Genomic DNA, 117,015 nt, shown 5'->3' on the forward strand with positions numbered 1-117,015 from the left:
TCCCTGCATTATTAGTGATAAATTTAACAAAGTGGGACTGCCACAAACTTTTATCATCTCCCAATTTCTATTTTGAAAGATTTTTAAGACCTGCATTATCCATGAGCTGGTGATCAGATTAATTATTCACAGATTTATGGTGACTTAGGGCAACTCCAGCAGCAGCGTTTTGCAAGGGATAGCATATCAGTCGTACAAACCCACATGTTCATGGTGTAAATTGATGCTGGTCCAGATGGTTTCACAGGACTCCCTTAGCTCAGTGGGCAGCACATATGTCTTGCACTCAGGACTCAGGTCTAGTCCTGGGTATCTCCAGGCAGGGCCAGCAAAGACTCCTCTCTGAAACTCTGGAGAGCTGCTACTGTAGACAGTTATGAGCTAGAACAGGCATCCCCAACCTGCGGCCCTTCAGAGGTATTGGCCTACAACTCCCATGATCCCTAGCTAACAGGACCAGTGGTCAGGGATGATGGGAATTGTAGTCCAAAACATCTGGAGGGCTGAAGGTTAGGGATGCCTGAGCTAGATGGACCAAATGGTTTGTCTCTGCATAATGCAGTTTCCTATGTTATAACATGTAATATTGTCAGGGGTTCGGGAGCAGAGGCACAGGGGAGAGAGGAGGCGGAGAGCGAAGGGGAACAATCCGAGGGCAGCGTAGGAGAATATGACAGTGGGCCGAGAGATTCCATGAGCTTCTCCAGCGATTCGGAAGATTCCCAGAAGGGGGCACCGATGGCCAGGGCAAGGGGGGTCCCGGGAAGGACGCACCAGAAGCAAGGGGCCAGCGGCGACTCCCAAAGCAGACCAGCTTCCCCACCAGAGCGTAGCGGGGGGGGCGGAAGAGTCCCACGTGTCAGGGCTGGCTTCCCCTCCAGTGGGGAGAGAAGATGAGTCAGGGCTGACCACGCCCCTATCGCTGAGTGAGGGAACGGGGGGGGGGGAGTCAGACCCAGCTAGCCCCCCCGAAGGGGGAAGCAGTGACAGGAGCAGTGTAACGGTCAGGAGGAAGGTTGCCGGCTGGGCGCGCGCGCCAAGTTCAAATGTACAGGCGCGCGGGACAGCAGGGAGCTCGGATTGGGAGCCAGGTCCTAAAGCACGCCGGAAGCAGGGGGAAGAATCCGGGGAATCAGCATCAGAAGAGTCCAGAAAGGGCGACACCCCAGCGGGCAGAAGGACCCAGAGGAGAAAGGAGCAAAGGAGGAGGTGGAGCAAGGCTAGGGTCTTGAACTGGTGTCGAGGGGGAGGAGATTCAGATGGAGCTTCAGCGGTCTAGGGTTGGGACGTAGAGCTGCACGCCGCGGCTTTGAAATGGAAAGTGAACCTTAATAAAGACTTTTGTATATAGCAAGAACTGGCGTTGGTCCTTTGTGAGCTGGGACCTTGGGCAGCTCTGACAAATATGAATGAGGAAGTCCCTGTTGTGAATCTTGTCTTTGCTATGAAATCACTTCTTAGATAATCCCTAGCTTTCTGCCTCAGCCCTATTAAGGGGACAGCACACACCTTCCTTTTTAGGTTTTTTTAAAAATGAGATTACTAATGTAACTCTTGGTTGGACACTGTTCTCGAAGCTACAAACATGAGTCTGACCAAACTGCGGGAGGCAGTGGAAGACAGGAGTGCCTGGCGTGCTCTGGTCCAGGGGGTCACGAAGAGTCAGACACGACTAACGACTAAACAACAACAAAATGTAACTCTACCATATAATAGGATATTATTATGAGCACAGACAGGACAGAAATTGTTATCTGGTTGACCGATCTGAGAACAGGACGCAAGAGTAGATGAGCCTTTGGTCTGAGCCAGCAGGGCTCTGTTGGCCTAGATTCAGCTAACTCAATGTGCTACCAGAAGCCAGCACAAGGGCTCCTGAGAGTGCAAGAGGGCTTCTCCACCTTCTCTGCCTCCCCCACCTCGCCCAAATCCATTCTGGAAGGTCAGGAAAAGCTCGAGAACAATTGGGGAGGGGGGAAAGAGTGTGGGGGTTGTCCCATGTGGCAAGCAGAATTGCTTGTGCTGACAGCATGATCAGAAGAGTGGCATTGAAGTCTTCCCTATGTTCTTGTATCATATTAAAAAAAGGGGATAGGAAGTTTAAATTACCCAATGAAATATCTTTGTCTTCCATAATTTCTATGCTACTGCCATTGGTGCCAACCTGGAAGCACCGGAGACACTAAGCAATTCCCCATTCTCATTTGTATATGAAGGATAACAGGAGAAGGAGCTCACACACTGAAGACCATCAGCTTCATACATAAGAATAATCTTTAAAATTTATTTGACTAATTGTGTTACATTCAAGATCTGATGTGTTTCTTCTAGACAAAGAGTTGGCATAAATACAAACAAGCCTTTGTGCCTTCCCTAAACAAGAGATAAAGTACTAGAGACAGAGGAACATAGCTTCACATCTTTGTATTTACAGTCTGCCTTTACAACTTAGTGGTAGGAATATTTACAGAAAATACAATAAGAACAAAAAGATCATGTCTTGGCAACATACAGAACTTTATACACAATTGTACATGATTAAGCACATGGTATCTAGCCATCTCCTTCCAAGTACTCCTGCAAAAACCCAGTTGTCTTTCAAAGATGCACTCTATCAATTGTGTAACTATCACCATGTTATACTTCTGTTCACTATTCATGTTGAATTATAGTTCTATAATCCACCTGGGCTAAATATTATGAACACTGCATGACAATTGTATACTTCCCTCCTGGGAAGCGGCTACAGATAATGGGCAGTCCAATCCTCAAGGCACTCCTAACAGCTTATGACCCACTGAAGAAAATAGGGCTGGTACTGAGGACCAGAAGCAAGCTGCGTTTTCTATAGCTGCTTTACAGCTGCTCTCCATACAAAATAGCTACTCTTTCAGACATGATTCCACTCAGCTCCCTCCCCATTTGATTTTTTCTTTACATTTAAAATATATTTGAAGGACCAGCTTAAAGGTGCTTTATATTTCTTAAATGGAAACTCTATCAAAAAGGTACTAAAACTGACATTTTTGATTTGAAATTGTTGTGAAGATGACTAACTTCCAAGTGTATGGTGCTTTATTAAGAGGACTTGAGTACAACCCTTGTATGTGTTTATGTGGTAAATACTGCAGCCCTAATATTTTATCTCTTCAAGAGACCAGAGTGAAAACAAATAATACATGGTAGTTAAGATACCCAAAGGAAACAGTAATAGGAAACAAGCAACTTAAATGTTAAGAACCAAGCCTGGTCTACAAACTTCGATTCTTTTGATTATCCTGTGCAATGGTATCCAAAACAAAAGTTGGAAATTTAAATGTTATATTGAGTTTTACAAGCCTGATGCCTCAACCTGACCTAAAAAGAACCAATTTTTCAAAGGCAGTCATGTTTAGAGAGCTCTAGACAGAACATTGTATTGCAGTTAATTGGTCAGTCAATAGTTCTGCACAGGGGACAGGAAGCTATCAGTGCACTTGGAAGCCTTCTCATTTACACACATACAAAAACAGACAACCAGCATCTGTACCAAAGGACCACATCACACACATTTGGGAGAACACAGCGAAAGTGAGCCCTTATACATTTCCATTAATTGCTCAGTGCTGTTTGGAGAAATCACTGCTGTTATTTCCCTCCATAGTATTTTTATTAACAGAATCAAAAGAATTCCTGCATGCAGATTTAGGCCACAACTTCCAAGTCCACTTGTGTGCTGTTAAGTACACAATGGAAGAAAAAGTAAGTATAACACAAATGTGGATTCAGGGCAGCACGTCTGCTCCACAGCAGGGTTTTTTAAAAAATAAAATAAAATACAGGCTAAGTTAAGGCTGCATCAAGCAAATTATAAAGTTTGGAGAAGTAAATTCCTGGGGGCAAGAATACACTGGCTTAATAGAAATGAATTCCTGGGGAGGGGGGACCTTTACAAGCATACGGCCCTTATTTTCACAGCAGAGTTTAACAAACTGAAATTTCCTTTACTAAACAGAAGGTTTTTGAACATGAGAGGCTGTAATTAAAAGCAAATTATTTAAACTCTTGAACACCAAACTGGGCCATGCCTCTAACCCAGTTCAAAAGCTGTTGTAGATTTAATACATTTCTGTCCTGTCTGTGTAACTCAAAAGGATGGTTTTGGCAGGTCATTAGTTAAAACAAACTAATGGCTTCACCCAAAGTACATACATGGTTCAAACCATTGATTTTTATATGCAGTTGCCCAACTGCTCAACCTTTTATTGCACGGCTCTTGTGGTACGCATGCATTGGTTGTGCCATTAATCCATGGACTAAATGTGACAGGTCATCATCTAGATCAGAACAGTATCTAAGAGGGTTCAATTAAGTTTAGTGTTCGTGCACTAGGTTAATACTGGCAAATGTTCAGTACTAAGTAACTGCTATGCAAGTATCAGAACAACCTGCATCCCCACTAGCAGTGCTATTTGCTGTTCCAATCTGTGCATCAATGAAGCAGGACAGCTAAACATGCCAGACTTTGAGAGTGATTTTATGATGCGCCCTTATTTTTCATATGTGGACCTACACCACAAGCTGACAAGACGCTAGCATGCTAATTCAAAGTAAGCAGCAGGCTCCATTGTTTAATCTTCCCTAAGAAACCAGGAAGCTCTTTAGGGTTTTTAAATGACCACCCTGGCAGCTTTTATGAACAAAAAGTACACCTCTCAGAGGAGTGCTGTGTAATAAAATATTTTTGCTATAACCGTTATGAAGCAAGTACTGCCTCAAAGATTAGCTTTAACACACATAGCCTCACTGGAAATCCATCAAAAGCAACCAAGTTTCTTTTTGCTAAGCCCTTCGCCAATTGCTCCAGACCTTGCCACTCTGCTTTCTTTGTCATAATTCAACTACATCAAAAGATATAGGGGAATACTGCTGCTGTAGGCCAGTTTCAAAAGAGCTTTTCTTCAGGATCTCAAAGAGTCAAAATATAACTTACTTTTGCACGTTCTATTAATGGACAGTTTGCTTCCTTCCCTGAAGTATCAGATTGCATAGCAACATTGAGAAAGGTAAAGGTTTTAACAAAACGAAAGCTTTCATGTCTATGTTTCTTATGGCCAACACATCAGTTAAAAGTTTTCAAAGTTCCATGCTATGCATACTGGGAACACTGGGTATTTAAAAAAATAAATAAATAGACAAGTGGAAGTCAACTGTTTTTCAAAGGACATTCCAATGTTGTATTTAAAAGGAAAAGGGCACAGAAACTGAACAGACCATATTAATTTTAGACATTGAAAAGGCCCACCAACTTGTGTTTCACTAACACTGGGAGAGTAGTTCACTTGCTTCAGAAGACTACTGGCCATGTGTTCCATAAGCAAAAAATGAACAAATTAAAGCAAAACAAAAATTGTATTGTCAATTGTAAGCCACTTGCATTATTATTATTATTATATATGCTTCTGAAGAATCAAGAGTTAATTTTGCTCTAGAATTTCTCAGCCTTGTTTCAGTACTAGGTTAAGACTTGTAAGGATATTATACTGGCTCCCCAATGATGAATCTTAAATACTAAGGGGCTGCTATGAAGTGAATCATCTTGATCTTGGGAGTGTTTGCTTCTAAATAGGTATTCTTCACATTTTATCCTTGAACACGTTCCAGCAACTTCCTGCAATTAGGCAATATTAAAGCAAAGTGTGCTAATCTGCATGTATTCTATTATGGCTGATGGTAAAAAAAGAGAAGAGAACCATTAAAAAACCTCAAACGTAAACTGTGTTGGGAACTTAGGAACTTAATTCTTGCTTGCTTAAATATCATACTATATGCCTACTATGAATCAAATATATTCAAATCAATAGGACTTGTTTCCAAATAAATGTGGACTAGGTTTGTATCTCTTATTTCTGAAAATGCAATTTGACTTTTTAATAGCTATCAAGAAAGTTCTTGCACAAAGCATTATTTTCTGGATTCCCTTTTGGAAAACATGGCCTCCATTTATAAAATGTGCAGGTAGATTTTTAAAAGGTTTTATCAGCTTCCAAAAAGGTTTTATTAAGAAAATGATACCCTGTCTTGCATCCAAGTGTCAAGCACAAGAAAACCAAGTGATCTAATAATTTATTCTTTAAATCTGGACAGGGTAGCTATTTCTTTCCTCTCCAGTAACATCCAGTAATACAACACACATTAACCAATGAAGTGGAGGGACACCAGGGAAATTTGAAGCTGCTTGACTTTGTATTACTAGATGTTAAGGGTGGGGACAACATTCCCGGTTCTTTTTGGCAGAAGCCATGCATGTAATATATGGTTCCAGACTGATATCAGTGCAAAGCAAGGATGAAACCATTTAATTTCAAACACTTGTAACAATTCTGAAGGGCACATAGTTATCAGATAATTTCTAGTACACTTTTTAATGACCTTAACTTGCATGGGTCTTCACTTCCAATGATATTGGACAGCTATGGTGTGCCAGGGTTTGAATAATTCCTTTTTTAAAAAAGAAACCCACCTCTTTCAGTAAAATGAATGAACGAACTGTGGGACATGAAAAGAAGCATCTATCCCTTTCTGTAAAGAACATTTGCAATTCAGAAATCAGATTTCACAATAGGGTGGTTGTAACTAGTTCTTACATGCAGAGATGGACATACATTCTGATTGCACCTTTTCCAGGACAAGGATTTCACTTCTTTCTATAAGGGTGGACTGGTCAGATGAGAAATCACATTTTTAGCATTCATAAGATACAGGTGAAATTATGTACTGGTCATAAATACAATCGGGATGAACCACTATACAGGCTTTTCTTTGTCTCAAAGCTGACTTAAATGGACCATCCTTAGCTCAAAGAACCAATCTTCTTTGCTTCCCCATCCCTCACCAATACCCCAGAGCTTTTATCCTGGACTGGCCAGCAGTAGGTAGAGGGTGCTTGCAACCTACAAAGTTAAAGAAACTTTGAGCAACGGACCCATGGGTACATGCATCTTGGATCTAGAGGAGGAGAGTCAGAAATGGAGCCTCTGAGTGGAGCTAAAAATAAATAAATAGGCCTGCTTGCAGGTGGGAAAGCAAACCAAACAAGATATAGCACAATAATTTATTGCAATTTCATGGTCTCTGTCTGGAAAAAAAAATGCACCTGAACCCAACCTGCTATGAAGCCAAGTACCAAACTTCAGGTGCTAGTTCTTTACGTTCAGAATCTGGCATTTTAGGTCAACATAAAAAGCTATGAGAAGTGCAGTTAACCCCCCTCTCTCTACTACACATCCAGTACATATTACTAAATAGTGACTGATGGTGAAAGTTTGTCCCTCTGCAGCAGCTGATGGAGTGAAGCTGGTTTTCAGGGAAAGTGCCTATATTGTGTCCTCATTTCTTCCTTGCAGCAGAAGCAGAAGTCATGCTCAGGTTGTGGTTTCTTTATACAGGACTTGCAAGGTGGGGAAGGGTCCCCCCCCCCATTACCGTAGACACCAAGCTCTGATCTAATTGTTCAGGGAGGATATTGGTCTAAGGATTGCAGTTTTTGAGCCCAGCCTCCTGGAAAAGAGAGGTATAAAACTCTGGCTCCAGCTGTTTGTTCCTGTATTTATTGACAATGTCAGCTATTTTCTGTTTTCGACGGACATGTGGAGGATTGTACGAGTCACTTTCCAGCCGTTTTCTTCGACAAATATTTATTACTGTCTGTCTCACTAAGAAGCCTTAAATGGAAAAAAGAACATGTTAATGTCACTTACTTCTTCCCCCAGGAAAGTTATTTTTAGGACTTTCTGAGGCTAAAAGGAAAAAGTGTTCTCTGCATCCTCAAGTCAGCGACACTTGTGAGGTTGGGAATCTTCTCATACTTGTCAACTTTACTTAGGAATAAATCTGGACAAAGAGACTGTCTTGAAACGTAAGTGCTACTCTGCCTTAGTATGAAAAGGCTAGTTCCCTGCCTTCTTGGGAAAGCACCTTACCCAACAAGATCAAAGATGGTATATGAACACAGTATCTGAATATTTGTCATTCATTCAGCCACCCACAAACTGATGCCTTTCGACATGGCTATGGTTGCTGAGAATCCCAGCCAAGCACTCCAGGTTATCTCCTTCATTGGAAAAGGAGAAATGGGGACATTTTTCTTTCCAGGCAGAACGATTTGCAACATCAGAAATAGTCTGGCAATGTGGCAAGGGATAGCATTATTAAATTGCACTCATAGCCCCAAAGAGAAGAGTTACGTTAATCATCCAATGTTTTTTATCATTATTCCTCCCTTACTCCAAGGGGAGCTCTGTTTCGTTTTTGGTTTTTTTAAATGTATTTTTATTGAAGATTTTCTTGATTTACAAAAGTATGTGTAATGTCTCTCTCTCTCATATTTTTACCATGTAACATTTTTACAAATCAGTTTCATTTGTTGAGACATTAGGAAGAAAAGGAGGAAAGAGGTGTGGGGGGAAGAAGGGGGGTTGGGATTGGATGGCGATGTTTCTATTTTACTTAATATGTGTAGGGTTTTGTGTCAGCGTTGCTTAATCATCCAATGTTAATTAAAAGCACCTACCTAATGCTCTCCTGCTTACTATCATTCCATCCACCAGTGGGATGACCATGTTGAATTTCCCAGTAGCTCCTTGCACTTTAACCCTGAATAATCCAGTATTTAGGGGGTGGATGAAAATCACTGGAACCTCTTTTTCAGGAGTGGCAGACCTTAAACACATAAACGTTACCAATGTAAGCAAACATTTCAAAATGGAAACAGCTGGGACAGCCAACATATTTTCATAATTAAATACAAACTTGAAAAATACACAAAAGTGTAGAAATTGGGTACACCTTGAATGTTACTTGAAGGAACAAAATCTGGGCAATGCCATAAAAATATTGCGTGATAGGAGGAATATAAGGCATCAGATTGACAGTTTTCTGGGCCCAAAATACGTGTTTGAAAGAAGGGGAAGGACCATGTAACCACACCCTTTGGACTCATGAATTTCTGCAACATTTCTCAAGTGCCAACACAGCTTTCTAAGGGCTGCTGGGACTAAAATCCATGAACACTCAACATGCAGCTTGCATGTGAGCAGAGTACTTCCAAGAGTGAAAGAAATAGCAGGAAGCAATGCATTAACCTGAATTAACTTCTATGCAAATGGCAGAGGTGGAAATGCGGATAAATTCAGGCCATACCTCAATGAAGTGCTGCTGTTTGTTGTAGTTTCTACTCCAGTGCTGGTCTCTGAAACCAAGTCAGAGAGAGGGAAGTTCTCTGCAAGATAAACATATTCACGATAGATTAAATATTCCCTTTTCATGTTGTAAGAGATAGTACAAAATGAGAAACCAAATCATGTTAAGTGCCTGGTATTTAAAAATATGTAACTAGAATTGGTTTGAAGGACCATCGTGCCCTGAGCAGAGTGGAGAAAGGAGGAGCTTGAGGAATTGTCACCATCCAGCTGCCACAGCAGCCCAGCCCTCCTCCAAATGCCACCATGGGGATTGCTGCAGAACCAGTTTGCCCCCGAGAGGAGCAAGAAGATGCAGCACCAGCTTCTTCTAAATAAACAAGTTGGGGTTTTTTCCCAGTTTATATTTTTAAAACCAATGCTTCTTGCAATAATCTTAAGTAAAACATTTTCTATACTACCCACAAATGGCTGAAACAAGCAAATTAATAAAACAAGAACTGGACATGGGGGCCTGGGTTATGAAGATGGTTTGCTTAGAAACTGACAAGGGCTGTTTTAAACCACAATCTGTGGCTGGCACAGAATGCTGAGCTCGGGTTACCAAGTGTAAACACTAGTGGAGCCCTTCCCCCAGCCAGAAGGCGAAGAAGGGAAGGGGGAGAGTAGAAACCTAAGGCTTTTATGTCAGCTCCCGCCTGCTCATGCAAACTCCATAATAAAAGCCTAAGATTCACCCACCTATATCATCATAACGTTCAACCCAGACCACATACACCTTGGTTTCAGGTCCCATTGGTGGAACAGCCCGACCATGCGGTAACCTCTTGCATCTGGAAGTTGGACTGAGCTGTTGAAAATACAAAAGAAAAAAGAAGACAGTCACCAAATAATCAAAGCTACAGGTGTGCAATTCAGACTGTCTTTTTCAAAAGTTTCGGGAAAAATAATTATAATGCATACAACCTATTGTGAACACTTTATTAAAAAGACAATAAATATTGTACTGTTGTCAGGCTGAGGCCTAAACATCTCCAATGATTTTAGATTCCTTTTGATTTGTTTCTGATGCACCATGGCAATGGAGGCACTTGCTGGGGAAAATTTCCTCAGGTACAAAATACTGTACTTTAAGCGTCTGATAACTGTGATTGTCCTAAAAAAAAGAACCCAACACAACCCAAGGGGAAGACAGGACCTTAATTACTATAAAATGGGAAGCTCGCTCCTACTAAATTATTCTATTTCTGAATTAACATTTTTTTTTTGCAAGTATTATTTAGTGTATCATGAAACAGTTCATATTATTTAATACAGGAAGACGCTATTTGACTTTAAGACTATCACTTGCATATCAAGTACACTTCATTGGTCAATGTTGCATAAACTTGCCCTCTGCGAAGAACTGAGATTGTCTGTATGATTGGGGAAGAGCTCAAGTGTCAGTGCAGGCTGCTTTAGTATTCCAGGCAGAAGATCCATATTGGAGTCACTTTCCTGGTCTGAAGCATTGCTTTCCAAGGAATCAGCTGAAAGCCAAAAGGGAGAAGTTAGGCACAAAGACATGAGTGGCAATTACACTTCAGATGTAACAAATACACAGGGTGAAGAGAGGAAAGCAAACACTCATTGCGCCAGGAGAACTCCTTGGTGCAGCATTGGATACAACTCTAGAATTTTCAAGGCACACCCATTTCTTTTGCAAATATTTGATACACTTGTGACACAACTGAGGAAATCTCTTTGGAATTAGCTACGGAATCAACAGATACACACAGAGAACACTTACTTAAGGACTCCACAGGTGAGGGAACCACAAAAGCTATTTCTGTAAGAGCATCTGCATAATATAGTGCTTTCTTTTGCCCATTGAAGATACTTGCCCCAATGTCTTCTGAAGGAATTATTTCATCTGAGAACACAGCAAATAAAAGATGGGGTTAAAGGGGAGGACTTCCAGTCTCGTTATGCACTTCATCATCCCCCCCCCCCAATTTTACAACTTATTCTACTTTCTAGGACACCCACCCCAAACCTTTCATGAATCTGTTCCACAGATGAATATGGAGAGATCCTTGCAGGCACTTCTCTGCATACCACTTGCTGCTGCACCAGAATATCTGGGGATAGTAATCTCAGCAGTGATGTAAGAAAAGCAGTATAAGAACAGCTCTCTGGCCACCCCTTCTAAAACTATGCATAAGGAAGCATCCTAAGGACAAAGGGGCAGTGCTAAACCTCCTTCTTCCCAAATCACAATGGGATGATAGCAGTGAATATGCAGTCACCCCCTCTCCAAATCCAATGCAGATCTGCAGTGGTCTTCTGGAGGAGCATGCAATCTACCAGGTCTTGTGGTAGAGGGGGAAGAAGGCACCTTCTGCCTTTATCCCTCTCTAGAACACTAAGGTGACCCAAAGTATTAAAGCAGACAGAAACCTCCACAAACACCTCTCACCTTGCTCAGATCCCTCCTCATCACAGAAACTGTTAATGGACCAGCTAGTTGAGACATGCCCCGTCCATCCAGGGTGTTTCCCTACATCAACTGACCAGCCAAGGGAGAGCAAGAACTCTAGGAAGTGTGGCTGGACATTTCTGGAAGACTCTACATTCTTCAAAATCTGGAAGAAAATAGGCCAGCAGTGCAGTTAAGAAGGCTATATATGCACATTTTAAAGGTGTTTAGAAGTGCTGGCCTGAAGTATCAAGCCATCTAGTTAGCAGAGTAAACAACACTGGAGCAGATGTTAACTGGTAATCTACCCCAGGGCAGTATGTATTCCACAATTCTAGAACTCCCATTGTCCCTGACCAATGGTGATGGGAATGTAGTCCAAGACATCTCGAAGGTACCAGGTTGGGGAAAGCTTGGACTAGGCAATGCAAAGAAACTGCATATGCACCGTGTGCCATCACAGCATCGTGCTACCCAGTTCTAAGGGGTTTTAGCGATGATACACGTCCAGTGATGTGAAAGACACACTCTTCTACTCCTCTAGTTCAAGAGAATATTTATTTATGTTTTGAATACACTTTTTGATAGAGTTTAAATTAGAAGCATGCCACTTACTTCTTGGCTTGTTTTCTGACCTGCCTTCATATAGAAAATGAAAACTGTATCAAAAGGACGACATGGTAGTAAATCCAGGTAGCCAATGTCATCAAAAAACCCGGGTATAGTAGAATCAAGTGCAATCAGGTGAGGAGGTAGTCTGCTGTTAGCAGGTTCCTAACCAAACAAAAAGCAACGTAGATTTTATACCTCTACATAATCACCTTTTGTGGTTACCTATAAATTGTTACCAGTCACTTAAATTTGTTAATATGCAATCAGCTTGCTAAAGAAGATCCAAGAGGAAGAGCCCACATTAGTAGTCTCGTATACATGTCTTTGTCTATCGCTTCACAGCTCACCCAAACCTCCCCTCCCCTCCAACCCCCTTTTAAAGGAGGATGGGAAGGAAGTTCAGAGAATGGTTTGCCAAATTGCTCTCTGAAGCGCATCCCGCCCTCTTCAAACAAGTAATTTAGATAAATATTCAGGAGTAGCTGTGCTAAGTCTGTTGCAAGAAAAAGAAAACCTTACAAAGAGTCTTGTGGCACCTTGAAGACCAACAAATTTATAATATTCAGGATGCCACAAACATCTTTGTTATTTGTACCCAAATTTGTTCTGCTTTCCTGCACAGCTCTGTCTAATGTAGGCTATAAGCGGTTGGACCCAATATTAAACAGTAATAGTCTCTAATAATGGCAGCATTTGAAGCAATTAAGGGAAGCCTCCAGTCACCTTCAGTGCTTCTAGTGACAGAAATCCAAAGTGAGAGAGGAAAAGGCGTGCTGTTTGGAACTCCTGTGCAGGAGGCGGCGGCTTACACTCTGTGACTGGGTCAGGGAAATTCTTCTTTCTCCAGTCTTCCTCCATCTGCTGATCTATAGACTTCTCATAAAGAACTTGCTGATCCATACCGTTTCTCAGCTTCTCATGCCGCTCCTCCAGCTGAAACATATATTTAACACCCTCATTTTAGACATCAGAAATTGCTGAGCGCAGTAGCAGCCTATGACAAATGGCGGTACCTGTTTGCCAAGCCAAACAGCACTGACAATGAGTGCCTGAAAAAGCTGCTGTAATTTCCCCCCAGCTTTCTAATAAAATTGTGACCGCTGATGTTCTTCAGCTGCTGGGTTAAGAGAGATGGATACACCTGCTGTTCAGCACGTGTACTGTGACACTCCTAAATCAGTGCCCGATTTCAAAGAACAGCTGCAAGAAGTGTTAACAGAAGCAACAAGATGACTTTTCACCTTCACAGGGATAAGAACAATAGGACATTTTAGCTCACTTTGGCAGCAGCTTCCTGAAAAGCATCTGCTCCAGAAATGCTTTACTTGGGTTTATAAGATGAACAGGCAGGGAGCATTTTGATGTATGGGGCTATGGAAATGCACACTTTGTGTCAGGCTCCCACCCTTTTGGCCAGTAACACCAACGTTGAGTACAGGTAAAGCAGTAAAAGTTGCTGAGAAGAAACACATTCTACTTGAGAGGTAATGACTAACACGTTTTGTGGAGCGAAACACACAGGGGGTAAGAAATCAAAATACTTCAAGTCTCTTACTTCCTCTGTAACTATTTCATGCAAGTCTGGAATGCTCAGGTCTGCTTTCACGAAAGGAATCTTGTCCACTTCCTCAGGAAATGGCCGGTGTTTCACGCTGTATTTGAGTCCAACATCATTCTTAGGTGCAGGACGAGGCTCTGGGACAAACATCTGTTCAAGAAACAGAACAATGTCATAATTTTCTTATTGTGTCAAATATTGGATGATATTTCTGAAGCAATGGTTTATTGCTGAAACAGGTGTCAAGAGTTTTGGAGAAGGGGCAGGGGTGGTGGTTAGACTGAGCTGTACTTTTAGGTTATAACTAAAGCAACACTTATAGTAGCTTCCAGAATGGCTTCTTCCATACCAAAATTAGAGATCCTGAGCTGACTTTGGTAGTCTCTGCCTGGACCTTAACTAAGAATGTGCCCCAAATCTGAATACAAAATTCAAAGCAGAAAAATATGGAAAGCTACAGATGTAGAAAGAATACTGCTTTTACCATCTTTTTAGGAAACAAGAGTATGTATTAACATGTCACACCCATGTCTGAAAATATTTACACACTAAATGCCAATAAAGAATATTATTTTGCGCAGCCTGATATATTTTTGGCACACAGAGCTCCCAATTAAGCAACGCAAGTTACAAAAATGAAACCCCACTGCATGGTTCCAGCTGCAGCTAGGCATGCAAAGGGTAGATTTCTACCATTAGATATGATGAATCTATGTTTGAATTAAATGGGACATTCAACACACAGCATGTGCATACTGTACATGCATATACATGCATCCATGTGTACCCATCTCTGATCATTTGACTGAATAATATTGTAGTCTTCTAGAAGGCACCTCAGAGGTGTGAAAAGTGACAGGGTGGAAAAGCTAGTAACTCATCAAGGATATTACAGTGGTACCTCGGGTTAAGTACTTAATTCGTTCCGGAGGTCAGTTCTTAACTTGAAACTGTTCTTAACCTGAAGCACCACTTTAATTAATGGGGCCTCCTGCTGCCGCTGCGCCGCTGAAGCACAATTTCTGTTCTCATCCTGAAGCAAAGTTCTTAACCTGAAGCACTATTTCTGGGTTAGTGGAGTCTGTAACCTTAAGTGTATGTAACCTGAAGAGTATGTAACCTGAGGTACCACTGTATAGTGTTACTACTTTTTCTCTGGATATATCTCACAGCAGTTTGGAGGCAACATTATGCATAGTTTTCACTATGGGCTTTGATAAAGACCTTTTGATTTGCCTTGGCTCCTCTAGGCAAGAGGCAGAGTTGTTGGGCCCAGGCGTGTCTTCCAGACATCCCACGGATCAAAATTGTGACTGAAGGGAAAAAGTCATCTGAAGAAGGAAACACACACACATGAAAAAGTATCCCAATATAACAGAAGTGAGAAATTAAACATGAAACTGTGCATATGTGTAAGCAAGCAAAGAAAAACGGTCAGCCCTACTACCTGCGGATATGCAAGCTGAACAAACAAATCTGTAAGCAGCAGAATAATCCTGCCCTCTGTGGGTAGAAATGTGCTGTTGCTGGTGAGAAGAATTGGAAGGCTCTTTCGCCACCAGTTTGGAACTGAAAACACCATGGGAAGTTTCTCTTAGTTGAAAGAAAGGATGGAGGGGTTGAGATTAAGCTGGCCAATAATGCGGTCAATAAAAATGACCTGATACAGTAAAAACTGCATTGAGCATCTCAGGTGCTCAAAGCCAAGATACAAGAGCATGACAGTTGACCTTAGTCCACTTTCCCTCAATTGCAGCGCCCACCCATCTGCATCATGGGGTTAAGAGCACTGATGTGTCTAATGGGATTGTTGAAAAGATTACCTAGATAATGTCCTGGCTCGCACATCATGCTAAACCAAACAATAGCTTCGTGTGAATGCTGGCTCTCAAAGAGAAGATTGTGACCACTTTGCTCCTTCCTGCTTGGTTCTGCCGCTGTGCTGCCATTGTTTGGCTTAGTGCAATGTGTGAGCCAGGCCACTGTATGCAAAGTGCTTTCGATGCCCCAAAAGTATTACAAATAGCCCACCTCCTGGTGCAAGGATGGTCAAAGAGTATTATTATTTGAAAATAAAAACCCGAGTTAGCAAAACATGGAAAATTCAGACTCTACTGCATAATTTATTCAAATTGCACAACAAACTGAGACAGAATATTCAAAGGGGGCTTGGCTTGACGGAGTTTTTCCAGTGTTTGCTGTGATCATCATTTAGATTGTCTCAGTAGCACACCGACTGTATGAATCTAGACTTTAGTTACAATGGAAATAAGTGTGAATATGTAACACTGGAACAAGCTTTCCAGAGAGGGCTGTTTTATTCTGCCAGATTAGTTTTCAGGTGGCAAGGTAAATCTGTTCTATTCCAGAGGTGGGTTAAACTGATTAATTTGTGCTGTCTAATAGCTTTCGCAGCAGGTTATTGAATTTCAAGTGTTTTGTTGGTTATTCGTTCTGTGCTGACTACTACTGATTAGTCTGTTGCAGTTTTATTTATGATATGTTTCTGGCTTTCAGAAAGTCAAAGCATAAATATTTTAAATAAAAAGGCAACTATAGATTCAGGTATTGATCGGCCGAGCTCCATACCAGAGACTTCACTACATGCAGAAATCTATCCAGGGAGGATTTTAAGAAAAGAGGGCTTTTTGGGGTGTGTGGGGAGGATAACATTATATAGTATTATGAAAGTGAGACACTGAAAATGGAGAAATATCTGGAGAAAACGGAAGGCTGGATTTTGCATAGTTATAAAAAATATTATTGTATATCCAGTGATTATGTGAACATTCCTGTTGTCTAAATTTTTACTGTGCCAGAGTTTCCGAATACTTTGCATAATACTCCACAATGTTCTGTAGAGCAGGACACCAGTGTAATGAAACAGGTAGACACTTGATAACACGGCATACAAATTTTTACCATCACCCTACTGTCAGCTGAGACTCACTTTGCTCATTCCCTAGAGGCTGCTCCAACATTGCAAGGATGACGCTGTTGTCCAAGACGAAGTAGCGGAAGCTGAATTTGTTTATGGAAGGAAGACGGGAGCATTTAATTAATGTGATTTCATTCACCAAGCTGCAAGGTGAGGCAGGGCCACTGGGTGAAGGAAATGCTCCAAGTATTTGCATGATGCTGTAAACCAAAGAAAACGGCTCAGTCAGAATATGTATCACATAAAAATACACTCACACATTGCTATGACATCTCGTCAGATACACTGATGGTGTAATGTTAGCTAGAACTACAAACAGACAAGTGAGATTCAAAAGAAGATTGCAGAAACAGATAAAATCCTGCTCATCTGCAAAGAAAACAACATTTAACACACAGAGAACGTAAACACATTTTCTACTCCTAGAACCTATATAAATGAAAACCACTTTTCCGAAAGATCATTTCCTAATACTCCTGACTCTCACTTCTAAATTAAGCAATTTCCTACCACCAGCCGACTGAACTATTTTCCATACCATGTGAGAGTGGCTTCAGCTGCATCCTTCACCCTCATGGAAGCAGGATTGGGCTCCTTATCTCCTTTGTTCTTGAATTCTTGTTCACTGTTCCTGGACTTACTTCCTGAGATGCCCAGTTCCACAATCTCCAATACTTCTTTTAAACAGTCCTGGGGAAAGAGAAAAGCCATAATGTTCAGCTGTCTGGCAAATTCACTGTACTTATGAGGACTAAAATCTCTGGAAGAACTTTACACTGCTTTCATGTATTCTTAATTTAGTGTTCTTCTATGACATCTGGAAGGCACCATGTTGTCTACCCCTGATCTACAAGATGCTATCCAACACTCGCTTATAGGAATGCAGCCCTTGTGTTGTTAAAGGATTTCACTCGTGGTTCCTGGACTTTGTAAGCTGGTCCGCGCCCCTTCTTTGACACATCCTGGTAGGTGAATTTGGGGAAGAGAGTGATGGAACAGAAAGTCTGTGGAGTGTTGCCTCAAACTCCAAGAGGGAGAGGGCAGAGGCAGAGATCAGAGTGATCAGAGTGCACCAGAAGTGTCAAACAGAGAACTTGTGCTCACAATTTTTTTTTGCAGGGGGTGTATTGCTTTGCTTATTAGGTCATGTATTTTGTGTTTTTATACTGTAAACCACCCTATGGTCCTCTGATGGAGGGCAGCATATAAGTTTAAAAAAGAAAATTAGACCCTCTAGGCCTCCCAATTTGGCACCCTATCACACTACTGTTCTGCTAACAAAAGAGTGCCTACTGCATTATGCCACAGTAGCAGCCACTGACAAGTACGATAGCTGGATTTGGGGGTATACAAATGCTTACGTCTGTGGCTTCTAGAATATAGCATGGTATGTGTGTGTGTGTGTGTGTGTGTGTGTGAGAGAGAGAGAGAGAGAGAGAGAGAGAGAGACTGACTTTTTGGTGATCTGTTAACTCTAATAAATATTTAAGAACAGATAGCTTGACAGACCCACAGGAACCATTTCTATGCCCACCTTCCCCCGCAACTTTACTGTCTAATTAAGGTAGATGAGCTGCTGTCAAAATTGATATTTTACAAGTGAACAGTTATGGGGAAAACGGGGTTGGGTGGCGAAATCTGATCCTCCAGCCCACTTGAGTTTTACACTTCTGTTATACAGCCTCTAGTCTGGTACTAGAAACAAAACACGGGGACACATTATTATACCCAGTGAAAGGAGGAGCGGCTGTTCTGGACTTTTTTTTAACGTTTAGAGAAAAATAATGTGGTTTGCACATTAATAGATAGATAAACAGTGCGATTTCACTTGCCTTTTCATCAAGCATGTCTGGATGTTCCGTGAGCCAGACACACAGACACTGAAATGCTGCTACGATCATGGAGTGCAGATCTCTGGAGTGGAGAGGAGCTGGACGACTGCACTGGTACACAATGTAACAGCACACAGAGCTAATTGCTCTCTTCCTGTCAGAAGAATCAACACCAACCTTCACCTGAAGCAAGCAGCAAAGGCAGATGTTCAGCTGGAAACCTCTCAAATTAGGCTTGCAGTTGATAACAACAAAACTAAGAAACAATGTAAATCAATACCCTCTGAAGCCGTAAAAGCACAACCGAAAAGCTTAAATGATGATATAGAAAGAAGAGACACATAGGAGTGCTGGAATTTGGTGCCTTTCTAGCTAGCTGGATTGAAAAAACCCTGCTGTCTTTTAGCCATTTATTTTATTTCAGTAAACATACTCTTCACCTTGAATTATTTATCCAGGGCAATTTCTTTTCCAAGAGGAAAAACGAAAATCACACACTGTGTGGGAGGAGTTGGCTCCTCAGCGCAGAACAAATTATTTTTGCCAGCTCTGCCAGATGTTCTTTTCACTAAAGAGGTGGCAAAACTCTCTACAATTATCATCAGGTAAGAACTTGTGGCTGGGAGAGACAGAAAACCTGAGCCCAAATCCCATAGCCCAACAGACTGCCTGATGCTCACCTTTGCCAAACCAGAAAGAAGCTCTAGTGCAGCTAATGAGATGCTCATTTCCTGGCGCCACTGTGCATTGAGTCTTTGTGTTACCAGATGAATGCTGCGAATCAGGAGTCCAGCAGCTGTATCTGTATGAAGAGCTAGGATATAAACCCCAATACCACACACCACAGGGAGGGAAAACAACTAAGCATTAGTAACAGTCAGCAAAGCAGTCCATCGGGCCGAAGCTCAAGCAGCCACAGTACACACAGAAAACACATCCATTTGGGAAGCAAAACATTCAAAATCCACACAGATTAAGTAACTTCTTTAGACTATGAATGTTAACTAAAGAAGCTATTTACTGATTTAGGTAAGTGGGTTTTGTTTGGTTTTGAGAAATTAATAAAGAAATTTTTGGGAACACACAGGCTGATGTCTCCAAAACATCTCCAAAACATTGTTTTTCCTATGTTAATCCAGCAGGTTTTGCCAGCTGCAGATGCACTTTAAGGCCGCTGCTATTTGGTAAGAGAGACACTTAAACATGTCAGAGTGAACTTCATACTTGAAAACAAAGTATCTGATGCTGTAAAATACTGCTGGGAAATGTCACTTTATAAATGTTGATAAATCAGATCTCTTGTGGAAACCAATTTGTTACAGTTTTAAACAGCATTTCATTGCGGCCAGAAAATTTGTTACATGAAAATTTAGAAAGGGAAATTCATTATCTTTATCTTTGTCCATTCAGTATGTGGTGCTACAGCTTGTGAATTCTGCCCTCAGGATAGAACAATAAAATTCTAGACAACTGATCTTTCTAAACTGCATAGTTAGAATTAAGTGTTTCAAAAAATTTATTGGAAGGATAAGCTTAGGCTCAAAAATAAAAAATAGGATCACAATGGAACTGAATTCCAAAATGAATGTTGTTGTTGTTTGGTTGTATTAATTGATCTGAAGAGAAAAGGGGCTATACAAATAATATTCATTAACTATATATCCACAGAACTGGTTCTGATGCAAAGCCAAGCAATTCTGAGAGAGGGATCTCTACAGCAGAAATGAGTGAGCTTTATCCTGTCTATCTGCTCCAAATCGGTTCTCTGGAATGGCTTTACTAAGCCCTGCCCTCCTCAACGGATAAATTATGGGCAAGGAAAGGACAAGGAAAGAACCCTGCTGTTTCTCTACTCTGAAGTTTCCCTTGCCTAAAGCTTCACTGCTTTTTAAAAACACTGTTGGGATTCATTTCCATTTAACATGTCGTTAGCTTGTGATGTGAAAATCATGTATTATTTGATTCTCCCCCCTCCTTTTCCCTACTGCATTATGCATTATATATTTTCCTTTGCTGTGAGTCGCTTGGAGACCTTTGGGTGAAAAACCACATAGTAGTAGTAGTAGTAGTAGTAGTAGCAGTAACAACAACAACAATTTAGCTGAATGTCCAAAACTGGGTCAATTGATCATGACTGTCTCCATATTTCTAAGCCAAATAATTAGTTTCAAGCAGCCTGTATGGGTTTTAATTAATGGACTGGCGATGTCACTTCATTAAAGCATCTGGTTCAAAATCAAGCTGGGTTCAAAAACAGCTTACATGTTGCATTGCTTCAACAAAGGCACAATGTGGGAAACTCTGAAGAGTCTACCTGGACCTTCAACTGCCTGTGTTTCAATAACCTACCTGGTACTTTATCTGGGTGTTAAGTTTTCTGCCTGTTAAGGACAGGCAGTGGCATGAGTGAGCCATTTAAATATTTAAGTAGCTGAGGCAGGTTGCTGCTCTTAAGAAAGGTGGTATCCCTAAGGTGAGGTTTCTGCCAAGTAAAAACGGTGAGGAATCTTCCGTGTAGAGGAAGGAGAACTGCCTGTTTGCCAATTTCCTCCCTTTAAACTTTGAATGTAGGCTCCTATTGTGTTTTCTGGGAAGTTGATTGTCTGAGGTCTCCTGCCTTCACCCACCTAGGTTGCTTCAAACCCTCACTTGACTGAGCTCTTTGGTTTATCAAATTCAGACATGTATAAATCCAGACAGCTGGGTAGTCACTATGAACCCCAGGCACATATATGACAAACCATAAAACAGCAGCATCTCACAGCAAACTGGGTTAAATATGTGAAACAGAAGCATTTCTTGTCAAAACAGACATTTCAGGTTAAACTCAACTGCTGAAGAAAGGCGTATAAAACTGCTGCAGATGAAACAAATACTGTATTGCTCTCCCACTTTCTGTAGAAAATTTTTAATTTTTAATTGCAGGACACTGCTTTTTAACACATTTGTAGCAGGCACAAAACTGGAGCGCTAGAACATGGCATACAACAATTAGCCGACACTCCGTAATCAGCCCTCGATAGAAGGAAACATAAAAAGTGCATGAAACTGAAGCAACAATGAAGAACTGGGACACCACATGATATATTCAGTTTTATCTTCCCTGAAGTTGCAATGGGGTCAGAGTGCTCCGACACAGGAGCAGCTGAGCAGAAGAGGTCACAGATAATGGCACCATCTCAGAGAAACCAAACTACATCCTGTGTTATCAGGCAGTATCTTGAAGGCTTTTAGTCTAATGAGAAAGCAGTGGTGGCAGTCCCTGGGATTGAGGTGAAGGAACAGAAAAGCTGCAGCAAGGGAACTGGTGGGTTGACTAAATAAAGAGTTGGAAAGCTCCCAGCACGCCCACTGCTACCCATAATCCTTCCTCACTAACCCATAATAACAATTTTGCTAGTTCATAATAAAGCATCTATTACACTCTTTCCCTTGCTTTTTATATTATTAAGGACTACAAGCTGTCTACATTATTTCAAATGGAAATCTCCTTAGCATTAAAAAAAAATCATTTTAAAAATGGGAACTGCATACCAGGGCATGAATGCAAATGTTTAAGAAGTTCAATTCCTTACCATAATCCCTTAACAGAGCCTGCGCTGGTCTCTCACTGTCAGGAGTAGTGGGCTCTGTGCTTCCTCCACTTGCCGTGCTAATGCCGCTGTTAGTGCGACTGTGGCTCTTCAAGACAGTATTCTCGCCGCCATTCTGTCAAGTTAGAAAACATGCTGTTGAAGGGCTGAAGATTACCCTTCCACAACTGAGTCAGGCCTCCTTTGTGCTCTGGCTATGTGATAACCTGATGTAACCCAACAAGGAATCTGGCACCCTTTTCCAAAACAATGAAAACCCATCTTACCGTCTCCATCTGGCAGCCGATGGCTTCTAGGAGTGCAGAATCTTGCACGATGTTCAGCATTGCACCTGTAGAGTTAAAATGATAGAATTTTATATTTAAAGTATGTACAATTTTTTTAAAAAACACCCCTTATACCAATATATCCAAGGGCAATGATATATGTGTGAACACTCTGCTTTGAATTTTGTGAGAATTACCTCAAATTTTGGTAAAATTCTGTTTCATCTTGCAAACTGGTATTTTTTAGTAGTACTGGCCAGATGGACACCCACCTCATCTTTTTGTGAAGATCCATCAAGTAACAACCATCCCCACCCTGCAACAGGAGGGCTATCCTCCCTATTTTTGGAAACAGTAAATAACAACTTGGAAAGAAATTTCAAAGTTTGACGAATCCCACTCCAAGGAGAAGCTCAGTGGAAATCTGCTAGGAAAATAGAAAGTCTCAGGTCCCCCACCTTCAAATTATATTTTGCTGTTTCTAAGCTACTACTGTTTCACATTTTATCATCTTAGCATTTTTGTAAGTGAGTTAAAAATAATATAGGTATACCTAATACTTGGGATTGTATGCAAAGCAGTAGTAAGTCACGGTCCATCAGCGGAAGGATTTCTCCATGGGTAGTGGAACCCCCCACCCCACCCCAAACCTTAGCTAAAACTGTTCTACAGTTTCCCGCAATCCTACAGGCTGCAGGCAAGAGAGGAAGGGGGAAGGTCCCATTGCACAAGTGGAAATCCATCCGCTAACAGGATGCATTAACTGGATACTGATCTAGGATAGCTAACAATCATGATCCAAATTTTATGTCATAATACAAGTCTAAGGGTAGAATAAAATGTAGCACTAAGGAGATCGTCTCATCGGTTCCAGTCCCAACTTCCTAGAATGGATTTGGGAGAGGCATGGGAGAGGGAGGGCTGCAGGCAAGGAGAGGAGGAGACCCTGTGCTGGCTTCCACTTATGGAACCAAGTAGTTGAATCTGGCCCTAAACAAACTTGCTTTCAACTAAATTTCTATAAAACTTCCTTTCCACTTACTTAAATTCCACCTTAGCTGATGAAGAGACACTTTTGGATGAAATCCAGTGTTAGAATAAACCCGCTGAGTATGACTTATTGCAGTCATCACCCCTTCAATTCCTCTGAGGTCTCACTACCTTTAAAGATGAAGGCCAGAGTGTTCTGCAAAAACTCCACTAAAATTCTTATTCAGATTGCATTAAAAATAAGTCACTGCAGTGAAAGCCCAGAGGGAATGTTCAGAAAAGATCAGACATTTATGTGCTACTACAAATTTAGAGCATAAGGAAAGAAAAAAAAAATCTAATGATACAAAGGGGTCCTAAAACAGAAATGTTGCAGAATGGGATGCACCAGTTTAGTATTCCGGTCATCCACCCATGCCCTCTAAGATACTCCATTCCACCCCCACATTTTACTTCTGCTTGCTCTGAGCATGTTCAGTCTTCATTGGGCTGTTTTGGAGTTCCTCCTTTGTGGTTTTTTTAGGGGTGAACAGCTCTGAAATAAGCCTGTTGATACCTCCCTTTTGTGTATGGATGGTGCCTTCCTGCCTATATAAGGATGGCACCTGGAGAATGCAAATTATAATGCAAGTTGCAAACCTATCTACTGTATATACTTTGAATTTAACCCAGTGATATAATTTATATGAACATTATAAGCCAAAAGCAAAAGGCAGCTTTGAAGATTTTCCCAGAAATACAGAACTAGATAAAACAAAAGAGACAGAGAATGGCATACATTAACACAGGAACGTAATCAACGAGAGCTAAAACTGTAGAGAGTTCTCAGAAAAATATGGTGTTCAGTTTTAAAGGCAAAACAGGCGTGGCTCTTAAAACAAGACTGAACTAGAATGCTACCGGTTCTAGAACTTGTCCCCAGCCACCATACCAATATCATACCATAAGCCAAATTATTCCTTCAGCTCAGTAATATGATGTTTGCAAAGCCATTGTCCAAAAGTGCCGAGAGTTCTGCCACCCCCCTGCAAAACATGCAATATCTTTTACACACGTCTTTGATTGTTTCTTCTTTTTCACATAGCAATGATCCTTACAATGACAGGAGTCATTGCTAAAATACTTGCTAAATTATTGTAGGGCTAGAACATTTACATGAAGAGCACCCCCTTGGAGGTTAAGGGCAAAATCCTTGAATATTCTTCTGATCCCAGGAATAACACGATCCAGAAGAGCCAATCGTGTAGCACTGTTTGGTACCAACTCCAATACTTGTGGCACTCTCTTGGTCTGGATTATTCTCAGGGAGTGAAGCCACATCGAGGCCATTCCCCACTCTGCTTCCTGGACATTTGTTACTGTATCTGCCTCTTAATCAGTTCCATGGCTTGCCCCACTATGATGCATTCTGCTGTTTCCTTCAACCATGGAAGCTTTGGTTGGCTGTGGTTTTTCTCTCTGCGCTCGTAAATTCTGCCTCCTGCCACTGGAATGTGACACCACTCAGGTAAGGCTACTGTAAACTATAAACTACCAAGGGCATGCACATTTTCAAATGCACATCCCACAGATCAAGTAGAAATACCAACCTAGTATCATCTGGGTGTTGTTGGGATCAGTTTCTGTCTGCAGTGCTCCTATTAGTATATTCACAAGCCTCAGTTTCAAGGAAAGGAAAGTTACTGGTTTATCATAGGACGAGCTCTCATCGTTGCTGAATTTTCCTTCCAGAACAACCTGAAAAATAATAAATTGTTTTTATAATCTGTAGTCATATGCATGAATTAGCACTAGCAGTACTACCATGTATTCTTAGTGACCTTTTACAAAGTTCACAAATCTACTTTAGTCCCATCTAATTTTTCTAATATATGCCCCACCCAAAAAAGAAAGTGAAAAACTTGACACAGGAAGAATGCTAAACGGAGCCCTTAAACAGACTGCAAAATTGGACTTGATTCAACTCTAGCAAAATGAAACCAGCAGATCAATGAAGTATAACACAATTTTCTCACTCAACAAACCTGATTTATGCCCAACAAACATAGATTTTAGCCTGAGTCCTATTGTAGTGTCACTGCCAGTCATATCTGCTCTCTACTAGAAATGACTGTAACAGTGTAATATACACTTTTTCGAATCCTGAAATGTTCCTTTGTAAGCATATGTTCACTGCTGCAAGAACTCTTATGTTAAGACCACAAATAATTACCCATTCTGTGAATTTCTTTCTTTTTTTCCCTATACAACAGCAGTGAAGTTTTTAAAAATCAACATCATTGCAGAAGTAATTCATCCTAACTGTTGATTTGAAAGTACAATCATACATTAAGCCCAAGTTAAATCTTTATAAATTGTCACTGAAAAACTAATTCATTACCTCTGATTTTATGGTTCCAAAATGATGGGGAAGTGGCAACAAGGAGAGTAAGATATTGATAGAGGCTCTTCTTAATTCTGTAGGATTCACATATGTTTTAAATTTTGAGAGTTCCCTGAAATTAAAAAACAGTTTTTAAACAAAATCACCACCAACACATTCGATTTCAAAGCAAAACCCACCCTACTTTAAAGGACAGCAGCTGCTGCGCAAATTTCACCTATGTCATAAACAGTCCGTGTGTGCATCAGGGTTTTCTGATGTCCTGGTAGTGCTGGCTTTGCATAGGAGCCCAGTGTGTTCACTTTATTGTAAGAATTCGTAAGCAGAAAGCAACATAGGGGATTGCAGTACTTATGCCCAAAGCTAAAAAGCAAGATCCCCAACTTGGTATTAAAACAGTTAACATTCCCTCAGAATCTGAATATGTTTCAAGCTTTGCACTGTTACATGGGCAAGATGCATGTGGTCTGTTGAAGCACTTGTATGGCTTAAAGCTAATCTGATTCCCAAGGCTACCTGTCTATTTCTTGAAAATAGGAACGCTCACAGCATGGTCAATGAAGCAGAAAGTGGGAACACATAAAAGCAAACTGGCATTAGATAATTTCTTAAGGCCACATAGACAGGCTGCCTCTCTCACTCTCTCTCACTTATTAAGACAAAACAGAAAAATGAATATATATATATATATATATATATAATTACCTGTCAGGTAATATAGTTTCCATGGCTGAAATAAAGTATGGAACTAAGACATCAATCCCTTTCAGGTCACAGCAGAATAATGCAGGAGAGTTTAGAATAACGCTAGCCAGAACCGGATGGCAAACGGAATCCGCTATCTGCAAACCCTGAATTAAAAGCATGTAAAATCTGGCAGAGAAAGACAGGCTTAATGAGTTGTAAGAAAGAAAACATTTGTAATCCAATGCTATTGGGACTGGGTCAGAAGCACAGAAGCATTTTCAGGTGGATATAACAATATCTGTCACCTTGTCTGTTTAAGCAAAGGCACAGGCTGGATAGCACAATAAATGTCCTTTAGACAATTTGATTACTTATTCTGTACCAAAATGTCATTCAGTTCTCAGGGATATAAAGGGAATCTCTCTAACATTTTGGAGTAGTGTAAATAATCTTCAGACATCGAAGAAATTTCCTTAATTGAAAAGGCCCAAACACTCTGAGCTTTCCTCACAGGGGAGTTGCTCCAGCCCTCTAATCATTTTGGTTGCACCTTTTCCAGTTCTACAATATTCTTTCTGAAACACAGTTACCCAAACATAGTATTCCATGCGATACAGAACGGGGGGAAATACACAATATGATGCCGCAGCATTTTGCTCAAAATTACATGGAAAATAGGAAGAAAGCTCAATATGAAGTTCTATCTTACTACTGTCACCCATAACATAGCTGTACCCAACATTTTAATGTTTCAAATAAAGGATGCATTGCTTGCTTTTAGTTGAACATTCTCTCCAAGTGACATATAAAAAATGAACATGGGCTTCTGTATTTAAATGCATATAAATATAAAGGCAATTATAATGATGAGCTGCATTGTACCCACTCTCTTCCACTGTCCAATACAGCTGTTGAAACATAATGATCAAAGTGTTTCTATTTGCTCCATTTCCCTTATATTAAAAGTTTCCAAGTATACATTCAGCATATTAAAGTTCTACCATAGGTAGAAAAAAAGCGCTTTGTGGGTGAAATACTGTATTTTCATCACCTGGGGGAAAAATGGAACCTGTGAAGTAACCTCTTCTATTCATCCCCTTTGACTAATTATATCTAAATGGCAAGGACAGTAACTTATCCTACAAACATACAATTGGCCAGATTTGTTTTATTTATTCACTCTAAACCGGGGAGACTCATTAATTTCAATGGGTTTCCTACTTAGGATTGATACAACCTCAACATTTGGGCATAAAGGAGCTTTCAAAAGTTGTAGAACCCCTTCTTATCTAACACAGATACTCAGCAGCAGATTCGAGCCCTACTCAGGTGAACTGCTCATGTGTTCAATCCATGAGCAAGGAGGGCCATGCAAACTAGCTCTGCCCACATCATCATACATTCCTGCTAGCCTTGTGCTCTGGTATCTGCAAGTACAATGCAAACTTCTGCAAGGAGAGAGAGCCTTCAGAAAGCACTCTCATCCTGGAGATGTACTTCCTGTATGCATAAATGCCAGGAGCCAAGCTACCTCAAGTGTGTGATGTCAAGGGCGGAGCTAATTGGCAGATGTCATGCGCTGACAGACTGCGGGAACAGTTCCCCTGAACAGGGCTTCTGAGAAGATAATTAAGATTAAATAATTACCGGGATAAGTAGGCTGGTAGTATATCCTCCCCAGTCTTTTTGCTACAAAATATCCTACAAAGTGTTCCACATGCCTCTGCTCTGCCCGATTCATAGTTGTCTGAAAACTCGCCTGCATCAAACATGGGATTGGATGTCATAGCGTCTGCAGACATTTGTGATCCTTTCCGGCGAAACTCCACACTAGCTTGTGTTGCTATAGCTAAAACAAAACGAGAAGCACAGAGTTTCATTATATTTGTCAACATACTCAATAGGCTCATGGGATCTGGGACACAAAGATCAAGTAAAATGTAGTCATCATAAAAGCCACTGGTTCATTGCATTTGAGTTGCTGCCTCTGTTTATAAAGCATTTAGGGATCATTTGACTACTTCGGTAAGAAGTGAGAAATTATATCCCTTTAATCTCCACGCACAAGTGTAATCATCTCTTCCCACAGTATTCTATGCTGCACAATCCATGCTGCCAAGCACAGAAGCCTCGACTCCATTCACATTCCCAGCAACATGCATTAAACAAGGAGGTCCCTCAATAGAGCCCCTAATAATTTTTTCAGGTCTAGGCCACTCATTTTCCTAGCCTGCTCCATAAATTCTTTGCCATTCGAAAAGCTAGTTCTACGCTTTCAATAGCACAAATCGATCTTAATGCCCTAGTGATCTCCCTTCAACTTTTGACACCGTCATGAATCTACTCTAGGTACCATCTGTGCTACAGAAACTAAGACTGCAATTTCGTGAGTTTAAGACATAGGCCAAATTCTAACGAAAACCGTGTCTGGGAAAAGAAAATAATGGGTGGTTGACTTCAGAACTTTCTCCTCTCACGTTGCTTAAAACAAAAACAAAAAAACCCAAAAAGGGACGATCACCAATGAGCAGGGTGTGCTATTCAGGAAGAAGGGTTAGGATCCACAGCCCTACAGAAAATGCCGATGCCCTCCACATTCATATAAAGATGCCCCCTTTTAGTCTACAGATCTTCACGCTCTATCAGAGACTGCCCCATAGCTCTACCACCTTCTGGATTCCTTTTTGTGAGAAGCACAAGGGGTGGTGGTGGAAAGGTGGGACCTCAGAAGCTAAGAGCAAAGATGGAAGCTCCTGCGCATATGTAGAAGCTGTGCCTGAATCTCTTCAATCAATTTATTTTAAAATCCACCCAGAAGCTCTGACTATCTTTTCCTCAACAAAAGTCTAGTTTCATACATTTATAATCCTATATTGTCAGTGATGCCCTATACAAAAAAATTCTCATTGTCAGCCAGATAGGAGGAAGTGGTCAAGAAGAATGTCATTTCTATAGTGGTTTGCCCGATTTCTGAAAGCTGCTTTGAAATTTCTAGAGAATTTTATAATCCAATTATAAAATTGGATCGACATTCACAAGTCTAATTCCACCAATCCTAAAGCAACTAAGTAAGAACAAGCCTACGCTATTAAGGGAACTCCGGGCACAAATCATTTGCAGTCTGATCCTAAGCATGTTTACTCAAAAGGAAGTCTCGCTGAATTCAAATCAGACTTGCTCGCAAGTAAGTGTGCATAGGATTGCAGCCTAAATCAGCTAGTCTTACAAACAGAAGCTCTGCTCATGATTTTGTTGAATGTTACAAATTTTACAGATTGACAATTTAGAAGCATGCCAAGGTCAGATGTACTGTTGTTTTTTTAAAAATTCTTCACTGATTTTTTTAAAATAAAAAATATTTTAGAAAGCTAAGCCCAAATCTTTATGCGTCTTCCCATGAGCCATTTTTGTCCTGAATAAACTATCCAGCAAATTATTATAATTAGGGGGGGAAACTACATGCAAAATGCATACAAATCAAAATACTAGTTCTGTATAAAAATAAGCTTTAAGAAAAGAACACGGTTAGTGCAAAGTCCTTAAATTCATGACATGATCACAGACTAGAGTACAGAAAATGATGGGACTGATTCAGGCAGATTAATTTGCTTTTGCCAACAATCTTCCCCATTTAAAAAGCCACACACAGTTATTTGTCTTTCCCATGTAAAGAGCAAAAGCTACAAGGGATGATGATGATAAAAATTAAAAAAAATGGGATTATGGAAAAAAGAAAAAAATGACTGCAATTAAAGAGAAGCTACTAGTTCCTACTTACAAGATTTATAAGAAAGAAGAATTTGGATAAAAGATGCTGCAAGATAATAGAAATAAAATGGAAACAAATCAAAGGACAGCAGTAGTTATAAAATACTTTAAAGATGGTGAAATTGTAACAACAAGTTAAGCAGCTTTTTAGGTTTTTGAAAAACTGATTCAAAGCTTATGGTCTAGTAGGCTTGTTAAACACACAGGAAATTAGCATTAGGGTCTAAAATTATGATTTCATGCAGAACAATGAACAAAAGTTAGAAAAAATATACTGCTGTAAGGGTTAGGTATCTATATTAATGTACATTCAATATTTGTAGTAGAAATATTGCCCCTTCACAATTCAGGCAGTATTTTGCTTTATTTCATATACCACCAGCTGAAAATCTGCACTAAAAGGAAATCATTGGGGGTGGAGGAGAAAAAAATACAAGCAACCAGCTCACCACTGTCTGATTATCCCACACATTACTTATATGAAATTTCCATACAAGGTGGCCCAACCATTTCCTTTTAGTCAAAAGAAGTACAGGGTAGAATGGAACTCAGGCTTATCCTCACTTTGTGGAAAAGGGAAAGCTAGAAGATTGCAAATAATCTTAGAAACTCGTTGTTTCAGCCTGCTAGTTTCTTAGTATAAAAACAGCCAAGTGCCTTGCTTGGCTTTGTAGATGGCATTGGAAGATTTTTCCCATTGTAGTATCACCAATCACGAAAAGGGATTCATGTGGGAGTGGGGAGGTGCTGAGTTGAATTCAATGTTAGCCCTGTTCAGAAATTAAGAGACATAGCTAATTTAGGTCCATTAATTTCAATGGCTCTACTATGAGTAAAACTTAGCCTGTTACAACCCACTGCTTGTTTTCAATGAATCCCAAATAACTATTTGTACAAAGCAGTTCCCACATGGATGGTAAACCTGTGGCCCTCCAGATATTGTTGGATTCTAACTTCTATCAGCCCCCAGCCAGCCTGTCTATCAGGCAGGGATGATGGGAATTACATTTCAACATCTGGATCACAGCTTCTCTCCTCCAAACCCCACCCCATCCCACCTGGCTTCAAATATTGTGTGAACAGCCATCTAGTTTCTCTGTGTTCTATCAAAGGGTTCCCTGCAACCCTTAAGAATATGAGAATAATTCAGATAGAAAGTGAGGGCTCTTCCTCTGTTTCTTCAAGGGTTCTGCAATCTGTAGCTGCTGTCAACAGGTACCTTCCATATTCTACTGTGGAGGTGTTTTGAATTGCACTTCTACACCTCCTACAGCAAAAGACCAATGCTTCTTTTAAGCAACTGCTTGCTTTGCATTGGCCACAACTGCTTGTCTATTCAGATGCAAGGGTTACAAAAAGACATCAACATCGGGAAATTTTTTTCATCAATGCATGATTCACTTTCTAGTCTACTGCTGAAGGGTCAAATGACAAAGAATCTTTGAAGCAATTAAAATAAAATAAAATAAAATAGTGGCTACACTGAAGGGGGAAAGCTTATTCCAAACAGTATGTGATTATGCAAATGGGTAGACAGGTAACACTGCAAAGTGATGAAACACTCAACTTAAGTTTTCCACTACAATTCTGCAGGGGGGAAAGACACACAACTCTCACTAAATCAAAATATTGGAACAAAGTAATGTTTCAATTATAAAGGGAGATGGCATGGACAAAGTCCAAAAGTGGGTGTGACCAAAGTGTAGGAGTGGCTGTGGACAATTTATTATTATTATTAACAAATTTAAAGTGGTCTTGGGAAGTTCTCCCCCCAAAATTGGCATTACAGAATCACAACAGGGGACCGTGGAATTGGTCTGTTAATATTTTTTTAAAAGCTTTTTTAATGGACAAATTTAGGGGGGCCTTGGCAGGTCACAAGTCTCCCTTTGGGCATCACAGCAGTATATAGGCCTTTGTTGCTTTGTTTTAAATGAAGCCAGAAGTTTGGGAAGCCTCAGAAGGCAGTGGGTGAGCACTCTCATTGTTTTGTTAGTTACAGATCTCATTCTTTCGGACAGGAAAGGGAGGAATGCTGGGTGTGCCCCCCCCCCATGTAAGAGGTGTGCTTCATATACACAATCTAAATTTCTGTGCTTTTCTGATGGCTTTAATAGCAGTTTGGGGTGAGAAGCCAGACTGAAAGAGGTGATTGAAGCCATCTGTTGTCAACGAAATTGTGGCTCCCCTGCAAGGATGAATGAGAGGTGATCCTTGTGCACTTTAAGAGTATATGACCAAGCTGTTAGGTACGATGTGCACACTATAGAAAAAAAAATCATGCACTTTATTTACTAGCACTGCAGTGTACTAACTACTGGAAATGTTCATCATTCTGGTTTATATGTTTTAACTTCCTGGTATCAATTTACTTGCTTTAATGATTTATAATTTATTCTATAATGAATTTAAAATATTATAATATCCATACTATCAAGCTGAATTATTTGGGCTGTCATATATTTTTTTGAAGTGAATTTGCATTTAGAGTATTACTGAATGATGTATTTATTTGGAGGTGTTTTGTTGCCATATTGTGCCCTGGGCACATTTATATGGAAAAGCGGCACACAAATTGAAACCAACAAATAATAAAGCATGGGGTCTACCACTGGACTAGAGCCCCTTATCTAAGAACTAAGGAGATACAGCACTACAAAGTGGAGATAACACACAAGTGAAAATTATGAATCACGGACATGTGCTCCACAATACCCCATGGGCATGTTATATCAATAAATCTAGGACAGAGAAAGATGTGTGGCAATTTATCAAGAGTTCCTTATGCACCACATATTTCTTTGGAGAGTGAAAAACAAGATGGTACTGCTACTGCCTCGACAACATCAAAATAGAACTGTAGTTACTGAAACAGATTTAGATGAAGTAATGAAAAATGGCCAATACATAGAAAAGACAACATGGCTCTCAATACTCTAGTAAACATGCCTCCCTAAAGCCAGATTTCTCAATATAATCTGAGCACTAGGAAAGCAAACTAAAGTGATATTGACTAATGCAATGCTGACATTTGCACTCAATAATTGTTTTATATTTTCATCATAGGATCAAACACTTGCAAAAGTGTTTTGTAACACTTTTAAATATGCCTCAAGACCTCAAAAGAGAGAGAATAATAGATCAACATGTGAAATTTTAGAGATGTCATTTTTCTTTCAACCCAATAGTAGTTCACAGTTGTATATGATTTCTATTAAATCTATATGGTTAAGCGGACAACTCTAGAGGATGTAATATGTGGTTTTGCTTTGATTTCCTAAAGGCAACTGAGCTGCCCTTGTGCAAGCTCTGTGGACTACTGGAATTCATTCTCCACTAAAGCTCCTTGGGTCTACACATGCCATTCACCAGGACAGACATATATTTTCTACACACGTGGGAACAGACAGGCTGTAAGATGTTAATGAAAGTTATGTAAACTAGCTAGACTTGAAACCCCACCTTTACCACTAGTCCTTGCTATTATGAATTGTCTTATTCAGATAGAACATTTCATAGCAGAGCAACAAGGAATTCAACTTTGGCATAATATGATTGTGACGACAAGCCTTTTTGTTTCCTGCAACGAAGCCCAACACAACACATTTGCTGTAATGAACTCATTTATCTCAGTTGGAGATCACCTCTGTCATATGTCTACGGATAGCTCCGAAAACAGAAATTAGGAAAACAATGAGAAAACAAAAAATGAAATTGGTGCAGTAGTTAGGGAGATTTGAAAGCTACAACTTACAGAACCCTTGAAGTTTAAGTATTTGACCAACCACTGGAATGCACATGCTTCACTGTGGGGCCATTTATGAAAACTAAACTAATTATCTCTCAAAAGTAAAGTTAAACAAAGACCAAATAATGCAGGCAGGTCCTGTTATGATGCTTGCCTGCCACCCCTACTAATGAACTGCTTTAAGTGATTCAAAGTATGGGAAGTTGCTCCCAAAATTGTGCTTTTTAATGCTTCCCTCGGCTTTATTATATTCTTCAGGCTAACATGCGGGCAAATCTTAAATTTTGTTTCTGCAGTAACATTTGACCCAATCACAAATTAGCTATTTTAGTTCCTATATTATGTAGAAAAGCAAGAGGTTAACATGATATTGGACATCAGTTAATCATGCTGCTTTGTCAGATTTCTGTTTTGGTTAGCCAGAGGAGTTAATCTTGCAGGTAGGAAGTGCCAGCAAAGGAGGGAGTGTTCAGAATGGAAAGGCAATATTTACCAGTCATACTGCTGTCTCTGTTAATTCCATTATGAAGCTTACAGTGAACAAAGGCTGCATCAAATAGCCACGATCCAAAGAGGTTCAATATACTGTTGACTTTTGGCCTGTGGGGAGCAGGAAGCGGTCGAGGCTCAGAGCTAGTCTGGTTTGGGCTCGATAGTGGAGAAGTGGAAGATGGCTGGTGTTGTACTTTGGAAGCGTGAGCGGTGTTAGCCTATTGGAAGGAGAGATGGGAATAATCCCATTAGAGAATAATTTTTGAAAAGTCATATACTCAGTCATGTCTGACACCACAATCTTCTCTTACATAAACCATATAAAACCATTGCTTTACTAAGCGTAAATACTCACTGTGCTGTTTTTCAGCATTGGCTTATTTACAGTTACAGCTCGATGCCTTCGGTTGTGAGGTGGAGTTGTGTTGACAGCTGTAGTCTGGGGCATGCTCAATCTGTTTACTGGTGTGGGCGGAGCACTATCTGCCCGAGGCCTTGAAATACCTAAAAGAAAAAGGGGAATCTCAGCATTAAGTTCTTTTAAAATCCAACGCACTGGGCATTTAAACAGCAAAGTAGTAACGCACATATATCCATTAATTCCTCCCATACCAGCACCAGTGTTAAAAAAGATCTTGTTTTGAAATTAGTTTTTAGTTAAGATTGAAAAGTGATCGAGGAAAGTATTTAGGTAACTACATACAAGACTGCTGCTTACCTTTCAAAAGGGAGCAACACGCACATTTGCACCTAAGGTGGGAAGAGTAAGAAGACCAACAGGAAGCAAAGAGGAACAAAGGCCGCCCGAAAGCCACTTTCTTTCCAGCCATGTTATTGCCACTGTCAGTTCATTTTGATCTAGCAGAAACAGGCTGCAATTGACTTTTTTTAAAAGGATAAATCTCTTTCCATTAAACTAAGATAGCTAAGGAATATAAGCTTAAGCCAAATGGTGGCTTAGTGCTATCAAGCAAGCACGCAGGTTCCTCGGGAGCAGACTACAACAGATTTGCTCCTCATCTAGTCTTGCTGCAAGTTTGGCTCAGCATGATGTCTAAATCCAGGCTCGCAGCTTATCTCTCCCAGACAAGCCTCCAGCTTGAGTCAGGCATGTTAAGCCAAACCATAGCTTAGTGCTAACAAGCAAACATGTACATTCCTGGAGCTTTGGTCCTGCTGCCACTGTCTTGCTGTGAACTAACACACAGTTTGGCTTAGCAGCTCTGTGTCTAAGCCCTGTTCCTGGTTTGTCTGCCCCTAGTGGAAACCCTGTTTTCAACCTTCTCCAATTGGTGTATCAAATGGCCGATTTCTACTTCTGAAAGATACTACTAACTGCTAGTGCACATTGTTTATAACATTATTGTGTGCTACTCGGTAAAGAAGCGTTTGTGCAACCGCTTGCACAAACAGAAATCACTAGTGAAACAACACAAATGCTAATTTCTTTTGTGCCACCGTTACACTGGATATCACATTTAATCCTTTGGAAAGCAAAATGACAGTAAAAACAATACTTATCTTTGAGAAGCAATTAGTTCAAACAGTTCTTTCACAATAATTAATAGGCAGGCAAATGTTGATCTTATTAATATTTTGGAGGGCCCTCTACACTCGTTTATTGTAAGAAAAGTACGCATACAGGGAATGGTGACACAGATATTTGTAGTAGCAGAGATTAGTATAGAAGGTAAAGCTACTAAAAGGGTCCTGCAGTTTCATCTCTCTCATTTTGGTGAATTCTCATGTATCACAGGCCCACTGCCAACCTGACATTCCCCAAACCTATACTATCCTACACTCCCAGCTAAGTGTAAATAGCATTGCAACATTACATAACAAGGCCTCAATGCTCGCTTGCATCTCCCTCTCAGGCAAATTATCCTCTTTGTTCTGTTTTCAACATTTCAGTATTACTCATGGAGGAGTATAAAGCATCTGCATCAAGGTAAGCGCTATTCATGATGCATGAAGGACTCAGGTTTGTTAAATACCCACAGTTCTATAACATTTTCAAGTCACAAGTGCATGCTATTCATACAACAGTTCTTTACTGACAAGCAGAATATCAGGAAAAAAACAACCTTAAGTAATGGATAATAAGAGGACAGAAGCAATTTACAAGTCTGTGATTGGCAGTACTCTTCCATCTGCCTTGGTATAATGATTAGCACAATTGAAAAGGAACTGTGCTACATTTCATAAACAAAGAAGCAGTATTCTGTTATGAAGAACAATTCATCCAAGAATTCAGACTTTGTTATTAAAAATTTAAAAAAATTAAATGGTCATGTTAATATGAATTATATGGTTTCCTCATAATTAAGAAGAAGCGCTCTCTCTCTCATACTGCAACAGGCTTTAAACAACATTCTTCAAAGTAGAAGGACCAAACTGTTCAGTTTCTGTAAAGAGTCCACCTTCTCCGGCAGCTGGAAGAGGAGGACAGGACAGAGTACAAAGAAAGAGCTGGGAGGGGGGGCTTTTCCTACCTTTGGACCCTCTGGAAAACTCAACAAGGCCTGCTATACCTGGAACTGGGTGTGGAGCATGCAGCGGATGGGACACAGCTGTGGGCATCCTGAGGAAGTTCCATCCACCTTGGGCCTGCCCATAAACAGCAAGTCTAAAATAAGAAACTAGGGCGATGTTCACTGAAGAGTTCCAAGAACTCTTCTCATTGAGAGACTTTTGTGGGTAAGCTGAGAGTTTGTTTGGGCCCTTAGGTGAGAACCTGGAGGCTGAGAGGGAGGGTGTGTTAGTGTTAGGAAGGAAAGGAACATATATATATATATATATATATATATATATATATGTCACTTTATATTAATGTAATGTTTTTATATTTAACTGTGTATTTTTGTAGTATTTTAAGTTGTCAGTCGTTGCTTCAGTTTTTTGTACACCACTTATAGATATATTTTTAATATATTTAGCTGTATAAAAATTAAATAATCAATTCTCCATAATCCAATATCCATCAGCCCAGCTTCAAGACAGAGATCATTTCATCACAGCTGTGTCATAAATCTGCATATAGACAAATCTCAGTAGAAAGGTTGGGTGGTATCCAATGCACACATTCCATTAGCGCAAGGATTTACTCAACAGACTTCCCCTACCCGCTGCCCCCAGGTTGTCTCCAAATCTGCACAAAATGCTTGCATTAACAGAGTGACTTATTTAGCACTACATTGGATTCAACCCCTTAATTGCAAGACCTCACATATTTAATCATGGACAAGGTATTAAAGTTATGTTTTTAAAATAGCACGTCTGCTTGTTACAGTGAGAGAGACTTATACCATATTGCAAGAGATACTAACAATTTGGGTGGTGGTTATTTTTTAAATGACCAACCTACTGTTCATATTTAAAATGTGTAACCCATAATGCTGCAACCAAGCAGATTTTTTGTTGCAAGAGTATCTGTATGCCAACCATTTTTTAAAATAGAACTAGAAACTTTTGAAGCATTGTCTTTAAGAAGAACCACATCAATTTAATAGAAAATTTCTATCATGACAGAATACTGCAGCTTTCCAGGATTTGATGCAAACCCCAACCACTGTTAAAATCATCACCCCTGCCCCAGATTCTTGTCACCCAGGAGAGTCCAACAAGTTTTAATACCATATCTGGGTAATCTTTCACACCCACTGGTTGTAAAGACAGCAACTCCTGGAGAAAAAAGAAATTATATTGCTACTATATTATGTACTGCAATGGAAACATTTCCATAAAGCAGTTTTTCAGGAAAATGAATATTTAGTAAAAGCATTTATGGTTTCACAAGAAGAGGCAGTTTTAATTAACACCAAACACAACGGCTGAGAAACTCCTGAGAATGAAATTCTATTGGAGATAACAAGTTGAAATCATGACAAGTTTTAAGGCATCTAGCTGAACATATTATCAATTACTTTTCAGAACCTCTAAGCAAGATATGGGAGCCCTATTTAGGAATTAGTTTTGCTGGGGACCATTCCAAAAAGGGAATAGGGGAGGTTGCAGATCAAACCCCAATATCTTGTTGGAAGGGCCTCATTGCCCCCAAAGCTGTTCATCCAAACCTATTTTGAGATTGTGGGGTTGGATAGGTGAGAGGGGCAGATGGTACCAGAACTGGGAGCTCAATTTGATCCAGAAGTCACTGGTTCCCAACTGATGAAAATAGAATACAGTTGCTGCACAGATGACAAGGAGAAAATGATGATTAACACAAAACAGCCCCGCAGACAAACATCTGAAATATTAGATGTACCAATACAAAGTATTAACATCTATTTGAGTTGCTTACAAAAAGGCAAGTAACATCCTATATATTAAGAGTAGAAAATGTTACCTAAAAATGCATCCACTAAGCAACTGATCCCACGCATAGCACGAAAGAATATTTGAGGCAGATGTTTAAGGCAGGGATACTGATTCAATTCCTGAGCCATTCCACTCACATTCAGGAACTGTTCCTGAAATTTGGGGGTTGAGCTTATAATTGCTGGATTACTCAAATCCACAGGATTACTGCAAGGGAGAGAAAAGACTCTGTTTAATCATAATACATTTAACAGATGTAAAAAGTAAAACACACTAAATATTGAAATTATAAAATGTTCATTTTTTAAAAAAAGCTCTCCTACGAGTTAGAGATGTCGAAAAACAAGTAGCCTTTATAAGATTAAACCTACCAATTAAAAGATAGACAAATCACTGTACTATGTTTGCCACTTTTGAATATTTCACAAGTATCCACTTCCTATTATTCTTTAGCTACCTTCTCTCACACTACTTTTCAAAGTTGCTTTAAATTTTATGGAAGTTTTAAAGAAGTTGACAGCATCTGTTTATAATGACAGTGATCAACTACACCCAGCAAACAAAAATGCTGAAGTCTTCTGCAAATTTAAAGTACTATTAGCAGCAGTTACCCTGGGGCACATGATCTTTGCCTCCAGCTGAGGAGCATGAAATGAGACAGTATTGCAAGACCCCATGCAACTGGAGAGACAAGGAAGCACTAAGGTACATAAAAATAGGCTACTCAGTGTGTGTAGCTGCTAAATATCTGAAGGGAACAAAAATGAAGGGCATACAGAATTGCAAACAAAAAGCATCTGAAGCCATGAATGAAATGCTGAAGGGCAAAACTATACATGGTGTTCAGGAGAATAGATGAAGACAAACAAGTATCAGGTACTAAATTCCAGAATGACTATACAGTGGTACCTCTGGTTGCGAACGGGATCCATTCCAGAGCTCCGGTCGCATCCCGAGGAATTCACAACCGGAGGTGCTGCTTCTACACATGGTGTGGTTTAGCGCTTTTGCACATGGGCATGGGATGAAACCCAGAAAAATACTTCTGGGTTTGCAGCGTATGTATCCCAAAGGATATGTAACCGGAGGTGAACGCAAGTAGAGGTACTACTGTATCTCTATCACAGGCAAGCTAGGCAGACAGATCTAGGAACTGAACCTACTATGAGTTGGATCTTGTCACAGGCACCTGTGAGGCATCTGCCACAATATTATACACCCCTTCCACAACTAGGGCATCTGATTCCAATAAACCAGACCCCCAAGAGGACTCATTCACATATATAACGTATCAAATTTTGATAAATACGCTACTAACATTGCATGCTTTTTGTTATATACAGTACCTCAGCATATGTAAAAAGCGAAACCAAGTCTGGGCAACACACTCATTATCCATTTCAGGAGGAATCAGACTGGCATCTTCATCAGGGATTTTAAAAGGTGGGAACGATGGCCCATATGTAAAACGTAGCAATCTGGAGGAAAAGTCAGACTATCGGTGAGTTTGTAGTTCTGCATGATTTCACTCTGCCTATTTATAAACGATGCATCCATATTTCATTGGAGATATCTGCTTCCCTCTCACTATGGTGAAGCATGGGGCTTCCTCCAGGTTGGAATCCACCTCACTGGTGGAGGCCAGTGAAGAGAAGCCCATGTGTCATTCTAAACCATTCACCAACCATCAACTTGAGATATTACAATTGTGCTCTTTCTATCATTTTTGACATGTGGTTTGCCCAGAAAGTATGCCATTTTCAACCTAATAAAGAGTTGAATTAATGCTGCAGTTCCTGCATCCAAAAAAAGCTAACTCCAGATACAAATAGGGACAACAGAGAAACCAAAATATGTGCAAAGAAGTGTTTTGTGAAAGGGAGACACAGAGCTTGCCATTTACTACAAACAAAAGTGACAAGAAAAAGCTATACCAGAAACAAATACTGTCTGGTTATGTCAGTTGTCAAAGAGTTCACACTTTGGATCAGGATGTTAAACAGAAACAAAGGAGAACAAAAATGTTGAGAGTGTTCTCTCAGCCCCTGCCTTTCATAAAATAAGATCAGATAGATTAGGTCTATTTCAGGTCTTCATTAAAAATAAAAACACACACTGTAAACAGTCCCTTCTCTCCACCTCAGTTTATTGACCAACAATGATATGCATTCCAGACTGGACAGGACACTGGTGCCAAGTTCTCACTGAGGTGGTAATCCCGAGTCAGAATGCTGGCTTCTCCCTGACATGTCAATTTACTATGTGCTGGCATTCTTTTTAAATATATGGTGGAGCATTCCATCACAGGAGCTCTGACCTATATTGTGAAATACAGTCGTACCTCTGCGAACGTTGTCCATTTCGGCGGACGTTCGTGGCAAACCCAGAAGTACCATAATGGGTTACTTCTGAGTTTGCTGCTTCGTGCATGCGCAGAAGCGCAAAACCGTTCCACGCGCAGAGAGATGCTCTGTTGAGCGTCTTTTTAGTCGAACGTCTGGGGCTCTGGAATGGATCCCGGACACTCGGCGAGGTACCACTGTATTACTTCCCAGGCACAGGTTTTTGCCTCCTCGGTAAGAACTAGGTCCAAGAACCAAGTTTAAAACTTATTTTTAATACATGGGGCACAGTCAAGTGTGGTACCTGAGAGTGAAAAGCAGTCCCCCTTTTCTGTAGCAAAATGATGGATTTTTGAGGGTGAAGGGAGAGATTCTACTAAAACATACTACAGTGGTACCTCGGGTTAAGTACTTAATTCGTTCCGGAGGTCCGTACTTAACCTCAAACTGTTCTTAACCTGAAGCACCGCTTTAGCTAATGGGGCCTCCTGCTGCCGCCGCGCAGCCAGTGCATGATTTTTGTTCTCATCCTGAAGCAAAGTTCTTAACCTGAAGCACTATTTCTGGGTTAGTAGAGTCTGTAACCTGAAGCGTATGTAACCTGAGGTACCACTGTACATAAAAATGGAAATAACTACATTAGTGTACAGTGGCAGGCTGACGTATGAAAAAAAAAAAGCAATAGGTTTTCAGCTACCTGGCTGTAAGGGCGCAGATTACTTTGCTCCATTGCTCCACCACTGCCGAATGATGCCTCCAGTTTGCTACCATCTCTTTGGCAGTTTTCCAATAAGGTGGTGTGGGGAAGCACCGGGAACAGGCTAGTAACCAGACTTCAAACAGCACACCAATCAGCTTCTCTGCCAAATTCTCAGCAATACCGCCTACAAAAGAAATAAAACAGAGAAAAAGGCTTAAAAAAAATTACCTGTGGGGTTTCTTTTTATCATCACTGAAGAAAAAATTTCCAAATATTCCTTGGAGAAAAACAGCAATCGGATATTGGGGATCTTATCAAAATAAACTGATGTGCAAAGTGTGAAATTATTTGAATGGAAAAGTAAAGTTAAAATTGTCTTGGGTTTGTAGACTTTCCGTGATTAAAAAGAATAATTACCTCAAATCCTATTCCTATTTTTAAATATTAATCTAAAATAAGTAATTCACATATTATTAGATGGCAAATGTTAACACAGCTAAAGATCTATCATAGAGAACATCAAGAGCACTCTAGAATGTTCATGCACTTAAAAATGTAAGAATTTCAAATTTAAGAATTGGAAGACAAGAAAGAACACTCTAACCAGATGAAACATAGGAATGGATGTGGAGGGAAATATCCTATCTTAATTTATGCATGAATTCCAAAACAATGCAGCATTGGTATGCAGTATATGGCAGCCTTAATGTATGCCTAAAGATTGCAAACTTATTAGAAAACAGTAAGAAGTGGATGCATCCACAGCCAGGGCAGTTTCTCAGCTTCTCAGTGCTAGGGCTCTTGCTGGACAAGACAGAAGTTGCAGCCACCAGCCTCCTGCCTGTCAAGCCCTGTGCCCCTTCTCTCCCAGCAAGCCCTTTCTGCCTTTTCTCAAGGGAAAGCAGGCAGAGAGGCAGTATGCCAGGTTTGTGCACTGTTTGAAGGCATCTTGAGTAGCTTTTAGGCTACATTCAACTTAGCAGAAAGAGGGATTTTTTGCTCGTTAGACTCTGAATGGCCAAGGCTCTCCAGGTGCCTTGGCTATGAAGCTAGCAAATAACCTTCATCTTTCCTCCCATTTTTGGAGTTGGGGAAGAGCACTGCACAGCTGATGGCACAAGCTCTGCCTGCTACTTCAACTTCACCATTACAAGAAAAGATGGCTGCTTGTCAGAGGGCAGCTCCACTCCCTATGACAGTGTTGAAGCCTAGAAATCACTGCCTAGCCCTAGAGCATCTCTGAATGAATAAACAAGAGGTAGTAAAAAGGCCTTAGCAACAACATGTCAGTAAAAGCGGCATCTGCTTCCAATGGTAATAGAAATGGAAGTATCATTCAATTCCTGTAGCAATTCCAGATTAAGAATTTAAACAGAATCAGAATTGGAGAATAATTATTTCAACACCATTCATTTCATGACAATAGTCCCTCTAAATTTTGAATGGTAGGAAAGAAAAAAAGATAAGGTTCTTTAATTGTCACACTCAGGCCAAAGCCACACACTATAAACAGTTATGGGGAAAAGGTAAAGACCCAAACCTTGCACTGTTGGAGCTGCCAGTAGAATATCATTAATCTGTAGTAGAAACAATAATAAAACCTCCCATGTTTCTCTAGACATAGTGCTTGACTCACGAGCCAATTTCTGGACAGCTTTCAAAACTTGAAGACATAGTTTAATCTGACTGGTACCCTGATCCTGCCTGTAGAAGAAGAAAAACATTACTTACGCCTGCATAAACAGAGTACTTTCCCCCCACCAAAGATAAATTAGACAAGAGATTGGAGGCATTCTTACAACAGATGTTTTGCACCTCTAATTGTTTTTAAATGAAGCTGGAGCTAAACTATCTTCACGCAATCTTAGAAAAGCCACTCATCTTCGAAAGATTTGCAAAACATCTAAATTCACAATAGACTAGGATAGTTTGTAATCCACCAGGTTGAACACAAACTACCAATTTCATATAGTAGGCCTAACAGGAGAACAATAAATCTCCTGTTTTCACAGGCAGGAGCTACCGAACTCCTGTGGGCCAGAATACATGAGTGCTGGTTTGCATTAGGCTTGTTCAGGCTTGAGTTGAGATAGCCCTATGGCAAATCTAGTAAATTGCATCAGATGAAGTAGAGCCCGAAGGGCAGCAAAATCTAAGTAAATGAATTGTGATGTTTGCATGCCAATATGAAAGCTGCCTGCAGCTTGTTTGCTCTTTGGTGGCCAGTGGCCACCAGACTTCACTGGAGCCAAGAGGCAATGGATTGCCCCGACATTCACTCCTTCCCTACAGGGAAAACTGAATGGCAAACAGACTCTTGTTCTGCTTCTTGTTCAAGCCACTAGGCAGCCCTAGGTATTCCAATTGCCATGCAGTCTGTACAGAAGACACTGAAAATGCAGGGTCTGTACTTCTGCATACCACAAGTACATCTGTGCATTCATACTGTTCACATGACAATGGTATTCAAATTGCCTAATGCTCAGGACAGAGATTAATCCACATACTTAAAGCAGAAAGGCTATAAAAACCCACTTTCCTCCACACTTATAATGTACCCAAAGCAAGAATTAATGTAGATGACCATTATATTTGAAAGTAACAAAATATTGTTGTTGATAAACTATTTTTCAGGGACTGTTCCCAATACTTCAAAATGTGTAGGGTATAGTTTAGAATAAATATTTTACATTCTCAGACAGCTTTCTTTTCTCTGTTCCTGCTGCAGTAGAGACATACATTTTGTTTTTTTTGTTGCTCACGTTAACAAAAACAAAAAGGAAAGACAAATAAGCTTCAACTTCAATTAGCACAAAATCCAGCAACAGAGATATGCGCATATAAAATTTGGATAATTTCAAAATGAACTTTTTATTCCAGTTTTGACATCTTCACCAGAGAGAGCATGCACCCTCTCAAATCCTTTTCCCCCCTCTTTTTTTTGCAACTGCGAATTATGGACATATGCTTTCTTAAATACACAAGTGTTAAAATCCAACCTCCAAAACAGTAGATTATGGGGCTCTTTTACCCTCCATGTTAATACAACAACAGTTCTTTTAACTACACTTCTAAACAAATGTCTGCTGGTTACAATTAAACTTGGCTTGTAATCATGTTGCCTACATGAAATAATTCACTCTCCACTGCTCTCACCTTGGTACAAATAGATTTTGTAGATGTTTGAGAATGCTCTGAATATAAAGGTTTGGTTCTTTAATAACAGGTAGAGGAATTGAGTCCTTAGGAAAGACCAGAGCCATAATCCAGTCTGTGTACACATCAACACAGTGCTTTACAGTATCACCATCTAAAGGGAGGGTCAGTCCATAACAAACTACCTCCATGGTCCATTTTACCTAAGAGAAGAAGAAGTGGAAAGTTACATGACCATATTTTAACGTGTCCCCATTTGGTAGATTCTTCCAAATGAAAACCAGCACCACAGCATAGCACTGTTAACACTGGAAATACAAAGGATACACAGTAAGAGATAACAGAATATTCATCCTCTAACAACTGTATTATTTTAAACCTGGAAATGCTATAGCATGTAGGCCTGGATTCTAAGATCCACCTGACTTTGGATCTAATACATGTCTACTCAGGAGTAAATCCCACTCAGCTGAAGGGGGCTCACAGTTAAGTGGGTACAGGATTGTAGCCTAAATGCAAGTTTCCTGTACCCTCTCGCCCCACATACACTTGAAGACCTCAAAGAGCCTCTCGAGAAGGTAGAACTCTCCCAAATAACATGAGATGGGAGTCTGCTGGGAGAATCACCCAATATCAGGTAGATTCCATTAACTTCCTTCAGTTAAGTTACCTTGACATTCAAGCCAGGTTGCTCATGCCAAGATCACACTTTGTGTTGTGTGAGAGATAAAGTGCTTGTACATAGGGTTGCTGGGCCAATCTACTTATCAGATATACTTTTATGCCACTTTTTATGGTTAAACCCTCACAGGACGACTTCCAACATATCAAATATAATGAGCACTATATCTAACTAAATTTCTGCCATGCAGCACAGCTTGCAAACCTGTGGTCCTTCAGATGGTGTTGGACTCCCTTCAGTACCAGCCAGTATGGCCAATGGTCAAGGATACAAAAAGTAGTCCAGCAACCTCTTGAAAGCCACAGGTTCCCCATCCCTACCATAAAAGAACAGCGCAATAGACAATAAAATACCAACAAACACAGCCGTATAAGCAACACAGTCTTACAAAAGAAAGAAAAAAGCTTTAAAATAATTTCAGCACCAAATCAAACCAGAACATCATAGAAACTATAAATGAGAAGGTTGTTCTAAACAAATGGGTCTTTATAGCCCTCTTAAATGCCTGTAATGATGAGACTATATGTACTTCAACTGGGGAACTACAGGTTTTGTATACTCACTTCTTTGTCTGTTTTCAGTAAACTCTCACTGCCAGCTGCTGATGGAGCATTTAAGACTTGGCCAAGGGGACGCACAACAGCATTTGCCACTTCTCTCCCCACATTGTCAGGATAGCTGTGAAGTACACTGGTGTGACCCTTATCATTTTGAAGTACAAGATGTAGGGACCTCCACTCTGAGTACATAATGCCTCTATACTGCAGAGTAGACTGTACCTGGAAGGGGGGAAAGGAGAAAACAGATTTAAAATTAATTTTAATTGATATTACTTTGGTTGCAAAGGACACTGTTTCCACAAAATATAGCCATGCATATTGCAAACACTTGGCACTAAGAAGTGCAACCCTTAGCCCAATGTGAACGTATAGTTTTTCATGTGCAGATGCGTATCCTGCAGTACAGAAGTTGCTGTTATTTTGCCACCCCTTGAACTTTTATCAGTTGACATAACTCTTCCACTCACCATGGTTTATTATTTAGTTTGCTTTAGCTGGAAAGCAGAACCAGCAAGCCTCTCTGACACTTAAGAATGTGCTTTTAATAGTTACTTTCCATTTTTATCCAGATTGTAACTTTGGTTCCTATTATGGCCACTGGAAACAGTTCATGCAACAGACAACACTGGAGTGCAATAATATTATTGTAGTGTCAGAGTACACTGGCACTTCTTTCTCAACTATCACTCAGACCAACAAAGAGCCACCTCTCATGAACTGACTAATACCCAGAAGCTGCTTGAAACCTCTTCCGTGCAGAAAAGCCATGCACTTCCACAAGCTTGCCATGGTGATTGGGCCTCATCACACATTTTAGCTTCACATTACTGAAAAATATTCAGAAGAGGGAGCACAGAAAAAGGAAGAAGTTGAACCTCAAAGAGACAGCAGTGCACCATGTATCCCACGGAGGCAACTCCAAGCACCCCACACGAAATAAGTGCATGCTAAGGAGCAGGCTAGGGTTAGGAGATAGACTTCATTCTGTATGTTAAGTCAGTATTGCACTTGGGGAGGCAGTTGCACATAACCTGCCACATTTACCTTGGTTCTTCTCCCCCTTACTGCTGCCCTGGGTTTCCGCCTTCTAGCCACAAAGGCCTATACAAGTTAAACCCTTCTCAAAGGCTAGAAGGTGCACCCAGTTTAGTTGCCCACAGTGAAGGACTATATGGGAAGATGCAGTTGCTGCCATATTGAGACATGACTGAAGGCTCTTTTGTGCTGTTTTCAGTCTACATATGTTATTTGAATATTTCAGTTGAGGGGGGTTGTGGTTATTTTTGCTTTTGATGTGGTTTACTATATACCGTTAGCCACTTTAAGCCATCTCCACTGGACTGGGAAAATGAAATAGAAATTTTAGTATAATGTAGATATAGAAGTGCATTGTAAACCGCCCTGGAATATTTATGAGGTGTGGTATATAAATGCCATAAATAAATAAAGAGCTGCTTTGTTTTGGCTTTAAGCCTTAGAAGAAACACTAGTTAATAGTTCAGGAAAGCTATTAAAATGGGATAATATGGCAGTGAATTTGCTGTATACAGACAATGCTGGAATAAAGGCACATTGTTTCTAATAGAGTGCTGCATATAAAAGCTATAATGCATGTGGAGCATGGCCTACACCAGGCTCCTACAGCCCGCCAGGCTCCTAAATCTGGCCCGCCTGGCCATTGCAGAATCCACCGCGAAGCTGTTGAGGAGACTCAATGCGCTTTGGAGAGCTTGCACCATGATGCCTTTAAGCAGAGCAGGTGGGAGGGAAAGAGGCGGGTCAGGATTTCCCCCTCCTGGCCCTGCCTTCTGGCCTGTCTCTCCCCATGCATGTCCACCTCCCTCGATCCCAGCCACCATGCTGCTCGCTTGCGCCCTGCGCTCCACCACACTCTCCGCTGTGGCATGCCACCCGATCCAGCCCCGGCCTCTGTTGTCCTTGCAGTCCAGCTCGGAGGTCCCAGCCTCCTCCTCCTCCAGCCAGGCTCGCCCTCTGTCTCCTGCGCCTGCAGTGGCCTCCACACTGATGGTGAGCTACGCACGGAGGGCAGGGAAAGGGGAAAGAAGGTTGCTCGCAAGGACCGCAGGGCTCCTGCGCTTACTCAAGAGGAAGCCCGCCTTGGGGCCGCTGGGGATTGCATCCGAGGAAAAAGACAGCCACCATCATCCTAGCGAGTTTTTGTTCTGGGAAAAGTGCTCGGGGGCTGGGATGCGATCCAAGGCGCGCTTGCTCGTGAGGAATCCCCCTCAGCACTGGGTAGCTCACGAGTAAACGTCTGCCTGCCATCCAAGAGGAGGCCAGGCGGAGGCAGGCTTTGAAAAAAAAATGGGTATGGGTTCATCCAAATCCCACCCCACCCCTCAGAAGCAGGATTTCCATCCCACATTTTTTCTCCCAGGAGCTCAAGGTCTGTGGTTTTCGCCCTCCGCATTTATTCCCCGCAACCCCCAATGAGACACGTTCAAATCAAGCAGCCTCACTAATTTCCATGCATCTCTCCCCTCTGAGACATTTCTTAATCTCAGGAACCATGCTCTCAAAATTGCAACCATCTTTGGCAGCACCTATGTCTGTGAACAGACTTTTCCCCAAATGAAACATGTGAAATCTCCAACCAGATCCGGACTAACTGATGAACACTTGCATCACTTGCTACAACTAGCAGTGAGAAATATGGAACCAGATATTGACCATCTCATTAGCCAAAAGCAGGCCCATACTTCCCATTGAAATACTTATAAGTTTATGATTCAAGTAGGTAGCCCTGTTGGTCTGACGCAGTTGGAAATTATTATTTTTTAAATTCATATAAGTTTATGTTGATTAAAATCATTCTTGCTTTTAAATATTGTATTGTTTTTCCTGTTTTTTGTGCACTACAAATAAGATATGTGCAGTGTGCATAGGAATTCGTTCATATTTTTTTCAAACTATAGTCCGGCCCCCAACAGTGTCTGTGGGACAGTGAACCGGCCCTCTGTTTAAAAAGTTTGAGGACCTGTGGCCTACACTATGCTAGACATGGTCTGTGCAATGATCAGCAGAACCTCATGAATGATGCATCGTATCCATGGAAAATGTAGCACAGTGACCAAATGTATTACAGTAGGTTATATACCTGGAACTTCACAAACAGCTCAACTAGTCATCTTGTGTTTCACGTGCTTACGCAAAAGGATACCTCTGTGATTCTGGTAGTTAAGTAGCGTGTACACATGCTACATTAAGAAAGCCTGTCTCAAAAAGTACTAATAAGTTGTGTCCCTTCAGTGCCAGTCACTATGTTGACATAAAACTGGTTAACTTCTAAAAATGGAAGTGGCAGAACTCAGGAATCCTTGGAACTTGCATCTTCCGATCTGGAAGCGCCAGCCCCTAATCCCAAGTGTATCTAAGCCTGCTCACTATGCTTGGCCATGTATATTAGAGAAGGAAACGTATCAGAGGTACTACTTCCCCTACAAGTCTAAAAGAAAAATCTGCAGTAGTGAAATAGATTTTCTTCTTCTCTTGAATAGATGTCTATCTTCCACTCAGCACCAAAAGGAAAGAGTTGACAGAAAGTGGCCTTTCAATCAGGACTGCCATAAAATTGGGAGATGTATATAAATAACATTTATCCAAAGGGGTGGGGGTGGGGAGCTGAACTAAAACCCTTTAGCAGTATAACCTCCTCCCACAAATATATTCTTTTACCTTTGTCACAAACAGAGAAAGTACTGTACTCAGAACAAAGCTGATACATTCAGAAGGATATCCTCCACTCCCACACACTTCCTAAGGAATCAACTTTTATTTCCTGGACAAGAAAATGGCTTACAGCCAGAAATTTCCTGTGTGGAAGAATAGGAAACAGTCACATGCTTGCCACTTCTCTGTCAGAAGGACTGTACATTAGGATGGTAGACATTCCAACTAGTTCAGGATAATGAAGTATAAAATGCCGCCTTCTGACAAGGAGAGAGCAGTCCCACATCCAGCGGATCACTAAGAAGCAGGAGTAGACTTAGAGCAAGAATATTCATTTGGTCCAGGGTGGGGGAGGAAATTAAGACATTTACTGGGGGAGGTGGGTTAAAAAAAAGTTTCTTCTGCTTTGTACTTGCTGTCCTACTTGCAACCACTTCTTTTGGTTTTCATATGCATTTCTCAGATGAGAGGAGTCAGTTGTAGACAGGAGAGCTAAGCCTGTCATCACCTTTTCTCTTTGAAGCCAGCTACTGTGATCCTTGAGTCTACAGTTGCCTCATTCTTCTCCACCCCCACTCTTATTCTTAGCACCTTCAATATCCATATTGACTCACATTCTGAATCTTGTTCAGCACTTCCTCACACAAGTTCTTTTGCTTTCACCCACTCTTCTATACACCAATTTATTTTGTGTTGGCAAAACAAGACTACAGCCTGCCTAGTCTTTTGTTTTTAATGTCTGCTAGACCCCAAGTTAGTTTACCAGTGGCACAGAATGAAATGCCACTCCACCAGCCACCACTGAGCCAAGTGCTCCATAAACTGTATAGAGTGCTCAGACATTTCCTAAGAACTCCAATCTGCTCAGACCAATGGTGGCTAGAGGAAAGGAGCTTTGTTCAGCATCATTACCAACGGTAAACTGGGCTGGGAGCTGGAGTGTAGCATCACAGTGCTGGGCAGGGCAGAGTGGTTTAAACCTCTCCGCCCAGCTGAGCACCACAATGGGAAATAAAATACTCCATGCTCCTCTGTTGATCTTCACAGATCAGCTGAGCTGCAGGAAGGCAGAGGATATGTAGTGTGATCATGCCATGTTTGGTCTAAACAGCCCTGAGTGGAGGGTGTGACAATGAGGAAATGTGACCCTTGGACCAGTCTTAGATCTTGCAATATGAAGAAATGAATTGATTGTCTTCATTCTGCTCGTTTTCCTCTCTCAAATCATTTTGTTTGCTTTAATTTCTTCCATTTAATTTTTCCTCTAGGGCTGTATCCAACACTGTGCACTAATGAAACACGTTTTCCTCTTCCTCCCCCTGTGCATCCTAAAAATATGCTCCAGAGAGTGCTCCAGCTGTCTGAAGTGGATTTGAGAGTTGGGGAGTGGGGAAAGTTCTGCTGCACAAGCAGAAGTTTGCTGCACTAGCAGAACTGCAGTATTGGACATGTCCCAAAGTTTCTGAACCATTTGAGAACTTCGTTTTCTACACTTGGATATCTGTGGGAACTCATCAGTCTTTTCTCTTGCAATCTCCTTATTCTGCAGTTGTGTATTTTGTGTTCTGAATGGTCACACATTAGACTATTTTGCTCTGGTTTCCGTCATACAACTAATATTCTGCTTTAGCAGTCTCCCTTTTTATCTTATTTTTATTCCTACATCAAAGCTGCTGAACATCTCTGCAAATCTCAGTAACTCCACTCATTATGAATTCATGCGTTCATTCTGCTCACGTGCTTTAATTCTAAGCAATATTACTCATCTCGCCTTATTTTTATCAGTAAAAGTGCTCTCTTTAACTATGCTCTTCTTCGTTGGGTTGCAATATTCTGATATAATTCTCTGTCACTCTTGCCGAATCTTCATCCTCCTTTTGCTATTCTCTATATTCTGCTTCTGACAACATTCTTCTTTAGTTAAACCCACCACTACTTCTTTACTTTATCCAGTATATCTCTTGTTCTGTCCCCGCCTCCCTGTCCTTTTCTCCATTTCTTTCTCTCTTCTGGTGTTGTTCCCTTTGCTTTTATATACGCTATGCTATTTCCCCTGATACTTTAAAAAGCCTTCTGAATCCTCCTCCTCCCTAGAACTGTTATTCTTTTTCTGTTCTCTCTTTCATTCCTACACTTCAACAACCAATGCCTCAGCTTTGTTTCTCCAATTCCCCTTTTGACACTTCCCAATCTGGTTTCTGCTCTGTGTAAACTGAAGTTTTAAAACTGCTTTTCTGTTTAAGGTATCCTCAAAATAGCATACAATAAAACAAAGTTAGCAGAATTTTCAAAAACCATGATGCTTTATTAAGAAAAGACAGACGAGATAAAATTTTGAGCAGCACAGAATGAAGCAAAATCAGCCACAGAAAAAGTCAGCCGCATCAAAACTACCAAATACAGGAGGGGCAACTAAAGGACATGTTAAAGGACAGAAAACAGTGGTGAAAAATTAATAGGGGAAGGAGGAAGTTCCAGAGTCTGGTTGCTACAACTGAGAAGGCATTGTTCCACATTCCCAACTGCACTTCCCAGCCACAATAGTGGAACACAGAACAGGACCTCCCCAGGGACCTCAATAAGTGGGTGGGATCATTAGAACATGTAGTCCTTTAAATATGCTAATTATAAATCGGCTAAGCCATAGGACAAACCTTGGTTATAGTTCATGGTTAGTCTGGAGGGAGCTTAACCTTCAGATGACAAGATAAGCCACACTATGGCTTAGCACAGCACTGCACAGCAGTGAAATGACTGGAAAGGAGCAAAGTGGCCAGAATCTGCCCTGTGGGAACCACTAGGTTTATGCTTTACCATTATTTGGCTTAACATGACATGCAATGCAAGCCCATGTGCTTCTCTTCACGGTCTTCCTTTACTGACCCAATTAAGTTTCAATTTACAAGTATTTTCCTGCTCTTACCCCTTATCTGTCTTAGTTACTTTTTCCTTTCTCCCTCCATTCATGAAATGATAATATTATTATTATTAAACCTTCACTTCCTTGTGCCATTTCCTGTGCAGATGCCATCTCTTTCACTCCCCTGGCCCTTGATGCATGGAATTCTCTCCTCTCAGCAAGCATCCTCTTGTCCTCCTTTAATATAAGCTCATCTCTTCTCTGTTGCATTTCCCCCCTGGTGTCATTCTATTTTTATACCCTTCTTACTGTTAGGCTAATTATTATACAGGTTTTACTGTAACTGTTGGCTGACAGAAAGAAAACACCAGCAGAATAGGGAGGCAGGCAAGTATCAATACTCCCCCCCCCCCCGCAGTACCACACATCCCTAAATCTGTTCTGAAGGGTTGGGGGACTCTTTAAACCCAATTTAGGGGGCATTGCAGCAAGCAGGGAGGGAATTATTTCCCTCCATGCCCAATTGGTGTACTACTTGTGTAAGCAGACAAGATCTATTGGATGCCAACAGATTTTTCTTCACTTTAAAGTTTGTACACTACACATTAATTCAACTTTAGAAATAGGCAGAAATAGAAACATAATTCATCTTTATTAGCTAAGCTGAGAAGTGACCAAGCACATGCATGTAGTCCAGTCTCTCAGTGTGCTGTAGTTTGGTCCCCATGGCACCCACTCTTGCTGTACCACATTAAGTTAACTGAACATAGTTGCCTGTTTTGGCTGAAATAGGAAATGGTCATTAGCAGATTTCAAATAAGCCTGGAACCTAAAACTGTATTTTGAAGTTAGTCTAGAATACCACCTCATTCCAAACTAGGCAACGTTTCCCATTTTATATGAAACAGGCAACTATGATCAATTGAGCACTTCCTGGCTCACTGTGGTACACCAAGAATGGGAGCCATGGGGCTAAGTATAGGGGCAAGAAGGTCTGTGAATATTGAGCCATGGTATTATCATCCAAACACAGCCACTATTAATTTGTTCCCTAACATCCAAAATCCAAACATCAGTAATTATAGCCTAATGGAGAATTTAATAATGTACTGAAATATTGTGTGTCATCTTGCTTCATTGGCAACCTCTTCAAACATGTAACATGGATGGAATAGGGAACCTATGGTCCTATAGATATTGTTTGACTCTAACCCCATCAGTCCCAGCAGCACGGCCAATGTTCAGGGATGGCAGTAGTTGTATTCAAACAACATATGAAGGTCCACACTCCACAGGTTCCCCATTGCACACTTTGGGGGAACTTCACAGAAGGCCCAAGGACAATTAGCGCTATGTACTGAAGGGCGATCAGAGAGCCAAAAGAGCTTGAGAAACAGAACGGTTGAGACCCAAAAGATAGGAAAGAAGAAAGAAGAGGATGGAGTTTAAAAAACCCCAAACACCAGCAGACCCTGTACTAACACCTAAAATTCTTAACTCCCCAGTTCTAGGAGGAGCTTTAGAGCAGGGAGCTGGTGAAGAGGGCCAGTACATTATGGAGAAGTTGATGCCATAACTTGCACACAGAGCTGTAGGAGAGGCTACTCCATTATTATTTCATTTATATTCCTCCTTATATTCCAACCTGAGAGTTCCCAGGACAGTTGATGTGAAGGGAGGCAACAACATATGTAACTTACTTGACCATGCCCAAAGCTTCTCCTAGTCCTACAGAATAGTTTTGGTTGTGTGTGTGGTTTTTTTTAAAGTAATAAAGATTTAATTAAATCTGCTGGCTTTTTCCAAACAAAGTTTGTAGAGCCTTGAGGGCAAGCCAAGTATTTTCTTTTCGGAGCTGGTTCCTTTGGGCTTTGAATGTAAGCCTTTCCTATAGAACTCACCTAAGGAACATTTTAACTACTACTATTTATTATTGTTCCAATTATATTGGAGCCAGGATAGTATTTCTAAGCTTTTAAATCTCCATATATAAGATCAAACAGAGCCACTCACTTCAATCCTAAACATATTTACCAAGCAGTCTGTCTGCTTGAAATCAACAGACTTCACACAACCCAAACATTTACATAAGTATAATATAAAAACAAAAATGTAGTAAGAGCAGAAACACAACCTTTTTTTGTGAATGCCTACCAAGATAAATGGTTTCGTACACCTTCAAGAAGGCAATGAGATTAACAATGTACCTCTTGGAAATGGGTAATACTTAAGGCCATTACAGTATGGACACTACTTCTCGTCTACCCACAAAGGGAAGAGGATCATAAGAGCATGGGATCTACAGAATGCAGACAGTATGGAGGTTCAAAACAAGAGGGGGAGTCTCTCAAGTATTTAGGTCTCAAAAAATGAAAGGCTTTAAAGGGCAAGTGCCAGAAGCTTAAGCTGGACACAGATGCAAACAACAAGCCAATGTATTTGCCACATCTGTTGAATATGCTCCCACTTCCCTGTCAGGAAATTAGTAGTGGCATTCTGCACAATAGTCTAACAGGCAGATTCACATAATTGCATTACAGTAATAAACCTTACATGTTACAAAAAGCAGATAAATAAAGCAAGATAACTGACCTCCAAATGTGCACAGCCTACACGCTAAACATAATTGACAAAAAGCATTCCCGGCTTCCAGCTTATCTGGGGTCTTAAGTTTATAATACAAGAAATGCATCCACATGTTGCATTATTTTTCTCAAATGCTGAGTTTTTCTTATATATTTGCATAACTGTTCTGTTGTTCTTGTTCATTATGTCTGCTACCATTATGCTTACAAAAGAATAGTGCTCCAGAGGATTCCTTACTTAGTGCATTGTATTGTTATGGGAGGGGAGGGAGTATGCAAAAATGCCCCTTCAGCACCACACCATAAAGGTAGACACCTTCCCCATTCTCCCTTACAAAATTTTACTATGGTATATTGTGCTCCCAAACAAAGATCTCATTTTTGCTCTTCTGCATTTTCACATAACAAGAACAATGACACATACTCTCTGGTATACTTATTTTCGATCTGCTTCATGTGGAGTTTTTTGTTCATAGATGTACAACCACACTGCTTTGCCACAGCAGAAATACCACAACTGCATGTTTTTGCAAGAGCAACAACCCCACCCCATTGCTTTGTATTTTGATATTTTGAATGTTTGTTGTAAGCTGCTTTGGGCACAGCTCACACATATATTCAGAATGGCATGTAGACCACTGAAGGGATATAGAGTGGGAAGAAACGCTATTCAGCTAATCCGCAATAATTATCTTAAGTTATTTTATGTATGGTCTTTCAAGAAGTGTTACTATTCTGAGTACTTTTTCCGATTGGGTTGCTGAGGGCTGAAAATGGCATATGTGCACATGATCTGAGCCTATAATTTGCCAGGTTCTTAGGTTAATTGCTGCATTTTTACTTTTATTTTTTAGAACTTCAAAACAAAACATAAACCAATATGTAACCACATACAAATTCATAGGTATTGTGGGCAGGATTCTACTTCTACTTTCATAAGGACTTCTACTTGCACAATGAGTTTTTCTCCTCCTGCCTATGAAATTGGCTTGGGGAGGGTCAGGAAAGCCCCCAGAACTGCATGGGGGAGAATACAATACTTGCACAGATAGAACAATCAGATGAGTGCAACACTGAATTCTTTTTTATGAATATGTCCGAGGTATTACATTACCAGGTTTTGAAAAGCAGTCCTTTTGCAAACCTGTTTTTTTAGTAAAAACAGGATCTTCATAGCAATAACTTTAAAAAACAACTAAATTGGGGAAATCAGCGAGTAGAGTAACTGGCTGTTTGCCTTCAGGCATGAGACAAAACAGCAAAATCCTGTCCGTAAGAGTATAACTTCTAGCTTCAAAGAAGCCAGGATTTCAAGTTAGGTTTTCAAACAACTAGGATGAAAGGCAGTAAATACACAGACTGAATTACAGACTACAGCTGCCCCAAATGGAATGAGACAGCCGTCCCCAGCCTTTCGCCCTCCAAATGTTTTCAGCAATAACTCCTATAATCTGTGACTGTGGCTATGCTGGCTGGACCTGATGGGCATGAGGAGCCAACCATAACAGGAGACCCACAGGTTCTGCTCCCCTGCTTTAAGGGAATAAACTCTTTCCCCAAACAGTATTAATACGTAGCATTTATACATAGCGCTTTTTTCAAAGTGCTTCTTGCACATCAGTGTTGCCGATTTTTACAACTCCTCTGTCGCAAAGCACTACAATTACCCCTCTTTTTTGCAGAAAGCTGTGGAGTGCAGAAAGGTAAAAGCAGCAACAGGCGCAAACAAATTCATGACAACACATGGCTCCATTTATACCTCAAGTCCCTCTTGATGACATGCCATCAGTATAGTTTCCATCCACCTGAGCTTGACCAACAGTGTCAGCATCTTTGCCTAATAAACATGTGTCTCTGGCTGTTTAAGTTTAAATCCTGCTACCTATTTCCGAGTTGGGAGAAGAAGTGAACCCAGAATTTGCCAGCTGGCCAACCTTGCCCAGCAGCAACAACAACAACAACTACAAACTGGAGTGCAATCGTTAACTCACTCAGGCAGCTGCTGTAGGGGCTCTTCCTCGAGAGGGTGGGAGCGGGGAAAGGGATATTGCTTCGCCTCGGCAGGGCCTTAGCTTTGCTTAAGCGCCCCATGGGGGGCTCCAGGATCCACCGGAAACAAGAGCAACTCCTCTCCCGCAGGGAGCACTTTCTACCAGGAGCGGTCCGCCGGGAAAGAGGAGCTGCTTCCCGGCCAGGGACAACCGCGCGCACCGTTGTGGGAGGCAGCCCGGAGAAGAGCCCCCCGCTCCGGCTACACCCTCCCGGGAAAGGAGGCGGCAGCATCGGGCGTCGAGGCCTCCAACCCGGGAATAATAAAGGAGCGAGGCAGCCCGGAGCGCAGAGGTCAGAGCGGGTGAGGGAGCGGGCCCAGCGAAGGGAGAGCGCGTCGTGGGCCGTGGTTCTTTTGCGGAGGGGGGGGGGTCGCCTGGCCGCGCTTACCTGCACCAAGGGGGCCGGCTAGCATGTCTGGGGCAAAGGCAAGCAGCTCCTCCTTCAAGCTCCCGGTTCCATAGTGCCCGCAGTGGGTGAGGGGCGGGGGGGTGCGGGAGAGAAATCGGACGCTGCGCTCAGGTCTCTCCGGACACTTCCGGCCGCGCCAGAAAATTCACACCCTAGAGCCCCTGTTTCCACCCTACGCGGCGCGCACGCGCCTTGAGAACCTTCCGCGCCGCGCGAAATAAGTCCTCATATTCCCCCTACGGTCGTTCTCCACCGGAAGTACGCGTGCGTGATCTTTCCCTTGAAAAGCGGTGGGAGAGTAAGGTGAAGGGAAGAATTTTCAGGCAGGCTTGGGCGGTGTGCGCATGCGCAATGCCGTTCTATGCTCATCCCTTTCGTTGACACTTTTAAAGGGGCCGGTTTCGTTTTAATTTGTCCTGCTGTTGTTAAAATTCCTAACAATGCAATCCTATGCGTACATGTCTACGCGGAGGTAAGCCACGCTGTGTTATTAGTGGTATAGGCATAAGGCCCCCAATACAGCCCACAAAAAGTTTTCAAATGTGCAGAATTCAAGCAATAACAAGCAGCTTGCAAAAATTTAAGTCAGCAAAATCTCAAGAGTTTTTGTAAAAAACACCTCAAAAGCCATACTATCCAAGCTTAACGACAAAGACCCACTGCCACCCATGCACCCCCTAGAACAGCAGGCCTTTAATTAGAGACCTTGCAGGGAGCAGCTCCTAGAAGGGTCCTAAGCAGGTGGCGATGGAGCACAAGTGCAAAGGTTTGCCCCTTGAAGGACCAGACATAGTCCCCCTCACAGGTTTTATGTTAGGAAGGCAGGAAGCCAGGATTTTTGTTAGGCTGGGGCCAGCCATCTACCTGTCATTAACCTCTGTCCAGCTCTAGATTTGGAATGAAATGTCTCAACAGCAGTTGTTTTAGATTACTTTATATTGACTCCCAGTGCTCAGGAAAATCTGTCAAAGTCTCTACAATTTCTATTTTTAGTTAAGTGTTTTTATTTATTTACTTGATAGCTATGCCCATGGGGCTGCCCTCTGAAGTCTCTTGTGCTCTGCATCCTCCTGTCATGATTTAGACTGGGCCTCTTTCCCACCCATGCATAGCTGTCAAGTGTCCCTTATTTGAAGGGACAGTCCCTTATTCCAGCGCCATGTCCCGCTGCTGTCCCTTATTGATGGATGTCCCTTAAATGTCCCTTAAATGATGTCCCTTCAATTTCAAAGGAAGCAGCTCCTCTCCCTCCCTCCCTTCCGGCCAGGGAGGAGGGAGGCTCCAACTGTGTTGCTTGGCTGTGTTGCTCACCCAATAAGAAGTCTAAAAACGACTGGGGGGTGGAGCTTGAATGCCTTGTGTGTGGCTAGTTAATACAAGCTGAGGAGTTTTTTGAATGCTGGACGTCATTTTGTTGCACGTGCTGCTGCAAACTTTGCAGTGCAAAGCCAGGCCGGGGAGCCATCTTAAGTTGAGGCTGCATAGGCCTTGTGGTGCATGTGATTCAGATTCTATGCAGTTGAACCTCTGGTTACAAAGTTGGTTGGACAGTGTTCTTGAAGCTACAGGTCCCTTATTTTGGCTGCTGGTCCCTTATTTTCAAGGTTCCTGGTCCCTTATTTTCAAATCTGTAAGTTGACAGCTATGCCCATGATGGGCTTTAATTCCCACATCAACCGTCAGGCAAGCTTGATTTGATTCCACCCCCCTCACTTGGTCACATTGTAAATCGTAACCCACCCCTTCTTCCCTAATGGGAGGGGAGAAAGCATTTTGTGGTTTGCCTCTGGTACCAAAATGTATTGGGCTGACACTGCCGTTACACCACACTTTAAGGAGGTTAGAAAGCTTGCCTTTAAGACAACAATAAATCAAAGTTTGCTAATGTTTTAAACACATGCATAATGGATGCACAAACCATTTGCACAATTATAAAAAGCAATGTCTGAGAAGGCATATGACTATAGCCAACAAGGAGGAATAGTTAGTACTGCTGCACTATGCTGTCCTCAGCCTAAGAGCAATTCTGTTGTGGAATTTAGTTATAACTTTAACAAGCCCAAACTGGATGGCTAAAAAAACCAAAAAGAAAGTTCAGAACAGCCTTCACCAACCCAATACCCTCCAGATGTACTACAACTCCCATCAGTCAGCACAAAAAGGTCTGGAGCTGCACTCTCCCTTCACTCTCCCTTCCATTACAGAACTGGGCCCAGGAGTTAAAAGATACCTCACTGAGAATATCAAGATGTGAAAGGTAATTTCTACTAGAAGCTGTGATGGAAATTTGATTTAATAAATTATTATTATCTATTTGACTTACTCTTCACTTAACTACAAAAAAGACATATAAAACAATACATTTCAATAAAACCGTTCCAGTAGCACACCTGTTCTGAAAGCCCTGCACTAACTATCAGGGAACTACCAGACCCGATTTAAGGTGTTAGTACTAAGACCTAGAGGGGACGCGGGTGGCGCTGTGGATTAAACCACAGAGCCTAGGACTTGCCGATCAGAAGGTCATGGTTCGAATCCCCACGACGGGGTGAGCTCCCGTTGTTTGGTCCCAGCTCCTGCCAACCTAGCAGTTTGAAAGCACATCAAAGTGTAAGTAGATAAATAGGTACCACTCTGGTGGGAAGATAAACGGCGTTTCCGTGTGCTGCTCTGGTTCGCCAGAAGCAGCTTAGTCATGCTGGCCACATGACCCGGAAGCTGTCTGCGGACAAACGCCGGCTCCCTCGGCCAATAAAGCGAGATGAGCGCCGCAACCCCAGAGTCGGTCACGACTGGACCTAATGGTCAGGGGTCCCTTTAGCTTTTACTAAGACTAGGCCACATGTTACAAACAGACATTCCCACTCTTAAGAGTGTGAGTGACAGGCTGGTGCAGGAAGGAAAGGTGAAGAGATTTTAAAAGTTGTGGAACCCCTTGGAGATACCTTCAGACTGGGGGTTCCACACAGTCCTAATTAAAAAAGCATTGAATTAGCTCTTGGTAGACTATTTACTCCTATATTTTAGTACAGAAGCCAGACACTAGATGGCGTTAGGAACCAGAATTTGGATTCCTGCTAGCCTTTTTATGTGTGTAGGGGTGTGCAGGTGTGTTTACTTTCTTTTTCATCGTATTTTACTTGGAAATGATCAGCAGGAAGCAAAATGCAATGGTAAAAATGCTGAACTTGTAACATAAATGTAAGCTGCTATTTCTGCTATGTTGATCTCGCAAAACATGAAAAACATTGTGTTTCAAACTCTTCCTCCTCACACATATATATTTTTTTTTATAAATATTTATTGAGATTTTTTTTTAAATACCAAATGCAAAAATAATAAACAATATAACATGGATCATAACACATTTTTCAGAACTTCTTTGGACTCCCTCACGTCTCCCACTCCCACTTACATCATTATAAATTTTTTCCAGCAATTTAGCATCTTATTTATATTCTTAAATCTTGTTCAGTTAGTTTAATCTAGTCTCCAAAAATTTTGTGTTTCCCTCAATCTCACTTATCGTCAAATTCAAATCTAATTCAATGGTAGGCAATTATTTATGATCTAGCATCCTTCTTAGCATTCAACCAAATTACAATACTTTTGTAGATAGATCTTGAATTTCTTCCAATCTTCTTCAACCCCCTCTTCTCCCAGGTCTTCCTCCTCACACATATAAACACTTATCCAAAGGCTAAGAGATTTCAGACTTTTAAAGGATCAGTCTCCATGAAAGGAAAGAGTACTGGAGACTCACTGACTTGTTTGCAAAGCATTTTTAGGATAAAATTGCTTGCATCCACAGGGATCTTGACTCCACTGTTACAGCACATGAATTTCATGGGGAATCCAGAGCACGGTCTAGTCTTGTTGTGTTGGATGGGTTTCAGTTGGTAAGGTTCGAGGATGTGGACAAGGTGCTTGGATCGGTCAGGGCAAACACTTGCACTCTGAACCCTTGCCCCTCTTGGTTGAAAGAAACTATCAGAGAGGGGACAGCTGGCTGGGCCAGGGTGGTTATTAATGCCTCCCTCCGAGAGGGAGTTGTCGCTGCCTGCTTGAAGGAGGCAGTAGTAAAACCATTCCTTAATAAACACTCCCTGCACTTGGAAAATCCAAGTAACTACTGGCCAGTTGCTAATCTCCCCTTCTTTGGCAAGGTTCTTGAGCAGGTGGTTGCAGACCATCTTGGAGGAAACTGATCTTCTAGATCCATTTCAGTTGGCATTTAGGCCCAGTTTTGGCACAGAAACTGCCATGTATGATGACATCAGTCAGTAGAGAAACAGAAGAAATGTGCGCTTGTTAATTCTCCTTGACTTCTCAGCAGCTTTCAATACTATTACCCATGGTATCTTTCTGGAGCAACTTTCCACAATAGAGGTTGGTAGCATCGCTTTGTGGTGGTTCTGTTCTTACTTGGATGGTCGTTTCCAGAGAATGATGCTTGGGGAGTGCTCTGTGGCCCTGTAGAGCTTTCAATGTGGGGTTCCTCAGGATTAAATTTTATCCCTGTGCTACATTAAACTGTTAAGTGAGGTTATCTGGAGTTTTGGAGTAGGTGGTCAGCAATATGCTGAAGACACACAGCTCTACTTATTCCTTTACATTTGCAGGTATGGCAATAGATGTGCTGGACTGTTGTCTTGCCTCAGTCATGGACTGGATGAAAACCAATAAACTGAAGCTCAATCCATATAAGACAGAGGCATTGCTAGTGGGTGGTTCCCTATACCAGATGGCTGGGAGGTTGCCTGCTCTTAATGGGGTTTTACACTCCCTTTGAAGGTGGCTTGAGGCTCAGGTAGCCTCAGTGGTGTGGAGTGCCTTCCATCAGCTTTTGTTGGTGGCCCACCTGCTCCCTTATCTGGACAGGGATAGCCAAACGTCCATCACCTATGCTCTGGTAACCTCTAGGTTAGATTACTGCAACGTGTTTTAGGTGGGGCTGCCTCTGAAGGTGGTTTGGGACCTTCAGTTGGTGCAGAATACAGTTGCTCATTGGGGCAAGACAGTTTGAGCATATCAGTAGCCCAACTGCACCAGTTCCCATTGAGTTCCTGGGACCAATTCAAAGTGCTGATTTTGACCCATGAAACCTTTAAGTGGCTAAGGACTGCAGCAGTACCTCAAGGATTGCCTCTCCCCATATGAACTGACCCAGGCTTTGTGAGCATCATCTGAGGCCCTTTTTCGTGTGCCTCCTCCACAAGAGGTTTGGAGGGTGGCAACATGACAATAGATATTTTCTGCAGTGGCTCCCCATTTGTGGAATGCTCTCCCCTGGAAGGCTTGCTTGGCGCCTTCATTATACAGCTTTAAGCACCAGGAAAAAACATTTCTGTTCAACCAGGCCTTTAGCTGTTTAACATTCTTTGTAAATGTGTCTTTGTTTTGTTCTTACTATGCATTTTGTGTTTTTGTTTTTATTTTATGCTGTGAACCACCTTGAGATCTTCAGCTTAAGGGAATCATAAAATAAAATGAGCCACAATTAGGCTCAAAGAAGGCTCATTGCTGCATGGGACCATCTTCAGGATGTATACATGTGTGTATGCTGCCTGCCTCCAGTTCTGGCCCATATGGCTGCTCCTCTGGAATTTGATCAACATTTGTGTTTAGCTTGAAAGTTTGCAAGGCTGGGTCAATTAAGGATAACAGCCTACATTTTCTTATGGATGCAGACATTGCACAAACAAGCTTGAGGGGCATATCGTATCAAGGAACTTCTACATTTCATGTCTCTTTGATGTCAACAGATGTCATTCTTTCTTTTCTGATTGGTTTGCTTTGTATGTCCCACAAAAGACCTATTCCCAGTTAAGTGCTATCAGACTGCAGCATGAGGGTAGGATATGATGCACACTTTCCTGAGAGTGAGTTCATTGAATCCAATGGGGGACTTCTGAGTAGATATGCATAGGATTGTGCCATGCATACTGCACAGCTCAAAGAGACAAGTTTAATTTCAAGCCAATTAAAAATAATGTCTATCATGATTTTAATTTAAATCAGGATTTCTTCTGATTTTAAATTAAATCAGGGTTTCCCCTCGAAGAATAGTTCCTCCATTCCTTCCAAAGTGTAGCATGCGAACAGGTGGCTGTACCTAATAGAGAGCAGGGCCCCTTCACCTTTAATAGTTGCATAGTTGTGTAGAAGAGGGAATTCCAGCATCTGGCAACACTGCATGCAGTGGAAGGAACCACAGCGATGTGGAAGTGAGGTGCCTTGATATAATTTAAGTGGGGGCGGGGTTTCCTGTTGGTGGCAATTCCTACCACACAAAAATGAAACAGTCCCCAAATGAATGTAAAAACCCATTATGGGTTTCCCCCACCCTGTCAGTACAGAACCAATAGGATGGAGGCCAGAGGTGGTGCTGGGGTGATAAAGCAGAAAGCGCTAGAGTCTCACCGCTGCCAGATTAACATTAAAAATTCAGAGCATCAACTGCTAGTTATTACATTTATTTATTCAGATGCACAAATATGAATATTTATTCATAGTCATACATATGACTAATTTCATCAATGTTGAATATAAGAGCTTATATAACGTTTTTGTCCACTAAATTAAGGAGACAGAAACGTGTCCAAAAAGTAGGTAGAATTCATCCTGTCTTGACAGGGACCCCTTAAAAACACTTCTGAATTCCCTGACCAGCAGCATATATAAGGCAAAGGAGAAACTGAAATACAGTGGAGGAAGAAGCAATGCAGGATTCCAGCAATTAAAGCTTTCCAATCTTGAGACTTCTTCCCTATTGGCAATGGGTCAGTGCATCTGGCTGCCAACCAGAAGGCTGGTGGTTGGAGCCCACCCAGGATGGCTGTGCGCAGGATTCCTGCATTGCCGGGGGTTGGACTAGATGACCCTCAGGGTCCCTTCCAACTCCACAATTCTAATCTATGTGCAGTATGGACAGGTCCACCAGCTTCCTTTTTTTGCTTACACGATACTGTGTAACTCATTAGAACTGGCACCGATAGAAGCCTGTTTTACATAACCTTGATTTTGTTAATTTATTTTGCCAGTCTTGGTTGTAGGTTTGCAGTCCTCACAACATGGCTGTTTCTTACATTGCATTCCCCTCCTCCCTTTTATCTATTTTAAAATTAATTACCATTCTCTTTTCCTGGAGGCAGTTTGCTTAATTAGGCATAGGGTTAACAAACTAGGTTAATGCGGACAGCAAAAACACTCTCCACTTCAGCCAAATCCAGGCAGCCTTGTGTTGCGAATATTCATAGTTCTCCTGAACTAGAATGAAATCCTAGAACTCACAGTCTCTTTGTTTTACTGCTTATGCATCCAGAAAAATAAAACTGACCAAAGAACATACCAAATTAATTCACATCCCTTATCTTTAGACTCTCATTCTTACAGATAGCACACATACTATCATTATAGTTTCTAAAAACAGGCTTTGTTATTATTTTGCAGAGTAGGGAGAAGCTCCGAACATTATTTTGGTTTAGTTTTTGAATAGTTGATTTGGTATGCCTTCGAAGCAATGGCTAAACAAGACATCATCGCTAGTGAAAAGGACAACAGTCATATGACTTATCTGCATGCTTTGACAGTAAGGAAAGTATGATTGAACGCCACCTGTGCTATAAATTGCCATGGAGTTAATGTGAAATAAATTGCTGTTCCTATCTCTACAGAGTCCCTGCATTGCATTTTAAAAACTAAAATAATAATCCTTAAGATTTTACCTTTAAGTAATTTTTACTTCATAGGAATAGCACCATAGCTTTTCTACTGGTTAATTAAACCTGCAGTCCACACTTGCTAGAGTCGCATTGAAGTCAACAGGGATTACTTCTGATTAGGCACGTATAGGATTGTACTGTAACAGTTCAATATATTTGTTGAAACCATGACTGATTCCAAATCCAATGTAATCACTCAGCCAACAAATTTACCTCCTAGGGCAATGCCTGCCCTTGTAGAGTTTGGGTTCCCATGATTTTTCACAGTGGAACATGTGGTTTGGCAGCTTTGTTCTGTACTGCTGTTGGGTATGTTGATTTCTCCTCTGCCCACTAATTTAACAGTGCATTCAAATCTGGGAAGGATTACACTATTTCATACTCACTCAAAGTGCTATGTGCATTTTATTGTTCTACAACTGCAACCATGTTGAGCTGTGGGGGTGGGGGGAATCCCACCTGCTCTATAAAGTTAATGTTACTGTTTGGTCTCCTGGTCCTCATCTGACCTGCATTCATTACAGTTACACTACATATACAGTGGTACCTCAGGTTACATACGCTTCAGGTTACAGACTCCGCTAACCCAGAAATAGTGCTTCAGGTTAAGAACTTTGCTTCAGGATGAGAACAGAAATTGTGCTCCGGTGGTACGGCGGCAGCAGGAGGCCCCATTAGCTAATGTGGTGCTTCAGGTTAAGAACAGTTTCAGGTTAAGAACGGACCTCCAGAACGAATTAAGTACTTAACCCGAGGTACCACTGTTTAGGGCTATGTGTTTTTATAGTGGTATGGCAACTCTCCTGTGTTTGCCTTGTGTATAAGGGGACTCCACTAGCCATGACATTCTGTACATAGTTTTAAATTTAGAAATCTTCAATAGTAATCACTCTGGAGTAAAATAAGCTTGTAAATAATACTGCTGCAGCTCAGCTGGTGACAGCAAAAGGCCATTGACCCTTTAATCCTTTCTAAACAATCCTGTTCTTTTTGTAGGTCAGGCAATAAATGAAGCTTCCTCAGCCTAGTGTTACAGATGATCACTAATATGGAGAGCATTCTGGCTGTCCTGAGAAAATTCTCTGAAATGGCTGCACTACTTGAGAAAATGAAATCCTAGAACTACAACCCTCTCTACATGTGCAAATCCATACTATACCGTGTTGGATCTGAAATTGTTCCTCACCCCTCAAATTTAGACTTTCTATTCTGGAACTTTCTCCAACAGGCTGCCCTCCCAATGTTGTATTTGGCTGGGGCTGATGGGATTTGTAGTTCCATAACATCTGGAAGTCACCAAGTTGGGGGAACACCATTTTTAATTTCAGCACCTAGTCAGGTCCTACGAAAAGTTCACAAGCAGAACATGATCATGATATCTATCTCCTGGTAACATTTTGTCTATTTGTCTTTGTCTTAAACTTGCTACATATCAGCTTCAATACAGAACTTATTTTGAGAATGAATATTCCCACCCCTATGCATCACAAAAATATACATTTTTGTTCTTTGACACGTTAACCTCATCCTCAGCCCATTTTATCATCTAATACTTTATTTGATTTCCCTGTTTGATATGAACGCCTGCTTCAATTGTTGTTCTCTAAAGCAAACCTTCTCCACCCACCCAACAACTATAAAGAAATATTAAATTCCTTAGGGCTCGGTTTGAGCCATGACTCAGTCCTGAAAAATCAACATCAAGGTTTGACAAAGGGATCTATGAAACAATATAATGAAGAAGGGTGCCTGTGTTTCCAAATATGTTGTCCTTGAAGGCTGCAATCATATGATTAGCTTCTTGTGAATAAGTCTCATGGGGGTTTACTTCCTTGTAAACATTATACGGTCCAGATGAATGAGTAATTTGAGGGAATCTTGGTTGGCTCCTGTTTTGCTCGCCTTGCAGTGGCAGCTAAACCATACTTTCCCCTTTGTACTGCATCTTACTACCACAGCAGCCTTTATCATCCTTCCACCCCATCAATTGCATTCATTAATTCCAACTGCATTCCAAAAAGCCCTGCTGCATCTTTCATTTTAGCATGCCTCACCCAGCAAACTCTCTCCCATCTACCCAGGGGTGCAAGGATTTCTGAAATGCAATTGTTTAACAATAGAAAGCCGGGTGCAGAGACAAAAGAAAACTGAGTGTACAAGTAGGCTGATTTCAAAAAGCTTAAGGAGCTACTGGGTGATGTCCCATGGTCAGAAATACTCAAAGAGAAGGGATTGGAGTTTCTTAAAGGTGAAATATTGAAGGCCCAAATGCAGACAATTCCAACAAGAAAGAAAACTGGGAGGCACCTAAAGAAGCCAGTGTAGTTGCATGAGCTTACAGATGAGCTGAGATTTAAGAAGGGCATGTATAAGAAATGAAAGAAAGGGGAAATCATGAAGGAAGAGTCTACATGAGTACCCAACAGTTAAAGGGAGGTCAGGTGGGTCAAAGCTCAGAATAAGCCTAGGCTTATTCTAGAGGTTAAAATTAGAGAGGTTAAAATAAAAAAATCAAAAGGTTTCTTCTGCTATGTTCAAAGCAAGAGGACGAATAAGGAAGTAGCAGGTCCTCTATGTGAAGACAGAAAAATGCTGTTGGGTGACAGAACTGCTCAACACTTACTTTATTTCTGTCCTCACTCAAAAGGAAAGCAGTGCCCAACCTGGTGATAACAGAATAAATGATGCAGGGAGGGAGCTGCAGCCCAAGATAAGAAAAGTGGTAAGGGAACACCAAGCTACTTTAAATGAATGCAAATCTCCAGGGCCTGATGAGCTGCACCCAAGGGTACTAAAGGAACTTCTTGGTGCAATCTCAGAGCCTCTGCCTATAATCTATGAGGATTCTTGGAGAACAGGTGAGGTCCCTGCAGATTGGAGGTGGGCAAATGTCCCCCATCTCCAAAGGCCTGTCAGCTCTACAAAAACAAATACTGGCAGACAGGTACAAAGCCTCAAAGAATCATGAAAACTGTTGTATGACACAACAGAGAGAAGGGTTGGTCCGGTGCTGCTGCTGTAACTGAACCCATCAAGTCAGCCTGTCAATATGCTTGGCAGGGGCTGTTGCCTGGGGGGGGGGGGAGGCGGTAGCGCCCCTGGGGTAGAGGGATCTTGAGCCCCACCCCCAAAGTTAACACCTCTGAAAGGAACAACAAAAATTACTTTCCCTATGCTATTCGACTGCTTAAGTGAAGAAAGATTAGTGCAACAGGGGATGGAAGGATGGTGAACTTTACTAAATAAACAAATCCCCGAGCTCAGGAGAAACATGTTCTAAAATGCTCCAAATGCACCTGACACCTTGCGTTTCTACCAAAGCGCAACTGAACCTGTTGCAAATACTAAAACCCACCCTAAACGCCGCTGCCAACCCAACTCATTTCCCTCCAAGCCGAACGAACAATATTCTTTTGTGGTCCTAAACATTGACGCGACTCTGCGCTTGCGCGAGAGCTGGGGAACTCGCACCGAGGCGCAGCGCGCCTGCGTAGTCGCTTCCCCATACATGCTGGCATTGCTGCTGCTGCTGCTGCTACTGGGAGAGGCAGCTGCAGCGGCTCAGGTTCACCTGCGCGGTCGTGTCTTCTTGGGAGGAGGAGGTAGGTGGCTGCTTCTAGGCTGTGTTTTGCGCTGCTCGCTCTGGTGCCTCCGCGCCCGCTTTGCTTGCTGTGGCTGCTCCCCTTCTGCTTTGGCGCTGGGGCGGCGCTTGTTGTGCTTTCGGAACTCCTCGGGTAGCGACTGAGGCGCGACGCCTCTTCCCCTCCGGCCGGAGTATTCCGCGTCTTCCGCTCCCTAGTCTCCCTTCGCTTCCCTGCCTCTGTCCCCGGAGAAAGCTGGCGGGAAGGTCTCGGCCTTGTCCTCCCTTTCTCTCCGTTCTCCCGGAGACAACATTGAGGCGCGCTTTGGGGAGGGAGGGGTGCGGGTGTCCTCCTAAGCGGGGGGCTACCTGTCGCTTTGGTTCCTGCTCTGGCTGTGCATTACTGGGGCATCCCGGGCCCCTTCGGGTGATGCAGGTTTGCACCGTGCCCGTCTCAGCTGTGGGAGCTCAGCGCGCCGCCCGAGGGCAGGGTGGGGGGAATGCAATGCAGGGAATGCAATGCTCGTATCCGACCACCAGTTAAGTTAGAGTAAACGGCGTCGTAGTAGACTCTCCCTGGGAGAGTTACTTGGAGAGGATACGGAGGGTCTACGGTGCTGCTTTAACTCGAGCATTGTAGGGAAAGGGAAACTGCCTGGGGACCGAGTGAACAGTTTAAGGCTGCGATCCTAAATAGGAAGCCCCGTTGAACTTCCGTCTAAATGTTCATTTGGGATCGGGCTGTGAATCTCCCTAGGATAGGCAATTTCAGCAAAGGGTGTTTTTTTGCGCCTTGCGCGGGCCGTTTTCACTCTTTCCTCCATTTTCTCCAGTGTGCGTGCGTGTGCTGTTCTTGTTTTTCTTTGGAGAAAGAGGGAAATGTGCCGAAGGCTATTCATATAATCAGAAGCATTTGTGGCGTTTGCAGGCAATTCCAGGAGAGTTAATGAGCAGCCGCGCTAGGCATCCCTGCTTGCCGGGAGGATTAATAGTTTTGAGTGTTTTTCCATTCAGATGTAACTACCGTTGTATCTAGACTGGGCTGTCTTCGCATGGTTCAGAAATTGTCATTTTAACCGATGGAAGCTCGTTACTAGTTAAAACACACACTGCAGCCGTATTGTTAGCGGGTAATCTTTCCCACACGTACATAAAAGGAGGCAGCCCCATGCCTTTTGTGATGGCCTTAGTTACTGGTTTTATTTTTATTTTTGAAGGTGAGGGATTGTTATATGTTTAAAATGGGTGTGTGTGTGAGGGGGTGCTAATAATAATAATAATAATTTATTATTTGTACCCCGCCCATCTGGCTGGGTCTCCCCAGCCACTCTGGGCGGCTTCCATAAAAACCAAAAATACACTAAAATATCACAGATTAAAAACTTCCCTGAACAGGGCTGCCTTAAGATGTCTTCTAGTGTATCTCACTGAAGGTAATCCCCCATAATTGAAGTAACTGTCCTATTCAACAGATTACCGGGTAAATAAGGCACTGAGGAAATATTTTTGAAGCTGGTTAATGAACATGTTTCATATAGTAGAGGAAATTGCTTCTATGTTGCTTGATTCAAGAGATGTTTCTCTTTGGAGAGCAGCTGTGCTTTAAAGCTAAATTAAAATCCTACATTTGCACCTGGGATTGATTGCTGTGTTGTGCCAATTACCAGTTACAAGTTGGTTTAAGTGGTAACTAAATCATCTCTAACATATGTATGTTAAGTACAGTAATTGACTGGTGCAGATATTTAAGCCTGCATCTCTGTGATGCCCTGGAGAGTGTCCCAAGGGCCATAGGACATATAGGAGTCTCTTGGCCATGGTTGAAGATAGAGCTTGATGTCCAATCCTGCCCCTCTACTGTTACCAGAAAAGAAGGACCCAACTCCCCAGGTTCATTACCTGCCAAAGATGAATGAGCTGAGGCAGAAATCAAGTGAAGGCAATGAGCACTTTTCTGGTAATACCACCACCACAGAAAGCCAGCAATGCCTTGCCCTAAATGACTTTGGAATTCCCAAGATTGGTAGTGCTGAAAGGGACATGTTAAAGGTTGTTCGTTCAGAGACATGTCAGGAGAGGACCAGAAAATCAGCTGGCTCTAAAGTCCTCCTAGTTCCCTAATATCCCCCCAGACTTAGAGACATTTTAGACCAGGTCTCCTTTTCCTTCGTTGTTTCCAGTGAGAGGGTAAATGTAAAGTAAACTTCTCTTTGCCAGTGTAATCCAGACAAAGCTAAGGATGGTCAATTAAACCAGTGTTTCCCAACCTTGTGCCTCCAGCTGTTTTTGAACTACAACTCCCATCATCCCTGACTAGCAAGGCCAGTGGCAAGGGATGATGGGAATTGTAGTCCAAAAACAGCTGGAGGCACAAGGTTGGGAAACACTGAATTAAACCACCTTTGGATTCCCCTGCTACCCTTGGGGACACACCTTTAATTGCCCTCATGCTTCTTCACTATCAATTGTTTGTAATCCTACGCATACATACACATTCCATGGAAATAAATGAGACATAATTATCTAAAAACAGTGTTTCAAAGTAGGCCATCAACTACTTTTAATATTCTTAATCACTGTCTCACTTATATGTAATACTTTTTGCAAAAATGATCTGGATATCTGAGTTCTTTTGTGGCTCAAAATGCTGCTTATTTTCTTTAAGGCTAGTGCCCTATATGGATAGGGAAAGCTAGATAGTTTACTTGGCTACTGAAATGTTAAATGCTAGTTGGATTCTACAAAAATAATCTGATATGGAAACGTTCATACAGGTTACTGTTTGTGCGATGCTAGATGTATACATGGAACTTTATAAACAAGTGGATTCTTGTACCTAGTAGGTCTTCCCACCCTGTAATAAATTATTGTTTGGATATAGGCACACTGAGCTAAGGTGGAAAAAACCCCAGTCAATCCTAAATATGTCTATTCAGAAATGCATCCTGATTAGTTCAGTGGAAGTCGCTGGAACTTACTTCTGTGTAAGTGTGTATGCAGTCTATGTGAAATGAGCTGGAGAGAAGTTCTCATAACTAAGCCAGCCTTCCCCAATCTGGTGCCCTCAATAGCTTTTGGACCACAACTCTTACGGTAATTATTCCTGGCCATTGGCCAAGCTGGCTGGAGCTCATGGGAGTAACAAGGGTGTACCTAGGGTTGGCCCTCACCAAGGGTGCAAAAATTGTGCCTCTCCACTCTGGCTTGGAGTGGCTAGGAGCTCGCTGTTCCACATGCTCCCTAGGCACCTTGGTGGAGCTCCTTGCCAAGGGCACAAGGTGTTGGTTGGGCTCTTTCCAAGAGTGTAGGCCTCTGGGAGTTGTAGTCTGAAAAAATATTGAGAGCACCAGACTGAGGAATGCTGATCTAAGGTTGTGCTTCTGAGCTGCGTACAAGCACTTGTTGATACTAGGTAAAGGAGAATGGAGGTGCACTTTTTGGACAGCAGAACCCAATTCCTTGGATAGGTAAGGCTTTTCATAATGCATGTTGCTCTGTGCTCTATTACTTTGTGTCTTCCCTAGTGGATAAATTTCCAGCCAGTGCTTCGGTAGCAAGAAAGAGTGATGGAGTGGAGGATGGTGTAACCTGATTGTACACCATACATAATTTTTATGGGAAATTAAAGCAATCATACATTGATAACTGACCTAGGCTCTGTAGAAATTAATCACCTCTTCTCACCTCTCTTGAGGTGTGAAAATATAACAATTACAATTGAACTGAACACTTAAAGTCACGTCCTGTAATTTCTTCATACGTGATTATTTAAAACAGGTTCAAATATGTTTACAAATTTGTAGCTGTTGATTCTCTGAAAATAGGAGACTGCTGTTCAGAAGCTTTGCTGCAGGGATGATTCAGTATAAATAAGTTGGCAATGGTACATTTTCTTCATTGTAAGCAGGATAATCTCATGAAGGGTATTTCTACAGGTCGGTTGCATGGTTTATGACCTTGACTGCAGTAAAAATATACTAACAGCTCTCATTTCTCCTATATTTTTCCCTAGTCCAGAAGTCTCCCTTCCTTGTATTTGTGTTCGCTACCCATTTCTCATCATTTTAGTTCATATGTTCCAGAGTAAGCTTGACAACATTTATTGGATTTTATGCTAATTGGTAGCCAACCCTCTTGCTACTGCTCCTGGTGTTAATAGCCAAAATCAGATCACAATAATGTTTAGTCACTGCAAGTAATGACTTATTTTATCTTCCAGTAACCAGCAAGTATTTTCAGCATGGTATGCTAAGCTTCTGGTGACTTTGAGATAAGGAATAATAGTCACTCTTAAATAGAGATCTTAAATGAGTTTTTAGAAGTAAACATAATAAAGGCACTTAGCAAGAGGAGAACACCATACTCACTTCATTATTTTTCACCCTACGAAAAAATGAAATCACTTGCTCTTGAACTGACAAATGTATTAGGCTAGTTCTCAAAGCTACCAACTCCCATGGGTTGTTTTCTTCCTGCATGTAAAGCATTTTGGGATCCTGCTGTTCTTAAAGTATAAGTGAGATGAAGGCTTCTCCTTTCTTTTCTGTCCAGATGTGGCGTTGACCAGTAAGTGTCTTGTGCTGGGAAACAAAACATGCTAGAGGAGTATATTATGTACTTTAATAAAACAAAACAAAAACAGCCTTGCCCTTCTCGGTCAGCTTTCACATGAGGCACCGAGTAAGTCCTTTTTATAAGCTGGTGCTTTTTGTCAGCTTATAAAGGGCTTAAACCTCTGCTCTCATCTTACTTTCTGAGAGGGAAGAGAGAAAAGGCAGCCCCCACTTCTATTTAAAATAGTTGCAGCAGCCTGCCAATCCCGCTTAACATGTTGTGTTTCTCTCCAGTAATCTGATTCTCAGGTTTAGTTCTGCTATGCTGTGTCCCTGTGAAGTCTTAATCTAATAAAAAATCTGGATTTATTTACAAAGAAGGAATATTCAGCACATTAAGAATTGTTACATCAGGCACCTAAAGAATGTATTTGTTGCAGAAAAATATAGTATTAAAACCACCCTGAGATTTCAGGTATAGGGCGGTATATAAATTCTAATAATACTAATGCTAATACTAAATTAAAAAAACCCAGTGAACTATAACCCATATTTAAACAGATTTATAAAAACCTTCATAAGACATGTATGGAAAAAATAGTCGCTTAGAAGTGTGAAAGGAAGGAAGCTTGCTGCTGTGAAATGAAGCACAGGTTAGAAGTATAAAATAATAAGAGGTTATATTAAAACAAAGACTCTGATGACACATGACCTGTACAGGCAGTGATGACAGATTAACACGTGTCCAAAAGATGCACGATTGTGCATGGCACCAAACCTGGAAGGGACCCTAAAACGTGGTAGGGTGGAGCGAGCTTATACGTGCTCAGAGAACAGAACTCCTGCACAGTTGACCGTACTGCGAATACCCCAACACCAGAAGTTTGAGAGTGGAGATTAAACTGTATATTGGTGACTCCATTCCTTTGGAATTAATGTAGTTTACATCGCAAGACCTCAAAGCCTCATCATAATTTTGAATATGTTGAATTTGCAGGTCCTTGGCTATCTTACCTGGCCTTGCTGGGTGGGGCTGATGGGAGTCAAAAACATCTGAGGGCTCCAGGTTAGAGATAATTGTAAACCTAGCTGGTTCATGGACAGTGCTGCTCAGAGACTTCTCAACATGAGATGAGTAACTGCTACTGTAAATATATCCAAATGCACACACTAGCTCTAGTACTCTGTGCTGTTGCTGCTGCTGCTGCTGCTGTTATTTCTATCCCACCTCAAGGTAGCTTAGAGATAAAAACAAGCACTAACAGCACAAGTAAACAATAATTAAAAAACAATTAAACAGTGATAGAATTATACAGAATCTATTAAACCCATACAAAAAATATTTTTCTAACCTCAAAATTCTAGGCTGCCAGCCATATAAGCTTTCTCTACTTCTAGCCATAGTTGCCAGTTCATTAAAAAGTTCTCAGCGACTTAAATGGACATAATGTCTTGCACGCGCGCGCGCGCGCGCACGCACACACACACACACACACACAATGAATTATGTACAGAGATGATAGAAAATCTCATTTGTTAGATGGTCTCTGCATTCACTGATCATTGTGCCATTGGCCTGGATAGTCTGAGGACTCTCCTGGTTCTATTGGTTGCGGTTCCCTGACTTAAAGGAGGCAGGGAGAACTAACTGGGAGTTTGCACACTTTCGGAAGAGGCATTTACACTGAAAAAAATGTTATGACGACAACAATAGTTATTCAGTTACACAGAAATGTTGTGTTCTGCTCTAATAATATTTCCCCCTTGCAATTGCCCATTCTCTCTAATCAAAATACTGTGTATTGTAATACAAAGAGGTAAATTCAGGACTGTGTGTGTGCTTTTATTCTGTCCAAGTGCAGAATCTGGTTGTGGGAACAGAATTTAGCATCCTTAATTTTCATTTTAAAAACAGGTTTTGAACTGAGTGTATAAGATTTTGTATGTTCTCAGGAAAGCTCTTGTAGTGAATATAAGTTTGAAAAGATACATGAAAATCTAGGAGAAACTTAAGGATATATAATTATGGCATTACAAAGGGATAATTGTTTTTCCCATGGAGAGAGAACTATATATAGTAGTCTCTTACCTACATACACAAACATTGTATAATCCTGGTAGACAGCTTGCTTCTGATTTCAAGAGCAGCTATTCATTCCCCCCAAAATATTGAATCTGTGTCTTTTGATATTTATAAAATACCCAACTAGGTAAGAAAAAGACCCTGCTGGCCATTTGATTTTCTGAACAGAAGGCACTGTAACCAACAGTAAATGTATCTTTTGTGAAAGATATTGAAAGATGAGCTTCCAGGTGGAGCAAATGAGTTATGATTGATGCACACTTTTTTGACTGTGACTTGAGTTTACATTTATCCAACCCATTTAGAGTTAAAGAAATCAACTTTCCCAATATACTTGCTGACATCCTGATTTGCATCGATATTTCCACTTACTTTAGTGTATAATAAATCCCTAGTTATTTTTCTTGAATTGCTACCTTCAGCAATATAGGGGATGCTCCCTCTAATAATTCATTGAAATCTGTCATCTTTAGCTCAGACAATGTAGTGCTTCCTCCAGTACCATCTGTCCTTTCCATTCTGGGGACCTTATATTCAGTTGTTGGCATTGCCTGCACCATTTTCCCACTGCCTTCCTACATTTCCTATATTGTGGGCATTTATTTCAATTTACACTCATTCATCCTTCAAACGCACTGCCCAGGCTTGCGCCCCAGGAGGTCATTTCAGTGCTACTAACACAGCAGTTTAACATCACACACACACACACACACACACACACACACACACACACCACAGAACCACCACACACTCCATTGTCTCTTGAGGCAGAAGGCTGCCTACTTCAAAATAATTATATTTGATCATTTGGTGGCTTCTTGTTCCCAACAAGTTCTGTGGTAGTACAGTGGTACCTTGGTTCTCGAACGACTTGGCTCCCGAACGGCGCAAACCCAGAAGTGTTCCAGTTTGCAAATTTTTTTTGGAAGCTGAACATCTGATGTGGTTTCCGTGGCTTCCGATTGAGCGCAGGAAGCTCCTGCAGCCAATCAGAAGCCATGCCTTGGTTTTTGAATGGATTAAGTTAGACAACCAAGGTACTACTGTACAGAAGTAGTCAGGTGAAGATCAGGAGCAGTAATCATAGAATTGTGATCAACCTTAGCTGTTCATCACAAGCCTGCCCACCTCACAGTGCCTCTATATTGCAGCTCCAGCACTTAAAGCGTGGGGGGCGGCTTTCACTCAGCAGACGTGAACCTGGCTGTTAAATGAAATAAAGGGATAGGAAGTAGAATTAGCAAGAGTGGAGCAAGAAAGCGAAGCAGAGTGCGACCGATTTGATTGGGTTGTTTTTATCACCAGGTCTGCGTCAGTTTAATGAAATGTATATATTGTATGGTTTTGGACATGGTTTTGCACATGAGAGAGTGTTGACAAGTCATAGGCCACTGTGGAACAGAATGCTGGACAAGACGGGTATTTGGTCTGATCACACACAACCACACACAATGAGTTTTGCAGACTGGATTATGTGTACCTGTCTTCTATAAGTTTGAAGATTAAAATACCTTGTATTGTTCAGGTTTTACAGTTTAAGGTGGGTACAAGGTACATCAGAAGTCAGACTTGTGGGTTCTTTGGAGTCCTATGTGTTGGGCGTTTGTTAAAGGAATTGTGTACTCATATGGTTGGTGGGTGGTTGATGGAGAACCCTGGGTGGGAGACAGGGAAATGTTGGTCTCCTCGGATGAGAGGCTGGGAGGAAAAAGGAGGGACCACAGGTGACAGCTGGGAGAGGTTGCTACCTTCTGTGGTGGTAGACACTGAGAACAGCCTCTAGGAGAGGACTCCATATTTTACTTGTTCTGTTTGTTGTTGTTGTTGTTTTGTAGCTGTTATTGTATTGTGAAAAACTTTAGTAAAAAATATTTTTAAAAAGCAAAACTCGGACTTATGACTTTACAGACCACACGTAAGGAACAAACTTTGGCTGCATGGTCTGAAGCAAGACAAACCAGGAGCTTGGGTTTGGACATAACACTCAGCCAAACTATGGCTTAGCTCCAGGTTGTGTAGCAGCAGCAACATAACTGAGGGAGGAGCGAAGTGGCCACAAATTTTGCTGTGACCACCTGCGTCGTTGTGGGTTCATGCTGGGGCGTGGTTCGGCTTAGTGATACATGTGAACCAGGCCTTAGATTTGTAGCTGAACTATGTTGACAAATGGAATTTTCTACCGTATGTTCTGCTCCCTTGTGCAGGTGTTTACAAGCTGCTAGTGTAACCGAGTAAGAGCTTTTTTCATAACAGGCAGAACAATCTTGGTGGTTCAACATTCCCTTTTATATTCCTGATCATTTGCATGATGCAATCATTATTTTGTCTCTTTTATCAAGGACTCTAGTTTTTGCTTTTTAAAGCCCTGCTCCTAAACCTCTGGCTTGTTTGTTGGTAGATAAATTCTTTCAGTATTGTGTATGTTTTTATTTTGGTTTTTTTAAAAAACAAATTTTTTATATTTAACTTCTCTGAGACTTTTTCTAAAAAGCACCATTATTATTATTATTATTATTATTATTATTATTATTATGCTATCCTCCTAAACTAGCACATCTTCCTCTTTGTGCAGTATACCAAATAATTCAGTGCATTTTTCAAGAGTGGTGCAAAGTTGGTGACACAACTTTAACTATTGGGTAGGTGTAATTACAGGGGACGCAGGTGGCGCTGTGGGTTAAAGCCTCAGCGCCTAGGGCTTGCCGATCGAAAGGTCGGCGGTTCGAATCCCTGCGGCGGGGTGCGCTCCCGCTGCTCGGTCCCAGCGCCTGCCAACCTAGCAGTTCGAAAGCACCTCCGGGTGCAAGTAGATAAATAGGGACCGCTTACCAGCAGGAAGGTAAACGGCGTTTCCGTGTGCGGCTCTGGCTCTGGCTCTGGCTCTGGCCAGAGCAGCGATGTCACGCTGGCCACGTGACCCGGAAGTGTCTCCGGACAGCGCTGGCCCCTGGCCTCTTAAGTGAGATGGGCGCACAACCCCAGAGTCTGTCAAGACTGGCCCGTACGGGCAGGGGTACCTTTACCTTTTACCTAGGTGTAATTACTCCAGAAAACATTAACTGTAAACTGTTAATAGGACTAATCTGCTTGTCTTTCTGTGTCAGAATAGCTTAGTTGGTAGAGCATGAGACTCTTAATCTCAAGGTCATGGATTTAAGCGCCACATTGGGCAAAAAAATTCCTGCATTGCAGGGGGTTGGAAAGATGACCCTCGTGGTCCCTTCCAACTCTACAATTCTGTGAGCTAATGACTCTGATGTTTGCATTTGGTTCCATCTAGATGTAGGGAGGTATCCAACAAAATAGTTCCATTAGTGCAATAATAATAAAATAATTCTCTCCTCATTCTGGGGTTTTCTGCAACCCAGATTTGGGGAGGTTATTGCAGGAGGAGTAGAGAGAGGAGAAGTTCTGTTGCACAAATGCAAGTTCTTGTGCTAATGGAGCTACTTCATTGGGTATTTCTCCTTTATGTGTCACTGATGACTGATTGTCTAGTGTCTCTTGGTTACCTCTATAGCCATCCATCACTCATATCTCTAGTGAATATAGCATGTCCCTGAGATAACAAGCAACTTAAAAATCTTGTCATTGAAGCATTTCCAGGACAGATCTAGGAAAATTGCAGTCAGTTGTTTCAGATGTGATTTCCACTTTGTTTATTTTTATTTTTTAACTTTTCCTCATAGTTCAAAAATTTGATAGTTAAATCTTGTGGAGTGCTAGGTGCTGCTCTGAGACATACCTCCAGATTAAATGTAGCAGCAAGTTTTTTTGCTGGGAAAGCCTTCACTGATGTAACTTGCTCCTTTAAATATGCGAAGAGGCAGGTTTCACCTTCTAGAATGGTTCCCAGCACCATTCAGTGTGTTGTTCTCAGAACTTTGGAATCATTTTTCTGTGGTTATTTCAAAGTCTAAGTTTAGGCTCTGTGGGAGTTTCCATCACCTTTCTTTTAAGTCCTCCACTGCCTACTCAGTTGGGGTTAACAGAGCTGGCATGTCTGTTTTTATGTCGACTCTCCTTAGTCCAAAATGAGTTGAGTGACAAAAAACAATTCCAATTTTGATCTAGAGATGGCAGCAGAGCCCCCTTTTGTCTCCTTGCTTTGTTTACTGCCTCCAGGCACAATTTGTTCTAGGAGGATGCTGTTCTAGTGGGGGCGAAACAAGACTTTATTTCACCTGGGCCAAGACCCAGTTTTTGCATATTTGTGTACACAAACACACAGAGGCTGGGAGCCTCAAGGGCACCCATCTGGAGGCTTCACCACCCTCTATTAAGTTTGTGTGCTTTGGGCATCGGAGGCTTAAGAACCTAAATACCAGTCCCAAAATAAGGGCTAGCAGGGTTTACGCAGGAGAGCTTTTTGGCCAGCCTTAGGCCAGTCTTCTCTTCCATATCCACAGAGAGCACACACAGTTGCCTTGGAAACGTCAGCCGACTATATTTACCAGTTGTGGAGAACAAGGCTTGAATTCCCCCTGGACACTGTTTTTCCACAGCACCATATGTATAACGAGTTATATTCAATCATTCCAGGTGTTAGACCTGTAATAGTATCAACTCTGGAAAAAAGTGTGTTAGAGACATGAATCTAATTATCAGTAGCAGCGTACACATTAAGGAAATGGGAAGGGTTTTGTTAATTCCTTTCTGGGAGAATTCACAAGTGTTTATGGACTCCGGTGATAATTTCTGGTCAAAGCAGAAAGACTGTCCGTATGGCTACACCTGCCTAATGTGGAATTTAATGTTGACTTCTCTACGGACTGTTTAAAAGGCAAATTGCCCTCAAACACTATCAACTAAAAGGTGATGAATGACAGAGGTATTCATTTGAGAACTGCCCGTTTAATTGACACCTGGATATTTTATAATCCAAACAGTAAAGATGCCGCTGGTTTTTTAACGGTGCATCAAGTTTGCACTAGATTGTACCACTTATTTATCAGCAGTTTATTTTTAGTGCTACATTTACCTGCAACTAAAACTCAGTTTCAGGGTGTGTCTTCAATTCAGACACTATTTGATGGGACCTGTACTCTGCTAGTTTAGGTACACTTTTAATCACTGGATCCTGTCCCTTTAAATATAGTTATTGTACTGTAATGGCTTTTCCTAAACCTTTGTCCTTTCCCTGCCTCCTCCCTTCTTCTTGCTCGCTAATGGGATTGCAAGTCAGTACTCCTCTTCTCTTTCCCTTCCTACTCTCCTCTGTTCTCCTGCATGCCCCCACCAAAGACCTCCTTGTCTTCAAACCTTCCTTAATTTTACACACACACAGAGATTTTTACTCCCCTTCCCAGGGACCTGTCTGATGCATCAGCAGGTTACATTGTTTGCGAGTGTTAAATTAGCTATTTGCAGATAAAATTGAAAAGAGTTCAATTTTAAACAGTGTTCTTAAACTCTTAGGCAGTTGCAGATTGAGATGCTTGCAAGGCTACCATTACAAGCCTCTCACCATTTTCATTAGTGAATCATTTCACCAGAGGAGGAGACAGTGGCAAGAAAAAAAAACCTGTTAAAGAAATAGCAGGTTTTCAACAGTGCCAACACACATTTTGAAGAGATTAACACCAAGCTAGTGGTGGCAAGGAAACAGTAGCCTTATTTTACTTATTCAAAACTATAGACATATTTAAACATTTTGTGCTTAAAGAGGCAGTGGTGGATCCACTCCTCAAATAGCCCCCACCCTAGACCAGTTGCCAACATCCCTTTATTGACAAAGGTGATAGAGAGGGGGTTGTAGAGCAACTGCAGATATTCCTGGAAGAGACTGATTAGTTCTTAACCTGAGGTACTATTTCTGGGTTAGCGGAGTCTGTAACCTGAAGTGTCTGTAATCTGGATCGAGTACAATCTGGGTACAGACCTGAACTGAATTGGGTGCCCTGTTGGGCGACCTTTATCATGAGAGGGACAAGAGGAGTGCAACCTTATTACTTCTGCTTGATCGCTTAGCGGCCTTTGAAACCCATCAACCATTATATCCTTCTGGACCAAATTAGTGAGATGGGTGTTGGAGGCACTATATTACAGTGGTTCTGTTTGTATCTTTAAGGTTGTACCCAGCGAGTAGCACTGGGTTCGTGTTTCTTGCCTCCCTCCCCCAACATTTGTGCTATGGGGTTTTGCATGGTACTATTCTCTCCCCAGTTCTATTTAATAATAATAATAATAATAATAATAATAATAATAATAATATATTATTTATACCCCGCCCATCTGGCTGGGTTTCCCCAGCCACTCTGGGCGGCTTCCAACAAAACACTAAAATACAATAACCTATTAAACACTAAAAGCTTCCCTAAACAGGGCTGCCTTCAGATGTCTTCTAAAAGTTTGGTAGTTATTTTTCTCTTTGACATCTGGTGGGAGGGCGTTCCACGGGACGGGTGCCACTACCGAGAAGGCCCTCTGCCTGATTCCCTGTAACTTGGCTTCTTGCAGCGAGGGAACCGCCAGAAGGCCCTCGGCGCTGGACCTCAGTGTCCGGGCAGAACTTGTATGAAGCCATTGGATGTGATTATTAGGAGTTTTAGAGCAAGGTGTCACCAGTATGCTGATGATACACAGCTCTACTTCTCCATAACATCTGAATCAGGAGAGGTCATGAGAGCTTTGGACCAGTTTCCAGATGCAGTGGTGGACTGGATGAGGACCAATGATCCTGGGAAGGTTTGAGTTCTTTGGGTGGAGTGTTCACATGTTCATGAAATTGGGTTGCACTTCCTCTGAAGGAGGAAGTTCGTCAGATTAGACCTCTGGTCTACCGATATTTTAGCAGGGATGCCTTGCAGGAGAGGTCATTTGTTTATGATTCAGTCAGGCATAAATAATGCCTTCTTTAGTGCTGCATTGTGAAGGGAGCAGGTGCCTTTCTGTTCAGGAGGCACGAATCTATTCCGTGGCTGTGTTCAAGTACCTAGTCCATGCTTTCAATTCATTCTGTGGGGTCCTGACATCTTTTTCAGTGTTTGCAATCTTAACGCTGGTCTTTTCTCTTGCTCTCTCTTAGAGTGTTTTGCTGTTTGAAAGCTAACTAACGTCAGTGTTCTTGGTAAACATGGAAGAATTGCAAGATGTCCAATTGACGGAGATCAAGCCCCTCCTGAATGATAAGGTAATTCTGGCTGTGTTTGAGCATTAGCAAAGCACTAGTCATTTTATGTTATCTGTGAGCGGTACATAAGGGTTGTGTGTAATTCTGTACTGTTTGGTATTAAGAAACAAAACTTAAAGTTCTGAGAAGCTCTACGTATTTTTTTTGGTAAAGTCCATCACTTGAATAGAACTGAACAGAACTCCACCCCCTAAATATTATCTCTGTTGTCTTTTGCCTGCCCTGTTGCAAATTATAGATTGCAAACTCCCTGGGATGGGTGCTCTTCCTTCTGTTGTAGCTTCCATCATCTCTTTGAACATTGGTGATAAAGAGTCCTACGACACTTTAAAATAAATAAGTTTGTTGGGCTAGAGTCCAATGCATCAATCCATAATAGCACGGAATACGTAAAGAATGAGCTGTAAAGATAATACCATACACTTTCAGACCAACGTCTGATGAAATCTCCAAAGCCGGGGTGGGGTGGGATTACTGGTTGGGAAGGGCAAAGGACTTCAGTGCCCTGCATTGTTTCTTGCCTTTCCCTACAAGTAGCATAAGAAGAATGCATTATGCAAGAGTAAGTGGAAGAGCACTTCTTGCAAAAGGCAGACCTTCAGGATTCTTGATTTCTCTATCCCTTGATCCTCAGGAGTGGTTGGCGGGGGGGGGGGGGGCTTTGGTGCAGGGAGGGCACACGAAAGCCCATTGCATGAGTGGAGTTGCATTCACTCTTCTCAGGATCCAGCCTATTAATTATGATTTCAGCCTTTCTTTAGTACATAATTTGAGGTACCTTTCACAAAGAATGCATAGGATATCTTTCTCATTTCAGTTTTAACTTTGGTTCAGATCTTAGCACTCTCCAAGGGTGTGCAAGTGTGTGGGTGAATAGTGTGATCACTAACTTTTCTACAGTGATTTACAGCGATGAGCCAATGTTTCCCAGCTATTTCTGCAAAATCCAGTCTTACACTGGTCTTCTCTTTTTAGCTTGTGGGCCGTCCGGTTTTTCCTCTCGCTACCATGTCTGTCTCGTCCACTTACTATTTTAACATATTTAAGTTTCAACTTTTAGATGCCTGCTAAAAAACTTTATTCCATCAGGCTTATGTGGGCAATTAAGAATACATATTTCCATAATAGCTGGTTTCTGGTTTTAACTTTGTATGTGGTTTTTATTGTATGGTTTTATATATAATTGTTGTAAACCACTCTTGGGGTTTTTAAAGAAATGAATGGCGGTAACAAATATTCGTTTTACCAAGCCCACACACTGCAAAAAGTCTTTCCTCTTTTTAAAGGGAGTTGAACTAGTAGTTTTATATCAATATAGAAACCATAGCCAGATCCAGTGATAAATTACATAGTAGCCAGAGGTTGAGTGTTTTGTCTAAATGACCATGCATGTTTAAGAAGTTATATAGGAATACAGTCATACCTCGGGTTGCGAACACTGCGGGTTGTGTGTTTTTGGGTTATGGACCGCTCCAAACCCGGAAGTACCGGAACGGGGTACTTCCAGATTTTGGTGCTTGCGCAGAAGCACAAAACGATATCACGCGCATGCACAGAAGCGCCAAATCGCATCACGCACGTGCACAGACGCGGCGCTGCGGGTTGCAAATGCGCCTCCTGCACGGATCACGTTCGCAACCTGAGGTATGACTGTATAGAAAACTACCAAGTCAGACCACTGATTGGTCCATCTAGCTCAGCATTTTCTTCAGTTACTGGTAGAAAACACCCAGGTTTTCAGTTAATTATTTCCTAGCCCTTCATGAAGATGCCAGGGATTGAATCTGGAACTCTGTGCATGCAAAACATGTGTTCTAAACTTTTGCATGAACTGAGCAGCAGCGCCACCAGTTCCTAATATATATTGACTAAATGTTGGAATGGAAATAATTTTGAATGGTATTTTCACAGTTCCTTTGAAAAATGAGCAGGTTTGTCTATGCATGAAAGTGTTTGAAAATGATTATTTCTGGGACTGATAAATGTGTACCGACTCATGTGGAATTGTGGCACTTGCCTCTATCCTTGGCAGTTCATACAATAATTTTGTTTCTGGCATCAGCTGTTGCGTGTGGAGGAAAGCTAATTGTAATGACATCGTCCTTTGCATTTATTCATACTAATGAAGTACAAGAAGCTTCAATTCTGCCAATAGTTTGCTGCAAAGTGATATGACGGAGCAGAGTTTTCAGAAAACTCAGCTGCAAAGCAAAGTTTATGAGGCTGTTCTGGAATCTGGGCTATTCATTGGCTCTTATTCTTATTTTGACAGAATTCAGCTCGAAACTTCCAGGACTTTGACTGTCAGGTAAGTACCTGAAACCAAAACGGGCATGCATTGTCAGGCTTTCCTTGAAGAACGACAATGGATCTCTGTTGATCAGATAGTTGCCCGAATTAAAAATAAAAAAGAACTTGAGAAACCTAAGAGTCCATTGGCTCCCATATACCTTTTGCTGGTTTTCTGTACATTTAACAGTGTTTTCGGCAGTATGTGTTGAACAGGCCTTGTCTGCTTCCAGATCTTAAGGGCCAGATTTTGGAGTTGATCACCATGGACTTTTGAAGCACCATAGAGTTAAATTACTGCAGTGGTGTGTGTGTAATTTTTGTAAGATGCAAATCTGTGTTGAAGCTCTACATCTCAGAAATTAATGAAGTAGGAAGGGCTTGTAATCCTCAAACCATAAAGTGGTGTTTTCAGTGTTTAAAAAATTATTATATGAAGTAGCCAGTTTATTGCATTCTGTGGCTCGGCCTATTGTCCTATCTTGTCTTAGCCACATTGGCAAGATACAGAAAAACGGAAATGCCAGGCCAACCACAAAAGGTGGAATTAGGAACAAAATTGGATAGGACCAAAAATGCAATATCAGTTGCTACTAAAATTTGTACAAAAAGTAAAATTTGACTTCAATTCTACAGTTCTTCCCTTGGAAGCAGAACATGTTTCACTTCCTGTTAAGTGTGTTCCATTTGTAAATCGAGTCCCCCACTGCTATGGGAAAGCACGCCTTGGTTTAAGAATGCTTTGGTTTAAGAGCGGACTTCCGGAACGGATTAAGTTTGTAAACCAAGGTACCACTGTACAGGACAATGCCTTAACATCCAGCATTAGATTAGTTCTAAAGACCAAATGCATTTGAATCCCCAAGGAATCTTCTTTAGTGATCAATGAATGTATACCATACAATTTTGTCACCCGAAATTAGTATTTTGGCTGATCTGCATAGATAAGGGGAGCTGGCCAATAATATTCCTGTATGCACATGGTAACCATTGAAATGTATCTGAAAAAGGTGATATCTTTCTACTAGTGTCCATCCATGTTTTAGGGCATCTTCCAGATTTCTGGTTATCGATGTCAGCTATCCACCATCATAGATTAAAGTTGATTTTTATTTTTTAACACATTTTGGTAGCAATTTATATTTTAAAAATATATAAATTCCCTGTTTTGGGTCTTAGCCACATCTGTCCTGAAGGTAGGAATGTCACTCTACTTCTGGCTTAAGAGCTTGTCTTCACAGATGTCTTGTCAAACATGAGCAGAGTGTGATGTGAATTTTAACCAACAATCTTGATATGGCATCTGTACAAGGCATGGCTAGGAATTGTTAACACCTGACATATGCTTAGAATGACTTTGAATTAAAATGGGACCAGAATCTCAGCTTCAGGGCGCTAAGATCAGACAGCGGTGAAATTGAACATCCTTTTATGCCCTTTGGCTTGACTTGAAGCTCCCTCCACTTACCTCATTTGTTGGACCAGTTTGGTGTTCAGTGTTGTGCAAAGGTGAATTTAAGTTTGAAAAGGATTTAAGAGAATCTCTCAAGCATTCACACACACACACACACACACACACACACACACACACACCACCCAACCATCCCAGCATAACTCAACACAAGCAGGCACAGAAATAGAGAAAATGCACATTTGAGAGCTTATGAAAATTACCCAGGGCAATTGCACTATAATTAATGTAAAACAAAACTGGTGAGTGTGACATGAATTGAGCATAAACCAGGTGATGCTTGCCACTTCTTTTTCTTAATCTTCTAGAGTGGATGAACAGTGAACTTGTGTCCATAGCAACCACTGAACAGGATGTTCCTTACTGCCACTTTATTAATTTTAGCTGCTCCTAAAATTGAGCTATGTACAGCCTTTGTGTGTTGATAAAGCTTCTTTGCCTTGTATGATACGAATGACAACTTCTGAGGACTGCCTGCTTCAGCCTTTTATTTACACAAGTTAAACACTGCGCATGAATTACAACATATTTAAGAAGGGTTGCGTGGGCAAGATTGAATCTTAAAATTTCCCATAGCTTTTAGCTGCTTCAGGCTAAGGTGCTCTTGATAAGCCAAAGAACTACACAGTAAGATATAATGTACCTCACTGGAAAAACAAATGCATATATCCTTTATTAGGTTCAAGTGGCATTCCACTATTTTAACCTAGGTGATGTCCCTTTGAGTCAAAGACAGTGCAAATGGTCTCTCATACCTGGGTTAATTAGAGCGGCACCATTTATAGAAATCATGTGGGCACACCAGAAGCTTAGGCATAGATGCAGAGGGTCTCTGCAATTAGATAATGGTAAAGGAAGGGGACATGCTCACATTTAGCTTCAAAGGAAATTTGAGGGGGAAAGGAAGTGGGCAGCTGAGCAAGCAAGGACTTTGAACTGCATCTTAACTCCTTCAGCTGTCAAATACTGAATCTGCATGGCTAACACACTTTCTCATAGATAATAGTCACATCAAGAATTTTGGAAAGAATTTACCGTATTTTTCGTCCTATAGGGCGCACCGGCCCATAGGACGCACCTCGTTTTTTGGGGTGGGGAATGAATAAAAAAAAATTATTCCCCCCCCCCAGCCGCGGCTGCCGCCCCAAACCTTGCACACGCCTGCCCGAAGCACGGGGAACCCTCCGGAGTGCTCCGGCTCCACGTGCTTCGGGCTGCAGGCTGCCGCCCCAAGCCTCGTGCGCCCGGCGGGAGCTCCTGCCGGGCGCGCAAGGCTTGCAGACACTCGCCAGAAGCACGGGGAGCCCTCCGGAGGGCTCCGCGTGCTTCGGGTGGCAGGCTGCCGCCCCAAGCCTCGCGCGCCCGGCGGGAGCTCCTGCTGGGCGCGCAAGGCTTGCAGACACTCGCCGGGGCTGCAAGCTGCTGCCCGCAAGCCTTGTGAGCCCGCAGGAACTCCTGCCGGGCTAGCAAGGCTTGCGGATAGCTTCCTGAAGCCTGGAGAGCGAGAGGGGTTGGTGCGCACCGATGCCTCTCGCTCTCCAGGCTTCAGCGAAAGCCTGCATTTGCCCCATAGGACGCACACACTTTTCCCCTTCATTTTTGGAGGGGAAAAAGTGCGTCCTATGGGGCGAAAAATACGGTAGTTCTGTACCATCAGAACCTCAGGCAGCAGCATCTGTCAAAACTTTAATGGATATTGCTTCCTTATATTTGACCGACTCCACAAGACAGCTGTTAATGTGCATCCGTTGAACATGTATGCTTTGAAGCCTCTACTAGGTTGAGACCTGCAGGAAGTGCCTTGGAGCCTGCCTTTATGTAGTGGGTTAACCTTGAAAATAGGTGACAGTCCCAGGGAACATTCTGAAAGCACATGAGGCAGCAATTGTGTGAAAAACTAAGCAGTTCTGGGTCTAGTTGTTGGCTGGTTATGAGACAATATGGCAACCTTGAATCTGAGTTCTATGTTTGTGGAAGAATGCCAGATAGATAGATACTATCAGAAACAGGGATTGCCACTGTGATGCCCCCCACATGTTGCTAGGCTCTGACTCCCATTATTGGCTTCGCTGGCTGAGGCTGATGGGTATTGAACTCCAACAACATCTGGCAGGCACTTCATAGATTACAGTCAGACAAAGCCATTGAGATTTTGTTGATCTATTCACCAAGAGATTATTGGACTCAACCTGGGAAAAAATACTTCAGGTTGCTACAAACACTTAACTGAAGGAGTCATTTTCATTGCCACTCTAACAGAAACCATACCCCCCCCCAAAAAAGTGTTTGTCTTTGTTCCTGAAATAATGTGTTCTTAATTAAGAATGTTCTTTATATCTAAAGTCCAGTGTTACTGGTGTAATAGCTGCTCAATTTTGTTTTCCTTGGGCAGCTCTTAAATAATTTGCATCTTAGACTTCGCTTACAGATTATTGTTCAAGTAACCATAATCTGGGGGCAAGTGGCAATTGCTTGTGGGTGAGTAGATAAGTGCGAAAGCCACTTTGTGGATGCAGTCAAGGTTCTCCAGATAGGAAAGAGCACCAAAAAGAGTTTTGGCTGACTACTTCACTTTCTCTTGATTCTCTGAGGGTAGAATAGGGAGGAAGCAGAACCACAATAGCAGCTCATATCATGTGAAGGGCCCGGCTGAGACCTGTTTCTCCTTTACTAGAAACAGCACTGAATAATTGCTGGGGTGTGTTCTGTCCTGACTGGACAGAAGAAAATAGCCTCAGTTTTGTGTTTCCCCCTAGAGGTGCTCTTTATGAATGAAGTCAAGACCCTATGGACTCATATTTGTATCATGTGGAGTAGCTTTGCTATTAAATATAAAATTTGATATCTCCAGGTTTGTGCAACCTAATTCCCATTCTTATATCAAACAAGATATCATGTTGTGACTGGAACCTGCAACAAAATGTCCCAGTGTATCCTACTTCCTAAAAGGAGTTACAGTGGGACCTCGGGTTAAGTACTTAATTCGTTCCGGAGGTCCGTTCTTTACCTGAAACTTGAAGCACCACTTAGGCTAATGGGGCCTCCCGCTGCCACCGCACAATTTCTGTTCTCATCCTGAAGCAAAGTTCTTAACCCAAGGTACTATTTCTGGGTTAGCGGAGTCTGTATCCTGAAGCGTATGTAACCCAAGGTACCACTGTATTCTGCTCAGGTTTCTACCCAACCATTCCCTCCAATCAGGGTTTTCTCTTTGCTTCCACCTAGCAATTCCACTTTTTGTTCCCAGTGTCACTCTACAACCCATGGCAACTAAGCATGCTCAGTCCTCATTGGGGTTCTGCCCCCTTTCGAATACATTTCATGTAGGGTTGCCATATTTCAAAAAGTGAAAATCCAGACACAAAAGTTGTTGAGCTTTTTTTGAAGTTTTAAAACTATTTTTTAGCTTCCTATATGGGCTGCTTGGATATGGTTTTCCTGGACATTTTAACTGATTTGCGAAAATTCCACCCAGATGCCATTTTTAACTGATGAATCCTGGCTATGTCTGGGAAATTCTGGACAAAAAGCAGCCCTATTTTAGACTTCTCAAAAAATGTGAGGATACCTTGCTCATCTTTCCCAGCAGCTCCAATCTGCCTGCAGTCACTTTGCTACTTACCACCTGAGCTTGCCATTGCAAAGAGTGGAGTTTAAAACTCTTCTTCTTTTTGCGGTTAAGGCTTGTTCTCAATTAGCCAAACCCTGCTCAGACCATATAAACTTTTAAATATATTTCTATCCCTTTGTACAATTGAAATATGAGAATGTAGGAGCTTGTCCTACTTCTTGAGCAGATGATAGATTAAATGATCTGCAAGGGTTGTCTGTGGGTGAGCAGATGGTGTCTGTGACCTCCGCTGCTAGTAAAGTCATGGGAGCATCTGCATTATTGTGCCTGTCTTTAAGAGTTCCGTGTTACATTTAGTCTGCCTATGCTTCTGTTTTGCAGTTGCTGCCAGTCATATGTTTAATCTGACCTAATCGCTAACACTTGGAACAAACCTTATTATGAGGGACCTAGGAAGCATTGAGCAATGAATAAGTGAATAAAGATGAGCAATAAATGTTTATATTCTGACACTGTCCACAGAACAAGGTTGGGACAAGCAAGGTTCTGAGAGATTTCACACAAGGTTCTGAGGAATTTCAGCCAAGGAGTTCCTTCCATGGCTACTGTCTAAAAACATGACGATTACTCCTGAAAATGTGAATTGTGTCCAGGGCGGCTGTCTACCAACTCCATCTGGTACGCAGCTAAGACCCTACCTGCCCGCGGACTGTCTCGCCAGAGTGGTGCATGCTCTAGTTATCTCCCGCTTTGATTACTGCAATGCACTCTACGTGGGGCTACCCTTGTAGGTGACCCGGAAACTGCAATTAATCCAGAATGTGGCAGCTAGACTGGTGACTGGGAGTGGCCTCCGGGACCACATAACACCGGTCCTGAGAGATCTGCATTGGCTCCCAGTACGTTTCTGAGCACAATCCAAAGTGTTGGTGCTGACCTTTAAAGCCCTGAACAGCCTTGGTCCTGTATACCTGAAGGAGCGTCTCCACCCCCATCGTTCAGCCCGGACACTGAGATCCAGCACCAAGGGCCTTCTGGCGGTTCCCTCATTGCGAGAAGTGAGGTTACAGGGAACCAGACAGAGGGCCTTCTCGGTAGTGGCTCTCGCCCTGTGGAACACCCTCCCTTCAGATGTGAAGGAAATAAGCAGCTATCCTATCTTTAAAAGACATCTGAAGGCAGCCCTGTTCAGGGAAGTTTTTAATATTTAATGCTGTACTGTTTTTAACATTTGATTGGGAGCCGCCCAGAGTGGCTGGGGAAACTCAGCCAGATGGGCGGGGTATAAATAGTAAATAAATTTTAAAAAATGCTTTGTGCTTGTCATGAGCCCCATGATCACAACTGGTTCAGGGCAGTTGCTGGAAGAAGAGTCAGAGGAGGAGGAAAGTGGAGAGTGCAGAAGAAGACTGACACACCAACCCACTCCTGTTTCCTTTAGAGAGGGGGAAGGGGAGGCAGTCCTACTGGCTGCCTCTCAGTCCCCATTCATGGGGTGGAGGGGTTCCTTATCAACAGGGTGGGTGTCAGTCAGACAGTGGGGGAGGCTGGACAGCTGGAATAGCCTCTAAGCCTGTGTCTCCAAGTGCGTCAGTCTTGTTGAGTGACTGTCTCATGAGTGAGCGCACGAAACTGCTCCTCTAAAAGATGTTTGTAATAACTCTCTGAGCTCTCGAGGCATCACAGAAACTGTAGAGATTAGTTCACTTCTTATGTGGTGCAAATAATGCTACTGGTAGTCCTTTTAATTTGGAACATTCTTTTTCTAACCCCTTAGGGTAGCTAACTTGTTTTTGGTCCAAGGGCTGTATTGTTACATGGTCAGCCCTATGGGGGCTGCAGGTCAAAGATAGTGTGGTCAAGGTGTAAAAGGATGTGCAGTGAGAAGTGCAGTTCCCAAGGCTGCCTTCACAAAGGCTCTCCCTTTAAAATAAAAAGAAATATTCAGTATTAAATTGAGTAAAAAAAAAAAAAAAAAAGCATTTAAATTTTTTTGTCTAGGTCCCTGGAGGCACAAAACATTTGAGTAAAAAAAGAGCAGATCAATTATTTTTTTAAGTTAAATTCTAAATTGACAAATTTGGTGGGCCCGGCCTTCCCAAAACGTTTTGGCATCATAACATCACGGTAGGAGATCCAACTCAACTCAGTTGAAAGATTTAAATAAAATTAAACATTATGGGTGAATCTTGTGGAAGCCACAAAAAACTTTGGGGGCTTGATACAGCCCATAGAGCATTGTTTCAGGAGATTGTAGTTATGCATGGGAATTGAGGGAGAAAGGATGGAGATAGTTATGACCACACTAAAATATTCCTGTCCAATGCTCCTGCCTTGCCAGGTATTGATTTTGCATGAGGAATTCATGACCCCAGCAGGCAAAAAGAGAATCTGTGAAAACCCCAGCAGTGTAATATATATATAACCTATCTATATTAATTGATTACATTATGAAACATCACCAACAATGTTTCAGAGTAGTTGCCATGGGTGTTTGATGATAACAGTGACAGCCATTATTTCAGAGGCACAGATGAAGCTGCAGGGGAACGGGGCGGGTGGGGGCCGCTTACTCCAAATTGCTTTGGACTTCATGCATTTATTGTTTCACAAGATCTACTGGCTGCTATTTTCAGAAATTGAAGGACACCTTGTCCATGCCTTTGCTTCCTTTCCTTCTGTTAACATCTGTAGTAGTTTGCTTATAACAGCAGGAAACCATAGGAGAGGCATATTCTATGTCTCTCATCTGTCAAGGTGAATGAACATCAAGATGTTTTCCCTTTCCCCAACCAAGTGCCCTTTATTTATTTAAAGTATTTATAAGCCCCACTTTCATATAATATATCACAAAGCAGGATATGGAATGAAAACACAGTAGTGAGAGCTAGTTGGCAAAGAATTTCAGATTTGAAAAGGTCTGTCTGAATAATACGGTTTTCAGAAGGTATCTAAAAACAGGGGTGACTCCTGCCAAACCCGTATAGACAAGGAGCTCCACAGAGCAGGGTCAGCCACACTAAAGCCTTGGACTCTACAGTAATTGCAATCTGCTCTTGTATTGGAATGTGCAGTTCCAAAATGCAACAGCTGGATTACTGGTTGGGGTTCAGTTTAGGTCCCATATATCCCCTGTTCTCAAACAGCCACACTGGTTGCCAGTTTGTTTCTGGGTTCAATTCAAGGTGCTTGCTCACATTAATGTTCAAAGCCCTAAATGACTCAGGCCCCAAATACCTGAAAGACCATTTTCTTCCCTACAGACCCTCTCAGATGATTGGTATGTTCTTCCACCTTCAAAAGCTTTGAGGGGTGGTGACCCTGGAAAGGGCATTCTCTGTGGCAACCCTTAAACAGTGGAACTCGCTCCCTGCAAAGGTGCATCTGGCAACTTTATTATACACATTCCGACGAATGCTGAAGATGCACCTCTTTTCCCTGGCTTTTGATGCTTGTGCTCTATATCTTTAGGACCCACTGTATTTGTAAGTTGCTCTAAGCTGTTTTTCATATTGCCTTGTTATGTTGTGTTTTAATGTTGTAACCCGCCCTAAGACCTTAGGGTGAAGGATGGGTAACACATATAGTAGTAGTAGTAGTAGTAAGGCCAGCCAAACCTCAGGGGCACATGGGTCCACCAGAAGTGCCCCATCAGAAGACCTCAGTGATCAAGGCAGAGCATGAGGAATCAGGAGATCCTCAAGGTCCCTTGGGCCCAAGTTATTTAGGGCTTTCTGAATTAGCACAAACCCTTGAACCTGGTCCAGTAGCAGACTGGTAACCAGTGCAACTCTTTCAGACAGTGGAGTAACAAGTTGCCATCAGCCTGCTCTTGTGAACAGTTTGGCTGCTGCATTCTGCACTACCTGAACATATTTTATAGCTAAAACAATGCAAAATAGACACTCGTGGCAAAAGCTTATCAGAACAAAAATGTATTCACTTGTTTCCAGAAAGTGTAGATAGTGAGTACCTATTGTATCAAAAGGAATGTTATTCCACAAAATGAGGGAGCCATTCTGAAAGCCCTGCTCAGTGTTACTGCAGATAAACATCCAGGAGAAACTTTCCTACAGACCACGGGGATCTACTGGTATACAAGGGATAAGGTAGTCTCTCAAGTAACCTGTTCCTGAGATTTGCTAGTGCCTGGTAGCACACTGGCAGCCAGTGAAAATCCCATAAGTGAGGTGCTGTATGCTGACGGTAGTTTGCCCCACAAGCAACCTAGCTGCTGTAGTCTCACACTGATCTTATTGCAGTAATCCCAACCATTGAATTCAGGGAAGGTGCTTACTTCTGAATAGACGTCCATACGGTTGTGCTGTAAATAAACATATTTCTAGGGCTTATCCTTTCTGGTCTTCAAGCAGCCACATCTCCAGATTAAACAGATTCCTGACTTTGATGAAGGAATAGATTCTTCCCTCCTAAATTGCCCTGTTTCCAGTTTATTTTTCTAAGAGCAGCGTTTTGTTCAGACTAATTTGCTTATTGCTCATAATTTTGAAATCTATATTTTGCTGAACAAGGGATGCAGGGATTGGAAAAATTAATCAACACAATCTTGGTGTAGGAACGCCTTCTGGTCCAATCTTTATAAGACTAGTTCCCCAAAGCTGTCTCACCTAAGAAGTGGTTTACTGATTTCAGAGTGGTTTCAAGCTTGTACAGTATTGTGTGTTCTGGGGAAGACTTGGCTTCACCTCATTCTTTCAGCGTTCTGCTGTGGTAATTTAAAAACGGATGTATAAGGCAGCATGGGGCCCAAGCAAAGTTTTAACAGGGATGTGATGTGTGCAGACACAATTGCTGACTGGACTGTGCCCTTGGGTGCATGCTGTGTGTTTGAGGACTTCACATCATTAGATTGCATATTTTATCTCTTGACAATGCTTGGATTTCACAAAGCATCACTCTTAATTTACACCTTGATCTATTTATACAAAATACCATAGAAACCAGTGCCTGCTTGCATAGACTGTGCTGTTTTTCTATTAATATTTCAGCTCTGTGTGGGTATGAATAATTTAGTTCAGTGTGCTAGTTTTAAAATCTGAGCAACTAGCTTCCCACAGTTCTTCTGAACAAACATAACTTTGTGGCCACAAAGCAGTAAATACGTAGGCTATCATAGTCATGTGAATATTTTAGTTTCCTTGTTACATCCATGTTCTGCATTTCTCCAAGGAACACAAGATGGAATGCATCATTCTATTCCTCCCTATTTTATCCTCACAACAACCCAACCCCGTGAGCTTAAGCTAAGACAAGCTGACTGCCCCAAGGTCACCCCTTGAGCGTTATAGCTGCCTGCATGGGGATTCAAACCCTGTTGTCTCAGGTCCTAGTCCGATGCTGTATCCACTACTTCAACACACTGAATCTGAGGACAGATTTTTAAGAAAGAAAAGCAGTTGGGATGAATTGGCAACTTACCCTTCTGTCCTTCTGTCAGTTGAGAGTCCAAGGAAAATCTACAAGTGAAGAGGACTAAGGTCATATGCTGTGAGGAACATAAGCAATCTTGCTCTTGCCCTTGCTCTGGATTGTTGAGCACATTGTAAAATTTATTAATTTGCCCTTTTCTCACTTGAATAGTGGTTGGTTCCATTCCGCTGTAAACATTTCCCTTGCTGGTCAGGAGCCAAAGATGTCATCTGCAGAACTCTCTCTGTCTAAATGCTTTTTAAAGCCAAATGGGCCAGTTGAGTCTGGATTGTGCTAAGTGTCTGTAACAGAGATTTATTTGCTTTGATTGATTGTTCTTAAAAGCTTGGGTTATTGTGTATGCTGAAAGACGACTTGGTGTGAAGCCTTTTAGGTACCTTGGTCAAGCAGGGCATAACAACTAGCTCTGGTACAGTATGGGGTAGTTTTGTTTTTGTTTGGGTAAATGCTGGGATGGGTAAATGAATTCATCAGTTGGCAGTTTTGATAGGTGAGTGGAGCCTGCCCACCTGACAATCACGTGAAGTCATTATGACTCCAGGTGACCCGTTTTTCCTTTGTAGTGCAGCAAGCCACATGGAAGAAAAATCCAAGATCAGCCAAGCAGGACTTGAATTTACTGCCAGGCAGCTGATAGACGCTGGTTTCAAGCTGTGCTTTTCTGTAGAAGTCTGCTGTGCTGCTGAGAGTTCTCCAAGGTGGGCTTGCTCTGCCTGCCTGTCAGCTGATCATTGGTGTCAGTAACCCTCTCTTGTTGATGCACAATCAGGAGCATACTTTTAAGAAACTAAATTGGGCATTGGCAGCTGCATCTCTACCTGCTCCTCAGACAGGTGGGTGTGGTTTAGGGAAGACAGCCCGGTGGGCCAAATTGGGACCTGTGCTGGGCCTAATTATGCCCATGGCCCATTTATCATGGAATACATGGATATCTTTTTTTTTTTTGCAAGCCTGACAGCATTTTCTCTAGCTAAAACTGCTTTGCTTTAAAGCTGCCAGTTGCTTTGTGAAACGGTATTGTTAAGCTCTGAGTTTACATGAGGTTTTGCATTCTTTCCAGACCCATTATCCCATCCTGATTTTAATTTCTGCATCAAAACTGGCCAGACTGTCTTTAGGCTTTATTCTGCAACACTGCACTCAGTTTCCTAAAATTGTTAGCTTGGGTTCTGTAATAGATGCCAGACAATTACAGCCATGCAGCTTTTCATAGCTCTTGCCATGAGTGGCATGAGCTGTCCCTTTTATTGTGCTCATGAAGCTGATACTGTCACATGTGCTAATTTTACAGTGCAGAGCAGAAACATCCATGTGTGGACAGACCATGGAATGCATACTAGCTAACAGAAAGACAGGACTTTGAACTGTGTTTGCAGAGTTTATAGGCTAAAACCTTCTGTAGGTTTCCTACTTTAGTCCCTGAAATGACCCATTTCTTCAGTATTTTTTGTATAATTGTCACCAAGGCAAAATACATAGGGGTGGGGGTTTTTAACACCTTGTATTTCTGTTGCACACATCTCAAACTTGCTTAATATTTTTCCTACCAGAAATAGTAATCCTCTGAGACTTACTGCATGTGTGCTCAAAGTTAGGAAAGTGTTGCTGATCTGCTTCTTAAATACCTTTTGCTAAATCTTTTGCTCTTGTTAATTAAACCTCTTTGTCTTTAAAAACAATGGTGCAGATGTGTCACTGTAATCTGTGCAGCCTCCTGCAGATAATGTGCAACTCGTGTCTTCACCCTTCCTGTACATAACATACACCAGCTTGCTCACACTTCAAATGTGGAAGCAGACGTCAGAGCTGCTCTTGATAGCCTCACGTGGGATGCCAGCAGCAGGCTGATCTTGAGAAAGCAATCAGATTTCACACCATGTTCACCTAATGAATCTTCTAGGGCAGGGCTGCTGTCTCCCCAAAGTGGGCGGGAAGCACTGCAAACTAAAAGGAGGATTAGTGCCATCTGCTGTTTAAATCCAATCCAAACCTGTTAGTTACCCCACACCGCTTTTGGTGGAAATGTTTGGGAGTAACATCAATATTATTTCAGTATTTTCAGGCAATGTCAGTTCCTATACCTGAAACTTGGTCTATTTCAGTTGTGACTTAAGCCCTGTTCATGCAATACTCATGTGTAAAGGGCAAGTGTGGCGAAGGGGACCTTCAGGCCACGCATTTAGCACAACCCCCGAAGACATGCTGCTGTTCCCGCCATTGTCCTGTTGAGCATAATGTCTGCAGCAGGGAGCCTTTTCTGTGCATGGAGCTCCCCTTTTGATTTACGATGCAGGACACTAACTCCTGCACAGAGAAAGCTCCTCCCTGCAGATGTTATACTCAACATGGTGCAGATGTAGGAGCAGTTCACTACTGGGGGTGGGACTAAATGCATGACCCCATGGCTACTTTTCCCGTGCTTTCGCTCTACATGCAAGTAGCACATGAACAGAGCTTAAGTTTCAGAGTCCTTATAACAGTCTGTCCTGTTGCATTACCTGCACTGATATGAGCAGTAGTCATCTTCATCTGAGTAAAACTTAGTAAGGCATGTCTGTAGAAGGTTTTGTGCGTAAAGCCCAACCTCAATATTTAATGAGAGGTGGAGGTAAGAACACCATGTCCACTGAATGCAGTTCAGAACATCAAATAGCTTTTAATTTATATGTAAAAAATAATATATACACACACACTCAGACACACATATATTGACACCAACTCCTAATCAGGAGCGGCACACTGACCACTTGATTGCTAGCTTAGGAGTTCAGAGTGAAGGCGAAAAGGAAGGATTTGAGCCGTAGAATCAGCTGTGTCATGTTGCTCCAAGTGGACACTGAGTTCTTGTCAAAAGATGATGCCTTCTGTCCAGGCTGTAAGGATCTTTCCCCAAGCCACTGGGAGATCAGATGTCCCAACTCTTCTTTCACACTCTTTGGCCTTATCCACACTTCCACAATAGATCAGAACATGGAGAAGAGGTGGTTGCTCTGACTGAGCGCTAAAGAGAAGTTTTCTGGTGGTGGGGGACAGCAGGACAAGTCAAAGTGTGGATAAGCCCTTTGTTACCTTTCATTTCTTTTCAGATTTATTAGGGGTTTTTTTTTTGGGGGGGGGGGTTGCTGAGGCTTTACTTTCCCTGCCTACATTGCTTTGCCCACTCCAAATTACTTTTCTGAACATAACTGCAGTTGCTTAGCTGCAGTGCCCAACTGCTAGGAAACAACAGTTGTATCCCATAAAAGCAGACTGCTGTGGTCATACTGTCAGTTGACCTGGGAAAAGAAAAGACAAAGGAGTACACCCTTATACAAATCAAAGTGGAGTCCCTAAGAACATGGGATGGCAGCTTTTATGCTTCCTTCTTGCAACTCCAAGCTGGTGCCAAACGTATTGCTCTGCTTTCCTTTGGACCACATCAGTGAGGCCAAGAGGGGGTTCTTAACATCTGGGCAGCCCAGGAATTCCACACACACTACCCAGGCTTTCACCTCAGGCAGGTTACTTGGGTGCTACTAATGCAGCAGTTTGACTACACCCCTGAATATGCACTCCATTGTCTGTTGAGACAGACAGATGCCACAACAATAGTTTCTGGTGGGCACACTTTCACATACGCAGTTTATTTTTAACACAGATCTTTTGTAGTTTTAGTTTTTTGTAGTTTTTAGTTTTGTTTTAGTGTGACCATTTTTAAACTCTTTTTAAATTATTTGTAAGTCACCTTGAGTGCTCCATGTCTAAACAGGAAACACATTTCCTCAATGATTAATAAACCTGTTGCTGGGGGCTCACTGCTTCCCAGCCAAGATGTCTCCTCAGGGCTTGTTTTCTCTAATAGCCAGGTGGGTTATTTGTTTTTTTCCTGTAGGAGCATGACATCGAGACAGCTTGTGGAGTTGTTCATGTCACTATGCGGGGCACCCCAAAAGGAAACAGGCCCGCCATCCTCACATACCATGATATTGGCCTAAACCGTAAGTCCTCTTTATTTCTAGGTAAGCAGACCTAGGCAATTTTTGGTTTGCAAGGACAAGAGAGAACCATGGCACACATTCGGTTCCAGCCTTCCTTCCTTCCTTCCTTCCTTCCTTCCTTCCTTCCTTCCTTCCTTCCTTCCTTTCTTTCTTTCTTTCTTTCTTTCTTTCTTTCTTTTGTTCTTGTTTGGTGTGGTCACAGTTCAAAACATGAGCCTAAAGTCAGAATGGAGCAGTGCTTTCACACGTGGTCATTCCCAGTGTTTTTCTTACAGATAAGTCCTGCTTCAATGCTTTTTTCAACTTTGAAGACATGCAGGAAATCACTCAGCACTTTGCTGTGTGCCATGTTGATGCACCAGGACAGCAAGAAGGGGCTCCCCCTTTCCCCTCTGGGTAAGTGCAGTAGCATCTCTCTGATCTCTTTCCCTGGGGTTGCCTGCGCCAGGTTTTAAGACCAGTCTCTGAGGTCCTGTTGTATGGCATGTTGATAAGACACATCAGACAGATTGAGACGAAGCTTTTTCAGTGGTGACACCCTATTTGTGCAGTTCTCTCCACTGGGAAAAAAAAAAGCCTGGCTTTAAAGAGAATTCTTCAATCCAAATTTCATTAACTGCTGCATTGTAGTTTAATTGCTACTCTCATTTTTTAATGTGGTCTCCGTTTTGTAGTTTTCTATAGTACTTCTGCTATATAATGTTGTAAAGGTAAAGGTAAAGGTACCCCTGACTGTTAGGTCCAGTCCCGGATGACTCTGGGGTTGCGGCGCTCATCTTGCTTTACTGGCTGAGGGAGCCGCCATTTGTCTGCAGACAGCTTCCGGGTCATGTGGCCAGCATGACTAATCCGCTTCTGGTGAACCAGAGCAGTGCACGGAAACGCTGTTTACTTTCCCGCTGGAGTGGTACCTATTTATCTACTTGCACTTTGATGTGCTTTTGAACTGCTAGGTTGGCAGGAGCAGGGATCGAGCAACGGTAGCTCACCCCGATACGGGGATTCGAACTGCCGACCTTCTGATCGGCAAGTCCTAGGCTCTGTGGTTTAACCCACAGCGCCACCCGCGTCCCCTATATAATGTTGTAGCACTCCTTAATGAGGTGAAAGTTATGTAGATGTGATACTGTATGGATTGGAAGGATTTGGGGCAAGGGCTGTACCTAGTTCCTTGGTCTCCTTTTGCTGTACAGAATTCTACCGCTATTGTTGAGAGAGCTTGAAATACAAAGGCAGACAAATATAGCCAGACTTGCCATGCCTGTTTTTGCGTCTTTGCTGTGTTTTTGTGTCTTTGCTGTGGAGGTAGATGGGGGAGATGTATGCTATTGGGAGTGCTGCCTGGAAGACGAAGGTCTCTTGTGAGCTACTTCGGCTTTTAAATTGTGTGGTTTTGGTCAGTACACATATTTATTCCCATATGTCATGCTTCAGCCCCAGGATCTATTATTATTGGAACCTCCTTGCAGAATTGTGTGTTTGACAATGTGCCTTGAAATAACATCTTTAGGTTTTGAGTTAATGTATGTCAGCTATGGGACGCAGGTGGCGCTGTGGGTTAAAGCCTCAGCACCTAGGACTTGCCGATCGAAAGGTTGGCGGTTCGAATCCCTGCGGCGGGGTGCGCTCCCGCTGCTCGGTCCCAGCACCTGCCAACCTAGCAGTTCGAAAGCACCTCCAGGTGCAAGTAGATAAATAGGGACCGCTTACCAGCGGGAAGGTAAACGGCGTTTCCGTGTGCGGCTCTGGCTCGCCAGAGCAGCGATGTCACGCTGGCCACGTGACCCGGAAGTGTCTCCAGACAGCGCTGGCCCCTGGCCTCTTAAGTGAGATGGGCGCACAACCCCAGAGTCTGTCAAGACTGGCCCGTACGGGCAGGGGTACCTTTACCTTTACCTTTATGTCAGCTATTGGCAGCCTCTCTTGTTAACTAACACCCCCTTTTTATTGTTTCAGATACCAGTATCCCTCTATTGATGAATTAGCTGAAATGCTCCCTGCTGTTCTTACACACCTGAGGCAAGTATACAAAGACACCCAGACCTTTAATAATTTGCTTCACTGCAGGATGTCCACATAGCATGTCCCCATTCCCCAGAATCTTCCCCAGGAATAGAGGAGAGACATGTGTTTAGGATGCATAGAAATGAGGCAGTTGCTCAGTTTCATTTAAATCATACATGCAGTATTTTTGTAACCACCCCATTGTTCTTCACCATGAACCACAGTAGGTCCCTTCCAGCAGATCACCCATCTCATTGCTGATCTAAAGGACGATGGCTGGGTATGTTAACGGGCTTTGAAGCATGTTCTCACTTTGAACTCTCTTTCAGTCTGAAAAGCGTAATTGGTATTGGCGTTGGAGCTGGCGCTTATATCCTTAGCAAGTTTGCAGTAAGTAGCCTCTGACTGTTGATTTCCCTGTGTGAACTAATTCTTTCCCTCTGTGCTCCATGAATAGGGCTGCCTGTTTATAAAAACACACATAGCAGAGATGAGTGCAGTAATGAGAAATACTGGTAAGAGCAAGTGGCCTGAATCATGGATGTCCCAACCCCTCTGGAGGAAGGGCTTCCATAAAAAGTTGATGAAAGGTGAGACAGTTAATTCAAAGTGATGGATAGATCTCTGTGGGCTGCTATTCAATTCCAGGAGGAGGATCACTCAACAAACCAGTAAATTTACTGTTAAAGGTAAAGGAACCCCTGACCATTAGGTCCGGTCGAGGCCGACTCAGGTGTTGCGGCGCTCATCTTGCTTTATTGGCCAATGGATCCGGTGTACAGCTTCCGGGTCATGTGGCCAGCATGACAAAGCCGCTTCTGGCGAACCAGAGCAGCGCACGGAAACGCCGTTTACCTTCCTGCCAGAGGAGTACCTATTTATCTACTTGCACTTTGACGTGCTTTTGAACTGCTAGGTTGGCAGGAGCAGGGACTGAGCAACGGGAGCTCACCCTGTTGTGGGGATTCGAACTGCCGACCTTCTAATCGACAAGTCCTAGGCTCTGTGGTTTAACCCACAGCGCAACCCTCATCCCTTTAGTGCCAGTTAAGTCTACTAGTCTTCTCATGTATTATTTCCCAGGCTAAACTGAGTTCTTTGGCATACACCCTTAATATTGTGGCTATTTCATTTCGTTTTCTTGCATTGCATTTATATACCACCTTTCAAGGAGCACAAGGAGGTATACATTGCTCATACGTGGTTGCCTTATAGTTACTGTGGTCTAGGCTAGTCATTCATACTCCTTTGCATTTTAAAGCACAATATTTGGGAACATACACACTAGACATGTTCCTCAAAAAAGAAGAAATTCACTTTGAATTAAAATGTATTAAATCCTCATTTTCCATTTCCATTTTTTTTTATCTAACCAGAACTTAAGAAAAACAATTAAGTTATTTTATAAAAGTTTCATCTTTCTGGCTCGTGTTATCTTGCTTTTAGGAACAAAACTATATATAATCAAGTACGCTTTACTAATCGAGACTGAAATAAATAATTCAGTTACTGCTAGTGAAGAGTAAGGTTGTACCATATCTTGAACCTTATTATTACATTATATAACAAAAGTGGTCTGTTTTTCAGGTTAAAAAACTCTCTTTCCTTACTCTTATCATATTAGACAGCTGAGTCATATAAGCCATGTCCCAGATTCTCATGCCAATCTTTGGGGGAAAGGGAGGATTAAATCTTTTTCCACCTGCAATTTACAAGTGGGTTTTTTTATTTTTTAGCTGCATCACCCTGACTTGGTGGAAGGTCTGGTACTTGTTAACATTGACCCATGCGGAAAAGGATGGATGGACTGGGCAGCATCCAAGGTAGGCTTGCTCTTCTATAATTGGGATGCCAAAGTTGATTTACATTATTCAGTTACTGGAATTATGTTTTAGCGAATGCTTTGATATTATTGATTACTGCTTTGCCTTTCATTTGTTTGCTTTTTTTAAGCAAAGGTCAAACTCTTCTGTTCTTTATTCTAATTACTTACATTGTATCACTAGAGATACCCAGCCATATAGCTGACACAGAGCCAAAGAATATACTTTTCTATATACCATATTTTTCCGTCTATAAGACGCCCCCTATTTTGGGGGACTCAGATTTGAGAAAATGGGGGGGGGGAGATGGTCCAGAGCAGGGGTCAGCAAACTTTTTCAGCAGGGGGCCAGTTCACTGTCCCTCAGACATTGTGGGGGGCCGGACTATATTTTTTGGAGGGGAAATGAACGAATTCCTATGCCCCACAAATAATCCAGAGATGCATTTTAAATAAAAGGACACATTCTATTCATGTGAAAACACGCTGATTCCAGGACCGTCCGCGGGTCGGATTTAGAAGGCGATTGGGCCAGATCCGGCCCCCGGGTCTTAGTTTGCCTACTCATGGCCCAGAGTATAAGACGCCCCCTAATTTTTCCTAATTTTAAAGGGGGGGAAATTAGTCTTATAAACGGAAGAATACGGTACTTTTTATATGGCAATGCATTTGGAATGCAACAGGCAGTTAAAAAAATAAATAAAAAAGAGCCAGTGGGATGGAGCTTTTAAACAAGAAAAAAAATACTTACTTTTGCCTTCATATGCACTGTTGTATAATTGTTTGCCAGATTTATGCACATCAAGGTAGCCAGTGTGGTCCCCTCCATATCTTGGATTACATCTTTCATTAGCCCCATCATGTCTGCGCAGAAGTAAAATCCCACTGGATTTAATGTGGTTTCCTCAAAAGCAAATGGGTGTTGTGACTGCAGCCTGTTCTGTGTTGCTTGACTACTGTGTAGTACCACCACTTGAAATAACTTGACTTTTCTTTTTTCCCAGTTTTCTGGGTGGACAACAAACATTGTGGACATTGTTCTGGCTCACCATTTTGGTCATGTAAGTCAACTGCTGGATCCAATATCGAAAATGCCTCTTAATATAAAGAACTTTAAATAAAAATGAACTGCTTTGATCCTAACCTCAGTAGCTGCTTACAATAACATTATTACTGTCTCAGTTTTGGGTTGGGTGAGTAAAAAAAAGTGTGTGTTGACATTCTACTGCCCTTTTCTTGAGCATTCTGGGATGACCAGGCATTACTAAACATTCCAGCATTGGAATATTTCCCATGTGTTGATTCTTTATGTGTATATTCATGATGCAAGTACATGTATATGTGACCTCCCACTATCTCTCCTTCCTTTACAGCAAGCTCTTCATACAAGTGTTTTATTTGTAATATTTATATTCTGTCTCTTAGGGCGTAGGCCTCTCAATGTGGTGTGCAACTAAAGGAGTTTAATTTGAAATACATCAGAGTGTTTTAAAAAAAACACATAATAATCCAGAATTATAAAGAAGTGCCAAGTTTCAGGAATCAGTTCCATTAAAAACATTGTAAAAGGCAAACTAGAGCAAATGAGTCTTAAAGGGCATGTTTGAAAGATTGTATTGAAAGGGTTTTTTTGTAGTTTCATATGACAAATTCCTCGCATATTTGCTTTTTTTTTTTAATAGCATGGTTAGCAAGACAACTAATTAGAATATTTGTCATTCTTCACCAGGAAGAACTGCAAGCTAACTTGGAGCTGATCCAGACCTACAGACTTCATATTGCCCAGGACATCAATCAGGAGAACTTACAGCTCTTTGTCACCTCCTATAACAGGTACATGACTGGTATAGAATCCTGTTTCACCCCCCACCCCAACCTTGAAAGTATAATTGTGCATACATAGTGCTTCTGCAGCAGTTGACAGCATGTATATTGGAATAGCCTTTGTTTTAAAAAAAATCAAAGAGCTTCCCTCGTTCAAGAAGCTTACCAGGTTCCCTTCTTCAATTTAAGATCCAGTGCCATCGACATGTGACCCTATAATGTTGTTCTAGTTGTCAGGGCTTTTTTATCTAAGCAAAATCTTAGTCTGGTTGCTTCATTCTTTTTATGCTTTCTAGCTTATGAATAGAGCAATCAACTAGGAGATAAAGTAGTCATGCGGCAAGCTGAGGGGTGGATGGGGACTAAAGCACATGTGACTCTTGTTGGTAACAAGGGGGAAATCGTGCACCTCGCAGAGTATTAACACGGCCCTCCAGATGTTTTGGGACTACAGTTCCCATCATCCCTGACCACTGCTCCTGTTAGCTAGGGATGATGGGAGTTCTGGTCCCAAAACATCTGGAGGGCCCAATTGGGGGATGCCTGAGTTAGGCGATTCCCACGTTGCTTCCTTCCCAGCCTTGTTTGACTTAGCCCTCTCCTATTGTCTTCGTAGCCGTAGAGATCTGGACATTGAGAGGCCAGTCTTGGGTATGACTGAAGAGGCAGGAAAAACACTCAAGTAAGTTTATCTTGGTCATCTTTGAACCTGTGCTTGAAATTATGTGGAATTCCTTTTCTAAGTTTAGCCATATTCTGTTTCCTCTGTTTCCCCATTGCCCGTGTACCCAGAGTTCCATGTCCTTTAAAAATATTAATGTAGTACATGATTTATCTCCTGTTGCATTGCTTTTGGTAGAACAACTTGCAAATTGGACACTAATTGAGTTATCTGCACCCCAAATATCTACTTCAGGCTATCTAACTGCCTTTATTTTTATTTAATTCATTTCTCTCTCCTAAAGTTGAAAAAGACCTCCAAGTCAGTTAAACCCCAACCCGTTGCTGCTGCAGGAAATCCATTGCAGGAAATCTGCAGACTCCGCTTAAAAACCTCTAACAAAGGAATGCCTTCTAGGCATTCTGTTTCACCGTGGCGATTCTTCCTAAAGTTCAATTGAAATCCACTTTTTTTGTAATTCAAACCAATTGGTTCTGGTCCTACTCTCTGGAACAACAAAAAACAAATGTGATCCATTTATGTCATAGCCCTTCTGATGTTTGAAAAACTGTTGCTGGGGTGATGGATGTTTCATGTCACAGGCCTTCAGCCAGTCATTGCACTGCACAGTGGGTATCTGCCCTAAAGCACAGATAATTATTTCCCAAAGCTCCATCATGGGGGGAAAGTTGTACATGTGAACAAAATATGGTGAGTTCACTTTCCCAGTGGCTCTATCAGTTGGTACATGCATGTTTGAATGAATGAATGAATGAATGAATGTACACTGGCATTAAGTACATTAAGAAATAGTGATCTAATTTAGAAATATAGCATAATGAAGTATTCATGAACATGACGTTGTATCTGGTGAAGTCACTGTGTGCACGGAATGTCTTCTGCTTGCACAACAAACCTTTCCCTCCCCTACATACCTCCTGCATCTCCCCAAATCTTCTCTGGGGGTTCTCCCAAGACTCGCAATAGCTAGTATGGTGGGATGTTTTGTTGCAAAACAATGGAGGTGTATTGCAGACCAGAAATGTAGGGTATTCAAATGAACAGGAACTGTAATACAAATGATGGTATTTTCTTAGTTTAGGGTTGCTTTATAGAAATGCTAGCAACTCTTAGAAAAAAAATAAAACAGCAGAATTTATGACAGCAGGAGTTGATGCTTGTTTAAGTTGTGCAGACTACAACTTTATTCTGTGGGTTTTGTATAGGTGTCCTGTCTTATTAGTGGTTGGGGACAGCTCACCAGCAGTTGAAGCTGTGGTAAGTATGCCTGGTTATTATACTCCTTACTCTCCACTTCCTTCCTTTCTTGGAAGATAGAACTCTGCAAATTTCACACATTCCGTTCAAGTAGTATCAAGTGAGATGTTTGCTTCTATCCATGAGTCTTGAATTTGTGTGAGGATAAAATACAGGCCATTGCTTTTTAAACTATTCGCTTATTGATTTTCATATATCACAATATATAATCATAACAAAGTTCCCATTTCCCTACCCCCCCAAAATACAGTTTTGTGATAGCAGAATAGTCAAGGAATTATTGCTGATCGTAAGGTTGGTGGTTCGAATCCCCGCGGCGGGGTGAGCTCCCGTCGTTCGGTCCCAGCTCCTGCCCACATAGCAGTTCGAAAGCACCCCTAAGTGCAAGTAGATAAATAGGTACCGCTTTATAGCGGGAAGGTAAATGGCATTTCCATGTGCGGCACTGGTGCTGGCTCACCAGTTGCAGCTTCGTCACGCTGGCCACGTGACCTGGAAGTGTCTTCGTACGGCGCCGGCTCCCGGCCTCTTGAGCGAGATGAGCGTGCAACCCTAGAGTCGGTCACGACTGGCCCGTACAGGCAGGGGTACCTTTACCTTTACCTTTATTCTGCTGAGCAAATGAAGGTGTCCTTCCAGAGGTCTCCTTGAATTTGCCAGTGGTCTGTATTCATGTTCTTTTGTGAGGGCATAAGAAAGAAAGCGGAACCATTTTTTAAATAAACTTAGTCTGATTTTTGTTATTAATCCATCATTGCTGTACTTTATCTGTTAGCTTGTCCATCAGAGCCAAGTCCCAAATCTGTAAAAATCAGATTTCAAAAAGATTGCCATTCCAAGTGCTCCAAAATTTAGCAACAGTAAGTCTGACAGCTGTCATAAGCTGAGTTATGAAATACTTTTAATTACTGGTGAGCTGTCAAAGCTCTTTGACACAGGTATAATTTCTCCTCCTGGTGTCGTAACGTTCAAGGGGAGGGTGGGGGATCTCAGCACTGAACTGTAGTTAATATCTGGGCAAGTTTCAACATACATATCCTACCAGATAGGCACAGATTGGGGTGCTGGTGATTAGATACTTGTGTCTAGATCCATGCAGCCCATTCTGATGTTATGAAGGCAATGTATATTGAGCGACTCTTTTTGTCTCTCTGTCTCTCAGTTCATTCCCTTCTGCTCTCACAAAGATTTCAGTGGGTAAAATAACATCAACACCAGCCCTGAGAGATGTGGTTGTGTGAATTGGTGTTGCCACTTCACTCTCAAATTCTCTGTTCTCAAATCAAATGAGTTTTCAGTACCATAGTTTCTCTGGCTGCTATAGTTAACAGGTTAGATAAGGCTGTGCAAGCTTAATGGCTGAGCAGAAATTTGAACACAGGACTTCCAAGTCCAACTTTTTATTCACTGTATTGGCTTTTGATGTCATAACTAGACTTTATTAGATATAACCAACATTGTGCACTCTGTGTTTTGGGACTACAGTTCCCATCATCTTTGTCCGTGCTGTCTGAGGATTATGGGAATTGGAGTCCAACAACATCTGAAGTTCCCCACATTGGGTACCTCTGGTCTACATGTTCATGCATCTTTCATATGGGTGCTGGTATATCAGTCACATCAGATACCCGGAAAAACTCTCAATCCTAACTACTACTACTACTACTACCACTACTACTACTTCTTCTTCTTCTTCTTCTCCTCCTCCTCCTCCTCCTCCTCCTCCTCCTCCTCCTCCTCCTCCTCATGTTGCCCATCTGACTGGGTTCCCCTAGCCACTCTGGGTGGCTTCCAACAAATTAAAACACAATACGACATCAAACATTAAACATTTCCCTGAACAGGGTTGCCTTCAGATGTCTTCTAAAAGTCAGATAGTTGTTTCTTTCCTTGACATCTGATGGGAGGGCGTTCCACAGGGCAGGCGCTACTACCGAGAAAGAACAAGGGCATTGTATCTTATCTACCAAATCCCTTACTTTGATGTGCTGCTGCTGAAGTATGATATTCCTGTATCCAGTCCCCACCTTTGCTGGATCCTTGGTAATAACTATGAATTAGATAAATAACAGAGAGGGGAAAATAAATGCTGTTTTGTGCTTTGTAGGTTGAATGCAATTCACGGCTGGATCCAATGAACACAACACTCTTGAAGGTAACCATCAACTATGAGTAGCTGTCTTGGGGGCTGTCATTCCAGAGTTCATTGTGGTTCCTGGTTTGCCATCCTCCACTACATAAGAAAGAGCCTGCTGTATTGGACCAAAAGGCCCCATCTAGTTCATAACTCTGTTCTCACAGTGGCTGACCAGATGCCTATGGGAAGCATGTAAGCAGATCCAGAGGGCAATAGCAATTGTGACACCCTGATAGCCTTATTCTCCATTGACTTGTGTGATACTCTTTTAAAGCCATCCAAGTTGATATCTTTCACTATCTCATGCAGGAGTGAATGCCATAGTTTAACAATGCCCTGCATGAAGAAGTATTTTCTTTCGCCTGCCTCGAGTCTTCATTTGAGGTCCCTGAGTTCTACTGTTATGACAGAGGAAGAAATCAGAGTTGTATACCTGCATTTAAGTGTACTCTGGAGGCTGAAATGGCAGCAGGGAATGGGTTTGTGAACAGCTGTGCTTCCTCTTAGTCCAAATCCAGAAATGAGGGCTAACCTCAACCCTATTAAATATACTTCCCTTTCGCCGTCTTCCCCAGTGGCTAATGTCACTGAAGGCTCCCCATCTCAGCATGCCATTCATTTTCTTTCCCTGAGGAAACTTCAATTTAAAGCTATGTTTGCTGGAAATAGACACTGTGTCTCAGCTTGATGCTATAACCCACCACTTGCTGGGCTAATTTAGGCTTCATTTGCTTGCTCAGCATTTTCAGCTGAATGTCATTTTATCTTGGTTTTGACTCTCTCCTTTCCCATTTCTCCTTGCAGATGGCAGACTGTGGAGGGCTCCCTCAAGTCGTTCAGGTGAGCTCTCGTTTTAGTGGGTCTCCTGCATCTTGTATGCTTTTAGGGGTATGAATAATGGCTATATTTATGTTTATGTTTATGCTTATATTTATATTTATTTTTTCAGCCTGGGAAACTGACTGAAGCCTTCAAGTATTTCGTGCAGGGAATGGGCTACAGTAAGTTATAACAACACTGTTTTATTTCACAGAGGGCAGGATTGGGAATTACCTGTCATTCAGACCCCACTAGGCTGCTGATAGGTCTATTTTGTTCCTGTCAGGGGCTCAGGAGCAGAAGCACAGGGAAGAGGGGAGATGGAGAGCGAATGGGAAGAATCTGAGGGCAGCGTAGGAGAAGATGACAGTGGCCCGAGAGATTCCATGAGCCTCTCCAGCGAATCAGAAGATTCACAGAAGGGGGCGCCGGTGGCCAGGGCAAGGGGGGTCCCAAGGGGGACGCTCCAGAAGCAAGGGGCCAGCGGGGACTCCCAGAGCAGCAGTTGGAGATCAGGACCAGCTTCCCCACCTGAGCATAGTGGGGGGGGGAAGAGTCCCAGGTATCGGGGGTAGCGTCTCCCCCAGCAGGGAGAGAAGAGGAGTCAGGGCTGACCACGCCTCCATCGGAGAGTCAGGCAACGGAGGGGAGGTCAGGTCCAGCTAGCATCCCGGAAGAGGGAAGCAGTGACAGAAGCAGTGTAACGGTCAGGAGGAAGGTCACTGGGTTGGCGTGAGAGCCAAGTTCAAAAGTACAGGCGCGCAGGGCAGCAGAGAACGAGAATTGGGAACCGGGTCCTAAAGCCCGCCGGAGGCAGGGGGAGGAGTCAGGCGACTCAGCGTCAGAAGAGTCCAGAAAGGGGAATGCCCCAGCGGACAGGAGGACCCAGAGGAGAAGAGAGCAGAGGAAGAGGTGGAGCAGGGCGAGAATCTTAAACTGGTGTCAGGGGGGAGGAGATTCAGACGGAACTTCGGCGGTCTAGGGTTTAAGACGTAGAGCTGCGCGCTACGGCTTTGGAATGGAAACTAAACTTCAATAAAGACTTTTGTATATAATGACGACCTAGCGTTGGTCCTCTGTGAGCTGGGACCTTGGGCAGCTCTGACAGTTCCCCATTGAGACTTGGTGTTTTTCACTATTGGCCAATAAGGGCCATGCATATTGCTGGATTTGGAAGAAGGCCTTGTCTGAACTGTAGGCATATTTGTCCAGATTCCCAAATTCCTCAGTGAGTGGGTTAAATTGGGAGGGTTCCAGAAAGGAAAATGTTAATTGCCAAGGTCTGTCTTGTGGTTAGATTGGCAGCCCTGTACTTGTATTCAAAACAGGATCAAGCCTTTTGCTACAGGTAACTTCATCGGGGGGGGGGGGGAAATTCCTACATCACCTGTCTTCCTGATCTGTGTGCCTGTAGCAAAAAGAAGGTACATTGAAAGAAATTAATTTTAGGGTTGGGGGGGGGGGAATCAATTGACATTTAAAGGCCCAAGAAAGTAGAAACTATATTTGCAGGCCATCTAGTGTGGTGTTAAGCACATTGCCTGAAGTTCTACCATGTTGCAAATACTGAAAGACTGAGTGTTCAGGCTTGGTGCTCAAGCAGCGTACATTCTTCTAGGCATGTCATTTCTTCACTAACCTGTATTTCCCATTCCCTCTCTTGTCTTTGCTTCCAGTCCCTTACGTGCAGCTCAGTCACCTGAGCACTGAGTCAGGTACCTACAAGTGTGTGGCTGGTTTGACTGAGTTACTTTTTTTTCTGACACGTTACTCTGCTTCTAGCATGGCCTGGCGACATTTTGCATTCTTAGGCCATCCCACTGTACGCTTTTTGCGCTACGATTTTCTTAGTGGTTTCATTTGCATTTGGTTGACTGTTGCATGGTTCTGCAGCTCAGTGATGATCCAGGAGTAAAATCTATGATTCCTGGCTTCTTCTTCTTTTTTTTAAACTACTATGTGAGCATAGTAGTTTATGCACTCTTATGCACACACAGAGAGGTGACTGCATTGCAGTGAGTCTTCAGCAGTTCTGCACATCAGGCCTTAAGCATCCTCAATCATACGCGTGCATTTCATTTTCATATCTGAGAATGGAATCATATGCTAAAAATAAAACGGAATTCTCAACCCCGGAATTTCCTCATACATAGGTTTGCCATATGTCTGGAATTTCCAGAAGACCACTGTCTCTAGCAATGTGTGTCCAACAGCGGTGGGCAAAACTCAACAACTTTTCTGTCCGGGTTGTCACTGTTTGAAATGCGGCAACCCTATCATACAGCAGATGTGGGGGGAGAGGGCACTTGCAAGTTGGAGGGGTACAAAATGAAAGCACAACTGGGGAATGTGGGGGTGGAGCAGCTGGCTGGGATTGTATCTGCAGGGGACGTTGGAGGGATTAAGCACCTATTCCTACCTGCTGTTTCTCCTTTACAATGCCCCCCACATTTGTTTCACCATGGTAAACATGGGTTTTGGAAACTTGCATTTGCCAGTGTAACATTGTGCTATCGCCTTGGAGGCAGCTCCGAAAAGGTGATGCGGTTTTTTTGTTTGTTTTCCTGCAGCACCACTCCCCCCCCCCTTCCACTTTACGCTTCTTTCATTTCGAAGGCATTTTCTAGTAAGGTAAAACAAAACTTGCTTATTTCTGGTCTTCACTACCTCTCTCTTTCCAGTGCCATCTGCAAGTATGACCAGACTGATCCGCTCCCGGACCCAGTCGTCCTCCAGCGTTGGCTCTGGAGAGAGCAGCCAAACACGGTCTCAAGCCAGCAACCCAGGGGAGGCAGCGACTGGAATTCCTGGAGCAGCTGGTGCTCCTCAGACTATGGAAGTATCCTGCTAAGCAAGCAACCATCTTCTGTATCCAGACAATCCCTCTTCTCCCCTTCTGAACCCACCCAGAATCCAGTGTTCACCCAAACATGTGGCATTAATAAGTCCCCCTCCCAACCTTGTGCCTGCCCATCTTACTTGCCACCTTCTCAGCTATTTGTCTCTTTGGCATTATGTTCCGAATCTTTTCTTTTTTTCCTGCATTGGCTACAGAAACATAGGCTGTGTACAGACGTTCCTGAAAACAGGAGTGGGCTTGTGGGCCTTTGGGGTGGGGTGGGCTGGTTGTGCAGGGTGAGCAACACTTTCCCCCTACCTTTGCTCCTTTGCTGACACACAATCTAAAGCAGTCTCTCTCTCCTTTCTCACCACACGGCCGCCATGTTTCAGGTGAGCTGTCTGCTTTGCGTTTATTCCACGCCACCACCGCTCCCGGCCTTCATACGTAACCTGCTTCTTGTGATGTTTAGCATTTTGACAAAAAGGATTTTACTGTGCGGGTATTTGCTCAGTCTTGGTTGTTGTTTTTTTTACTCTTTGGAACATGCTCTGAGAAAGTGGGGAGGTTTCATGACTCAACCATGGCTGTCAGCTAACCGGCTCGGCACAAAGCAATGCTTTGGGCGGGTGGGGAACATTTACGAGTGACTCAAGGGCTGGCCAATCAATGCTGTGCTAATCTAGCTTCTACTCAAACTGGAAAAGTAGAATCCTCCTGAGCTCAGACTGTGTGTGTGTGTGTGTGTGTGTGTGTGTGTGTGTGTGTGTGGCACAAGTGTGGCAAGTGAGCTTCCCCAGCACGCTCATCACATCTGTACGCATCCATTGCGCTAACATTCCATTGGTGCTAATGGAGAGAGTTACTGTACTGTGCCATTCCTCCCCCCCGGCCCCGATTCCTGTGTTGTCAAACCATGTGAAAGTGGTGGGTCTCCTGTTTTGTTTTGAATCCAAATAATTTCTGTGGCTTGTGCACTTAGAACTGCTTTCTAGTCGTGCTTCTGCTGAAGGTTATTAGGGCTCTTGCCTGCAGTCTTTACAATGTCTTTGGGGCGGGGGTGAAGATTCAGTGTTTTAAAACTTCAGGGGTGGGTGGGTCTTGAATCCTGCACTGTCTGAATTCTTGAGTGCATCCCGGCATATATGCTGCATATTTTCACACTGTAGGGAAGTGTAAGTCTTTCATAGCTGAGGTGGGTGAAAGGCATGCAAAAGGATCTCCTACCAGGGCTGCTGGGACACCAATTAAAGAAAGAGCAAGGTTTCTCGTGAGCTTAGCTCTCTCTGATGAAAGTGTCCTATTCAGCAGTGTACAAGGGATTTTATACGTTCTGCGATAGCCAGAGTGCTGGGTTGTAGAGGCTTTAGAAAGGGAGCTGGATTATATTTAGAATGACTGACTTCTGCTACCCTGGGGGTGGGCAGCAGGGGGGCCAGTGCTTTCCCAAGCTGGAGAAGAAGAAGAAGAAGAAGAAGAAAACAGTTGGCTTAAGATGTTCATACAAATATCTTACCCTGACTGTTTCATGATAGTGACTTGCACAATCAGTTACACCTGTTAGACAGCCACTCTCCAAAAATGAAATGAATTTTCCAAAATATGTTTAATGGTTGAGTAAAGTGAACGATATATTAACTGAAAAACCATAGAATTCTAAATCATTGATGGAGGATTGTTTTTTCAGCCTAGGTCCAAGTAGTCACACGGTGTTCTCTGGTAATAATGTCAATTTTGATGTAGCAGCAATTTTGATGTTCAACAGCTGGGAAGTGTTTATTCTATATTTGCTAAACTTGCTGGACACTGATGCATTACAATTGCAATGCCAGTTCTATTAAAGTGTATGTAGTCCAATCCCACCCCCATTTTCCTGGTTTAAAACTGGCATTCTGCAAACTTCCCTATTCACTGCTATAGCCTCCTCATGGGAAATCCCCAAGCCTTTTAATTATGAAACATGCTGTTTGCAATATGTGGGAGTAACTTAGCAAACTGGTCAGCGGAGACTTCAGATTATGGTTTTGGACATATGGAGGGACAGACAAGCCAATTTTATAGCCTTTCCCCAAGCAGTTATGTTGCTACAAAAACTTGGGGTGCGGGTGGGACTATATTGGGTCTATGATTTGTTCTGCTTGCATCATGCAGGCGTCTTGAGCTTGTATTGAGCTAAGGGAATGCATCTGTGTACTGTATAATGTAACAGTGTGCTCTGTTTAGGGCCTGTTTTTTTATATATTTTTCATAGGCTGATATTAAACTCTATTGTCTTGACAAATTCAGCAGTCTTGATAGAAGTGGGTAGGTTTGCCCTGGGAGCTAGATAGTTCCCAGATTATATTGATCTCCTGAATTCGAAAGGTTGCTGCTTTTCTGCTTCCCATTGGGTCACAGAAGACCAGAAGTGTGTGATTTCTGATCTGATAAAAGGGTGAAATAATTGCTGATGTGCTGCTGACTTATTCATAATATGGTGGCAGAATATACTTGGCTCATGGGGCCAAGATCCTTGGAAAAACCAGGTTCAGCTCTGTTTCAAATAGGGAACCGGAAGATTCTGCTTGGGAGGGAAAATTCGTACCAATTAAATAAAGCTATAATCGAGTCTCATTGTTAATGTGGCTCTGTGTGTTTATTCCATGTTTGGACTAGTCTCCATTAATTTCCAGAGCTCAGAACTATCAGATTTTGTCATCAAATGACTTGGTCATCAAATGTAACAGTGAGTTTCTCTGATGTTCAAAAACACAAAACCCAATGGACAGCATAGCTGGTGTCCCATCAATGTTTCTATGCAGTCCATATATTTTTGAGTCGTTTTTGAGTGCCATGGTAGAGAGGCTGAGGTGTAGATAATATAAAACAATCAGGTTGTGTAGTTATAGCATGTAAATTTCATCCAGAATTTTGAGATTGGGGTGGTGGAGGGAAGAGTATGAACAAATAAAGGGTAACACGGTGCTGAAAGTCCCCTTACCCTATGGCAGGGATGTCCAACTGGTCAACCGCAATTGACAGGTCAACCCCCAGATGATAGTGGTAGATTGCGGTTGATTGCTGTTGGTCACAGGGCCCCTTCCCTCCGCATGGGAAAAAGGGCATCTGGCCTAGCCCCTTGTTCTTCCCTTCAATGGCACACGATTGCAAAAACTAAATTAAAAAAAGCTCAACAGCTTTGGCCTGCTCCCCCGAAAAAGCTTAACAACTTTGGGTTCGCCCCCCAAAATGTGTAGATCACTGCTAGACCCCCCCCCCCGGAGTAGATAGCAGCCTCTTGGGAGTTGGACGTCCCTGCCCTATGAGAACTGCTCTTTCCTAGACTACTCATGACGTTTCATATTTTGTTCTGAGCTGGAACCCATGGTTATGAGGCAGATCAGTAGTTACAACACCAAAGATATTTCTAAGCAAGCATATTGTTCTTACTGAGGCCTTATGAGTACACACACACACACACACACACACACACACACACACCACTGTTCCCACCCTGTTGGCCTGAAGAATGTGGATCTTAAAGGGCTACATCTAGAAAATAAGTGTTAACCTCTCTTCCAGTGGCCTCCCACCTGATGCACTCCCCATATTGTTGGGCAGGCACAGTGCAGGAGGCAGCTATTTAAGATTCCTTGCTTGGACTCCGTGAGCTCAAGGCCAGCACCAGTACAGCTGCTCCAGACTTAGCCAGCTCACCTTTGGACTCATGCCCAGGGCTATGACACCACCTTGACCTAGTACAGTCCCCATTCATAAACTTTAGTATTTCAATTTGGGCAAGTACCAGAAATGTGAAAGAAACAAGGCTCTATTGGGTCCTTTAAGATGTGGAGAGATCCATGAGGTATGCAGGAAAGTCCATTAAAAAAGAAAAGCACACTGGTTTCCCCCCCCCCCAAAAAAAAAAAATTGCACACGGACAACAGAAAGCAGCATGCACTAGG

General features: G+C 42.2%; 2 protein-coding genes across 5 annotated transcripts; one reads left to right on the forward strand and one right to left on the reverse strand.

Annotated features, from left to right (window-relative positions):
* Positions 1–2,256: 2,256 nt before the first annotated feature.
* RALGAPB (Ral GTPase activating protein non-catalytic subunit beta) lies at positions 2,257–58,072 on the reverse strand. 4 transcript variants are annotated; one of them, XM_079978845.1, is made up of 31 exons: positions 57,836–58,072; positions 46,265–46,480; positions 45,020–45,222; positions 43,404–43,567; positions 41,861–42,047; positions 40,168–40,299; positions 38,850–39,028; positions 34,860–35,008; positions 34,506–34,722; positions 30,275–30,310; positions 28,144–28,345; positions 26,515–26,682; positions 25,807–25,921; positions 25,016–25,163; positions 22,437–22,501; positions 22,153–22,285; positions 19,258–19,379; positions 18,578–18,760; positions 17,284–17,435; positions 16,758–16,945; positions 15,032–15,138; positions 13,805–13,957; positions 12,973–13,182; positions 12,253–12,411; positions 11,638–11,803; positions 10,969–11,091; positions 10,572–10,708; positions 9,921–10,029; positions 9,181–9,259; positions 8,552–8,700; positions 2,257–7,703 (listed from the first exon to the last, which is right to left on the reverse strand). In XM_079978845.1, the coding sequence occupies exons 2-31, from the start codon at positions 46,448–46,450 to the stop codon at positions 7,510–7,512; spliced, it is 4,515 nt and encodes a 1,504-aa protein (XP_079834971.1). In that variant the 5' UTR covers positions 46,451–46,480; positions 57,836–58,072; the 3' UTR covers positions 2,257–7,509. The 4 variants fall into 4 exon arrangements, with proteins under 4 accessions (XP_079834971.1, XP_079834970.1, XP_079834973.1 ...); XM_079978844.1 differs by having other exon boundaries at positions 19,258–19,391; positions 57,836–58,069; XM_079978847.1 differs by lacking the exon at positions 30,275–30,310 and having other exon boundaries at positions 57,836–58,067.
* Positions 58,073–69,041: 10,969 nt separating this feature from the next.
* Positions 69,042–115,691, forward strand: NDRG3 (NDRG family member 3). Its single transcript, XM_079980186.1, has 17 exons — positions 69,042–69,182; positions 82,824–82,928; positions 85,201–85,236; positions 99,582–99,687; positions 99,963–100,083; positions 101,644–101,706; positions 102,021–102,081; positions 103,428–103,514; positions 104,518–104,574; positions 105,243–105,346; positions 105,954–106,019; positions 107,225–107,276; positions 109,384–109,431; positions 110,218–110,253; positions 110,363–110,414; positions 112,914–113,819; positions 113,850–115,691. The coding sequence occupies exons 2-16, from the start codon at positions 82,872–82,874 to the stop codon at positions 113,081–113,083; spliced, it is 1,116 nt and encodes a 371-aa protein (XP_079836312.1). The 5' UTR covers positions 69,042–69,182; positions 82,824–82,871; the 3' UTR covers positions 113,084–113,819; positions 113,850–115,691.
* Positions 115,692–117,015: the final 1,324 nt, after the last annotated feature.

The sequence above is a fragment of the Podarcis cretensis genome (assembly GCF_951804945.1).
Source record: "Podarcis cretensis genome assembly, chromosome: 6".
Lineage (NCBI taxonomy): Eukaryota > Metazoa > Chordata > Lepidosauria > Squamata > Lacertidae > Podarcis > Podarcis cretensis.

Excerpts from the sequence above, each read along its gene's own strand:
- RALGAPB (XM_079978844.1), bottom strand. The coding sequence starts at position 46,450 with ATGTACTCAGAGTGGAGGTCCCTACATCTTGTACTTCAAAATGATAAG. Across the intron at positions 42,048-43,403 it reads GGCAGCTCCAACAGTGCAAG|GCGGTATTGCTGAGAATTTG; the intron begins GTTTGGGTCTTT and ends TTTCTTTTGTAG. Across the intron at positions 39,029-40,167 it reads CGCTTTTTACATATGCTGAG|TAATCCTGTGGATTTGAGTA; the intron begins GTACTGTATATA and ends TCTCCCTTGCAG.
- NDRG3 (XM_079980186.1), top strand. The coding sequence starts at position 82,872 with ATGGAAGAATTGCAAGATGTCCAATTGACGGAGATCAAGCCCCTCCTG. Across the intron at positions 85,237-99,581 it reads TCCAGGACTTTGACTGTCAG|GAGCATGACATCGAGACAGC; the intron begins GTAAGTACCTGA and ends TTTTTCCTGTAG. Across the intron at positions 100,084-101,643 it reads GCTCCCCCTTTCCCCTCTGG|ATACCAGTATCCCTCTATTG; the intron begins GTAAGTGCAGTA and ends TTATTGTTTCAG.